General features: G+C 38.4%; 1 protein-coding gene across 2 annotated transcripts; it reads left to right on the top strand.

Annotated features, from left to right (window-relative positions):
- The first annotated feature begins 28644 nt into the window (after positions 1-28644).
- PPARGC1A (PPARG coactivator 1 alpha) lies at positions 28645-134636 on the top strand. Of its 2 annotated transcripts, XM_061164472.1 has the most exons (14): positions 28645-28809; positions 34184-34363; positions 92844-93038; positions 94845-94967; positions 95823-96027; positions 99915-99960; positions 100070-100143; positions 112085-113003; positions 113555-113659; positions 113811-113931; positions 123361-123482; positions 123814-123965; positions 130776-130875; positions 131610-134636. In XM_061164472.1, the coding sequence occupies exons 1-14, from the start codon at positions 28762-28764 to the stop codon at positions 131677-131679; spliced, it is 2460 nt and encodes an 819-aa protein (XP_061020455.1). In that variant the 5' UTR covers positions 28645-28761; the 3' UTR covers positions 131680-134636. The 2 variants fall into 2 exon arrangements, with proteins under 2 accessions (XP_061020455.1, XP_061020454.1); XM_061164471.1 differs by having other exon boundaries at positions 130776-134636.
- Positions 134637-144179: the final 9543 nt, after the last annotated feature.

Below are 144179 nucleotides of genomic sequence, written 5' to 3'. Positions count from 1 at the left end.
CATTTTCTGAAAAAGTTATGAATGCTCATGAAAATAAAAAAATAAGTCATCCATTAAAAAACTTAAGCACACTAACAGATATTAAGGTCACTAGATCCTTATGATGACTCCAAGTGTAGGTATTATCTGTGCTTTACAAATGAGGCACAAGTTCAAATTCACTGCCAGTAGTTAGGTTTACTATGTGTTAGGCAATGTTCTGATTGATTTACATCTATAAACTCAATTATCACTGTAGTCCTTTGAGGTAGGTCCTATTATTATCTATATTCTACAGGTGAAGAAATTGTGGCACAGAGAGGTAAAGTAAATTGTCAAAGGTCACACAGCGTATAAGCTTATAGAACTGGGATTTAAAACCAGTTTGAAAAAAAAAAACAAAAACCAGTTTGCTTGACTCCAGAAGCCATGGGCTTCACAATTATGCCTTTGCTACCTGATAGAAGGCTCAGGGTGGGAAGAGGTAGCCTTGGTAGCTGAAATTAGCTCTTCTGGCTTCAAATTCTGTTCCCATATCACTACACACTTGCATGTGCCTCTTACTTTATGCTTGTCATGGATTGTCAGCCCATTATCTCCTGATCTCGACATGGCCATAGTCTGGTATAATTTATTTGCATGCTCATGCTCAGCTGTGTCTGGCTCTTTGAGACACTATGGACTGTAGCCCGCCAGGTTCCTCTGTTCCTGGGACTTTCCCAGCAAGAATACTGGAGTGGGTTGCCATTTCCTCTTCCAGGAGAACTTTCCGACCCAGGGATCAAACCTGTGTCTCCTGTGTCTCCTGCATTGCAGGCGGGTTCTTTACCCCTGTACCACCAGGGAAACTCATAATTTATTTAGGTGACCTCATAATAAATTTCTTCTGGAATTCAGTATTGAGAAAAAAAAAATCACTCTTGACTCCATGACAACATTTATACTTATATCATCTACTGTGTAGATTTTGAATTGCGCTGCTGGAGAAGACTCTTCAGAGCCCCTTGGACAACAAGGAGGTCAAACCAGTCAGCCCTAAAGGGACTCATTCCTGAATATTCATTGGAAGGACTGATGCTGAAGCTGAAGCTCCAATACTTTGGCCACCTGATGCAAAGAGCCGACTCATTGGAAAAGATGCTAATGCTGGGAAAGATTGAAGCCAAAAGGAGAAGAGGATGGCAGAGGATGAGATGGTTGGATAGCATCACTGACTCAATGGACATGAACTTGGGCAAACTTCTGGAGATAGTGAAGGACAGGGAGGCCTGGTGTGCTGCAGTCCATGAGGTTGCAAAGAGTCAGACATGGCTTAGTGACTGAACAACAATAACAATCTACTGTGTGCCAGACACTCTTCTAGGAACTGAGATAAAATAGTGAACAGAAAACAAACATCCCTACCCTCATGAAGTTTATATTCTAGTGGAAGGGGACATAATATAAGCAAAATATACAAAATTTATAAAATTGATAAATGCTAGGAAGAAAAATATGGAAGGAAAGGGGATATTGATGACTGGTGCTGGAGGTAGGACTGGAATTACAGTTGTATTGGACAGTTTAGAGAAATCTTGTTTCCTTTTACTGAATAATGAATGTTTATCTAACCCAAGACTTTTTTATTTTTGTCCAAACTGCCAGGAAACTCAAGTAAATTTAGAACTCAGTTACAAAAAAATAATGCATTTCAAGTTTATACCTAGTGTCTACTTCCTGTCTCCTCTTAACCTGATTTGACCTGGTTTTCATTTTTATAGTCTTGTTTCATACGTCTAACTTCATTTGTGATCCAGGATCCCATTTTTAGAAATAGTTACGGTATACCTTTTAAGTATCAAAGAAATGAATAGTCAATGAAAAGTACAAGAGAAACCAAATAGCCCATTTTCCTAGAGCTCAATGGGATCTCCCCTTCTTTTTCCTCATATTGACAGTTGAGTAATCTCATTTCTGATTTAGTTGGGGACTCTTCCTTTCCTTTTATTGCTTTCCTCCCGATGTTCACTACTTTCTCTGTCCCCATCTCTTTCTTTCTATCTGTCTCTCTCTCTGTTTCTCTTTCTCCTTTACTCTGTCTTTATCTTTCTTTCCAAGAAATTTTAGACTTGTGTTTCTTGGATAGAATTGGTCTTTCTTCTTTTAAAATACAGAAGTATTTCCTCTTTTGTTTCTGTAACCTTTTTAAGTGACAGCAAAACTTACTAAGACCATGCTGATATCTAGCAGGAGCTGTGACTGTTGATGGATGTTGTAGTTTCCTCAAGTAATTAAAGCTACAGTTATTTACAAGGCTTCATTTAGAAACTGTTGCAATATATAGTTGGTGTTAATTGATGACAAATTCAAGCTATTTATCAATAATGCAAGATATTTATGTCAACATCTTCTGTTGCTAGGCTCACACTTTTAGCTCTGAGATCTTGAGAAACAATACTTTAATTCTAGCGTTAGTGCCTGGACAGTGACAGAAGACTCTGGTGTTGACTGGCATCCCAGGCAGCTATGTTCAGTTCAGGCCATGTTGACCTATAGTTCACATAGTAGCTAGTCCTAAGTCACAAAAAAGAGGGAGTTTTGTTTTTAAATATGATTTTGAAGGTCTGTCTACCTTGCATGTTAACAATATTTCTCTTAGTTGTTTTTCTTGCTTAAGGATAGGGAAAAACACTCTCAACAATTAGTTATTTGGGATTAACTTATACACACTACTGCTTTACAAAGTAGATAAACAACAAGGTCCTACTGTAGAGCACAGCGAACTGTACTCAATATCTTGTAATAATCTATAATGGAAAATAATATGAAAAAGAATATATATGTATAAATATGAAGTGAAGTGAAATAGCTCAGTCGTGTTCGACTCTTTGTGACTCCGTGGACTGTAGCCTACCAGGCTCCTTGGTCCATGGGATTTTCCAGGCAAGAGTACTGGAGTGGGTTGCCATTTCCTTCTCTAGAGGATCTTCCTGACCCAGGGATCGAACCCGGGTCTCCTGCTTTGTAGGCAGGTGCTTTACTGTCTGAGCTACCAGGGAAGATATATATGTATGAAGTGAATTGAAGTGAAGTCGCTCAGTCGTGTCCAACTCTTTGCGACCCCGTGGACTGTAGCCTACTAGACTCCTCCGTCCATGGGATTCTCCAGGCAAGAATACTGGACTGGGTTACCATTGCCTTCTCCAGGGGATCTTCCTGATCCAGGGATCAAACCCGGGTCTCCCACATTGGAGGCAGACACTTTAACCTCTGAGCCACCAGGGAAGCCCATATATATGTGTACATTGAATATGTACACATAATAATTGAATCAGTTTGCTGTATGCCTGAAACTAATGCAGCCTTTAACCCAACTATTCTTCAACAAAAAAACAAACAAAAGCCCCACTCTCAACACATTTCTGTTGATTGAGTTCATAATCATAGTCTCAAGTTTTGGAAAAGTTTTGAAGATGGTATCTTTATGCTTATGATAAAGCCTTTGCAAGGCTATGGGTGTCATATAGCCTGATATTGTAGTTGTTTGGATATGTCAGTCTCTTCTACTACATTTAAGGACACAAATTATGTGTTAATCAAATTGGTACTTAACAGTGGTGATAGTTGGTAGATAGTTGGTGATCAACAACTATTTGAAGAGTAAATATGAGAATTTATGCCCATATGATTGCCTTATAGGAAACATATTGAAAACACATAACCAATTCCTTAGTGGTATAAAGAGAATCTATAAATTAAGTAAAAGGCTTAGAACATGCCTGAAATATAGTAGGCATTCAATATAATTTATTCCTTATTAATATTATTTATATGATCTGAATGTTCTTAGGGCATAGCAGAGTGCTTGACATAGAGTTCACCTTAATAAAGGTTCATTCAAGAAATGAACATATGAACAAATAAACGCAATCTCTTCCAGAAAAGATTAGGTGTCCATTCTCTTAGCTTGCCTAGAACCTCCTGCATTGCTTTACTCTAGTAAATTCTACTAATATAATTATACTTGTTTATGGATCTGCTCACTTACCAGCCTATGGTGATCCAAAGGGAGGATGTATTTTCTTTATATTCACAGTCTGGAAGCCCGCACAGTCTGTAGAATGTGGCAGGCTCTCAGTGCATGTTTTGTGAATGCATGGATGTGAAGATGGGTGAATGAATATGTATCTCCTCCATGATGTTCTGTTAGCTCAGAATAAAAATAGTTTGGGTGGATACCAAGAAATAGGAAAAAAATGTCCCACCTTGCTTTATATAGCTATGGTGGTGGTTTAGTTACATCTGACTCTTGCAACCCTGTGGACTGTAGCCCACCAGGCCAGAATTCTGGAGTAGGTTGCCATTTTCTTCTCCAGGGGATCTTCCTGACCCAAGGATCGAACCCAGGCCCCCTGCACTACAGGCATATTCTTTACTGACTGAGCTACCAGGAAAGCCCTTTACATAGCTGTAGAATTCTAGTATTTGTTCCTTCTCCACACATGTTTTTTTAAGTTGCTTAGTTACCATTTTGAACCTATGGACATAATGGTTAATAAGGCAATGTCTTTATCTTTATGGAGAGTGTGTTTTAAATATCTTTGTGTGTTACTTTATTTGCATTTTTCTCTTCTGATAAGTCCTAATTTACTTTTGGAGTTTCATTAAAAATTATATTTATAGGCTTTTAGACATTTTGCTAGAAGACATTTGTTCTAATACTGCTTCCCTGGTGGCTCAGTGGTAAAGAATCCATGGCAATGCAGGAGATGTGGATTCAATGCCTGGGTTGGGAAGATACCCCTGGAGAAGGAAATGGCATGGAAAATCCCATGGACAGAGGAGCCTAGTGGGCTAACAGTCCATGGGGTCACAAAAAGTAAGACACACAAATAAGTGACTAAACAATAACTACTACTACTGCTGCTGAAGGGTCTACATTCTATTTGCTCTTTATTACACGTATGTGGGAAATAGGTTGAGAGAGACAAAGAGATGGGATGGGGACAGGGGGTCATTTACTAGTAGTCATTGGCTAATTACACTTTCTAATTATGTGTTTCTTGATTAAATTGGTTAAGGGGAGGAGGGGGAGAGAAAGAGAGATTTGAAGAAATTGATATACATGATTAGGAAGGCTGGCAAGCCTAAAATCTACAGGTCTGTTGGGCAGACTAACAGGCTACAGACTAGCAGGCTACTAGAAAACTACAGACTTGAGGCAGAGTTCTTTCCTCTTAGGGCAACATCAGTTTTTAGTCATAATTTTCAATTGATTGGATGAGGCTTGCCTATATTATGGAGAGTCATCTGCTTTAATTAAAAAAAAAAAAAAAACTGATTGTAGATATGAGTTACACTTACAAAATACCTTCACAGTGATACCTAGACTAGTGTTTGAAGAACTAGTCACCATAGCCTAGCCGAGTTGACACATAAAAAATGAGATTATTACCTTTTATGATCCTTTTGGGCTGGAAGAAGCACAAGCTTGAATCAAGATTGCCAGGAGAAATATCAATAACCTCAGATATGCAGATGACACCACCCTTATGGCAGAAAGTGAAGAGGAACTAAAAAACCTCTTGATGAAAGTGAAAGAGGAGAGTGAAAAGGTTGGCTTAAAGCTTAACATTCAGAAAACCAAGATCATGGCATCTGGTCCCATCACCTCATGGCAAATAGATGGGGAGACAGTGGAAACAGTGTCAAACTTTATTTTTGGGGGCTCCAAAATCACTGCAGATTGTGACTGCAGCCATGAAATTAAAAGATGCTTACTCCTTGCAAGGAAAGTTATGACCAACCTGGATAGCATATTAAAAAGCAGAGACATTACTTTGCCAACAAAGGTCCGTCTGGTCAAGGCTATGGTTTTTCCAGTGGTCATGTATGGATGTGAGAGTTGGACAGTATAGAATGCTGAGTTCCAAAAAATTGATGCTTTTGAACTGTGGTGTTGGAGAAGACTCTCGAGAGTCCCTTGGACTGCAAGGAGATCCAACCTGTCCATCCTAAAGGAGCTCAGTCCTGGGTGTTCATTGGAATGACTGATGTTGAAGCTGAAACTCCAGTACTTTGGCCACCTCATGCGAAGAGTTGACTCATTGGAAAAGACCCTGATGCTGGGGGGGATTGGGGGCAGGAGGAGAAGGGGACGACAGAGGATGAGATGGCTGGATGTCATCACCGACTCGATGGACATGAGTTTGAGTAAGCTCTGAAACTTGGTGATGGACAGGGAGGCCAGGCGTGCTGCAATTTATGGGGACACAAAGAGTAGGACACGACTGAGCAACTGAACTGAACTGAACTGATGATCATTTATGCAATCCTCCTAAGAGCCTAGGCATAGATAAGTAAATTAAGGCACAGAGAACCTTCATACCTTTCCTCAGGCCATATGGCTGTAAGCCATGGTCAGCATCAGAATTGAATGTCTGGGGTTTTGTCATTCATGTTGCCTCTCAGCTTGGCTTAGCAACCGAGAACGTGCTTTTGAAAATGCCATCTCTTCACCTGGAGTTCTTTCTCTCTTTCTTTGAACCTTTTCTAAGACATTTTTCTGCTTAAAAAGGTAGTTTCACATACTGGGTAATTTTTCAAACTAACCTTGATGACCTTTTTGTGGTTTAGTCTTTTCATTTTGTTATTATGCAGTTTGTGATGTTTATATTTGTGTGTGTGTGTGATGGAGTGGGACAGGCATTTCTTTAAAAATGAGTGCTTTCCAGAAGCTACTGGTACATATTTTAATATCTATTTCTTGATGAGATAATTCACATTCACATGTCATAATTTCTCTAGTCTATGGTGGATGTTGTCAATCTTTGGTCCAATGGAAAATCATTGATTAATTATATTTCAACACATGTTTCTTGATTAAATGCATGCTCCTTTATTCCAGTTTGTGTGAACTGTGTGCTCAGTTGCTTTGGTCATGTCTGATTCCTTGCTACCCTATGGACTGTATCCCTCCAGGCTCCTCTGTCCATGGGATTCTCCAGGCAAGAATACTGGATTGGGTTGCCATGTCCTCCTCCAGGGGATCTTCCCGACCCAGGGATCAAACCGCAGTCTCGTATCTACTGCACTGGCATGCAGGTTCTTTACCACTAATGCCACCTGGGCAGCCCCCTTAACCTAGTTTATCAACATGTAACAGCAGAAATTGTCAGACTGATGGACCATTACGAAGATCATCAACTTGTAACATCAGAACTTGTTGGTGATATAAATAATCAGGACTATAATTGTATATCATGTCTGTTGTCTCAAGATTTCAAGTCATCACCACAAACCTAATATGAGAAGTCCTATTAAAATTACTTTTAGAAGTCCTATTAGAATTAATTCATATCTCCATCCCCACAAGATCATATGCTCCTTGAAAGAGCATAGATTGTATTTTATTCGTATTTGTGAGTAAGATCAGTAGAAAATATAATTATCTTGATAATCAAAAGATGATAAAGGCAATTATTTTCCACTGAGTGTGCCCGACACTGTGCTGGGTGCACATAGAGTGATTTCAATGCAGGGAGATGGGAGAAAGGCTCTGTTCTAATAACACCTGCTTCTCCTTCCCCACTCTCTTCTGGGCAGCCTGGGCTTCTCTGTTCTTTGTCCAGCAGATTCTTGTACAGCTGTCCCAGACTCATAGATTCCATCATCCCTGTTAAACTGTGGGCTCTGTGAGGCCATTAGCCAGCTCTAATTCCACTACATAGCTGTAGCACATTGCAGTTTTAGTTAGCGAAGATTAAAAACTGTTAACAGAGGGAGGCAGTTTAGTGGAGAGGTTAAGGGCATGCAACCTGAAACTAGGTTGTTAACTTTTAGTGTCTCTTTCTCCATCTGAAAAAAAGGATAACAATAGTTCCTATTTCATAAGATAATATGTATACAAGCATTTAGAATGGTAGTGGGTACATGATGGACATTGCAGCATGGATTGTTTTGTTGTTTTTTTTTTAAACTGCCTATTTCCTTTTTAAACTACTTTTGATTTTGTATCTCTGGTCTAGTTACTTCCTGGAATTTCATAGGTTAAAGATTGATTTCCAATAATATCACATAAGCAGTTGCATCCCACCACCTGGTTGAGAACCAGATCTTGGCTCTCACTATCTTTCATACTTCTTTGTATTTCCCTTAGCAGCTAACTCTGGACCTTGGGTGATTCATCATTTGTCACCAAGCCTTTTTATTTTCTAGTCCCCTTAGTATTGAGGAAAGCTAACATTTAACCAAATAGCTACAGGTGCCACACTAGGTATCTCATCCTTACATTCTCCATGAGGGCAGTGGTGTCATCCTTATTTTATAGAGGCCCAGGGAAACTAAGTGTCTCGACTCATTTCAAAAAGTCTGTGAGTATCAGAGCCTGATTGTATCCCCAGGTCAGCCCTATTTAAGGGTAATGTTACCTCCCCTTCCTCATCCTTCCTCCTCTGCCTCTTACTCTTCTGGGGACTCAGCAGGTACCCCCCAAAGCTAGAGGAATCCATATGCCCTTTTCCAGCCATATATGCCTCTTGCAGTCATTTATTCAGGATCCCAGAACTTTTATTGGCGAGCCCATGGATGGATGAGCAAGGTCCTGGCAAAACCACATCTCTGTTTTGCTTTATTTGCATGTTGGCAGCCACACAGAATTACCCAACACTACTCTAAACTAGTGACTAGGGCACTCAGCAAAGCAGGTCACACAGGCAAGGGCACACAAATCTTTCCTTTGAAAGATTATTGCATTTATTTAAAAGAATGAGATAATGCCATTTGCAGCAACGTGGATGGACCTAGAGATGATCATACTAAGTTAGAGAAAGACAAATGTCATATGATATCACATTTATGTGGAATCTAAAAAATGATAGATATAAGTGAACTTATTACAAAATAAAAATAGACCCACAAACACAGAAAACAAACTTACGTTACTAAAGGGGCTAGTGAGAGTGGGGGGCAGAGATAAAATTGGAGCTTGAGATGAACAAATACTGACCACTATTTATAACAGGTAAACAAGGGTCTACTGTACAGCACAGGGAACTATATTCAGTATCCTAAAATAACCTATAGTGGAAAAAATCTGAAAAATAACACACACACACGCTAAATCACTTTGTGTACACTTGAACCTAACTTAATGTTGTAAATGAACTATACTTCATTTTATAAAGTGGTTAAAAAAAAGTGATCATTGGAGACAGCTACTGTGACAAAGGTTATAACTCTACCGGATTTCTCTACTCATGTGTAATTTAGTGATGGGTTCACTTATTATTTGAATTGCACATGGACCTAGGTAGCAGAACTAAGTGAAAGTTGCTCAGTTGTGTCTGACTCTTTGTGACCCCCTGGACTATAGGCCGCCAGACTCCTCTGTCCATGGGGATTCTCCAGGCCAGAATTCTGGGAGTGGGTTGCCATTTCCTTCTCCAGGGGATCTTCCCAATCCATGGACAAAACCCCGGTCTCCTGCATTGCAGGCAGATTCTTTACAGTCTGAGCCACCAGGGAAGTCTATCCGAGCTGCATGTGGGGCAGCGGCCTCTAACATCTTCACAGGACCTGTCTGGCATTCTTGTTCTAGGCTGTTTATACGGTAAATTAGATCTGTTTTCAAGCCCCTAACTGACCCCCATCTTTTCTCCCTCAGCACACATGCCCTTGTTCTGTTTACATGTGGGTGTGTTGATTGATTGTGAGTCCAACCTTCCACTCACTCTTAGACAATAAGCAGTTTTAGGGCAGAAAGTTTTATGATCTTAAACAGGTCCAGCACCTGGCATGTTGGTGGCCCATCTTTTGGACGTGGTGGATTCTTACTGATTTGTTGGCTCATAACAGCTAGCTGGTTCCCCTTTTATCCTGTGTTCTATGCATCTGAAGATACATACATGTATATATATATATGTATGTGTATATATATATGTGTATATATATATATATATATATATTTTTTTTTTTTTTTCCCCCCATGCAGGTGTCTAGGTGTAGAGAAATTGGGATGTGTGTCTTCCTCTTTGCTCCTTTGACTCCAGCTCTTTGTAGCAAGGACTTCAAGTTTTAATTGTTATCTTTAGGATTGACCTTATCTACCTTTACAAGGTGGGAAGACTGTTAGCAGTTAGTATTTAGTAGGCAGAGTTCATGAGGAGAAGGAAGCCTATCTCACACCCTTGGGCAAGTCTCAAGTTACTGTCTGAGACTATAAATAACAACTGTGGACATGAATTACAGAGACAGATTCTTCATGGATAATTTTCCAAGCAGTAGGTATTTTCTTTCCTCTTCCCTATTCCTTTTTCAAGTGGTGGTGGTTACTGATAATATTTAAAAAAAGAATATATGAATTCTGAGAGTACATTTCTCCCCTCCTATGTCACCCATTAATTTATTTTATTTATTTGAAACTCTGGACATTTCTACAGTAGTTTTATGATGCAGATATTCAGCAAGAGCTTTGGTGCATATGAGTAATCTAAACCTCACATTTTCCTTTTTTGTTTGTTTGTTTTGTTTTTTGATTTTTTTTCCTGAATGGGAAATTATTGCATTTTACTTATTTGTGCATTTTCAAAATTTTGATTTTTCATATTTAGTCCTTAATAATTTTGCCTGCAAATACCTAAAGAAGATGCTTGAAGCTGGAAAATGTAGATATTGTCTGTCACTCGTTCTTTTGAAGCCAGTAGTGACATTTGTTAGCAATTTGTACTATCTCTTTGCTCATACCTTTGCCCAAACTTGCAGTGACTAAAGCATTGGAGACAAATTTAGATATCACATTTTTTTTCCATTTATGAGTTTTCAAGATTTTTCTTTCACGTGAAACTTTGATCTTTAAAAATGCCTCTGTTACACATTGACTTGGGACTCACTGTAATCTCCAGGCTGAGTTGTCATTTCTACTCTCTCTTCTCTAAGTAGGCGAGACACCCCCAGAGAGGGAAGCATGAAGTCTGGTCCTCATTCACCTTTGCATATTCATAAATCACAATGTCTATTCCATCGGCCTGTAGGTACAAAAACTGTACTGCATTCATTTTATTAAAAAAATAAAAAATAAAAAAGCTTTAGGAAGGGAGAGACAGGGAGGAGTGGGAGGACAGAGAATCAGACAAATAAAGGAAGTGGGCATTTGTGTAGCTCCCTCTGCAGGTGAGACCTGGATTCTGCAGCCTCTTACCTACACCCGTTCAACTTCTGTGGAATCCAGTGGTTAAGCCTGCAAGGCTTAACCATTGTGTTCATTTTCTAGGTGGATAGATGAAGACTCAGAGAACTTAAGCAGTTCGGCTTGTGGGATGGAGGTGTAGAGGTGGCTTCGTACTCGAGTTTGTGTCTGGCGTTCCTTGCTGAGGGCACAGTCTTCACAGCCAATGTATTCTATGTCCATCGGAATTAGATTCTGCTTCAAAGTGTTTGTTGTTAGCAGCTTAATTTACATGCCTAGAAAGGGACCATGAATATGAACTTGGCTTAATGCTCTTTTAGAAAGTGAGTTTCTTTTTATAAAATCATTATCTTCAGACTACACCTCAAAATACTGCAAAACCAAAACATGCGCCTTTCATTCCTACTCAGTTACAATGAGTATGGTTTTGATTTTTTTTTAGGCGTGGTGGTGGTGGTGGCCATGGAGCTTTCAGAATTAATAACACATGTCTACTTCCCAGGTGACCATAGCCTGTCCCTGTTTGCCTTTGTTCCTCTATGCTCTGCGAGGTGTGAGGATATCAGAGCACACAGTCTATTCTGGCTTTGAACTCTGGGCCATTGACTTTGAAACCTGCTCCTTTGAATGATGGCCTTCTAGTCCACCAAGTGACCCAAGGACTTGGGGTCTTAGTTATAATTGGTTCAAAACCAGCACCACAAAATTCTGCAAGCCTACATTGAAATCCATTCAATGGAGTTTGTTTTATTGATATTTCATAAATCACAGGGGATTAGAAAACCATGTTTTCTGGATACTTTTACTACAGTGAGTTTTGAATGGCCCTAACTCATGTAACCTTTTTGTATTTGTCCACACTTCAAGCTGCTGCTGCTGCTGCTAAGTCACATCAGTCATGTCCAACTCTGTGTGATCCCATAGACGGCAGCCCACCAGGCTCCCGTCCCTGGGATTCTCCAGGCAAGAATACTGGAGTGGGTTGCCATTTCCTTCTCCAGTGCATGAAAGTAAAAAGTGAAAGTGAAGTCACTCAGTCGTGTCTGACTTTTCGTGACCCCATGGACTGTAGCCTACCAGGCTCCTCCGTCCATGGGATTTTCCAGGCAAGAGTACTGGAGTGGGGTGCCATTGCCTTCTCCCTACACTTCAAGCAGAGTCTATAAAATATATATTGTAAGTTTATTCAGTTATTCGTATTTAGAGTCAAGGTTCAGGTCTATTGCTGAGTTCTGTTCCAGAGTGAGATAAACACGTTGTTTGTACTTCCTGGTGTAGATTTGTAAGAGAGTAGATTTGTGGCATGGAAAACATTTTTCGTAGTGTGATTTGCCATGTGTCCTTAAGATGTATTGTAATCTGGCCTTCGTTTGCAATTGCCACCTTCAGAAGGAGTCTTAATTTCATTTAGGGAGAAGAATGGAGGGAGAAGAGTGGCCTTGTAATGAGGGTTTCTTTTTCTCAGGGGATGCTCTCACTGCTCTGAATCAGACACCCCAAGTTAACTTCAGAGGTTGATCCACAGAAAAAGAGACATTCTTTTAAATGATTTGCAAAATCACATTCAAAGAAACCTGTGGTATGGTTACTGCTGGCTAGAGCAAGGTCCCTTGTGTTGACTGTATTCCTATTTGAGTTCTGTCTTTTCTTAACTTGCCTGGCAGTTTTAGCTAAATGAGTTTAGTGTTTGCTTCTAAATGTGAAGCTCTATTCCTCTTCTGATTAGTGGAGAGACTCCCAGATGTCTAAGTTATTTGACTTTAAGGCACAAGCAAAAAAAAATGCCATATTTCTGCACAGTCTGCAGAATGTCTTCAGTCAGACAAGACTGACTTCAGGTTCCAGGTCTCCCACATACCAGCTTTTTGTCTTTAGAAAAGTTACACTCTCTAAGATTCAGAATTTATCTCTAGAATTGACATAATATTAGTACTTGCTTCTCCTGTTAGTGCAAGAACTAAGTGAGATAACCCACAGAACTACTCAGTACACTGCTTGGCACACAGCAAATATTCACCAGATGCTAGCTATCATTTTCTTATTGCTATTATTTTTACTCTATCTCAAAGAAGTATGGACCATGAATGTTAGAGGTAGAACATTCTCTAGAAATAGAAAAGTCCCTGTTCTTTGAAAGCTGAAGAAGGAGAGGGGGGAAAAAGGAGCCCCATGCTTCATTTCCCATCCTTCAAACTTGTTTATTACAGTAGTAGGTTGCCATGGAAACTTTCAGGATTAAGATGGTATTATGGAGTTAAGCATTCAATAAACACCTCAGGAAAGAAAAGCTAAGACATGTATGCACACCATAAGTAGTTTTCAAATGAAAGGGTTATTTGGGGGCAAAGAGGGGATGGCAGTTACTGACTTGCTTGTCTCATGGAGTTTCCCGAGAGAATGATGATCAAGAGTTGAAACTGTGATCATCACTCTGCTTTTGCCCCTTTGAGGGCCATTCCATAAAGTTGTCAGTAGTTACAGCCAGAATTTCAAAATGGGAAGCTGCTCTTTACGTACCAGGGAGTGTGGCTTTCCAAAATAGATTCTGAAGTCGAAAAGAACTCTGAGTGTTTTTTGAGAAGGGCTGACCTCCTTTCATGCCACTTACTGTGAATTAAAGCTGCGAGGGAGAACTAGTTCGGGCATGTGGTCCAGCACTTAGAGCTGCCGCTGCCAGGGAACAAGATTTGTGTTTCTAAGGAGATACAACAAAAAGGAGAATGCTTCAAGAGCCAGCGGCTGTCAGAGTGTAAAAGTATCTATGTTCAGAAAGGGAAACAGAAGTTGAATTAAGTAATTTTATACAGAAGTTACAGGGTGCCCTTCTGCTAATAATTCGTAAATGCAAAAGCAAATAGTTGTGGTCACAAAGGGCTTAGTGCATCTCAGCTGACTTGAGTTCTCAGACTCGAACTAGATGTGATTGGTATTGACCTGCTCTGTGCATGTGATTTTCAGATGGTCTGACTCTTGTCTGTCATTTTGTTGGGTTGTATTAGTCACAGAGACAGAGGGTGACATATTCCAGCAGAGGCTTAGGCAGCCAGTTGACAATGAGAGGCGGAAAACTCTCATTCTACCAACCAGAACAGCAAAACAGAATCATCTACCAGTGTCTTGAATGCCAGTGTCAGCCCATTTGCAAATGTTTCATTAGTGATTAGCATGGAAGGATGCCCTGGATGGGTTCCTTGGATAAAGTGTCGTCACAGGACAGAAATCACAGGGAGAGTGCACCAAGGAAAAATTACAGTATAGCTATATTTATTTTGTGCTGCTGCGGTGGGGTTTTATTTTCCACAGTTGGAAAGGGAACCACCTGTCTGAACTGCTGATGTCAGAGAGCTCCCTCGAGACACAGGGCTGTTGGAAACCATGTGATACTGTATGTATTTGCTCTTACGTCCGTATCAGGCTGAGATTGGGTTTCAAATCTGTGCCCTATTGTGGAGTTCATTGAGCAGTGACTCCCAGGTGCCCTCCCACGTCACCGTGCCCTTGTGAATTAAAAAGTCGCGTGTGTGAGCCCCCATCGTGAGTGTTCCCTCGACCTGCTGTGCAACTGTTTACACTGCAGTAAAATGAATGGCATGCATCCTAGGGGTTATCACTTATGGACTCAGTTCTGAACGTGAGTATGGGGAGACATGGTCTCTGCCCCCAGCCTCCTGCTGCTGTCTTGGCTTTTATTTTCTTTCTAATTATCAGGAGTTAAAAATATATATCTCTCTCAGATTTGGAGATTTCATGTGTGGATGGTTAAAGAGGGGGAAAAAAGAGAATAGAATGAGTAACATTAAAACGTATACATTACCATGTGTAAAATAGATTGCTAATGGGAATTGCTGTGTGTAAATGGAGTTCAGCCTGTTGCTCTGTGATGACCTAGAGGGGTGAGGTGGAGGGGGTGGGTGGGAGGCTCAGGAGGGAGGGGATATATGTATACTTATGGCTGATTCACACTATTGTGCAAAAATCAACACATTATAAAGCAGTTATCCTCCAATTAAAAATAAATTTTAAAAATTTAAATTAAAAAAAGAATAGGATGTGCCAGTCTTTTAAATTTTTGTTTATTTATTTCACTTAATTTTTTTGTGTGTAGCATGTCACTGTGGGGGGATTATTATGGAATGAATGAATGTCTAATGCCTAATTTGGAAAGGAAAAGGCTAGATAGTATGACCATGCAGCTTTAAGGCACCTATTGAATTATAATAATTATTTTTTAAGATGCTGAAGTGTTGTATGACCTCTGCTCCAATTCTTTGTATCTAGGGTAGAATCAAGCCTTTTAAACATAGCTCCTTAAGGCAACATAAAGGCCACCACATTGCACAACTCCAGGGGGCACCATTCCGTCGTCATCCAGGACTCACACTCATAACATCCTGCTGACTATATGTCCAATCCCAGAAAATATGATGCTATTAACTTTACTCAAAAATTTCATAAAAATAGAATTGTTACCAATGATTGCAGAAGGCATGCTATCAGTGAAGTTATTCATTATTTTAATAGTGCCATGCATCTGAATTTGAATATCTTTACCAACTTGCAAATTATATGGTTGTTACACAAAATAGGTAGAAAACAGAGTTTCTGAGAGTGTAAATTACATTCTTGGGCCACATCAAATCAATGTCCTATTAGGGATCAGAACCAGGGTTCTTAATTCCCAGACTTCCCGTGATGCACACCCTCAATTAAATTAATATTTTAAATGATGCTTGGTACTTTTTCTCAAATCTTAGGAATAGAGTAAATAGGACGGGCTAAGACCCCCTGGTTCATCTAATCTTTCCCCTAGTGTAAGATTTTCCTCTGAACCATTAAAAGTGTTATAATATATGATTGATATTAATTAGTTTTCTGTAAAGTACTGCACTCCTTAACATGAACTGAACTAGAAATAAATATATTACCATGAATTAAGATTTTATTAGTTGCAAAGAAGAATTGGATGAAGGCACCTATGTGAAATCCTAAGTACAGGCATCCAATTGAATTAATGCCAGCACTGCCTTGAGATTAATTTGAGTGCTGAATAAGAAATAGTATACCATAGCATAACTGTGTTTACTGAATCATTTTTGGCATCCAAAACTAAAGCTACATTATAGATGCAACAACAGGCTTTTCTCCCTTGCAAGAGAGAAGCGAGTGCATTTTGTAATTCAAGTGAATGTTACCCACTGAAAAATGCCTCTAGTCCCCAGGAAGAGAACAGTCTTCTTGAGGGCCTTGCATACGCATCCCTCAGAGTTTGCATACTTTGTTCTGCTCTGGCCTTCTGCAGCCTGGTCAAGTTTTAGAATATGATCAGCTCTATTTTCTCTCCACCGCCCCCGGCAACCCACCCCAGTCTGGAGCACCTGGTTAGACCTCACTTTATACATTTCCATCTCATTATTATGTATATGTTTTGAAAAGGTGTGGAAGGTGTTGAAAAGATATATGGGGTTGCCTCTGGGATGTTCTGGAAGGCCTTCCTGATTAGGTAAGGAGGGTGGATTATACAGCATTTAATACAGGGCCGTGAGAGAATACGGTAAAGCTCCAAGGATCACTGTTGACTAATGGGGATGAAAATGATGCTCCTAGAGGTGAGTCCTGCTAGGGCCCTGCCCTAACACCCCTTTGCATTCTGAAAGCTGCTGACTCTCTAGTCACTCATTTTACTTGCATCTATGATATCACTTACTTGAGAGTGAGTGCAAAACTCTAGGCCACCACTGCCAAGTAGGAAGATTATGGCCATCACATATATACTTTGAAATTTTCTAGTAGCCACATTTACAAAAGGTAAATTTAAATTTAATAACATCTTTATTTTTCACAGTATGTCCAAAATCTTATATCAACATGTCATCACTATAACTTGTTAATATCTTCCATTCAATTTTTCACGTTTAAGACTTTGAAATCTTTTGTATATTTTGTATTGACAGAAGAACATCTCAGTTTTGACTAGACACATTTCAAATGCTCAGGACCATGGGTGGGTAGTGGCTGTTGCATTGGACAGCACCGTTTTCAATGTATATCCCTACTTGGCAGCATATCCTGACACAGAAAAATTACTTGAAATAAAAAAAATACCTTAAATATCTAAAATAAAATATAAGATATCCTTTACATCACTTTATCAATTTAAGAATTAATTGTATGATTGATCACAAATTCCAGAAGAATGTGAATGCTGAGATGATTTATTTGATGGGCCACTGGTGGCAAAATTGACTTTATATTGAATTGCTTTGCTCCTGTGGCTTTGTTTTCCATTTTTGCCCCCATAGATAGCATCATTTTAAAACATGATTTGCTACTTGACAGGTCTTCTCAGATTTGCAAATTCATAGTATCTGGTCAGTTTTCAGGCCCCCTATGGATGTCTTGCCTCTTAACAGAGAAACTCTTGAAAAACTTTCAGCTCAGATCACTTTTGTGGCCAGCATCATGGAAACAAAAGCTGCTCTCTGCAGTTGCTGCTTCTGATCTCTTTAGAAGTAGACCTGGGTCAGGACTCGTATGAGGCTGGTTTTCCCTTGCTTCACCTACAGACACTGGACATCCTAAAAGTGTAGATGATGATTCTGTGTGCACACCCAGAAAAAGTCAGCTGAATGTAAGACTTCAAAAGAAAGTCTGCTCTGCTCTCTTTTAGAATGGTTTTTAGATGAGGAAGCCATAAACAGCAGATTTCTGTATTTACTCTTATGGTGCTTGATGTTCAACCAGTTTTACATACCGGTATGTGAATAACAGGTATCATTGCTGAGTACTTATTATATGCCAAGTGTTTGGCTTGTATACACCTCATTGAACCCTAACACCAATCATGTAAAGTAGGTATTAATATTTATATTTCCATTTTCACAGGTAAAAATGAGAGATCAGATAATTAAACTCACTTGGGTTCACACAGACAGATGTACGTGTATGCTAAGTTGCTTCCGTCACATCCGACTCTTTGTGACCTCTGTCCATGGGAGTCTCCAGGCGAGAACACTGGAATGGGTTGCCATGCCCTCCTCTAGGGGATCTTCCTGACCCAGGGATCGAACCCACGTTTTTTGTCTCCTGCACTGGCAGGCAGGTTCTTTACCGCTCTTGCCTCCAGGGAATCAGACAGACACACCCAAGGACAGATCTGCACTGCTGACCCCGAAAGTTATGTTCTCAGAGAAGAGGACCAGGTTTTCACACCAAGTCGATGACCCCCTTGAATAGTGAATTTTAAACCAAAGGCAAAGTGCTAAAGTTTATGAGTTGAAGGTTTTTTTCACTTCATTTAAGAAGTACATTCAGAGAAGTGAGTTAACCAAAGAGACAATTATATGATATTGCTTATATGGGGAATCTTCAAAAAATGGTACAAGTGAACGTATTTGCAAAACAGAAATAGAGTCACCAGTGTAGAAGACAAACTTATGGTTACCATGGGGGAAGTGAGGGGGAGGGATAAATTGGGAAATGAAGATTGACATATACATACTACCCTAGATGATCTCTTGCAATGGGGGCAGATTCTTTACCGTCTGAGCCACCAGGGGCTCATATATAAAATAGATAACTAATAAGGACCTACTGTATAGCACAGAGAACTCTACTCAATACTCTGTAATGACCTATATGGGGAAAGAATCTAAAAATAGAGTGGTTACATGTGTATGTATAATGTTTACAATATGGTAAGCCAACTATACGCCAATGAAAACTTAAAAAAGAAAGAAATAATCCAGATACTTAATCCTATCCCATCTTTTGATAGAATATGAATTTAGACAGTTGAAATGGCTTTGTCCAAGGTCCACATTGGGTCTCTTGATTCCTACTCCACTTCTGATTGTCTGTGTGGTTTATTGGCTTCTTTAAGATTAGTTGAACATTCAGAATGTTTCTAACAAGAAGGTAGCAAACTTTAAAATTTGGAGTAGACAAAGATTTCCTTCTCTTTCTTCTCTATGCATTTTAGACTTTTTATTGACATATACTATGAATACTGAAAAGTACATATATCATAAGGGTTGAGTTCCATGAACTTTTACTAACTTTTACTAACTGACCGTATCCATGGAACCAGAATTGACAGCAAGAAATAAACCATAACTAGCTTTCTGGAGGGCTTCCCAGGTAGCTCCGTGGTAAAGAATCAATGCAAGAGACACAGGAGACAAGGGTTCCATCTTTGCGTCAAGAAGATCTCCTCGAGAAGGAAATGACAACCTACTCCAGTATTCTTTCCTGAGAAATTCCGTTAACAGAGGAGCCTGGCAGGCTCTCATCCACGGGACCGCAAAGAGTCCGACATGACTGAGTGAATGAGCAACCACAAATATTTCTGGAGCCCCTTGCCCACACCATGCTCCCAGCTTCTAACCAAAACAAAGTCAGTCTCTATCCTGACTTCTGGGTTAATAAATTAGGTATATCTGTTTCTGTACTTATTCATAGAATGGCTAGAATAATCATCAAACATATACTTTTTGAGTGTGTCTGATTTATTTATCTTCAGATTATATTTGCTGGCATTATGCACATTTTCACGTATAGGAGAAGTTTTTTTCATTTTCACTGATGTATTTGGCTATACTTTTGAAGTGTAAGAATCTCAACAATCATAATAATGCCAGTGGAATTAATAAGTTTATTGAACATTAATTACTATTTAAATTGCTTTTTAAAAGAGTATTAAGCTTACTTTTATTTGATTCAGTCTAAAACAAAATAAAATAACAAAACTCAAATATGGAGTCTTAGCGGTCGCAATGTAAGGTATGTCCCAGCAAACCACTCTTGTCCTGTGTTTTTACGCAATATTCAACATAGGGTAATATAATAGGGAAGACAAAGAAGGCACAGTCTGAAAATACCCACAAGAGAGTGCCGAGTTGGAGTTCCCGCTAAATAGCTTTGTATGGCTGTGTAAAAGGTTAGGTGTGGCCTATTTTTAGGTACCCTACATGGAAATGGATGTACTAAGATGGATGGTAGAAAGTTATACCTCGGGAGTTGTCAGAGATTTTTGTTTTGAAAAGAGGTAGGAAAAGAATCCTTTCTGATCATCTGCTTGGGGCAAAGTACATCCTGGGCTCTTTAAAGCGTTTGAACTGTTGAAAAGGGAAACTCTTGTAAATTGCCTTTTGGAGATTTATTTCACAGGCCCAGAAATCAAGCTATCTTATGTTAGTTTTCTTGTTGTTTCTTTTTTTCTGGGTGCAAGAAAATGGGAAGTTTAATCTGTCTTGCTAGAGGATACTGCTGGGATGTCCAGCACTATACATGCTGGGGGTTTATCAAGGCTTTTTCCTTACCGAGGTTTATCATGTCCCTGGTTTTCCTCCAGTCTTACCAGGGCTCCTTCTTCAAAGGTTCTGTTAGAGGAATGTAGTATGTCTGAGGCTCTTCATTCAGCACTAAGGGATGATCTCTAAGTGAATGGTATTATTTGGCTCTGAAGCACAGATCTTCCTTCTGCTAAATAGGGTTGTATATACAAAGAAAAGAGCTAAACAGGACAACTATATAACTCCCAGTGATATATCAACTATTCATCCTGTGATACATCCTGATTTAATATATTTGCTAATAATGCCAGGATAACATATGTTAGGCATTCATCCTTCTTTTCTACCTCCACATTCTATAGTAACATCTCAGATGATCTTTCTCAAATTAAAAAAACAGAAAAGGTAAGGTCTCCTTTTACAAAATACTATGAGCTCTTTATTTAATGGGCCGAGTGCTCTGGTAATAGGAGGCAGGAATGTTACTTTAAGCTCTTATTTCCATGTACCTTATTCCTAAATTTCAGATTCCTAAAACCCCAAATTTCAGATCCATCCATTCTTCTAAATCTTCTCTCTCTGGGTAACATCATTTCTTACCCACTGTAAAACCAAATCACATGTTAGTATGTTAAATTACATCTATATGCAGGCATAAGTGAATAGTCAGTATCATATCAGCTGTGTGTTTTTCATCCTTACTATGCAAGCAGGGACTTGATCTTCAATGTGGCTTGTACCGTTTAATAGAGTTAATGATAAACAAGATGAAAGCTTGCTATTTCTCTGGGGCAATGACCTGGGCTTTGTTAGAACCTCAGATCTGTAGAAGCTGGTCTTCTTATGGGCAATATTCATGAAAATATTATATATTTCCAGTTCTCAATTATTCTTTTTCTGGAATCGTTAGGAAGTTTAAAGATCCGTATTTCTATAAGAGTGTGCTTTCACCTTTCCTACACATTCTCCCTGATTTCTAGCTCCTTTGAATAGTGCAACATTTGAATTCTCCCTGTGTAAAGAAGTTTTCCCATCTCCTGTCTCTGTCAGGGCAGAGACATCACTGCATTTGAGAGTTGACAGGGATCTTAGATATAATTGAATCCGACCATTTCTATTGACAGATGAGGAAACTGAGGCTAGAATCATTACGTGAACTGCCCAAAGTTGAATTGCAGAACCCATGTCCTTCCTACCATCTTTTTCCCTCCTTTCTGGGCTAAATCACGATCCACAGAGTCACTCAACTTATCAAGAAGACTTGAGCCTCACGTCATCATTTGAAATCTCATGAATTTGGCCTTGGTTTCAGCCCTGTGAACCATCTTCTCATGAAAATTCTTAATGGTCACAATAATGATCACCCAAGTGTAGGAAGAGTAATTTGCAGGGAAGAGCCATAAAACTGCAAGAACACTAATTTGAAGAGGCTGACAATACAGCTTTCACTCCTGTGGAGATGGTCAGCCTTCTAGGGGAAAGGGGAGGTCAAGGTCTCATGTGACATTTGGAGAACCCAGAATGAGGTTCCTGCCCAAGAACAGGGCTGCAACGTGACAGCATTTACACAGGTGGCTCCACATTCAGGAACAGATTGTGGTACAGAAATTCACTTGCAAGTTGCTGGTTTAAAACTTGGACGGCATTTTTTTCGCACCAGTCAATTTCAGTTGTCTCCTATCAAAACCACATCTCCAGCAGCTCTTCCCTTCATCCTTCTCTAACTGCCCCATCTTATTCCCAGCTGGTAAAAATCCCTTCTTGAGAAATTTTCTTAATACTTTAGTCACACCATTCTAAAAGTATTTACTGTTTTTTTTTCCCTTGGTATGTGCTTCTGAACACCATTAGATGCAAGAAGGGAGAAAAAATATGATGAACAAATATAGATGCTTTGGTAGAAATAACTGAAATCTCCTTAACTGTACCAAGGATAATTGCATTTTTCAATGGAACATTTGTTTCACTTAACTGGTGACATTTCAAGTTGACAAACGAAGTGTAGATGACCATGGCATCTGGGGTCAGTGATTTGGGCCCACCTCGCAGGCAAGCTAATAGCCAAAAGCTTTCTTTTCCCTAGAATTCAGAGCTCAAAGGGTTTTTCAGGGTGCCAGATAGTAACTTCTCCCAGCCTTGCATCCTGAGTGGAGTGGCTATTAGACTTGATAGACAGAAATGGCTTCCTTTTAGATATATGATGAATATTGAGGTTTATAGTGGATATCAGAGGCTGTTTCTGTTTGTTACATTCCCTATATGTTAAGAATGCAGAGTTATAAGTTTGGATCTCTGTATTTCTTTTAAAAATGAATAGTTTTATTCTTCTGAATATAAAGGCTATATGTGTTTATCTCAAAATTTAAAAATTACAGAAAGACACATATATTCACACATATAAAAATTTAAAAGAACTTATGTCATTGGCCACTATTAACACCTTGTTATATTTTCTCCTTATCCTCTTTGTTCTTCTGTTTTTCTGAGTGTTATTTATATGTAAATTTTTGTGACTATAGTTTCTTCAAATATAATTTTAAACCTTAATGTATTTTGAACATTTTCTTATTATGCTATTAAATATATTTTACTACAATTTTTAATGATAGCATTGAATATATATACATACTGAATATATCTGTGTGAATATATATGAGTTTATATATATACAGTGTTCCATAATTTATTTTATCGGGGCATTATTGTTGGACACTTATACTGCTTTCAAGTTTTCAATAATGTAAATTATGTAGCATTGACTATCTCCACACTAAAAATCTTTGCATGTATCCCTCCTGTTATTTCCTTAAGATGAAGTTCTAGAAGTAGAATTTTTGGATCTATGGGGTTGCCCATTTTTAACATTTTTGACACAAACTGCCTGCTTGTCCCCTAGAAAAATCTCTACTCATTTATAATCCAACCAGTGGTATTTGACATCTATTTTTGATTGAGCTACTAAATGCCGAGGTCAATCTTAGAAGTGGTCTTCTTGGTTAAGAATATTTCCTCAAAAATCCCGTGATTAGTTGGGCTAGCAATAGAAAGTAAGATTTTATACAAGGCATCACAAAATGTAGCTTAGACCTTAAGCTAATTACTTCCTAAGATGAGAATTTATTTCCTTTCTACATCCTCAAATTTTTAGGATATATATTTAATTTGCTAGAGTAAATTCAAATGCCAAAGCACTGGAAAAATATACAACAGAAATAAAAGCAAAATAACCAAAACCCTTCCAAGTCTGATCTGGTGGGATTAAAAAAAAAGAAAAAAAAAAACTTCACTTATTTAATTCTCCTACCTCAAGAATAGTTGAAAATACAATTTACTTCACTACAGTCAAAAGAAGTTAAGCTCATTAGGACCCCAGCTCTAGAAATAAGTACCAAAGGGAACTGTTTGACTAACAGTTTTTTTTTTCAATTTAATAATTGTGTACCCTAATTTTCTCTGGCCCTCAGGAACTTCAGTTAGAGGATAAAATGTTTTTCTTACTAAGTGAGTTATGTTATTGAGGTTCAGTAGGACTTTAAAATTTTAAATAATAACATTTAATAAAATAGCATGTGCTTTATATTGTTTAAAAAAATACCAAATAACCCTGTTGAACAGTTTTTGTTTAAACAATCAATAACTCACTGTATTATACATGAATTAACCTGAAATAATTAAGGTAAATGAAAATGTCTGTAAATGCTCAAATACAGCAGAGTCAAGCATCAGACGAAAACAGATTTTAACCATCCTTTTATTATCTCTTATCTGTGGGCCTAATTAACATACTTCTTGCCTTATGTTTAATTTAGTCCAACTGACTGCAATTTGGACTAATTCGTAGGTAATTTTTTGTTTTAGTGTGAGAAGTTCCAAGAGCAGGTTTTGAGATCCATGTGAAAATATAGGCTCAATTGCCTAGAGCTGGTCTGCAGATTTCACTGGAGATGAGAGAGAGGTTGCTGAAGTTGTTTATCACCTCTAAGTTTACTGAAAAGTAAAATAAATAAATGAATGCTAGGAGGCATTAAAGTTGTCCACTGATTTTCCTCTACTTGTTGCCCAAACATGCTTAGTTCACAGTGACATCACCGTGGTGGTTTTGTGTAAAATAAGGCTTCCTTTTAGAGTGTTTGTAGGCTAGGGGCCTTTATTATACCCTGCCCTCCTACCAGCTTCTGTGCCTTGCACAGCCACAGCTTCGAACACGTCCCAGGGGCTCAGAGCACGTGCTCAGACACTGATGTGGAGTTTCAGGATCAATGAGCCCCTCTAGGAATTAAAAGCCAGCAATTGAATGCCTGTTAGTAATGATTAACTTTAAAAATATTAGCCATTCTGGGCAGATCCCTTCCCTTTCTAGGCAGGTAGCATACCCAGGAAGGTTGGTTTCCCATTAAATAGACAGTCTCTAGGTTATAAATTTGCCTCAGGGGACTTAGCTGTGCTTTTGATTTGAGAATGAATGTTAACCTTATATATGAAACTTCAGTCTTCCAGAGAGGATTTTTAGAGATCTGTATGCTCTTTTTGACTGTTATCAAAAATCCTGGCTCTGTCTTATTTTTCTCAGTTATAAAATGGGTACACAGATCATTTTTATTGGATAGTTTTGAGGACTAGATTGATTGAAATGTGGTGTCTAAACTGCTGATCTCAATGTTTCGCCCCTATAAGCTCTGCCGTAGATTTTCTTCTCCCTTTTTCTTTCTTGAAAATTTTCAGCCTTAAGTTTATTCTTATGTAGTTTATTGTAAGCTTAGAAAAACAAATGAACAAAGATATTTATGCTAGTAGCTCTTTACTTCTGAGTTCTCACCTATACATGTAATAATTAGCTCCAAACCAATTGTCTTTGCTGTCATCTACCTGGGTAATTCAATTTGATTGTGTTCATTTTTTTTTTTAGAAATGGCAGTTGTCTGAAATATGGAGGGGAGCAAAAGCCTGGAATCTGGGGCAGGAGTGGGGATTGAAACATAAATGTTATGTACTTAGTTACATTTTTTCCAAAGAATTGAATTAGTCTCTTGAAGGTTTATTTTCTCTTTTGCTATCAACTTTAAGGATAGATCCTCTTGCCTCCACTTATGTTGGAGTCTTGAGAAACGTTAACAGAACTTCTGAGCAGAGAAAATCCACTGGGGTGGAATCCAGGCTCTGTGTAGATATGGAACATCATGGGCACTCAACAGATGTTAATAAATACCTCTTTCTATTGTTGAGACAAAATGGGGTTGATTTGAGTGTGCATTTAGTGTTTACTGAAAGGACTTTGTACCTAGAAACGGTATATTTTAAGGAGGACAGGAATCTGGATATTGAGGAAAATAGCATTGCTTCTTTCTTATCAGATTATTTTCCATTTTCAAAGTCTGTTATCCCCCAAATTGTAAGTTCCCTTGTGTCCATGACATATGCTGCCTTGGCAGCCTTTGCAATACATTGTTGTGGACACAGTAAGGTTTCAATAGACTCTTGTTGATTGAAACCAAACGTTTGGAAATTGTGGAGGCAGAATTGATGAAAGGGTAAAAAGAGGGCCGCAGGGCAAAAGGAAGGGAAACAGTCAAGGCAGAGGGGGAATCAAATATAGAAACTTCCTGGGAAAGACCAAGGTTGATGAGTGACTGACAATTTTTGTTTTCCTGAGAAAAGAAAAACTGGACATAAGAGAAACTTTAATCTGAAGAGCTAATTAACCAAATTATAAGAACTCTAAAATATCCCTCTCATTAGTTATCATTTTGAAACAAACAAACAAAAAAAGATAGTGGAAGTTATTTTAATTTGCCCCAAGGATCTAGGTAAATTTGTATGTGTATACAGTAATAGAAATTTGTGAGAAAAATTGTGGTATGCAGTAGTTTATAAATCATTTCAATGTTTCGACTTCTCACTTCTCACTTTTCCTCTCTTCGTGATAGTAAGAAAAAAAGTATATGTATAATTTTCCATTATTTGTAAGAGGGAAAACGTGCCAGTGAACTGTGTATACACACACACACACACACACACACATCCACCTTTGGTTTCAGTAGGTGCTGTTAAAGTAGAACTAGGTGGCAAAAAAGACAGACAAGAAAGCCCTGACAACATAATATAAACAGATGCAAATATCAAAAACAATAATACAGAGTATTCCGGTGTAACGAACTTCTCTAAAAGATGTAAATAAGATTAATATAAATATATGTACACACACACATATATAATGGATGCCTAGCATTCAATGAACACAAATAAAAATATCAGAGAATATCACGACACAGGGATCACCTGATAATAATGAATAAACATCAGCTCTTCTTGGTCAAGTGACCAATATTATTTCACAGTTGACTGTGTTGAGGGCAGAGCCAATGACCTTTGCCCTGCGTTTTAATAATTTACTATAGTTTTACATTAAATCAGAATATAATTGTGAAGAAAATTAGTGTTTCTTTGTGGGGAATGCAGAGTAATGCCACTAATTGCATGTATAAAAGCCTTCCTGAGGTTGTATTTTCCTGTTCTTTCTTGATTTAGAAAATTAAAACTACGGTAATTTTCCACTCTTTGTAAGAGGCAAAATGTGCCAGTGAAATGTATTCAGCTAACTTAAAATGTCAACGCTTTTGGCCATCTTTTTATGTCCAGTAATGACAAACTGTCAATTTCATCACATTATTCAGGAATATACTAGCAACTTGTTGCAGATATCAGAGTAAGGGAATTTTTTTTAAAGAGTTGTGATCTGAAAGAGGAAAGAGTCTGTTTTTTTTTTTTTTTTTTTTGCTTTTTGGGTTGTTTTTTCTTTCACCTTAATATCTGAGTAACTTTATAGTTAGAGCAAATCACCATTTTTTTCTTGATGAAGGGAAGGACAATGGAGAATTCATTAAATTAAACTTAGTAGAATAGAAAATTAAACAAATAGTGCTTGAGAATTATTTTTAGATACCTGGGGAACTTTTTTTCAGATGAAATATTATCAAGCAAAAGAATCGAGCTGATTTTAAAAGTATATGGAGTTTATTCACAAATATACAACCACATGTACATCACTGTGGAACTTGGAAGGGTTAAATCGGACCACTGTGGGGTTATGGGAAGTGCTTCCCAGAGTTTTCTAGTATCTTGAATTTGTTATGGATTCGATGTGTAGTGTTATTCTAAAACAGTTGCACCTGCGTTAGCTCTCATTGTCTCAGGCTCCAAGCTGAAAAATTCAAAAAATGAAAAAAGCTCAAGAAATGAATATTTCTGTTAATAACATGTTGGTATTTTTCCCCGACTCCATGAACATTCTTGATCTCACAGGCAAAATGAACAACCCAGGGCACTAGGGTTGGAATCCAGTGTTTATTCAAAAAGGCACCCTAAGGCATTTAGAGAGGAAACGCTACATGTATGGGGGGAAAAAGGCAGCTGGAAACGAAGCTGATCTGGGCAAAAGCTGCAGTGACTGTCTTTACTAACTTGTTTCCTGAGAACTATGAGAGAAATGGAAATAATCTGAAGGACCCTGAAAGGATGGTATTTTGTTGCTTGTTCTCCTTATATGGGGCAAAGCAAACTGCAGTAACACTTCTTCGGGAGCTGGTATTCCCTGCTGCCACGGGGACAGCCGTTTTCTGCGTGGAGGAGTTTATTTATACCTTAAGAAATACAGTCTGTTTTGTTGATTAAATAAGCAAAAAAAAAAAAAAAAAAAAATCATGCCTCATCCTCTGCTTTCAAACACTCCCCCCCAGTTAGAAAATATCTCATAAAAATGCATCATGTGATACTATCTTGCTTTAGTCCCAAACTGGGTTCACTTGGATGTCTTCACATTTGAGTCCTGAGGGAGGACACGTTTGAGCTAAGAATGTAGTTACTCTGTCATGAAACAGGGAGCTTTGCCACTTGCTTGTTTTGGAAGGAAAATAAATTAAAAAAAGATTGCAGGGGATTTTAGTTATTATATCGTCAGGGCTCCGTTTAGAGTTGGTGGCATTCAAAGCTGGCTTTAGTCACAGCATGATGCTCCAAAAGTCCAAGTGTTCCCTTTCTTTCTTCTTTCCGTTTTTTTTTTTTTTTTTTTTTGTAAGCGTTACTTCACTGAGGCAGAGGGCTGCCTTTGAGTGACGTCACAAGTTTGAGCAGCTAGCAGCACCGGGGAAGGGAGGCTGGGTGAGTGACAGCCCAGCCTACTTTTTAATAGCCTTGTCATGTGACTGGGGACTGTAGTAAGACAGGTGCCTTCAGCTCACTCTCAGTAAGGGGCTGGTTGCCTGCATGAGTGTATGCTCTGTGTCACTGTGGATTGGAGTTGAAAGAGCTTGATTGGCGTCATTCAGAAGCTGGATGGCGTGGGACATGTGCAACCAGGACTCTGTATGGAGTGACATCGAGGTGAGCTGGGGCTGGGCTCGGCACTGCAGCCAGGACCAGAGCTTCCCTCGCGATGCAATTCTTCCTGCGAGGGGGGGAAGGGCTGGGGTTTGGGCGAGGAGAGGAGGCAGAAAAGTAGCCGGGGCAGGCGCTTTGGGGAAGAGAATCTCAATCTTATCTTAACTCCTATAAGTTTGCTATTTTAAGGCGACTCAGAGATACCTTGAACAAATCAAAGCTTAGCTGCTGTCACCAGGATCTGTTGCAGTTAGAAACTCTTTCCATGTGCCTTTGGCACTGTTTCTACTCATATGCAATATTTATGCTCTAAGATATTGATATGAATCAGAAGCTGAAGTCTTTCCAGTGGTGTTTAGTGGCCTGGTTGGAAAAATGCCATTTCTATTTATAATAAGATGAAGATAAAAATATTAAAATGGATGGACTCAAATCTAGTCAGTTTTGACTCTAGTCCGCATTTTTTTTTTTTCCTTCTCTGTCTGTTCATCAGACAGAGAACTCAGAAAATCCTAAATAATCCTGCTGGGCTATTTTAGATTGCTTTTCCCACAGAACACAAAACAACAAAAGCTGATTCCTTTAAAACTCCTCTGTGTGGTTGAAAGCTTTGGCCAGCAAAAAAAAAAAAAAAGACCTGCTTTACAGTACAAGGTTTAGCATCCGGGCAGGGAAGCCAATGGTTAAAACTGTCTGTACCACGGAGAGCTGCCTGAAGCCGGAGAGAGAATAGAGTTTATGCAGGACTGTGTGTGGAAATGCTCGCTGCTTGTGTAAAAATAGACGGCAATACATCAATTCCACAGTCTCTGCTGGCTACAATTCATACAGGGGGAGAAAAAAAGCAAGCCGGTTTCCTCGTAATCTCTGGAGTCTAGAGTGACTAGCAGGGGGGGACGGAGGACGGCGGCATGTTTGCATTCAACACAATGGAATGTTCTCGGAAAGTTTGGCCAACTTGGGAAACAAGTGAAACTTTCTGTGGACTCTGGTGAGATGGACCCGAATTGAATTGCAGGGAGAATCTGAGTGGCTAACAATGAATCTGGCAAAGGGCTGGGAGAGCTTCCTCTGGGAAGCTGGGGGCACGTAGGGTAAGGGGAGGATCAAGGGCTACACGTGATTTGATTAAATAAGATGTCCATGTGGTACGGCGATACACATCTAAAGTGAAAATAATTTGGCCGAGGCCGTCTGCGAATGCATTTTTCCTCTCTAGCGAGGCATGCCCTGGATTCTTAACTCTTCGCTGGATTTGCAAATGCTGGCTTCCTCTGCCCTCTCTCCTGCCTTGGCAGATGCGTTTTTGCGGATTGTAATTGTTCTTATCTTGTTGTGATTTCTTGGTAAGGTGGAAGAAATATGGATAATTCATATATCCTGTAGCTATTATGAGTCAGGGTTCTAAGTGGCTTCAAAGTCCTAATTGTCTTCAAGTAGCTAGAGTATCCTGTGGGTGGTTGTCTGGCTGGCACTGTGGGTCTCAGCTGCTGTAGTTTCATTTTTCCATCATGTATTATTCCTGATGCCGTTAGGAGTTGATTGAGAAACTAGATCATATGGAAATAGGGAAGATTTATTTTCATCATTGGCATTCCTGCAGTCATATTCAAAGAAGCATCAGAACCGTTTAGAACAGGGGCTCTTTAATTTTGTGCTTAGGGAGGTGAGGTCTCGGGCTAATTGTCCAGCCGTGGATTGAGTTGTCGGTCGGTCGGCTGAAACTGGCCAGTCGCTCCTCTGTTGCACCGGAGGCAGCAGGCGGCTAGCAGCCCAGCCTTGGCGGCAGCAGCCCTGGGAATCACCTCCGCCAGGCTCAAATATTATGAGCAGCAGGTAGTGTAGGCCGCTTTCATTTTTTGAATCATTAATGTTTGCTGTCATCCTAAAACGTATTATGCCCTTTTGCACATAATGACAGGACTGCACGTTGGTTAATAAAGGCCTATATCACTGTAGCTACTCGGAGTCCCCGGTGCTTCACAGTTTAATGAAGGTGATGTCCAATAAGGTTACTAAGATTGATAGAGACAGTTCCGATGACATACACTCCACTCAGACTGTCACTCTTTACTGACCCCTGCCCTCCCCTCTCTCCCCTGCCTTGACTAATTTTTTTTAAGAAGTAAGATTCTTTTTTCGTTAATATAATTAATGTGGCCAAGTCCACTCTTTCTGCTCTCCCTCTTTTTAAAATTTACCATCAATGGCACAAAAACCTCCAAAAGGTTAATGGAGAATTATACTTAATTATAATGATTCATTATCATCAGTACAGTTAAGCTAATTTATTGTCTGCTCCTTAACTAAGAGAAAAGTCTGTTGGGGTGAAATAACGTACAATAATTAGCCTTTTGTGTTTAGTGACTGCTTTCTCCTTTTAAATCTTATTATAAAATTAAGGCTGCAGTTGTGAAATAGCTGTCATAGTTGCAGAGAGGCAGTAGAATGTGTCTCTGTAAATTGCCATAAAGCACACCTGTTACAGATGTATAGGGAAGCGGTAAATACCAGCGTGTCAAATGAGGACAGTTACAGGGCTCGGACTGTTAAGCTGGCATCATCCAAAGACCAAATATAAATTAATAACAGGAACACTTGCTACCACTAATGTGTTTTAGATTATCAGGATAATGCCACGTTCAGAAGTCTTGATTTTATTAACACGTCAACATTGGCAAGGGCATATGCACATTTTTCAGCCATAACAGAAAAGTAAAAATGAGAGAAACTGACAGAGGAAAGGAAAGAAATATGTGAATGACATCAAAGTGAAATACAAAAAAAAAAAAAAAATTGATCTGATCTTTTCAGTGGTTTTAAAAGTTACTGAAAAATACATATTTCTGAAAGGTTGAAGGGTTTTGAAGAGGCCATGCCTGTAGAGGGCTGTTAAAGAGAGAGACAGTAAGCAGTTGTCCACCAAATCAGTGTCAGCATTCCAAGACATGGGTTCTAGAGTGTGCTATCCACAAAAGGAATTTAAGCCAAATACACAGATCATGTGTTATCTTTTTTTTTTTTTTTTTGGTTGTTTTTGCTTTTTATTTTGAAGACTTTCCCCCAATCCTAGTAGTTTTGGTACCACTGAAAAAGTTTTCCCCTTGTCTCTGAATTGGTCATGTTGTAGAAGAGTTAACAGTATGTGTATGTATTGTATTTAGAGGATAAGCAGTGAGCAAGTGCAGAGACTGGGACGTGTTACACCCATAACAAAACATGAACATTGCACCAGAACAAAACCTTCTCTTCAGCCTAGCTTACTTATAAACCTAGTCTAGTATACTGACCTGTAACTTTGGGATAACTCCAATAATAAAAATGGAAAGACCAATAAAATGATAAGGAAAGAGTTGCAATGGAGGTGATTGCTCTTCCTTGACATTACCTTTGCGCCTGCCTTTCAGGATCTCTCTGGGGCCTGGTGGTCTTAGGGAGGAGCTGCAGGAATGTTCAGGCTCCTCCCAGCCTCCCCTTACCAACTGCTGACTCCATTACCCAGTACCTACTTCTCAGCATGGTGCTTACGATCACACTGCTGCATATGACCCGTGTAATGTAGCCTGCCAGGGATGACAGGGGTGCTTGAGAAAAAAATCTGCATAGAACTTATTTTATTCAAAATCTAAATGTCAAGCAGCATCTTCAGCTTCATGCCCAACTGCTGCCTGGATAGGAACAACTCCCCAGCATCTCTCCTGACCTTGGAAGGGAGTGCCGTGAGGTTGACACCTGGGAGGGTGTGCCTGCCGCCTGAGACCCCTCGGCTTGCAGGTGGGTTAGTCATTATAGCTCTATCACCAGACCCCTGCAATAAGCAGTTTCTGCAGAGTTCTTCACAGACTGCAGTGCTGTTAGTGGTCAGATAGCCAATTCAAAGTAGAAATACGCCTCTTTGGGAAGGGGGTCCACTTTCTCGAAAAGCCACCATAGGGAACAGTTAACAGACCACTTACTGAATGCAAGGAGGTGACAAGCAGCCCAGCCACAGTAGAGGGTATTTTAAGCCTCTCAATATATTGAAATCATTTTTTAAAACTCCAAAGAAAAAAAATCGTTCCTTTGAATTCACTTAGAGCATAGTTGAGGAAAATATAAATAATGAAGAAAAATATGATTGTTGTGTGGTAGAGTGGTTTTTCTGTTCACACATCAGGTGATCCCAATTGTCTACATCCATCCACAGACCCACACGTGAGCACACACGACTTGCTAGTTACACATAGTGAAAGATACAATGATAATAAGAAATGTGATTTTTGTCCTTCATCTCAAGGGACTTATTTTTGACCTGTTCAGAAGCTCATGAAAAGTCAAGTAAGAATAAAAGATTTAAATAACAATTCAAGAGAACCATGGACACGTTAAAGGACTCTGCATCATTAGTTGCTAAATGAATTATATGGATTATAATAGTTAAAGGGAGCGTAAGTGGAGAGTTTTCCTGGTATAGTTCTTATTTTTTTCTCATTTAGTAATCATTTATTTTGTCTCTCTTATGTGTGATGGCAATTCCAAGGTGAAATCAAATTTATAACTTTCCCTCAAAGAGCTTCCTTGATGGCTTACGTGGTAAAGAGTCCTCCTGTAATACAGGAGACCTGGGTTCAATCCCTGTGTCGGGAAGATCCCCTGGAGAAGAGAATGGCAACCCACTCTAGTATTCTTGCTTGGAGAATCCCATGGATACAGAAGCCTGGTAGGATAAAGTCCATCAGGTTGCAAAGAGTCAGACAGGACTGAGCAGCTTTCACTCACTCAAAGTGCTTATACTCTGGGACTACCCTGGTGGTCCAGTGGATAAAACTCCATGCTCCCCATGCAGGAGGGGGCCCAGGTTCAACTTCTGGTCAGGGAATTAGATCCCACATGCCGCAACTAACAGTTTGCATAACACAAGTAAAAGATCCCGCATGCTGCAACTAAGACCTGCAGAGCCAAATAAAGATATATATATATATATATATATATTTTTTTTAAAGAGCTTATTCTCTTTAAAAAAAAAAGAATGGAGTGAAATTTTGCTTAAAGTTAATCAGAAAGCAGTTTGAAACTTGGTTAAGTGCTATCAAAGAGGTACAAACAAATCTAAATTTATTTCTAACTGGACGAATCAGATGACTTCATGGAAGCATGGCATTTACCATGGATTTGGGGGTAGAGTTCAGGATGGAATGGATCTGGCAAAGTATCCTTTGGGAGCAAAGGGAGTTAAAGAGTCTAGGATGTTTTTTTCTGGGGAGTAAAACCCTGGAAACCAGCTTTGGTGGCGTCGTTGATTTAACCAGGCTTAATTCCTATCACATGCTATTACAGTTTAATAAATTCCTGCAGTTAATGAAAGTTTTTTTTTTTTTTTTCTCCCTGCCTCCTGCAGTGTGCTGCTCTGGTTGGTGAAGACCAGCCTCTTTGCCCAGATCTTCCTGAACTTGACCTTTCTGAACTAGACGTGAACGACTTGGATACAGACAGCTTTCTGGGTGGACTCAAGTGGTGCAGTGACCAATCAGAAATAATATCTAATCAGTACAACAACGAGCCTTCAAACATATTTGAGGTAAGGACAGCCCTTCAGGAAAATTAATTTCTCATTGAACTTGGTTTAGGCCATCTTAACATGATTATTGGCCTGAAAGCATAATGGGTTCTTACTTTGCTGCCACCAAAAAACTTTTTAATCATAGTTAGATACTTCCTATTTTGTGGAAAAACAATATTTGGAAAACATATGACCTTTTTTTTTTGAGAATTAAGGCCCTGAGGACCCATAACAGAGTGTATCCAACTCTGTTGAAATACTAAGAGATTGTGAAAGAATGAATGACAAGAAGAGTAAATGATGAAACCTGTTTTTTCCTATTTCCCACAGAAAATGGTACCTAATGTAAAATGTAAAAGAATGTATTTCCTTTTAACCAAAGGGTTAGGTCTACCTTTACTTATTTTACAAAGTAGGTTTGTAAAATAGTAGGCGGGGGTTTTTTTTTTGTTTGTTTGATTGTTTTTACTATTAATATTATATTTTGATGATACCTCTGATTTCTTTATATTATGGGAACTTCTACACCCAACTACTCTGGTATTTACTTATAATTTAGTCAAAATTAATTTACCTTTCAGTAGTGAAAATTACCTCCCAGACTCTAGACTCTTTATTATAAGCCTACCCTATAATAAAGAATGTTAATCTGCACCTATTGAAGTGTTACTTTGAGAAAAGTTCTTTCTCACAAGATCAGTACTCATTTACTTGAAAATGAATGATTTCTTATGGGGACAAACGAAGTGGTTACTCTAGCAAGTAAAATGAGTTAGGATTGTCGAATCAACTAGTTTTCAGTGTCGCCACCTCCAGCACCACCATTCTCATGTAACATTTTCTACCTACCATGCGCCAGGATTCATACAAAGCACTATAAAAGTATTTTTTATCTACCAGCAGAGACACTTCTTATACTTCAGTGTTGTTTGGTTGAAATCTCGAGTCATTAAGAAAACCAATTTTACAATATTTATTGAGTTTTTCCAGCACCCAGCACATAAAAGGCACTGAATAAATGTTTATTGAGTCATTAAGAAAACCCATTTTACAATATTTACTGAGTTTTTCCAGCACACAGAAGGTGTTGAATAAGTGTTTCATGAGTAGTGAGTGAAGGATGAATATGGTAGATTCAGCACAGTAATAGTAATAACAAAGTGGCCAGCATCTTGGAACACTTCTGCTTTACATATGTCATCAGGCTCATCCCTCAAAACAACCTGTTATTGTTTAGGTACTATTCTTGTCATTCTCGTCTTACATATGCTGACAGTGAGTTTAAGAGAGGCTAAGTGATTTTCCTCAAATCACACCATTGACACAGACGTGGGATTTGAACCCCAGGTGTATCTGACTTCAAAGTCTATTATCATTGATTAAAAATAGAATAACTGAATTTGGGTGACAGCCATCCTTTACAAAGACGTATCAAGCTGCTTCTTTGCTCAATATATTTAAAAATAGAACAGAATCTTTGCTTTCAGTGTTGGTTGACATGGAAGCAGGTATATAGCTGGTACGCTGAGGTGGCTGTAGATTCTGTCAGCGGCTAAGATTTTATAATACGTCTGGAGCATTAAGTGGGTCTTAGAAGAGTGCTTAAGGTAATGGAGTTAAGGCTTGGGGGGAGGAATCAGGTGGAGGAAACACTGAGGGTTTGTGGTTAGTTATACTTTCCCAGGCTTCTCAGCCGGGTCTCGGAAAGTTCATGTGAGGACTTGGCTGGTTCGAACTGGTAAATTGAACATTCCTCATTCAGTACACTTGTCAGGTTACAGGCCCATTTTAAGTCATGCTGCATTAAATAAACAGTACTTTTAAAAATGTTCATCTCCATAGACCTCTTATCTAAAAATCGGCTATTTCATATTGGGTGAATGCCATGCATTTTGCAGAGGATGGTTAGGGAATAACTAAAAAGGTGTGTGTGTGTGTGTGTGTGTGTGTGTGTGTGTGTGTGTGTTGGAGGGGGTGGTGGCATGGTAGTTGGTGCCTCCCTGGTGGGCTGGTTGCAAAAACCTTTTCTGTGACCTGTGTCCCTGAATTTCGTGTTGTGACACCTGGATGAGGTGCTTCTCATTAACACTTTCAGAGGGCTTGGTTTGGCAACTAGTTGGATGTCTATGGATGCTTAATCTACATGAAGACACCCCTTTTGTTTTCCTGTGTAACTTTTTACCACTAACAGAATTGTTTTCAACACTCCGAACACAAGGTTTATTCATTTAACTTGTCATTAGGTCATTTTAAACCAGTGGTTCTCAACCAAAGGCAATTTTGTCTGCCTGGGGACATTTAGTATTGTCTGGAGGGATGTTTAATTGTCAGGACTCGGGGCAGGGGGATCCTGCTGGCAATTAGCAGGTAGAGACCAGAGATGTTGTTTAACATCCTGCAAGGCACAGGATGACTCCCTACAACAAAGAATCATTTGACCCCAAGTGACCACAGTGCTGAGGTGGAGAAACCCTGTTTTTTTTAAAAAAAATAGTTACTTGCAATTTTTAGAAAACTCTAAAGATGAATTGGTCAGATTTCTGAGAGAGAAAATATACAGGATACAAAGACTTAGAAGCCATATACAATTATTGAGATGCCCAGGGCCTCAGGACTGATATGTCAGACATCCTCTTAGTGGCAGACAGCAAAAAAGTGACTGTATATATAAGTCCCCATAACATTTTCTCTGATGTCACAAAACCCATTCTTTGTGGATTAAAGGGTAATAAGGCCATGTGTGGCAGCACCGTTACACCCAGCAGCAGCTTTCTCAGCATTTGTATAGAGAAAAGATGCCTTCACTCTTTACCCTCTAGTGTTAAACTCAGACATCTTTTGTATAATGGAAAAAGAAAAGTGTGTTTTGAGCATAGGTGGAATTCTAAAACTGTGATGTCCCTTGTGAAGAAGCTCTGTAAGCAACAAAATAACCCTTGAATGGCTACAGCTTTGCACGTTGCTTCTCCCAAAGCTGCGTCACCCCAGGTATTTCCCAGCGCCTGTGACTTTAAACCTGTCACAGCGGACGGACTTTCACCTGTGCTCACTCACGCTCCTCCTATTCTCAAAATCCTGCCTCATCACATTTGTGAAGGCCTTGTACTTGAGCAAGCCCAACAGTCATGGTCTCTGCCACCTCTGATCTGCCAATAACAAGCATTATCTACCTCGGATTCCCAGAATAAAATAAGGCACTGAGTCGTTTAACACTTTTCCCTGACTCAAATAGCACATTGATGACACTGCTGGAAACTGGCCACCGGGTTTCTGAATTCTCATCAAAGCAGGAAGAAAGAGGGTATTTAAGAGTTACATTTAGTACTGCAGAATATTTAAATGTTGGGAATAAATAGAAATTTCTTCCTTTGACCTCTTCCATACATTTGAGTCTAAGGTTAATTTTTATGTAACGTGAGAAGAAGAAAATGAAAGAATGAAATTGAATGTCCTGATTTGGGAAACAGTGAGTTTCTGAACGGGAGCAGGGTGAGCAGATACGCAATTGTGCATGCTGGTTGAGTAACTGGGCACACAAACAGCGATCTCTGCTTGCACAACCTGTGTTTGGATGTGTAAATGCAGGTGACCAGGTATGACTCAGAAGCCATTCAGCGAAACAGGGCACAAGGCCTATAGGTGCAGCGCCCAGTGAATCTGATCCATGTGTCAGGGAAACAGGATGCTGTCTCTGGATCGACTGGTAGCAAGATTTATGTTTCAGAATATTGCAACACAACTTCCTTCTCTCTGTTGCTTTGTGCATTGTTTGAAGAAGGAGAATAAAGGAGTACTTTTATAGCACGTCTGTGTGTAAAGATGGGTCACATAGCTTAGGTTAAATAACACATTGGCTCTTCTGGGACGTTTTGGGCCACCTTGTCTCTGCTTTAATTTTTTTTTTTTTTTTTTAGTCAAAGTATAGTTGATTTATGATTTTATGTTTATTTTTTCATAATTTTTGGCCACACCCTGTGGCAGGTAGGATCCCAGTTCCCTGTCTAGGGATCAAACCCATACCCCCTGCATTAGAAGGCAGAGCCTTAACCACTAGACCACCAGGGAAGTTCCATCACTGCTTTATTTTAACCTCTGCTTTAATGCCTCTATGAGTCCACTGAATGGGTATCTTTCATTCATTGACTTGTTACTTCTGAATGCAGCTACTAGGGCCTCTTTAAAACATGGAGAGTGAGAATGTAACTGTCTCTAGGTCATTACTCATAATGTGTTCTGAAGTCTGCCTTTGCTAATGTGGAGAGGAGGGCTCTCAGCTGTGGCCTGCATTCATGTTGGGTAATTGCTGGAACTCGCAGGAAGGTCTGATACTGTGAACTTTTGTAAAAGAAAAGAAGATGGTTTCCAGTTTTCTTGTCTGTAAGGTGTCCTGTTTTATGCTCTCAAGGGAATGGTGGATAAAAGCTTTCAAGAATATTCGATCATTCTGGTGGAAATATAGATGAATTTACACTTTTTCCTTTAACTTTGTCGTATTCTAATTTTTTCAACAATGGGCATATATTATATACCTATGAAAAGTTAAAAAAAATCTTGGCTATTCAAAACACTGAGTATTTTGGGAACAAGGAACCAGCTTGTCTTGTTCACTGAAGTTTTTCTAGGTGATTTCTTAGAAAACAGTAGAAAGTATGTACTCAGTAAATAATTGCAACCTTATGAATGGGTTGACTATCATATATTTATTGATGGTATGAACTGCCTTAGGTAATGTGAAAACTACATATAAAGCACCAAAGATCTATTTCCTAAAAGGCTTTAAATCTAGTTTGGGAGGGTATATGGTGAAATGAGAAGTGATTAGAAAAGAATGAAAAAGACTGTGCATGCAAATATACATATACATGTATATGTTCATATATATCAGCAATTGGAGGACAATGTAAGGCTGTGTATATTAATGTATATGTGCACATGTACATTTACTTGCATGTGATTATATATTACATATATATTAGCTTGGCAAATATTGCAAGACTGTGTGTTTGCATATGTACTTGTGTGCATGTGTGTGTTTGTGTGTATTCTAGCATATACTGAGGGAATCAGCAAGAATAATGTCACCGAGGCTGAATAGAGAATAAGAGTGACGGGTTTTCCTGGACAGGTTATGAAAGTGAAGAGCTTGGTTTACTCAAGTGAATTATGTGTTAATGGGAACACAGGAATAAGAGCAGTAAGTCTGGATTTAGGGTGTGTACAAAATTATGCCAGGTCATGAGAACCCAGTTGCAAATGTTTAGAGTTTTCACAGTAGCAATTAGGGTGCTACTGGAGATTTTTAGCAGGAGAGCAATGTGATGGAGACGGTATTTAAAAACGATCATTCTGATCATTGTGAGAGCTATGGACAAAGTAAAGGAGTCTGATGGTAGGCTCTGCTGCATTCCAAACCCCATGCGATGCAGGTGCGGAGAAGGGACAAGGTGACATCAGAGGGGATGGTGTCCAGGGAACAAAACCTGAAGCACCTCGAAGGAAAATTCCATCAGTACTGACAAATATGAGTTAGGCTAGAGAGGGAGCTGGCAAAGCATGCCAACTGGAAAATATTCCGAAGAGAATCAGAACTTCATGAGTGTCTATCTGGTTCAGTGTCTGCTCACCTTTAGGAACTGAAGTACTTTCTTGGACTGTGAGTCATTTTACACAGGGGCTCCCATCTCCTTGCTGCCTCCGGGGCAGAACATATTTAACCCAATCCACACATTTACATGGTGTCTGCTTTTTCTCACTTGTCTCCTTGGAGGAAATTCTGTAGCCTTCCATGGTAATGAATTCCTGCTTCTGACTGTGCCCGTGGTCAGGCAGACTTTTCTATGAATGGCAAACCTCTTAGAATTTTAACAAAACAAACAGGGAAAAAAATGTGTGTCCAAACCACCTCCCCTTCATTTAATCATCAGGAGAATAAATTCTCCTTTGTTATGTCGAGAGAACTAATTCATTTACAATAATCACTTCTTGAAGATTTCTGGAATTTCCAATTTGCCATCAATAAATGTTTGTCATTTAAATTCAATTTATGGCCCACAACCAGATTTTTGCTGCACTTGGTAATGACACTTATGGAGAACATAGACTTCAAGTAAGAAAATAATAGCCCTTTAAGTGGGGAGATAATTGGCTGTAACATAAGAACATTGAAGAATGTTGAAACTCATGGAGACTTATGGAGTATTTTAAAAATTTATGTTGTACTTATCTTTGCATTTGTAGTCTACCACAAAATTCCAAATTCTGGGTATAAATCAGTTAGATGTTCATCTTGGAGAGTCACAAATCAGGAAGCAACAATCTGACCCAGCCTGTGTACGGCTTTATTTTCAACTTCTACTGTCGGCTTATCTGACAGGGAGACTGAATAGGCTTCTTGTGTGTGTTCCTCTACACACTTCAGTTAAAGACCGTTTTAGACTTCTTGCCTGGATAACACCTGCCTTATCTTGGGAACATCTGGTTTATCACCCTGTTTCCTCGCTGCCATTATGCTGACCACTGGGAAATTATGGCTCAGGAGCTCTGATCCACGGGGGTATGTCTATTGCCATCTACCCGTACTAATAAATAAGTCACAGGGTGCCGGTCACATGACATCCGTGACCATCATCACTAACTTTCCTGGTGGTTGCTTTTGTTAGTATGCATGTGTACTAAGTTGCTTCAGTCATGTCTGACTTTTTGCATCCCCATGGACTGTAGCCCACTAGGCTTATCTGTCCATGGGATTCTCCAGGCAAGAATAATGAAGTGGACTGCCATGCCCTCTTCCAGGGGATCTTCCCAACCCAGGGATTGAACCTATGTTTCCTGCATTGACAGGTGGGTTCTTTACCACTTTGGTTAGTGTAAGTTTTGATCACAAAAGATGAGGTCTGCCACTGTTTTTCACAGAAGTCAATTTAGTTCTTCAGTTCAGTTCAGTTCAGTTGCTCAGTCGTGTCTGACTCTTTGCGACCCCATGAATCATAGCACGCCAGGCCTCCCTGTCCATCACCAACTCCCGGAGTTTACTCAAACGCATGCCCATTGAGTCGGTGATGACATCCAGCCATCTCATCCTCTGTTGTCCCCTTCTCCTCCTGCCCCCAATCCCTCCCAGCATCAGGGTCTTTTCCAATGAGTCAACTCTTCGCATGAGGTGGCCAAAGTACTGGAGTTTCAGCTTCAGGATCAGTCCTTCCAATGAACACTCAGGACTGATCTCTTTTAGGATGGACTGGTTGGATCGCCTTGCAGTCCAAGGGGCTCTCAGCTGTTTGCAGTTTGGAAAGTGAGAATCCATATGTGTTATCGGTCACAATGATGATAGAAAATGGTTGCTGTTGTTGTTTATTCTTTTTCTTTTTTTTTATTAGTTGGAGGCTAATTACTTCACAACATTTCAGTGGGTTTTGTCATACATTGATATGAAGCAGCCATAGAGTTACACGTATTCCCCATCCCGATCCCCCCTCCCACCTCCCTCTCCACCCAATTCCTCTGGGTCTTCCCAGTGCACCAGGCCCGAGCACTTGTCTCATGCATCCCACCTGGGCTGGTGATCTGTTTCACCATAGATAGTATACATGCTGTTCTTTTGAAATATCCCACCCTCACATTCTCCCACAGAGTTCAAAACTCTGTTCTGTATTTCTGTGTCTCTTTTTCTGTTTTGCATATAGGGTTATCGTTGCCATCTTTCTAAATTCCATATATATGTGTTAGTATGCTGTAATGTTCTTTATCTTTCTGGCTTACTTCACTCTGTATAAGGGGCTCCAGTTTCATCCATCTCATTAGGACTGATTCAAATGAATTCTTTTTAACGGCTGAGTAATATTCCATGGTGTATATGTACCACAGCTTCCTTATCATATGTTGTTTATTCTTTAGGCTGTGTCCAACTCTTTGTGACCCCTTGGACTGTAGCCCACCAGTCTCGTCTGTCCATGGGATTTCACAAGCAATAATACTGGAGTGGGTTACCATTTCCTTCTCCAGGGGATCTTCCTGACCCAAGGATCAAACCCATGACTCCTGCGTTGGCAGGAGGGTTCTTTACTGCTGAGCCGCTGGGGAAGCCCAGAAGGTACTAGTTTGTGCTTTTGAGGTAGAGACCAATTAGTTCAATACTCTGGGTAGTCCAGGAAGTAAGTGAGCCATCGTATGGGCATATCCTGGGCTTTTCCTACCTCCTTGACTCTCCAGTGGGTCATTGAACTGAACATTATTCTGCCTGGATATCTTTGGAGTGGGAAAAGTGGAGACCCATGTCCACAAGGAGGAAAACTTGGAGAGGATTCAGGAAAAAGTGGCTCATTGCCTCTTAGATTTACTTCAGAGATATTAGTCGAGGTTAAAGTAATTAAGATGCAGGATACTGCAGTGGACAAACTATTTGTATAGCAACCGTGTGTGCTTGCACTGTATGCTTATACAAAGTGTCTATTTGTCCTCGTCCCCCTATCTACACGCAATGTGGTGGAACCACAGCCCAGCAGATGGCTCACCTCTGAATGAGATCAACACACAAAGCAGATAAAAAGATGAGCATTAAAGACCAACAGCCAAATTTTCTTCCACTGTTCTCCACCCTGACTTCACATTTTTAACAAGGTTCATCTGTCCCGATAATTATGTGCCTAGTCTTTTAGAAATGAGCACTTTTATTGTGGGTTTTATAAAAGGAATTGCCTATGATGTAAAACAATTTTGTAAGGATCATTTTTTTTTTTCTTCTTCATCTTTAACCTCTCAGGTTACTTTCAAGATTGTGTGCTCTTGAGGTATACTTTAAAAGCAAAGCAGGGTACTGTGTTTTACTGTAGCCTGCCAAAGATGCAGAATTACAAGCAAGTAGAATGACAGCAAGGAAAAGGGGAGAGAGCTACACGAGGAAATACACACTCTTACTCTGAGCAAGGGCAACTTTTTACTATGATAAATGACTTCTCATCCATTATGCCATTTGTCCCAAAATAATGATAGGAGATACTTTTGTACTTGTTCTGTTCCAAAATAATAGAATAATTCACATAGTTTCCAACTCTAAACACTGATGCCTTGTAGACCTGCCCATCCCCATTACTAGAGCAAGTTATCCATTCAAGGTTTGCAGCCAGATAGATTAATGAATTACCAGATCTTGCGTAAAATGACTTGGCCTGACTTTTCAACTAGGTTTTTATTTTGTTTATTTGTTTTTTACCTTTTTGGGGGCCAGTCTTGTGATTGGTGTTAATGGGCTCTAGAGATCAAGCCCCCAAAAGAGTTTTTATTTTTTTTTTAAGAAGTAGCTTTGTTAACTGTTTCCCCCAATTCTTCATTCTCTCCAAAACTTCAGCTCAGAAACAGTTGGTTCAAGGAGGTAAAAGCAGGCTGGTCAGGTTGGGAGAAGGGAGACTTAGTAGCCAAATTCTTGATGACTGATGCCCTGCTCTATGTCACATCAGCCTGATTTATCGGCGCCTTGACTACGGCACAGAGTTTAGAGTGTTAGAGTGAGTTCCTTGGTGTTTCTCACACAATATGCAGGGCTGGAGCTCTGAACTTTGAAGGAAAGCCTCAGAGCTATTTGCAAAGTGCTGGTGCTTAGTGAATACTAAATTACATTTAGGAAATAGTCTATTGCTACCAGTTATACTTCATTTTTATTCTTGACACAGACACCTAAATCAGAGAACAGTAACATTTCAGAGATTATGGAAGCAGTTTGGGTATGTTCCAGCACTATAATAGGATCAGAATTTTAAGGCCTTTTGTATTATTACCAATAGTCACTTAGTTTCTACTGCAGTGTACTTTGTAGGGAATTACAGCTTTTACTAAAAAGATTAAAATGCTATTATGCAAATGATTGCGGTATGTTATTATGTTTACAAATTAACATCCATGGCTCAACACACAAATTAACTAACTATTCTATCTATGTTATTAAGGATTTAATAAAGTAACTGGTAATAAAAATGGGGAGCTTGGAACACTTAATAGGAAACAATTCTGATTTAACATAGAACTCAAGCCTTATGTTTAACGTTCTAGGTGATCTGGTGGTAAAATAAAGTTGAGCAAAGCACAAAGAACTGGGACTGTGAGAGCCACAAAGCTGCTCGTCTGAGACGCTAATGACCAGGAACTAAATAACTTCAGGCTACAATGTATGGTGGGCAGCATATCAATAAATCTAACCAAAGCACACACACTATCTTCTATTAATAAATAGTTCATTGAAATGATAATCACCCTCCATTGCATGTTTGATATGTTCCATACACACAGAGAATACTCACATTATTCTAAAATGGAGCTCAGAGCAAATTTTACTGTGGCAAATGGGATTTAGCTGCAGAATATCGCCGTGTGATAAAAGAGGAGAAGGCTAGGTTCAGACTAAGATGACTTTATAAACAGGCTGCAAATTGCTATTCCTAGCTGTTCATAAGAGATCATAAAAGCAAAGAGATAAGAACCGCCAAGGTCTCTGAGAAATGAATGTATGTGATTATGTTATCTTGTGGGTTGGATTTACTATACAGACCAACAACACCTTCACTTCAGTCCAACAGGAAAAGTAGAAAGAGATGTAGATTTTGAATATCAAACTTTGTTAGAATGGGCAAGTTCCCAAGCCCTAGAATTAAAATCTTTAGAAAGAAATCCACGATTCTGGTCAGTGACTCCATTTCTCGATCTAAAAATGAAAACTAAGGGTGCTACTCTTAAGCAAACAAACAGAAAGGGGGAGAAATAATTGCTAGAAAATCCTGGAGCAACATGATTCATACATCAAATATTTTTAGTTCATTTTTCTTAATAGTCAAATACAGATGTTGAAGACTTTTAGGCAAACAATAACCTTTTTAGGTCTACCTAAAAACAAATAATTAAACGAAATAATAAATAGACTATTAATGTCTTAGATCTACGTACGGAGAGCCACTACCTACAGAGAGTTGAGCTTCTTGGCAGGAATATCTGGGTGTACTTAAAGAAACGTAGGAGCAGGGAAGCAACTGCAAACTTGGTCAAGGTTTGTGCCCTTGCATACAATACAAGCAATTTATTTTGTTCCGAATAGCACCTCTGTCGTTGGGAAACTACTTATGCAAATTTGTGATATCTAGCTTTAGCAAGGCGCCTGGTTCCCTCATTTCCTTCCACATTTGGATAAATTGTGTTGTTCTTCACTCTTCCAAATTTGTCCTTGTGGAAGCGAACACTTGCAAATTGGTTGAAGCTTGCTAAGAGAAAGAAAGAGGGGGAGAGAAAGGAGGAAACGATTCAACCAAAAACAGTGGCTGTGACAGCTTATGATTTGATGGTTTGTGGCCTTGTGCTGTTCCCAGGCACCTGATCACGAATGTGGTACAACCCCTGTGATGTAGGTGTTCTGGAACTCTTGCCAGCACTCACTTGACACAACCAAGGTTTAAAGTACTGACAGTAACTTTACACAGTATGGTGGAACCGTGTGCCTGTGTGTGTGTGTGTGTGTGTGTGTGTGTGTGTGCACACGCACATGCACATACATACACGTTCACATTCTTTTTTTTTCAAGGGGGAAAAAAAAAGGGATACTTGCCATAGCAGGGTGGTAAAATAATTAGTCCAGTAGACAAATGTCTTGGCTTGTGTTTAAACAGAGCTTTAAGGACACAGTGTTCTCACCAGTCACATATCTAAATACAAACCAGTGTCAGCTGCCATGCAGACCAAAATGTAATAGCCTGCTTTCACATAGGTCATCGTCAATCCATTTTGGTTGGAGTCACACTTCACATCTGCTTCTGCGTGCTGCAGCCCCTTAAGGCGGCGACGGACTCCATAAGAGCACAAACAACCTAGCTATAAATTGCCACTGCTGGAGTTACTTTGAATAAGTGTATACTGTTTCATATTTATAATGGTGAGGCTTCATAATATGCACAGTGAATATATAACACCGATCAGTTCAACAAGCATGAAATTGTATGTTGTCAACTTGTCACATAAATAGAGTCATATTCTTGCTTGCGATAATGTTGAACTAACATTTTTTCCCCCAGAATTGTCGAGAGGGTCACAAAAAAAGTGGGGAGGTAGCATTTCCTTTGGGTAGATAAACAGTCAGGGCTATTGTAAAGCTGATATTACAGTTGATGGGTCCCTTTTCTCCCCTCTCTTCGAAGTGCTTGCTTTTCTTGGGTGAATGCTAATTGGCTAATCTGGTGTGTTTCTTCTGTCATCCAATGGTATCATTTTCAGCCAGTGCTACAAGGCTTTTTTGGGGGTTGTGTATGTGTGAGTAGCTTTTTTTGTTCTCCTTTAAAACTTTTTTTTTTCTATTCTTGTAGCGCAAATCAGTGCTAATTGTCATGAAATTTTCTAACCATCTTTTGGCAAGCTCTCGCATTCACTTGCACTCCAGTTAACTCTTAATTCATTACCAGAGTCCTGGGTCATAGAGAAGGCTGGACATTTCGATCAGACTTTCCCATGATGGAGAATTTAGAGAGATGCAGCAAGGAAATGATTTAAGCAAATGTGCAACTTACTGAAAAGAGAAGGGGACAAATGAAAGGTACTCACCAGTCTCTGGGGTGCAGTAGCAGAGGCCAGTTTCCAAGGTGGCAGAGGCATGAGTAGAAACCGATGTCAAGTACTTCTTCACTTTTGAGAAGTTCTTAGATGTGTTCAATGCTCCCCATCTTCCTTCATATGGCCTGGAGATAGAAGGTGTTGCCGGCTGTTTCTGCCTTGATGTGGGTTTTCCCAGTTAGGTTGCTAAGTTTAAAACCTCAGGACAGTGCTTTAGAATGCATGTATCCCCAAGGGGTGTGCCTAACACTGGCTGCCCTGGTGGCTCAGACGGTAAAGCGTCTGCCTGTAATGCAGGAGACATGAGTTTGATCAAGGGAAGATCTCCTGGAGGAGGAAATGGAAATCCAATCAGGTATTCTTGCCTAGAAAATCCCACCTGACAGGCTATAGTCCATAGGGTCACAAAGAATCAGACACAACTGAGTGACTAGCACACACACACATACACACACACAGGCCTGGCACTGATCTTTTCATCCCATGTCACTTGTGGTATAGATGGTCACATTTTCTCATGGAAGAAACCATTTGCCAGCCAAAACTGCTGGTCTCCAACTTGTATTTTCACATTTCTTCATGCTTCTGGACTTAAACAGTTTTTTTTTTACACTGATTTATTTATTCCTTCTTTAAAAAATTATTGTCAACCATCAGCATGCCCATCCCCTTGCCACTTTCTGGAAGTATTGTGATTACATGTAGGCAAAGTTTGTGGTGCCATGAAGCTCATGGTTAGTGATGCAAGCAGGGCTTTAAAATCCAGTGAGATAAGCTCTAGGACAGAGAAAGCAAAGCAGGGACTTTCACCTCTTGCCTATTATCCTGGTCATCGCTCACAGATAATTTCTGCCCTTCTCTGGGTTGGTACACTTATCATCTTCAAAAAGGCTCTCACCTTAAGGTGGAATTTTGCTGGAGAGAGTTTCTCCTAGGTAATGGTACCTTCTGCTCCAAACCAGAAACCCAGGCATAGAGTCCATCAAATTCAGGGCAGTGGGGCAGAATATTTGAAAGTGGGGAACCTGGGATTTATGGTGTCCTACACATATAGTATTGAGAGAAACAGTGGTTTGCTCATCGGAAATGACTGAGAGAAGATGGGGGTAGCCAACCTTCGGGCACAGGGCACGGCTGTCAGCAGGAAGTTCTCTAACGAGTGTGCCAAGCTGCTGTGAGTGGGACACGGAGCCCCTGGCAATGTATGCGGGGCTCCTGTGGATGAAAAGCATTTTGTACCATTTTAGGCCTGTTGACCTTTCTCTGTGAGAATGATATTTGAGTCTAGCTGAAAGGCCTGACACACTTTTTGCCTATATGTGATGTCCTGAACAGGTGGCTTTTCTGTGTCTTGGAACCTTCTTGTCATTGTCTCACGGAGGGTCCCGCCTGCTCCTGTGAATAAGGCAGGCTCGGGACGAAGGCTCCCCAGGCCTTTCCCCTGCTCTCTGGAGGTCCCAGGCACTACGTCATTCCTGGGCCTGGTTCCATTAGATCTGTTTCACTTCCCTGTAATTCCCCAGCTTAAATCTCTTCTCCCCAGTCCTTTCTGAGAAGTTTGTTTCTGCTTTCACATGGTGCTTACATAGGGAAAAAAGTCCCTCTGTTTCAGGAACACCCTTGGTTTTTCCATGGACTCTTGGCCTAAGGACACTAGCTTCTCCTAGAGCCATCTCATTTGTTCAGAGGTGAAGTCGGAGCTTCTGTATTCCAGACAGAGTTCTCCCGGGTGTTCAGGGATCCTCGCCAACACAGATCCTGTCCAGAGATGTTCTCATCTTAGGATCCTCTTGTGTCTTGCCAGCACATGCTTAGCGGGGACACCCTGCTCTCCTCTGAGCCGCTGATATCAGTTGCCTTTTCTTTTAGGCGGTGCTACAAGCTGGGAAGGCTGGTCCCACTGAAAAAGAGTCTGGGCGAATGCCTGAGCATTTGAATGCAGCGATGCTGCATGGGATGAGTGACTTCTTTCCCCCGCTGGTCCCCAGTGCTGGGATGCTGAGAGCAGTAGATTTGAGAGTTATATTAGGTCACAATGCCACTTTCTAGCTTCTTTAATCCTGTCACCGGGCAATCCCAACAATGTAGCTGAGGTGGCTGCCTCTGTCCAGGAAGGATTTGTGTCAGTTTCTCCGGGGACAAATCTGGGTCTGGTCTGCTTTGCAATATTTGTTCCAATGGAAAATTTTGACAAAGTCATTCTGTCCACACAGAGCCAAAGAATTTTCTGCGTTTAGATGCATTTGGAGGTAACTGAATGTTGTCTGGTCTTGGCAGATAACTGAGTCTGACGGTTCACGTAGCATGATCCATGCCCTGTTTAATTTGTCTTTGAATGGCAAATGTGTTGTTTCTTCTCTGAGTCAGCAAAAGGCATGATACCCTCCAAGAATACTGTGTGACCTCTCTGCTGCTTTTGTGATATGGAAAAACAAAACATCGAGCCTACTTTTCTTCCTCAAGTTGCTGGTTCATTTTTATTTCTAGTGACATGTTTCATAGCTGAAAGAGAAGATGTATGTTCCATAGATGGGATGCATTTTTACTTAATCACAGTGGTTATTTTTATAATTCATATTAAGAGACCTCATTTCTCTGGCCATTATTAACTTAATATTATTAATTGTCTGAAACATGGCCGAGAAACACACCATTTGTATAAATGTCTCTGAGAAGCCAAACCATGTGCGAAAAAAAATCCTACTCTCAAACTCAACGCATTTTATTCCCAGATAAGCTTCTCCAACTCTCACTTACCACTTGCTTCCTTTTGTTTTACTTACAATTTAAACAAATCTAGTTATCTGTGTTCTGAGCACATGGGAGATTAGAAGAAATGATTTAGAAAGTTAATGAGCTTGTAGAGGCAAGGAGTGGGAAGTAAGAACTGACCAAAACAGATGAGACTAAAAACTACAAAAAGTAGACAATTACTGAAAATATGACTATCTGGGGCAATTTCAGTTGAGGAAAAATGCCCTGTATTTCTCAGGGCTATATTTCTAAATAGCTCCCTATGGTCATTTTATAGTATCACACAATGCTACAAAAATCAATTCTCGTAATTTTTAAGACGAGGGAAATATGTAAATGAAATGCTTTAATGAAAAATTAGGTGCTTAAGCCATTTAACTTCTTGATTCATCTGTGCAAGTTCCAATGTAGATTAATGCCTGATCATGAGAGATAAATGAGGCATATATGCAAACACACACACATATTTTTTATATATAAAAGATTTTCATGGGGTCTAGATATCATCCTGTGTTTCCCAAGTAGCAACACCTAATATGAGAACATTCTGTGTAATGATAATTTAATGTTAAACTTCATTATATATTTTGTCAGATCACTTTCTCCCTTCAAAAACACAGCTGGTAAAATTTCCTCCAACAAAAAAGATTTTCTTTTTTCTTGTCAGTAGTAAAACTCTTTAGCTATGAGGCCATTGGTTAAGACAAATACAGCTCAGCAGTTGTTGTTTTTGTTTAGCCGCTAAGTTTCGTGTCCAACTCTTGTGACCCCATGGACAGTAGCCCACCAGGCTCCTATCTCTATGGGTTATCCTTAAATAAGCAATTCCCTACATTACTTTAGAATGAAATTACTTATTATCCCCTTCGGTGCTTTTCTATCCAGTCTCCAAATATAAACCACCACCCAACAATGCATAATTTATTGAGAACATACTTAAGTATTACCAGTACTGTGAATAATTTCCTTCTTATTTCTCATTTTGTTTGCAGATCCTTTGGGTAGTCATTCCCTTCTCTAGGGAATCTTCCTGACCCAGGGATCAAACTTGGGTCTTCTGCATTGCAGGCAGATTCTTTACCATCTGAACCACCAGGGAAGCCCTATAAATAAATCACCAGCTGTAGAGCTTGCAAGACACTCACTAAATTGTGCTGCTTGGATTTGGGTAAAGGATTTCAGATAATGTGCAGGACTGAGTTTCCTAAGTCTTATCTCTGTCTCAAACCCAAGGAAAGCTATGACTGGGTCTTCTTTATCTGAACTTTCTGGCCCAGCTCTGTCACTTTTCACCTGAGGGGAGAGAATGGACAGTTTGGGTTTCTCTATGTGGACCCTGAGCTTTGGTTAGGTCATGACCCCTCATTAATATTCCAACTTTGACAATTTCTAAGAATGCTGTCCACCCTGACCACTGTAAGCAGCCCAGCTCCCCTGGCACTTCTCACACTTTTCCTTTGTAAGAAGACATTTGTGCCTCTCTTCATGTCCCTTTCAGGAGTCATTCTTCCCTTGTTCAATTTTTCCCTTTCTCTTTATGGCTGTCATAATAGCCCCTGATACAGTCAGGCAGCGGTGACCCTGTCCATCACTCACCTGCAAGCTATTCTGGAGCCCGCGGATGGTCCCTGAGTGACCAGATTAATTGTGCTGGTGGTGGGCCTTTCCACCCGACCTTTCATCCAGGAGCATAAAAGCCAATCCCAGGCTGTGTGTGAGCTGGCTGCCCTGCCATTGTGGTGTCCTCCACAAGCCAAGCAGGGGAAAAAGAGAAAATCAATGCAAATGAAGTTCAAGAACAGGGACAGGAAAAGCTGTGTGGTTGGGGGCGCTCAGAAATTCAATCTGTCCTCCTTTGCGTGTCACTGAAAATACGTCTTAAAAAGTGAGAGTCCAAAGGAGCTTTTCCGTAGACACAGTGTCCATAAACTGTATTATAACCATGTGCTGTGGTAAAGGCTGTGGTTGTTTGGGTCTGTGTTCAGTAGGAGCGTTTACCAGGGGAAGGATAAACTGCTAAGTCTGTAAACTTAAGGTCTCGGTGGCCCCTCGTAGGCAAAAAATGAGTAGTGTTGTCACATGTACAAAAGAGCACCTTTTCCTTTTGTGAAGGTCTCTGCATTGTAGCTAAAGGGGTCCATGCTTCTGGCAGTGTCCCTCGGGCTCCGTTATAAACCACACAAGGACTTCCGTCATATTCATTAAATGGCTGCCGTAAGTTGGTGTCTTGTATCTTCTCAGTGCCCAGCACAAAGCCATGCATATTTGGAATTTGCTTCTGATGTCTGTTGCTGCTGCTAATGCTGCTAAGTCACTTCAGTCATGTCTGACCCTGTGAGACCCCATAGACGGCAGCCCACCAGGCTCCCCTGTCCCTGGGATTCTCCAGGCAAGAACACTGGAGTGGGTTGCCATTTCCTTCTCCAATGCATGAAAGTGAAAAGTGAAAGTGAAGTCGCTCAGTGGTGTCCAACTCTTCACGACCCCATGGACTGCAGCCTACCAGGCTCCTCCGTCCGTGGGATTTTCCAGGCAAGAGTACTGGAGTGGGGTGCCATTGCCTTCTCCGCTGATGTCTGTTAATGGATGGATGTCCAGTGGTTCTATCAGATTCAGGGAGAGGAAAAGAGAGAGTCAGGAAGAGAGAGAGAGAGAATAAAGTGACCTTCCCAGCCATTCAGACCAATCACGCTAAAAATAAAGACATCTCAAAGATCTGAGAGCATGCTCTCCAAGAGACGGTTTATAAACAGAGCCAGCCGTGACAGCATACACGTGCATCTACCAGAGTGGCAGTGATCCTACCTTCTAGTTGCTCCTTAGATGAAGATAGATGCGTGGTTATAACAGCAGTTGTCAGACACATGCTAAGCTGTTGTGTGTTGGCACATAAAGACGCTGTTATCTGCCTGCAATGGACGTTGAGTATTCACTCTGTCTCCTACAAGAGAGGGGATATCTCTCCCTCTCAGTGAAGAGTTAAAGAATTGGTACCTTTACAGGGCTTCAGAGCATTGGGAGTAATTCTGCCCATGTCCCAGGGACCACCTCTTCCCAACTACTGTGTCCATAGATCTTAGCCCACTTTGCTTCTCTCAGTGGATCCAGGCTTCAGACCTTTTGCAACTATTTTGGTTTTTTGTTGTAGTTTCCTTGTCAGAAATTGCGATGAAATAAATTTATTTCATATGAAAAAAATGATTGCCTCATTACACAAGTTTATAATACCATAGCTATATGGCAGTTACCCAATTTCATGGAAGAATCAAGCACAGAGGTTATAACGAAGTGGTAGGATGGCTAATCTTCTGAGGTGTTCAGGAGTTTCAGAAGCTGTGAACGTTTTGGCCTTGCTTTGGTTTATAGGCTGGAAACCTGTGTGCAAAAATAGCCAAGTGAAAGAATCTCCTTAACCTGAATTTCTTGCCAGTTTCTGTAGAGCCGTTGAATTCTTGGTCATCTTTGCTATTTTAGCAATGACCTTAGTGAGCTGTCCTCAGTTATTAGGGAACAGTTAACCCAGCCCATGTGTGTACCTGTTGAGGCTGACTCATAGAGGTGTGTATGCTCTCAGTCATGTTTGACTCTCTGAGACCCCATAGACTAGTCTGCCAGGCTCCTCTGTCCTTGGAATTTTCCAGGCAAGATTACTGAAGTGGGTTTCCATTTCTTCCTCCAGAGGATCTTCCTGACCCAGGGATCAAACCCACATCTCTTGGGTCTCCTGCATTAGCAGGTGGGTTCTGTGCCAACAGAAGGTCATTGCTAAAATAGCAAAGATGACCAAGAATTCAACGGCTCTACAGAAACTGGCAAGAAATTCAGGTTAAGGAGATTCTTTCACTTGGCTATTTTTGCACACAGGTTTCCAGCCTATAAACCAAAGCAAGGCCAAAACGTTCACAGCTTCTGAAACTCCTGAACACCTCAGAAGATTAGCCATCCTACCACTTCGTTATAACCTCTGTGCTTGATTCTTCCATGAAATTGGGTAACTGCCATATAGCTATGGTATTATAAACTTGTGTAATGAGGCAATCATTTTTTTCATATGAAATAAATTTATTTCATCGCAATTTCTGACAAGGAAACTACAACAAAAAACCAAAATAGTTGCAAAAGGTCTGAAGCCTGGATCCACTGAGAGAAGCAAAGTGGGCTAAGATCTATGGACACAGTAGGGAAGCCCAGTGAGTTAAAATTTAGTATGCCATTACATAGGAAACTCAGATACAGGAATTTATTTCATTCCTTCTTAAATTGACCCATTTGTTGACCATTTAAAGAACATCCACTGTGTGCAAGGCACTAATTTAGGTACTCAAAATGCAAGAATGTATCATGTCATGATACTTAGGACAGAAGAGTTGGTTGTCTAGTGAAAAGACACTTAAATTATCAGATATTGGGATGAATTTTTTGACAAAATTAGAGATGAGGTACCATGAAGACACCACGAGAGGGGTAAAAATGTTTGCTGAAAGATTGAAAAGGGAGGAAAGTTTGTAGGTGCTGGTAGGTTATTTATGTGAGAAAGTTCATTACACCAGGGCTTAAACATACTCTTATTTACTTATAAAATGTAGCAAACTGCATTTCTTACCTCTTAGGAAGAAAACGGAATGACCAAGAAAAAGGATGCACATAGTAGGCTCTTCATAACATTTTAAAAATGAATCCGCCTTCTAACAAGGCCTTGCGACGTCATACTTGGCAGTCCAATAGCTCATTAGATTATAACAAAAGCAGCAGAGCTAAATAAGAAGTCCTCTGTCAGTCACCCTCGGTGGTATCTCTGAGAGCAAATGCAACAAATAGAATCAGAAATGACTTAAATAGTCAGCTAGCACAAGCCAAATTTAAAAAAAGCCCCGAAAAGACCAAAAATGGAAACATATTACAGTTATCTACATTCACAGTACAGAACAAGTTTGGTCGTATTTAAGATAATTCTCTAGTGCCTGCTATTTTTAGCCCAAGGGTAAGCTCCTTTAAGAGTCTTTTGGCATTGCATCCCTTTAACCTGGCCTAACAAACTAAGCCAATAAGCTGTCTGATTTTCCTCGTCCATCCAGGAGGAAGACAGATAGCTGAAACAAACCATTTTCTGGGAAAATGTTCAGCCTATCTTGTATTAAGAGTTTTTTCTTCATACAGATTTTTAAAACATCCCAATATTAAGTGTTGCCTGTCAGAGACCAAAATGTCAAACTTTGCTGTTTTGAAATTGTAGGCTCATGGTTATAAAAAGAGGATTTTATAGGCCTAGTCTAATGGAAATAAACATTACTCCATTACCTTCAGTAAAACCAAATCTTTACAGTTCAAGCTATCATTATTAATGTCTATGAGAAGAAAGAAACGTTTCCAGGGGGTTTATTTATTTTTTTTTTTAAGGCAAAGAAAGACCGGCGAGCTGTACCATAGCAAATGAAAGTTTTCTTAAAGCTTTCTCCTCAGTGACTTTGCAATGTGTAATTTAAAAGCAGAAAGCAAAGAAAATGCAGTTTTAAAACACTAGGCTGGCTATTCCTGCTATCTTTCTTCCTTACATATTAACAACTCTCTGTGAGACTATTGCTCTGTCAATTCTTGTCTGTCTTTCTCTATATGCTATATACAAACAACTCTATCAGCCTTCTATTGTTCACAACCATGCATGTGTGGGGCAGGTTGTATGGGGTGGGTGGGTGTGTATATCTGGAGACATAGTTGTGAGCTACCTCAGTTTAAACCATAGAGACACAAATGTGGATTACAACACTTAACAGTGTATTATCTTATACATAGTTCTTCAAAAATCATACTGTTAACCCTCCAAGTTTAAGGTGGTTCCCAGATTGACAGGTTTATTGAAATTCAGAAGACTGAAATTGGCAATTCAGCATTGGGTAGATTTCAGCAATCAATAGCCAGAAATTTCTTGAACTCAGAATATAGGCAAGGTAGTAAGCCAGGTGTGGTGGGAGTAGAAAGGTGTTTAAGGCAGGCCTCAGTTCCCAAGGAGACTTGTCAACAAATTGTAGGAAGAATAGACCCAGGCCCATGCAGTGGCAGTCAGAAAAACTGAGGGTATGTATAACGGCCTTCCTCTGTCCCAGACACAATGCCTAGCTTTCCTCTCTTCCACAGTGATTCTGCTTCAATTACCAGCCTTCTCATAAACATGTCATTAAGCCCCTGATAAATGCCCCACCACTCTTCTTGGTTATGCATGATTTCTATCTTCCCACAGATTAGGGTTTTAGGAGTTAGTCTTTAACCAGAACTCAAATTCCCTGGTTCCCATTGCTTGCCCTCAGTGTCAATAGGATTTAATTGCTATTAATGTTTTTCATCAGGAAGCCTCAGAAACACTGGCCTGTCGAGAAGCTCTCTCCAAGGATATATTTGCTTTCTTGAGATGTTCTATTGCCTGTTAAATGATCACAGGGTGCCTATTCTGCAGAACACTGGTGGGCTCCGCGCATTCTTTGTCCTGCCATTGCAGTCTACTGCCAGGGAAGTGTTTTGTGCTCTGCAAGCTGACTCCTGATCTTTAGTCCTCTTTAAGACCAGCTGTTAATCTTTAGCACAGGCTGACTCTGCAACCCAGCACACACCAGGTTGCCTAACTTCTTGTTTGTGTGCTCCCAGAGATCAGAAACGAGTTTGCTGTTTTGCCCCCAAACCACAAGCCTTAGGGTCACTGCCACTGTCTCCCTGTCCTTTGTTCTCCATGTTCTGTCTGTTGCTAAAAAGTTCCTCGTTCTTAGGTGAATGATCACATCTTCCTGCATCATTTCTTTTTAACTCTTGTCAACTTGTGTTTAGTGATCATGCCCTCTTGACTGCCATCATCTTCCCTCTGTCAGTGCTGTTCCCGCTACTTTTGAAGGCTTCATATCTCACACATGCCATACTAGATGATGAAGCCATTACTTTTCAGCTTCTTCTGTATGCCTAGAACTTTGCCAGAAACTATGGTACACATAAAAAAAGTTCATGAACTTTAGGAATTCTCTTTCTTTGGGGATATACAGCTTTGTAAGGAAACAAGACCTATTCATGGGACATGGTTGGACAATGGGTGAAACATGGATGGTCTTTCAACAAAGCCATATTCTAGGCACCATGTCAAAAATACAAATCAGGGACCTAGCCCCTGGGCTCCATTAGCAACTAGCTGTCCCATAAGGAAATATGCTCATCAGCATGATATTAGCAAATGCCTTTAAGAGTTTTAGAATTGGGAAAGATCCATAAGACCTGTGGGATAAGACAGAAGTCAGAACTGAAACAGATCTTCTGAACAGAGATGTCCATCAGCAGAGAGGAAAGGGAAATATTTCAGACATCAGTTTTCTTCTCATTATTTACTCACCAAATATTTAATGCCCATCTACTATATGCCAGGATTTATGCCAGCTATTAACATAACAAACTGGATGGGACAGAGACAATAGTAAGAGCAAAGTCATGGTGGTGGAGAGAGCCCAAGGGATGCTTGGGAAATAAGAACTAATCTTATTGGGTAGAAGGGAAAGAAGATACAAGTGGATAGAATCTTAGTATTGGACTAAGGAGAGACTAGTCCAACAATAGGGAATCTGAGGGCCAGGTACCTTAAGTGACTCATATAATGGTTAACAGGGCTTCCCAGGTAGCACAGTGATAAAGAAACTGCCTGCCAATGCAGGAGACGTGAGTTCGATCCCTAGATAGGGAAGATCTCCTGATGTAGGAAATAGCTACACACTCCAGTATTCTTGCCTGGAAAATTCCATTGACAGAGGAGTCTGGTGGGCTACAGTCCACGGGGTCGCAAAGAGTCGAATGCAGCTGAGTGACTGAGCATGCACAAGTACCCACATAGGCATAATGGACAGCCTCGGGTCAGGACAAGCAGGGGGAAGACAGCAGACAGACCTTTTTATCATGGAAAACGTGTTGTCTTGCACAGAGGTTGCAGGCAGAGGCCCAGTGAGGAGGCTGTTGTGGTTTTCAAGCTTGAGGTAATAGGGCTGGAATTAGGAAATGATGGTGACAATGAAAGGAAGGGGTGGACGTGGAAGACATTGTGAAGAGAGAATCGATGAAGATCTTCATCACATCCAGTGAGAGGTTTGATGCTGTGGTGAGACAAAAAGCAGTAAAAATGGCTGTGGTTTCAAGCCTGGGTGATTTGGAGGCTTTGGGATCAGTTAAGGAAAACGAGAGAATCAGGGGAGGGTATGGTTCGTGGCAGGAGCCGAGAGGAAGGATCTAGAATGTAATGTGCATAGATTTAAAGAGCCTGGGGTGGCTGCTATTGGGAGTCAGTGAAAAAAAGTATAGCAATTGAGCTTGGGAGCAGTCATGAAAGTCATGAGGATGGGTGTCTTAAAGGAAATATTTATTTGGCAGACACTGTGGAGGAGGGATATCGAGATTTCCCTTTGTCTGACATATTAAAGATTTTTCACTTTTGCTTTGAGGTCAATAATTTGCCAGGCTTTCTCTTGCTGATAGAAACAGTAACTTTGGGTATTTTTATGTGCTAGATGCTGGGGCTACACATCTCTAAACAGTGTTTTCATGTAAAAAAAAAATGTTTTATTTTATAAAGTTTGTGTGTGTGTGAGTGTGCTCAGTCATGTCCAACTCTTTGCAACCTCATGGACTGTAGCCCACCAGGCTCCTCTGTCTGTAGAATTTTCCAGGCAAGAGTACTGAATCAGGTTGCCATTTCCTCCTCCAGTGGATCTTCCTGGCCCAGCGATCAAACCCATGTCTCTTGTGTCTCCTGCATTAGCAGGCAGATTCTTTACCACTGCACCTCTTGAGAAGTCCTTATAAAGTTTAACTTAATATATTAAAAATAAGTGATCATGTCTGATTCACCTAATTGCCATGATGGGTTGTAGGTGTTATCTCACTTTACTGTTCAGAAAGTGAGGCTTTGATAAGTAACTTCTCTAGGACCAAGTTACAAAAAGGAACCAGAAGAACTAAGATTGCCTGACTCCCAGACTTGAATTTTTAACCACACCCTTTGACTTAATACCTCTATTGCTGGGCTCTAAGCTTCTCATCCCCTCCTACTCCCAGCCTTTTTCAAATTTTCCAAATGCCTGGAAGTATTTCTGTCCCCTTGTTTTCAATTCTTCTGAATTTTAAAATCACAGGAATCTCTCAAATTCTGGAAGTGTTCCCTGATTAATTCCACCTCTACCCCAAGAGCTAGCAGAGCCCAGATCTGATCTTGTTGGAAGAGATTTCATGTTATTCAGTGGAGAGATCAGCATGAATCCATCCTGCCACAGCCTGTTCAACAGATCAGAGTTTATGCCTACTGCCCATGGATCTGTAGATGTTTTCATTTGCAGAAGATTAAACTTGAAAGCTGGCCTCCCTACTGGCTCAGATGGTAAAGAATCCGCCTACAATGCAGGAGACCCAAGTTTGATACCTGGGTTTGAAAGATCCTCAGAGGTGGGCATGACAACCCACTTCAGTATTCTTGCCCAAAGAATCCCATGGACAGAGGAGCCTGGCAGGCTACCATCCAGAGGGTCACACAGAGTCAGATACGACTGAAGTGACTTAGCATGCATGCACACATGTACTTGAAAGCATATATTAAAATTGTACGGCCAGGAACACTTTGGGATATTCTTCATGCCCTCAGTGTGTATATTCCTGATACATATTGACTGGTGGATGGATATTTTTGTTAGCATTTGAGAAGGAAGGCAATTACAAAGTATTTATAATACATCCTAAACTTGACTTTAAAGTCCTTTATTGAACTCTTGGGCATGTATTCGTAAACTACATTTGGTAGAATATGCCTATAAGACAGGTCTCCTGGAAGACAAGTTTAGTGGGGAATATAACTCTTTTAAAATGCAATTGAAAACAGGTGTATTCCCCCTCAATAAATCATTTCTTACAATTGCACTTAGCTCTTATCATTCTCCTTTCTTTAGTGGACATCAAATCATTTTGCATTTGTAGCTGTGCCCTTTTTTCTTAATGCTTTGTCTTTCTGCGGTTCTTGGGTTAAAAAGTAAAACTGTGCCTTATTCATCTCTTTTTTATGCACAATGCCTTGCACATAGGAACTCAATAAATACGTGTCATAAGACTGTGTATTACTCCCTCAGTTCAAGTGGGATGATGATTTTTATTTTTTTCAGTTCCTACATTCTCTTAGCTATTCTTTAGTCCCTGGTTCAAAATTCTGTGAATGAAAAGTGCTCAGTGCTGCCTAATGAATGAATTAATGATATTTTACTTGTGATCTTCAAAACCATCCTGGAAATATTTTGGGGAACTGGGAAAATTACCTGTTAACTAGCTCTCTTGAGTAGCAGCCAGACTGGGTCTGGTGACTATCAAAATCTTTGGGTGGGTCACTGATTTCATTTCAGCTAGTTCATTCTTTGTTTCAAATAATACAGGTTTTTGTGCACTGATGTTTAAGATAAAGTGGTGCCCATTTTGCATTTCTGGTTATGTTTACAAAACAGTGTTTTACTGCTGTCTAAACACGAGAGTGCTCACAATCACTCGCACTGCAGCACACCCAAAAGGGACTGTCGTGTGGTCTTGCCCTTCATTTGAAATATGTTGTACTTAAAGGTCATACTGTTCTAGTTTGGGTAGCAGAGTATTGATCAGGGTATTATCTTAACAGTTATACTGTTGATTGAATGAAAATACATATCCAAGAATGCAATTGGTATTACCAGACACTATTCCTGGGAGCCTGGTCATTCCAAAAAGGCTAAGAATGGTCAGCAGGTAAATATTATCAAGCAGAGTGCAAGCTGGTGGTACCCAATGTCCTCCAAGCATCACTGTTTAGATTCTGGCCTTTATATTGTCCTGCTTTTTTATTGTCCCACTGTATTTTTTTGTCCCACTATATTTTATTGTCCCCCATATTGGTCCATCTTTTTATTCTTTATTTAGAATTCCTCAGCTCTTTAGAATTCTTCTCTTGCTCCTCCTTCCTTTTTTCCTTCTAGCATTAATACTCATATTTTCATCCATTTTTGAAGGATTATGGGGAGACAATATCATTGCATCTAATCCTGAATTAATGGTGCTTGAATTTAATGGCACTTCCTCTGATATCATCGGGGAATTCTTAATTATCTAATATAAAGCCCTTTATGAGGTCTCTGTTCTTCTGGAATTTTCTGCGCTATTTGAATATTCCCCTTTGACTTGAATGTAGTAAAACTCTTTTCTCCCTTGGTATTTTATTTTAAATGTTTTAGTTGTTATTAATGTTCCTTTTCAGTGTCCTAATTTTCTTTCTATTTCTCTGAACACATCTTTTCTCTTTTCTTTGCTTAGATAATCCTACAGATACCTGTCCCTTACACTTTCAGCAGGTAGGCATACCAGAGCCAATTGTTGAAGCCAAAGCTCACATCTGAACTGGCTTAGCAGTGACTCTGTTGGTTTTGCAGCCATCACCTCTGAATTGAGTCTTGTCTTGGTCTGACTTTGGGACTAGCATTTAAACAATGTCACTCTTTCCTAATTAACAGAGGCAACCCAGGGAAAAGTGGTTTATGAAATGATGCTTGAGTATCATTTTACTAGCATCATTATGCTAGCATCACCTGCTAGTATAACTTTATTTCCTGGGAAGAGCACAGAGTGGATAATTCATTTGAAGAGTGTACTGGAGTGGACTAGTATTAAAAGTATTATAATAATACTGTAATTTCTATTTAAAACTGTATTTAATTATGTTGTATAAATTTATATTTATGTATTACCTTAATTTATGTTATCTTATAAAATGTAAATATAAATTTATACTTTAAAATTGAAAAAAAATAAAATTGTATAATTTGTATTTATATAATAATATGTTTATCTACCTTAATTTTTATTTATATTGTAACACATAGTCCATGCAACTTTCACTAATTCTTCCTGCCTTCCTAAAAGGACTAGAAAGCAAATGTTTTGCACTGTGGGACTCAGTTTCAGAATTAAGAGGCTAGCATTGGCAAAGGTGATGTTTGACTCTCAGTCCTCTCTCCCAATTTTAACATATTATCTCTACATGTGGCATTTTCTCACATGTATGGAGAGAGTATAGAAAACCTACAAAAAACAAATGAGGACCATATCCCTTCTTCACAAGAGTACACAGAAAATCAAAGGGCCTTGCCAAAGTTCCTAGACATCGGCAATTTCCTTCTTTTCTGTATCCCAAGAGCCCAAAGGCATAACAGGATGGTTAGAAGGTTGGGTCCTGGAGTCAGACAGGCCTGGGTTTGAAATTCTGGTTCCACCACTTCCTTGCTGTGGGATCATGGATATATTTACATAACTTCTCTGAGGTTCAGTTTCTTCTTACATACACTCATGCCCCCTCCTTCATGAGGTTAGTCATTCATTCAGTAAAAATTTCCTGATAATTTATTGCATGTGAAATATCTGCTGGACACTGAGATTCAGTAGTAAACAAGAGAATAAAAATCCTGCCCTCTTGGAGCTTATGTTCTAGTGGAATGTTATTAGGATTAAATGAGATAATACAATGAATCTGCTTCACATGGTGTTTGGACGTAGTGGATATGCAAAAATAATTTTTAACAAGTAAAAAACCTATAAACAGCTGGAGATGATGCGGTTTATCCTTCATCCATAAACATATCCATAAAGATAATAAATATAATTATGAAAAAGCCTTAAATATTCCAAGAATCTGTCTATTGCATGGAGACCTTTCAGAATAGTTGGAATTTAGAATTCTTTGGTTGTAAACAATAGAATGAAAAAATAAAATCAATTCCCAAGCAGAGGAGCAAAAGGACATTAGTGGCTGTTGGAACTGATGAGACTACTGAACTGGGCTTACAAGCCTTGAAACAAAGCTCTAAGAGGATTCTGATCACTATTCAGATTTTTATAGTTTTCCTGTGGGTTCTGTGCCAGGCCCTGGCCAGTGAGCAGAGTGGGGCTTTGGCTTTCTGGCTTTCAGTGCATATCTAGTGTAAAAGGGATTGTCTTGTAAAAGGAAATTGTGGTGTTGCTACAAAAACATACAGGGAAGTCAAAAAACAACACATGAAAGCTATAGGATCCTAAAGGTGGTTGGAGGATCTTGTCATCATAAAGTCCTTGGCATTAATGAATAGAATGAGGTTCTTGCTCCCAAATAAACAGTAGGACTCTCACCACCCAGTGGCTCTCCTCTGGAATTCCATGGATTAAAAATAGCACTGATACTTTAATTACTTATACCTTCAAAATATAAATATATATTCATATATGTGTATATGTACACACACACTAAATATATTTTATGAAACTTTGCTTCTGACATTAGTTTCCAAAGATGAACTCTCCATTTCATGGTCTGTACATTTCATTAGCATTTGGTGGTATGCAATCATAGCCCTATAGTCTAAGCTATGGTTTTTCAGTAGTCATTTATGGATGTGAGAGTTGGACCAGAAAGTAGACTGGGCACCAAAGAACTGATGCCTTTGAATTGTGGTGCTGGAGAAGACTCTTGATAGTCCCTTGGACTCCAAGGAGATCTAGCCAGTCAATCATAAAGGAAATCAACTCTGAATATTCATTAGACTGATGCTGATCTGAAGCTCCAATACTTTGGCTACCTGGAGTGAAGAGCTGATTCATTGGAAAAGACCCTGATTCGGGGAAAGATTTAGAGCAAAAGGAGACAAGGGTGGCATAGGATGAGATGGTTAGAGAGCATCACTGACTCAGTGGACATAAATCTGAGCAAACATGGGGAGAGAGTGAAGGACATGGGATCACAAAGAGTTGGACATGACTTAGTGACTAACCACCAACAACAACTCATAAACATTTTACAGTGATCCAACAATCCCAGGAATATGTATAGAAGATCAATGATAAGCGTCTTCTGTAAGCCCAGTGGTGTGCTGTCTCTGAGAACACAGAAGGAAGTGTTAAACATTACATTCCATGATCACACGTATTTGCTACCCCTGAAAAATCATTTGTGTGTCTCTGCCAAGAAACATTTAGTCTTTTCATTTAAAAAAAAAATTCAAATAATATATGTAGAAATAATGTAAGGGAAGTGCATAGTTCAATGCTTGGACCTAATTGTTAGTCAATAAATGGCCATTTGAGGGAACATTCAATACCCCAAACTTCCTGGATAGCTCTGTAAAACCCAAAACGTCCTTGGGAACAAAACTGCAAGAGTATTTTGGGCAAGATTCAAATTCCGGGGAAAGAGTGTCCAGCAGCCTGCCCTGGGCTCTGCGCCAGCCTGTCAATGATGAGGGGGACGTGGGATTTCTGCTACTGACTTGCTAGTGTGTCTCCAACCTGTAGCTTGAATCCAAGATAAATTCTAGGAGGAAGGGGCCATGTCTCTTTTATTTACCATGGACCCTGCCCTTAGCACCTTAGCATATGGTAGGCACCTGAGAAATCTTTGCTGAAAAAAACGACCAAATTGGGAAGCTCTAGATGGAGGCCAAAGGGGAATGACTAAGCTACTTGCTTCAGTGGCTATCATTAGCGCATAATTTCCAAAAACCATCCTAGGATGAACGAGATGTTTAATCTCTGTCATGAAATGTAACCTTTGGAGGGAAGGCAAGCAAGCACAGTGTGACTCCTCAGAGGGTCCTGCAACTTTGAGCGTGGCCTGGACCTCTCTCTGATGTGGCTGAGGAGCACCAACAGGCAACGGCATTTTGTATGTTAAACTGAACCCCATTGAGTCAATGACTTCTTTGATGACTAATGAGTCCAGGGTAAGAGGAAGCCAAGAAGCAGTGGCGGCCTACACTATAGAAAATATCGACACAGGAACCTTTGCTCAGAATGCTGGCTGCAAATTTCACCATTTGGCATTTTCAACAACTGCTGCTTGGTTTTCTTTACAGTTTTAGTGGCTCATTCTGGAAAGGCAGTGAGTTTTAATCTATGCTGGTTGAGTGATTTAGGGTGGGGTTAGGTAATTTAGATTTTTTTTGTTGTTTTTATAACTATATAACACATTTATATGATGACTGTATAACAAATGCCCAAATACCACTTTATTTTGGTACAGAGTGGGAGAATCAGATGATAGTTAAATGTTGAATGGGTCCCATAATAAGACACTTGCGTAATTGGTCATTTATTCAGTAGTTATTCATTGAACGTCTACTAGATGCCAGGTCTGGTGACACTTTGAGTTTTTCTATGTGTGAGTTATACTGTTTTGTTTAAATGTAGCACATCTCTTTGTCTTTGCCTACCTAATTCCTAATTATCATCCAGACTTTGTCTTCTACATCACCTCCCCTAGACTGTCTCCCTCAAGTACCCAGGACATCCAGGTCCATCTACTGTGTGCCTCATAGATTTCCCCATTTTCCTCAGTCTGTCTGTTTCTATTCTGCCTCTCTCACTGGATAGGAAGATATTTGAGAGTCTGAGCTGTGATTTTTCACTAACACATTCCCATACCTAACTCGGTGTCTGAAATATAGTCAGCTCTTGTTATGCATATGTTGAATGAATAAGGCATTAAAATTTTGAAATTATTTTTGGAGTGCATTAGGAAATACTCAATTCTAGGTATTCAGAGAAACATCAAGCATAATTTGGTACTTGATTGTCCTCAAGGAGCTTACAGTTAACCATTCTAAGTTTTCAAACAAGTGTTTGTTGAATGCCTGCTGTATTCTAGGTCATTGTCTATTTGGAAGTAAAGTTGGGTATTCTTTAATTAGTTCATGAATTCACTTATTTAATTCATTTTATTTATTTAATTTTTGGCCATACTGCTCAGCTCGTGGGATCTCAGTTCCCAAAGCAGGGATTGAACCTGGGCCATGGGAATAAAACCACTGAATCCTAACCACCAGGAAACTCCCAAGACAGGTATTTTAAAAGATAGTTAGTATTAAGCACTGTTTGTTTCGAATGCTAAATGATATGTTCAAATAAGACAAAGAAATGAAAAGTAGCATCATGGGAGGATAACTTAAACAGACAGGTAATATATTTGAACCTATTTTATTTTGAAATAAGGTCTTTCTTTTCTTTCCTCTTTTTCTCTTTACATTCATTCATTCATCCATCTGAGATTAACTCAGCATCTGCTATGTCAGAGATTTAGAATACAAAAATAAATGGCACATCTTTCCCTAGGAAATATACACAGATGAACAATTTTTAAGGTGAGCTCTGCCTTTGAGCCAAACATTGTAGTCCTATGTATATTATCAGTATTAAAATGCATATTTATTATTTGACATTCAGATAATGACCAAGGAAGGGGTATGAATGATAGCAAATCTGTATCACCATTTTGTTGTTGTTGTTGTTAAATGCAAATACATGAAACTTTTTGTATGGAGTTGATAGGCTTCCATTAAATACATTTTAAAGAAAGCATGCTTTTTATATCATTTTCCTTTACTTTCCTTAACCAACTTCTATCTAGTTACGTCACACTTCTCTATTTTTAATTTTAATTTTATTGAAGTATAGTTAATTTACAGTGTTGTGAAAGTTTCAGGTGTACGGCAAAGTAATTCAGTTGTAAATATACATATATTCAATTTGTTTTTAGATTCTTTCCTCACATAGGTTATCACAGAACTGAGTTGAGTTCCCGGTGCTGTACAGAAGGTCCTTGTTGGTTCTCTGTCTTATATTTATAGTATTGTATATACATTCATCACAAACTCCTGATTTATTTCCCCCTTGACCATGTTTCCCTTTTGCTAACCATGCTTGTTTTTGATATATACGTCTGTTTCTGTTTTGTAAATAAATTCATTAGCATCACTTTAAAAAATCAAATTCCACATACCAGTGATATTATAAGATATTTGTCTTTCTCTGTATGACTTATTGACTTACTTCCTGTACCATGGTCATCTCTAGGTCCATTCATGTTGCTGCAAATGGCATTATTTCATTTTTTTAAATGGCTGAGTATATTCCATTGTATGTATGTACCACTTCTTCTTTATTCATTCCCTTATTAATGGACATTTAGGTGGCTTCCATGTCATGGTTATTGTAAATAGTGCTGCAGTGAACACTGGATTGCATGTATCCTTTCAGATTATGGTTTTCTCCAGATATATGTCCTGAAGTGGAATTGAAGGTAGTTATATGGTAGCTATAAGGGCTTCCCTGGTGGCTTATATGGTAAAGAATCTGCCTGCAATGCCGGAGAGCTGGGTTCAATCCCTGGGTTAGGAAGACCCCCCTGGAGAAGGGAATGGCAACTTACTCCAATATTCTTGCCTGGAGAATTCCATGGACAGAGGAGCTTGGCAAGCTACAGTCCATGTGGTCACATAGGAGTTGGTCATGGCTGAAGCAATTAACACGTGCACTCACATACACACACACACACACACACGATAGTTGTAGTCTTAGTTTTTTAAGGAGCCTCCATACTGTTCTTCATAGTGGGTTGTACCAATTTATATTCCCACCAACAGTGTACGTGGGTTCCCTTTTCTCCATACCCTCTCTAACATTTATTGTTTGTAAAGAAAGTATACTTTTTTCCCAATTATGGCTTTCCATATCAGTATTATATCATTCCTAATTTGAATACAGGCTTCAGACTTTACTGGATTTATGACGCCAAAATATGTAAATAAGATACAATTGTACTCTTACATTTGGATAAAACATAATAGATTAGTCAAAAAATAAATAAAAATAAAATTCATCTTTGTGGGACAAGGGCATCTTCATTTATAGATGTTTTATTTTTTTCTCTCAAACTGGGCTTGTTTGCTAAGGCTGTGAAATTATTTGGCTGTATGGCCTCTCTGTCCAGCCAGTCAAGTTGCGAGACCATCAGAAACTTGAATGTGTTTCTGGTAATTGGATAGGTTCATAATCGACTTGAGTGTGAGTTCTAGATGTGCTCACCATGAACTCTCATTTACAGGTCAGAGGGAAAACTTGATGTCTTAGCAAACCCAGACATTAGGAGAGGTCTGTTTGTAATTATTGTCAAAGGGATTTCCATGACCACAATACTGTAATTATGCTAAAAATGATATGACTTTGATAAGAAATCCCTTGCCTGGTTTCCGGGCAACATTACATAAAATTAAAAATGATGCTTCCTTCTCAGAACCAACCCTCAGTCTCTGAAGGACTTATCTGACATGTCATACTTTCATGGCCTTGTGGAATTAGTTATATTTTCATTGTTCTCATCACAGTTCCTTGCCTGGATAGTAAACTCACTCATTCAGGATAACAAAGATAAAACATTTAACTATTGGGCTTCCTCGGTGGTTCAGATGGTAAAGAACCCACCTGCAATGCAGAAGACCTGGGTTGAATCCCCAGATTGGGAAGATGCCCTGGAGGAGGGAACGGCTGCCCACTCTAGTATTGTTGCCCAGAGAATTCCATGGACAGAGGAGCCTGGTGGGCTACAGTCCATGGGGTCCCAAAAAGTTGGAAATGACGGAGCAACTTTCACTCACTCACTCACTCATCCCTCTTCCTTGACTGGATTATAAACTCACTCATTCAGGATAACAAAGATAAAACATTTAACTATTGAAAGCCTCTGTGTGCCAAGAAGTATTCTAAGCACTTTACATGTTTTAGTTCATTTAATCTTTACAACAACCTTGAGGCAGGTACTTTATTATTGTCTTTACTACAGATGGGGATTTGAGTTGTAAAGAAGTTCAGTAGCTCACGCTAGGTCCTGGGCCCTATTGAGTGTCAGAGCTAGGACTTGTGGCCTTGTAGGCTGATGCCAGCTCTTGTATCCTTAGCTCCTTCATTGTCTGACCTCTCCAGCTCTCTCCTGCTTTACTGCATGAGGACTCATGCATGGAAGGGGCTTCTCCCCCCAAAATGAAATATTTGACTTATCAAATAGTTTTACAAATGCTTTCATAATTTTATCAAGTTTTGAGCTATCCTCCTGAATGGATATAATGCAGTCATTACCTTAATATTCTGGGGAGTTTGACTAAGGGGCAGGGATTATTTCAGGTACAGCATAAGAATTTTCTGCAGAAATCCCTCTTCATTTCCATACCTTAAAATTCACAGTGGCTAAGTATTCATCAGGTTCACTTAGGATAGTGGTTTTTCCGTGATATGGGAACATGTCTGACAATTTGAGATTCATCTCACATACTTTCCCCCCTCAAAATGTATCTCATTTTTTTCTGAGGCAATGTAGTAGATATAACTTAGGAAATATTTCTTTTTATCTCTTCAATAAATAATAAATCTTTGGTCCATTGTATTAGAGTCATATATAAAGTATAACCACTCTGATGTAAATATTGCATTATTGCTGAATTTTCTGTTCTCCCCATCTTTCTTACAACCTCTCATGCTCCCTATTTGAAGAGATATTTCAGAGCATGTCTTCCACTAAAGATGATCCCCTTTTTCTATACTTACCTTTAATCAAGCTATTACATTTTAAGTAGGTAAAAGTTTTAGCTATGCCTTTGCTTTCTGTAACCCAAACCTTCTTCTAATATAGGAAACCAATATCCTAAGTGTTAAATGCTTAAACAACAACAACAAAATTTTTACAAATCCCTTATACAACAAGGAAAATCTGTGAAAGAAGATATATCATAGCTCTAGAATAAAATTAGCAAATAATTTTGCTTGTAATTACTTACTCTTGGTCATCTTGTTAATCTGCAAACTCCACAGTGTATTGTTAATCTCTTGAGGACAGTGACAATCTTATTAAAAGCTGGGGTAATTGATATACAAATGCATGCACATATGCTTATCTGAGTCATATATCTAACTATTTCATTATATAGATGAAGGCTGATAAAATTGTGCTTTTGAAAAGATAAAAACTAAACTTGACACAATAAGCTTAAAGTATAGTAGGATGTGCTAAAACACTTTAAAAGAGTTATGTTGGTGTTCTTCAGTAATATTTAATGGGATGGGAAAAAATCAATCAGGATCTTGAGCTATACTTAGGATTTCTATGGGGGAAAATTGGGAAAAGCATTTTATATGAGATATCATAATGAGTAGGTAGTAAAAAGGGAAAAAAGGAAGATTGGAGGAGAAAAGAGACTTTAATGCTAGTGGAAAATATAGTAAGGCTATGGAAACTCAATGTCCGAGCTGTAAGGGGAAAGAGGGGAGAACTGGTGAGGACATCCTTTGTGTAAGGGGGCTTCCCTGGTAGCTCAGGCAATAAAGAATCACCTGCAATGCAGGAGACTTGGGTTTGATCCCTGGATTGGCAAGATCTCCTGGAGAAGGAAATGGCAACCCACTCCAGTATTCAGAATCCCATGGACAGAGGAGCCTGGTGGGTCCACGCGGTCACAAAGAGTCAGACATGACTGAGCAACTAACACACTTCTTTTGTGTAAAATGATCAGCTGCTCCTCAAATCTTTTGACTTCTTTGGGAAAACAAAAGTTTCAGATGAACTCTCCAGTTTAGTAAATATTATTTTCCATCTTAATAACATTTAAAGCCTTCTATAGGTGAACACTACATTATCCAAACAAAACATGTGTCTAGGCTACATCTGGCCCAACGATCTTCAGTTTGGAAACAGAACTAGAATGAGTGAAATGTATAAAAATCTAAGTCTTCATTCAAAACATTATGGTGTGCCTTTCTGGTGGGGACTAGCTATAATAAACAGAATTTTTCTGCCTTGCATGATGTGCTGAGAAAATGTGCTGAGTCGATGAGGAAAACTTGAGACTTGCTACTCAAACTGTGGTCCCTGGACCAGCAACATCTTATCATCCAAGAGGTGATTAGAGATTCAGAATCTCAGACTGATCCCCAGAATCAGAATCTGCATTTAACCAACATCATCTGATAATGTGTATGCATGTTATTATTTGAGAAGCACCTGATTTAATACACTTAATGTTCTTGTTCTTATTGACCCCTGTAAGGCAAATTGTACAGCCAAAATTTGAGCAGATAGCAAGATTTCCAAGAATCTTGAGTGTTACTAGTGGAACATGGAACCAAAATGTTTGCTCTTAGTGAAGCTTGAACAGAGCAGTTAGTATGGTAATGTTGACATAGTTGGTAATGCTTTTACAGAGCTCTTTACAGGAACTTGGTGAGCTAGATACAAGGCTCCACACAGGTAATGCATTTATTCGGTAATCAGTAAATTACCTTATATAGTCAGTAGTAGATGTTGCATCCTGGACAACTGATAAGATCGTTGGCTTTCATGTGTTTTTTTCAATATTGTGTTAAGCCTCAAGTATAAATTGAATAGGGTGACCTTTTGATACTCTATGAAATTGACTGCATTTCCTAAGATTCCTTGGTTTCAATTACCATAAATTTTTTTAGATTGAGTCCACAGCCATTGCACTGGTCCCAGCATAACAATATCTTATCATTGGTTTTGATAACACAGTCAACAGCAGCAGGGCATACTGTCACTAATACGTGACAATGTGTGGGTGTGTGTTCTCAGAACTTCACATCAAGTACACAAACAGTATGCAGCTTACTCAGATCAAAACTAATCACAAAGTGGACTGCAAAATGTGAGGGATTTTTGGTCCAGTGATGGAAATTGTGTTCTAGGGTGCTAGGTGGATCTTGAATTTGTGAGATAGATAAGTTAATTAGTGGTTCCTCAGTTTATTAGCAACTTAATTGTCAGAATGTAATGGAAACTTCTGAGCTGCAAAAACTTATTAGAAGCAATGAAACATGTGACTTTTTCTTCTAGAAGAATATTCAGTGAGCTGTGTTTTTTCCCCCCCCAAAGGATCTTGAAAATAAAATTAATAATTAAGTTGAAATTCACATCTATAGAGATATAAGAATTTTGAATTCTGTAACTTAAAAAATGCTCCAGAAAAATTAGGGACATTAAGAGATGGGGAGCCTGGGTTCAAATTTCCACTCGGTCACATGTTTGCAATGTACACTTAGGCAAGTTTCTTAGCCTCTTTAAGCCTCAGTCTCTTTATCTGTGAAATGGTGAAGTGATAGCTCTTTTATAGGATCATTTATAGATAAAAGGAAAGAGCAGTTACAATATCTCTAGCACACAGCAAGAGCTCAAAGATTGATATTCCCTTTTATTTATACACCTAGAGATTTTTCTTCATTTGCCCTTTATCTCGAAATAAGTTTGATTTTAGAGCAGCCTTATTGTTTTAAAGATTAAATATGTAATCATTAAAAAGTATGAAGCCATTGTATTATCTACTAGAAAGAGAGCTGTTTCTTGCTGTCATACTTGCACTTTACAGAAATAGACAGTTCCTGCCAAAATAAGAGTTTACTTTTTAGTTCTCTTGTAGACTTTGGTTTGATTTTATTTGGCCTTTTTGGCAATAATGCTCTGATCACTGTCACAGAAGCCCAAAGAAAAATCTTATTTCTTCTCTGTTTTATTATAGCTGTAGCTCCCAAAGAAAATCTTGGCAATGTTTGAGAATAAAGAGCAGTTGAAGAATTGTGTGAATGTGAAATGTGAAATAATTCACATTTCAAAGTCAGTAATTATTTTCTGAAGCCCACAGCCCAAATGAAGTGTGTAATATAAGAAGAGTGTTTCATTTCTAACTAAAAGCGATGATAAAATTGTGAATTATTCCATTCTCCTAATTTCTTTGATTTTCAGTTTTCTTTCTCATTTTTTTTCATTTTTAGTCTATTTCTTCCTTCATTTATTTTATTTTTTTTATTTTATTTTTTTTTTCTTCCTTCATTTATTGTTTAAGTAATTGTGTTAGATTCTATACCAATGACTGCTGAGCAACTGGAATACTGTAAATATCATGAGGACAGGGAGGTATCTGTTACAGCCACTCCTGTGTGCCTGAGACACTTGCCATTTAAGAAGTATTTTCTAGATATACAAATTAATAAAAAAAAAAAGAATGAATGAATAAAGCCACATAAAACATGGCCAAGGACTTCAAAATGTTTAAATATGTACTGAGACTTTTTTCCTTTTTTTAAGACTTTATGAAAAATTAAAGTAAAATACCTGCTATGTTCCCTGCAGACTCTATTTTGCCTAGTCTTATTTTTAGATGCATGCATGCTAAGTTGCTTTAGTCGCGTTCAACTGTTTGCAACCCCATGGACTGTAGCACGCCATGCTCCTCTGTCCATGAGGCTCTCCAGAGAAAAATACTGGAGTGGGTTGTCATTTCTGTCTCTAGGGGATCTTTCTGACCCAGGGATTGAACCTGCATCTCTTCTATCTCCTGCATTGGCAGGCACTTTACCACTAGCGCCATCTAGATAAGATGAATCAATTCTTTCTTCCCCTTATCGTCTTTAGACATCATAACTTTTCTTTTCCTATATCTGATGTTTATATTTCCTTTGACTCAGTGGTACTTAATTTTTTAAATGATCTTTTTGTTCTAGTTCAGCTATTCCAAATTAAAGGCAATATCTATAAGCTTTATAAGTTACAAAACGCAAGTTATTGTAGAAGTAGAAAGGGTTACTTAATCACAGGTAAAGATTGTGAAATGGCTCATCTTAGGTAATTAAATTCTTATTACTTGGGGTTTCTTAGGATAGTCTCTTAAGTTTTGATTGACAGGGTAACATTTTGAAATGATCTTTTAAAAGGAACATTATTAGATAAATAGAAGGAAATACTTGATAGTGTTTTATAGTGCGCTTCTGCTCAATATCTCATTTCATCTTTACTCAATGATGTGAAGCAGCTATCTACATACGGTTGATGGCACTGCAGTCACAGGGCCCAAATGCCTTCAAGACACTGGCTAGTCTGTGACAGAATCAGAACCTGAACCCCACTCTTCTCAGGCCAGATCTCATAAGATTTTGACTGTTTCTTTGGAAATATTCACAGGGGACATGATATCAATAGGAACAGACGCAAAACGAGGGATCTTGGGTTAATGTTTCAGGAATATTGAACTCCTGAATGCTCTGCCAGGGACAAAGTAAGCTGCAATTGATGCTGTGATGGCTCAAAACTATTTCCCTGTCAATCGCTAAAGCCGTATGTTTTCATATTGTGTCCAGAAGTGAAAGGATTTACTCTAGGGACACCCTTATCTGATAGCATCAGGTCTTCCACCCCTGAACAGATTACAGCAGACTGACATCATCCCAACAAACAGACCTGGGAAGTCTGTCTCTAACCACTGATGTCAGCTGGGGCAACAAGGGTGTCAGAGTTGTTTCTCTATCCCTTTCCAAGGCTCTGCCATAGAGCCTTCCATCACCATAACCTTTCCTTTTCCTGAATACCCCCTGTTTAAATTCTCTGGGACTCTATCATTTTTTAAAATGATATTTTTATCCTAGTTCAGCCAATTCTGTCATTGTTCTTATACAAGTTGCTTAATCTCCTTGATACTGTGGGGTGTTTTGAGGAAGAACTAAATTTAAGTATTCAGCTAGGAAGTATAAAGCAAATTCAGTAAATATTGTTTGAATGATTTTATCTGAGATGCACGCACTTATAGCACTACATTTTTGTGTATTGCTTCTCAACTCTTCCTCAAAACACACAGGTATTATGTTGTTTCTGCTTCTGGTAACTTTAGGGGATACACGTGGCATATTTCACTGCTGCCATTTTACAGTTGAAACAAATTAAGGTCTAAAGAAGGCAGATTTTAAGCCAGAGTCACAGAGCTGAGTAGACCTGGAATGATCTGGATTAATTCTTTAATCATGCTAAGCTTTTTTCTCTTATCCCTTTACCAAGTTAATGTACATTCTTTTTATTTTTATATATTTATTGTATAAACATAAAAGTGATCATTAAATAAAGGTTAGAAAAAATTTGAATTAAAGTCATGTGAAATCTCACTTTCTTATAATTTTTGGAGTGTATTCTTTCAGATGGTTCCCAGTATATATGCATAGATTATGGGCACTGGCTAACTTTCTTTATGGACTTAATAGTAGTTAACGGGTATGTCTTATTTTACTGATACACATCTGAATCATCATTTGCAAGGATGTAGCATGTCACTGTGTGTGCTCTCCTGAACATCTTTTTACTTCAAACCCAGACTTTCACCGCTTGCCCAGCCTGTGGTCAGAAGCCACTCTAATGTGATGTCTGATGACTATTTTTTAAAGAAATGATCCAGTATGAAAACAGCAGTCATAGCAATGAGGTGCTTGGCTGTGGTTGTCCCTGCCTGACATATGCCAAAGAGATCTATTTGATAGTCTTACGCATACTAAAGAAAGGTCGAGCACTGCAGAGAGATACTGACAGGAACTAACCCAGGAGTTTAAAGGTGAAACTTTCAACTCCTAGACTGCGTGGAAAATTGAAGTGAGAACTGGACCCAGGAAAGAAAGCCAGACCTGGCAAAGGGGCCACATATGATGTGCACTGGATGAAGATGAAGCCACATTATGGGGAACATGTGGGAATTCAGGGACACTGGCCTACACATGGAAAGCCTGTGAAATATAGATCATAGCGAGTATTTTCACTTCTCTCACAGGGCAAAAGCTAACAGAGTTTTGTCAAGAGAACAACACAAGAGATGACTCTACACATGGACATCACCAGTTGGTCATACTGAAATCAGATTGATTATATATAAGATGGAGAAGCTCTATGCAGTCAGCAAAAACAATATTTGGAACTGACTTTGGTTCAGATCATGAGTTCCTTATTGTGAAATTCAGACTTAAATTGAAGAAGGTAGGGAAAACCACTAGGTCATTCAGGTATGGCCTAAATCAAATTCCTTATGATTATATAGTGGAGGTGACCAATAAATTCAAGGAATTAAATCTGGTAGACAGAGTGCCTGAAGAACTACGGATAGAGGTTTATAACAGTGTACAGGAGGCAGTGACCAAAACCATCCACAGGAAAAGAAATGCAAGAAGGCAAAGTGGTTGTCTGAGGAGGTCTACAAATAGCTGAGAGAAGAAGAGAAACAAAAGGCAAAGGAGAAAAGGAAAGATATACCCAACTGAATGCAGAGTCCCAGACAATAGCAAGTAGAAATAAAAAAGACTTCTTACACGAACAATGAAAGAAATAGAGGGAAATAATAGAATGGGAAAGACTAGAGATCTCTTCAAGAAAATTGGAGATACCAAGGGAACATTTCATCCAAGGATGGGCAGAAAGACTTAACAGAAGCAGAAGAGATTAAAAAAGAAGTGGCAAGAATACACAGAAGAACTATACAAAAATGGTCTTAATGACCTGGATAACCACAATGGTGTGGTCACTCACCTAGATCCAGACATCCTGGAGTGTGACATCAAGTGGATCTTAGAAAGCATTATTACAAACAAAGCTAAGGGAGGTGATGGAATTCCAGCTGAATTATTTCAAATCCTAAAATGATGCTGTTGAAGTATTGCACTTAATATGTCAGAAAATTTGGAAAACTCATCAGTGCTCATCGGCCTAGAAAAGGACAGTTTCATTCCAATCCCAAAAAAGGACAATGTCAAAGAATGGTCAAACTACTGTATGGTTACACTCATTTCACATGCTAGCAAGGTCATGCTCAAAATCCTTCAAGTTAGGATTTAGCAGTACGTGAACCAAGAACTTCCAGATGTACAGGCTGAACTTAGAAAAGGCAGAGGGACCAGAGATCAAATCACCAACATCCACTGGATCATAGAAAAAGCAAGGGAATTCCAAAAAAGTCTACTTCTGCTTCTTTGACTATGCTAAAGTCTTTGACTATGTGGATCACAACCAATTTTGGAGAATTCTTAGAGATGGGAATACCAGACCATATTACTTGTCCCCAGAGAAACTTGTATGCAGGTCAAGAAGCAACCATTAGAACTGGACATGTCTAGTTCAAAATTTGGAATGGAGTAGGTTAAGTCTGTATATTGTCGCCCTGCTTATTTAACTCATATGCAGAGTATATCATGCCAAATGCCTGGCTGGATGAAGCACAGGCTGGAATCAAGATTGCCGGGAGAAATATCAACAACGTCAGATATACAGATGATACCACTCTAATGGCAGAAAGTGAAGAGGAACTAAAGAGCCTCCTGATGAAGGTGAAAGAGGAGTGTAAAAAAAAAAAACTGGCTTAACACTCAAAATTCAAAAAGCTAAGATCATGGCATTTGTTCCCATCACTTCATGGCAAATAGATGGGGAAAAAGTGGAAACAGTGGTAAATTTTATCTTCTTGGGCTCCAAGATAACTGCAGACGGTGACTGCAGCCATGAAATTAAAAGACACTTGCTCCTTGGAAGGAAAGGAAATGCACATATCTGACAAATGCAGATAGCATATTTAAAAGCAGAGACATCACTTTACTTTCCAAGGTCCATATAGTCAAAGCTGTGGTTTTTCCAGCAGTCATGTATGGATGTGAGAGTTGGACCATAAAGAAGGCTGAGTGCCGAAGAATTGATGCTTTTGAATTGTGATGCTAGAGAAGATTCCTGAGTGTCCCTTGGACTGCAAGGAGATCAAACTAGCCAATCCTAAAGGAAATAAACCCTGAATATTCATTGGAAGGACTGAGGCTGAAGCTGAAACACCAATACTTTGGCCACCTGAAGCAAAGAGCTGACTCATTGGAAAAGACCCTAATGCTGGGAAAGATTGAGGGAAGGAGGAGAAGGGAGTGACAGAGGATGAGGTGGTTGGATGGCATCATCCACACAATGGACATAAGTATAATCAAACTCTGGGAGATAGTGAAGGACAGGGAAGCCTGGCGTGCTACAGTCTATGGGGTCTCTACAAGTCGGACACAACTTAGGACTGAACGGCAATAACAAAGGATTTACCATTAAGTCCTGTCTCCTATTAGAATCCAGCCACAGGAGCTTTTGAAAAAAATACTAAATCCTCCTTCCAAAGATACTGATTTAATTGCTCTGGTGAGGGGCAGGGGAGGTCAAACATATATATATATGTATATATATGTATGTATATATACATATATATATCCTGTGATTCTAATATACAGCCAAGTTTGAGAATCACAGATATCTTTTACTTTGGGTAGAAGACAGTCAGTAAGAAACTTTTCTTTCAGTCAAGCTTTTGTACTAAGATTTATATTTTTAGTGGTTTAAGTATTTTTACATTATCTCAGTATGAAATCTTTTATAAGAAAATGCCATGCCCTGTTTTGTAAATAAATCTGATTTTTAAAATATTTGGCTTTTCTCTAATAAGTGGAATTGTTATTGCTGTATCCAGTCTTTCATTCCTCACAATTGTTTATTTTATAATTTACAGTAATTTAATTAGTTAATCATTTGTATCCCCTTGCATGAGGGCAGGGACATTTAGGTACTTTGTTCATTTTTAATTATTTTGTTCATATTCCCAGCATCAAGAATACCTGGCACATAGTAGATACTCAATAAATACCTGTTAACGTTTTCTGACTGTTTGTTTGATACACACATCATGATTCCTATTCCCAAGAAACTTATAATCTATTTAAAAGTGCAGACATGGAACTTAATTGTAGTCCAGTGTTTCTATGGAGGACTGAACTGGAAACTTTTCATTTACAGTATTTTAAACAATGTTGAGGCCTAAAGAATAAAGGGCAAATGTATGAAAAAGATTCTTTGCTATTATGTTCTCCAATTCTCCTGGGAAATGACACAGTATAGTAGAAAAAATAAGCAAACCACAGGCCCCCCAAAAATATAGATTTAGATCGGTTACTAATTGGCCTTGAGAAAGTCTGTTTAACCCTTTGGGGGTCAGTCTTCTAATCTCCAGAATCATGTGGTTGGGTGAGTTGACTCTTTTTAACCCTTACTGTTTGGTATTTCTGTTACTATGTTCTGTCATTAAGTGAGGCTATCATTAAATACTTGTTTTCTCCTTTCTGTAACTCTTGAATTTTTATCCAGTTTGGTTTGCACTTCTGTTGTCATCTCCCATGTTGTTAAAGACATGTACACTTTTAAAAATCCGGTTGTCAAGGTCACTTTTGAAAATGTTACCTTTGGTGTTATTAACCACTTTGTCTAACCAGATGTCTTAGGCTACCCTACTGTGCATGCTCATCATGGTGTGTATAAATCACTGACGATCATGAATGATTCTGTATCTGGAAGGAATTCAGTATAAAGTATTTAAAGATTTTTCATAAGTGTTGTACTCAGTCAGGCATTAGAAGTTCAGACTCTAAATCCTAGGAGATTGCAGACTTACTCAGATGCTTTGGAAACCCAAAGCCATGGAGAATACTTAGCTACAAAGTCATTGAAAAGATGAACTTCTCATATCATATTTATTCTGCAAGTATTTATTGACAACCCACTACTCTGTGCAGAGCACTTTAATGGAAAATGAAAGGTGCTCAAGGAGTTTCAGGCCCAATCCCAGGCTCTAAGTGGCTCCTATTCTCTTGGGGACAGGCCAGGAGCTGCACAGAGGGTTATCGGGAACCTCACTTTGATTTCCTTCACCCTAGATGGCCCCGCAGAGAGGACAGACTTGCCGCTGATTAGCTTCCAACCACCTTGAGACAATTTTCTCTTTTTAATGCTATTGCCAGAATATTGCAGTAATCAGATCATTTGACATCGTCTGCATCTTGGCGTCCCCACTCTTAATATACCATATAGATCCAGGTGTGAGACATCTGCAGCTGCACGGTCTGCACGCATACCTCGTGGTGCTAAGTCTTTAAGAACAAATAGCACTGGCCTCTGCAATGGTGCCTTCTAAGCACTTCTTTTGGGCAGAAAATGTACCATCTGAGAGAGAATTTAGGAGTTGTAATGGAAAACTATTATAAGTGTTTCTTACAGTCAGTCTAAAAAACATTGTTTATGGCCAGAGTTAGTATAATCTGCTAATTTACAACGATAAAACTTTGTGAGTCATTTAGAGTAGGGCTCCTTTCTGAAGTGCTGAAGTTCTGATTGATCGATGCTCATGTGGAATGTCTGTTAAATATTTTCAATATTACCTCCCTCCCCCTTCTACCAATATGTAAACCGTGAAACAATTAATGTCTCACTCACTGTAAGTTTGCACCTCAGGACCTTTGTACTTACTCTGTGTCTTGCCTAAAATATTTCTTTCTCAGCTATTATGACTTGCTCCTTCAAATGCCCTCTTTTTCTCTCACATGATAAGGTACATATATATGCATTTGTTCTATCTATCTATCTGTATACTCCTTTCTCTATACTCCAAATATTTTGTCTCCTTCTATGTATTTATATATAATAAATATATGTATATATTTTGTCTCCTTCTATGTTTGCATATATAATGCATGTATACATATAAATGAACCAAATATATTCCCTCCATATATATACACACATATGTACTCTCTGGGTATATATGGATATATACTCTATGTTCTTTGCATGTAATATATATGTATATATAGACTACCTAATCTTTGGAAGGTCTGCCATCCTCTCTCAACTAAACTAAAATGTAAGCTCCTAGAAGAAAGATTATAGCCTATAGGAGTCATTCAATATATGCATAAGTAATAAAAAGTATATTTGTAAACATGCACATAAATACTGTATTTTTGCATGTGTGTGAATGAGTGGAGGGTGTGTCAAGTGTAGATATCAAAGTTCAGCTTGGGGTAGATTTTAGGAGATCACTTCATGTAATGAACATGCAGGCATCCAGGGATTATGTCAAACCATGCCTGTTAATTCAGACATATCAACCTTAACAAGTAACAAGTAGGCAATATCCTTTATAAAATTGTAAGGATTTCTGAGCATTCATGTATTTAATAATTTTGATGTCACATTTAAAATCTCTATGTTGTGTCAGTCTATTGAGTAGAATGTTCTTCCCTGTCCCCTTCATTTGTTTATACCCTATCCCTACCTCAAAATCAACTTCAGGTGTTCCCTCTGTATTAATTTTCAACAAGCTTATACTTCGTCTCATTTATTTTGAACCCAATCTAGTGCATGAGGACAATAATAATGATAATATTAACAATAACAAACCTAAGTCCTTACTACATACTAGGCACTGTTTTATACAATATGCATGGATTAACACAGCTGAATCTCAAAATAACCCTACAGTGCAAGTTTATTATTATAATATGCTTTTCCGACATGAAATTCGAGACACAGAGAGGTTAAGTAACTTGCTGAAGGTCACATACCTCGTAAGGATGAATTTAGGATCCCAACTCAGGCAGTCTCACTTCAAATTCTTTATTTTGCCTCACTGCCCCTTTCATAAGAACATGAAAATCTTATGAGGCTTTTATGTGCTTTTGATCGTGAAAAAGTCTTAAGAAGTCTAGACATGTTTAAGAACTATGTGAAAGTATATAGAGGAGAATCCTGAAGAATCATTTGGCATCTAGTCTATGTAATCAAATAGACGACAAAACGCAAGTGAACTTTATTATAATGATGATGGTCAGAAAATTCTGAAGAAAGAAGAGTGATTGGCAATAAAAAGAGTAAAATGCCATAGGACTAATAAAAAAGAAATTCAGGGCATAAATAACCAATAAGCTGTTATCAACAAGGAAGCATAGACTGTAAAATGTCTAGGGACATTAATGTAAGATATTGGATATAAGAATTCACATAGAATAAATTAAAAGTATGTTATTAATAATTTTAAAAGCTGCCAGAACTGCATGTGTTAGAAGTTATAAATCTGGGGCTTCCTAGGTGATGCTAGTAATAAAGAATCCACCTGTCAATTCAGGAGGCACAGGAGACCTGGGTTCCATCCCTGGGTTGGGAAGATCCCCTGGAGGAGGAAGTGGCAACCAATTCCAGTACTCTTGCTTATAAAATCCCATGGAAAGCAGAGCCTTGTGGGCTACAGGCCACAGGGTCACAAAGAGTCGGACACAACTGAAGCCACTTAGCAAGAAGTGACAAATCTAGCATTCATAGAAACATATAGTATAACTTGATTTATGCACTTCTCAACAGGCACAAAATAGCAACTTACCCAAAATTACATAATTATCAGAATCACTTGGGGTGGTTATCAAAACCCAGAATCCTGGATGGTTCCTCTAGGGAAATTGTTCTCAACTGGGGAAGTTTTGCCTCCCAGCACATATTTGGCAAAATCTGGTAATAGTTTTGGTTGTCACAATTGGAGAAGCATTACTGGCATCTAATAGGTAGTGGTCAGGGAAGCTGTGAAACAGCCTGCCACACACAGGGCAGCCCCATAGAGCAAAGAATGATCTGATCCAATAGTGCCAAAGCTGAGAAACTCTAATCTAGATATTTTGATTTGGTGGTATCTAATGTGATCCAGAAATCTGTATTTCTATCCAGGGATCCAGCTTTATTTTTATAAACTTGAATATTACCAGTATCAGTTGGAGATGTTGAAAACTTTTTATTAAAGAGGGACAGAAAGTGAAGAAGAACTAAAGAGCCTCTTGATGAAAGTGAAAGAGGAGAGTGAAAAAGTTGTCTTAAAACTCAACATTCAGAAAACTAAGATCATGGCATCTGGTCCCATCACTTCATGGCAAATAGATGGGGAAAAAGTGGAAACAGTGGCTAACTTTATTTTGGGGGGCTCCAAAATCACTGCAGATGGTGACTGTAGCCATGAAATTAAAAGACGCTTACTCCTTGGAAGGAAAGTTATGACCAACCTAGATAGCATATTAAAAAGCAGAGACATTACTTTGCCAACAAAGGTCCATCTAGTCAAAGCTATGGTTTTTCCAGTGGTCATGTATGGATGTGAGAGCTGGACCATAAGAAAGCTGAGCACCGAAGAATTGATGCTTTTGAACTGTGTTGGAGAAGACTCTTAAGAGTCCCTTGGACTGCAAGGAGATGCAACCAGTCCATCCTAAAGGAGATCAGTCCTGGGTGTTCATTGGAAGGACTGATGTTGAAGCTGAAACTCCAATACTTCAGCCACCTGATGTGAAGAGCTGACTCATTTAAAAGTCCCTGATGCTTGGAAATATGGAAGGCAGGAGGAGAAGGGGACGACAGAGGATGAAATGGTTGGATGGCATCACCGACTCAATGGACATGAGTTTGGGTAAACTCCAGGAGTTGGTCATGGACAAGGAGGCCTGGCGTGCTGTGGTCCATGGGGTCTCAAAGAGTGACCCAGCAATCCCACTTCTGGGCATACACACTGAGGAAACCAGATCTGAAAGAGACATGTGCACCCCAATGTTCATCGCAGCACTGTTTATAATAGCCAGGACATGGAAGCAACCTAGATGCCCATCAGCAGATGAATGGATAAGGAAGCTGTGGTACATATACACCATGGAATATTACTCAGCCGTTAAAAAGAATTCATTTGAACCAGTTCTAATGAGATGGATGAAACTGGAGCCCATTATACAGAGTGAAGTAAGCCAGAAAGATAAAGACCATTACAGCATACTAACACATATATATGGAATTTAGAAAGATGGTAATGATAACCCTATATGCAAAACAGAAAAAGAGACACAGATGTACAAAACAGACTTTTGGACTCTGTGGGAGAAGGCGAGGGTGGGATGTTTCGAGAGAACAGCATTGAAACATGTATATTATCTATAGTGAAACAGATCACCAGCCCAGGTTGGATGCATGAGACAAGTGCTCGGGCTTGGTGCACTGGGAAGACCCAGAGGAATCGGGTGGAGAGGGAGGTAGGAGGGGGGATCGGGATGGGGAACACATGTAAATCCATGGTTGATTCATGTCAATGTATGACAAAACCCACTACAATATTGTAAAGTAATTAGCCTCCAACTAATAAAAATAAATGAAAAAAAAAAAAAAGAGTCAGACACGACTGAGCAGCTGAACTGAACTTAACTGAAAGACGGACCATTTATAATAGGCTTTGAGGTGGGAAACAGATATGAAAAAAATGAAGGTTGAAGGGGAGATCATTCTAACAAAAGAGCAAATCACACCCAGTAAGACAAAAGATAGGCAGTAACATTGGCTGAGCAATAGATAGCAAGAAGCAATCTCAGTGAAACCTCTTTCTACATGGAAGGCCTCTCTGCTTCATGGGATGTAGCTGCATTTCTTCATCTTAGTTCTTAACTGTTGATAATTAACTGATATGTCTTTCCAACTCATTTTGTATCCCCTAATGTGAATACAGATTAGATTAGCCCATGCCCATGTTCATTTTTGTTCTAATAATTTCTTCCATAAAATTCCAACATATAAAGGAAGAGAGGGAGAACAAGCTTTTATCAGATATATCTGGTTTGACATACACTTCTGCTTCTCATTAGTCATGTGAGCATTGGGCTACTAACAGGGTTAATATTGATTTAAATGAAATAATAAGCATAAGAAAATTAACTCAGCACCAGGCACATGGAAAGCACTCAGTAAAGGTCAGATGGTGTTTACTATTTTTTTTTAATCAAAATAACATGTATATGTCATAATATTTTTGACACTACTTAAATGAACATTAAAAAGTGAAGTTGGGGGTAGAAGATAAGGCTCTTACAGTGATCTTAGCAGCTGATTATTTTGTACTTTGTTTTGATTGATAAGGACTGAGAAAACCTACTTCACAGAAAGGAGTATTTGTAAAGGTTTTGTAAAGATGTAAAAATTGTAAAGATGTGCTCAGCAGCACATCTGAAGATATTTTTAAATCTAGAGACCAACACCAAATGACTCAACTTGGCGGGTCAAGTCGGTGGTGGTCTTCACTGTGTTCATGATAAGATAAATAGCACTATTGAGTGTGCGTATTGCTTTCTGAAAACAAATTAGTCATATTTGCATATGAAATCAATTATGTAGAATATATCATACACTATGATATTTACAACCAATTCTTGCAGTAACTGTGTTCATATCAAGGGTTCCATGGAACACAGTTTGAAAAACCTTCTGGTTAAATATATATTCCTAGCTTGTAGATGAGTATGTTATAAGGTATAGAATAAAGTAACTCACTGTAGTCCAGATAGATTATATTATCTGTTTTCTCCTGATTAGTGAGCCTGATGCTTCCTGCTTGAATAGATAGTTGGGCTGGCATGATTTTTCTCTTGCATCTTTTGAGATACATTCAGATTAATTGCTTAATAATGCATTCCAGTATCTTTCCAAACACCAGAATTGGTGAGAGTAAATTTCTACATTTTCAAGACCCATCTCAACCCTTTCCTTTACAAAATATGGATCTACAAAAAATCCATGAGAAATGAATGGAAGCTAATTTTAAATAAAGCCTTAATTAAGTATCATTAATAAGACAAATATTCTGAGGATGAAAAGAGGTAGGAATTACAGAGGATATAACAATGGCAAAACAAAAAGAGGATAAAGTCACATTATAGTCTTAGGACAGGTTAGTTTTTTTAGTTGTTACTCATTCATTTTTATTAAGCATCTACTATATGCCACATGTCAGTCAGTTGCAGTCAGATAGACCTTTCAGGGCTTCTATGTTAAATAGACCATAAAGAGTAGCTATTAGAATATATATTGAGTTATAGAAGTAAGTTTCAATGAAAAAAAATGGGGAGGTGGATAGAATGTGTTTGGACTAGCTGGGAAGGTGACATTTGAGTCATATTAAGGGGATAAAGGGGGCCTAGCAACGTGGCCATCTGGCAGAAGAGCCTTCTAGAAAGGGCAGGTGCAGAGCCTTGTGGCAGGGGAATGCCTGGCATTTTTGTGGTCTAAGCAAGGAATTCAGAGTGTTTGGAAAGGAGTCAGCCTGATAAATGAGGGGTATTGAGAGTGTCAGATGATGTAGACCTAATATAGGGCAACCAACCATGCATCTTAGTTAGCCTGCAATAGTCTGGTGATTGGTCGTTGATGGCACCCACTCACTCTCAAAAGTGTTCTGGCTTATATGATAAATTATATGGTGATTCTAAGCTAGTAAGTCACTCTTAGAATGTTGACTCTTTTTCTTGGAGTCGTGAGAAGCCTTGGAGGGCTTGGTCAAAACTGGGGCAAGAGAAGACTTAGATTTTATTAGGATGACTGTCTTCTGGGTTGAGAATGAGCTGTTGAGATGGAGTGGCGGTGGAAAGGGTAAAAACAGGAACCAGCATGTGCAGGGCAGCCAGAACTGGGTTGTTTGACTTGAAGCCACACAGCTCGCTAAGGGTACAATGGGACTAGGACCCATTCTTGTGACTTCTAATCTGGTGTTCTTTTAAATCTGCCCGGTTTCTCTATTGGTTTAAATTTGAGGACCAATGGAATGCCTTAGCAGCTCTTTTTCAATCAATTAGACCTCCTGCTCAATGGTATCACCCAGTTGCTTCTTCTTTACACTGTGAGAAATAGACATGAAACACCCCCTCCCCACCTAGTCCGTAATCAGCTCATTTTGAGTGCATCGAACAGGATTTTCTTAGGCCTTTCTCTTGAACTTCTGTATTTACACTTTTGGCTCATGTGACCTCTTCAGAATAATGAACTCCATATGCTCAGGACATGCTTATTAACTCATGAGTATGTGATATAAGCTAATGTTAGATAGAGCCTAAGTACAGATGTCAACCTACATTTTATGCCTGCTTAAATAGGAGCGTTAAGTATTAGCAGGAATTAAATGGACTCCCACAGGTGTAAATATGTCTATGGAAGGAATCCTTCAGTTTTGCTTATATTTATTTCAGCTTGATTCTTATTTTATTTTTTACAGGAGTTAACTTCAGTTTTTGTTTATTGCTTTCTTTAGTTAGAGTGGCTAACTTGGAGGAAGAATACAAGCCTTGATTATACACTTGCAGTCAATGATTGAATATGTAGAATGCACACAAGTGGTTGAGATGCATAGATTCTATTGTAACTATGTCCTTGAAATGCAAACTTGTATGGTTGAGGGGTGTGGTGTGTATAGACACATTTACAGACATGCTATTTTAAGTAACCTGTGGGTCCATGAGGAGTTGCCCTGACAGTGAAATTAAAATTTGTGTTTTTTCTATTAGCTACTATTATCATTCAACCAGCAACTCTAGCATCTGACAGGGAAAACACATTGGTACCTAATGTACTCATTGTATCTCTCCTGATGATAAAGTAGAAGAAGAAGCTAACTCTCAGGGCACAGGGCATTTGTAAGAAATGAACAGATTCAGTGTTTTTTTCATAAGAAATATGTGATGTGATATAAGATGGTCTTTATTATCTTAATTATTTTTCTGTTAGACATATACACTTGAGATTAAGGTTTTTGTTTTTTTTTTTTCTTGCCTTCAAGTGACCATGCCATTTTCAAAGCCCTTTATTCCATATGCTAAACCAAATCTAGTGGATTATTTTAGAGGCTCTTCCTATCCAACAGGCTAGCAGTTAGCAACCTATAAGAAGTACCATGTGGGGATTCTGCCCAGTTTGGAGTGTGAGAAGATGGGCAGACATGCTATTAGTACCCATGCCTGGGTGTAAGAGAAGCAAGAAAAATCCTTGGAATGTAGAGCACTCGAGAAGAGAAAGAGAAAAAAAAGGGGAAAGAGAGTTTCTGAAAGTGGGTTTTCCCTATGGCTGACTCATGTTGATGTTTGGTAGAAACCAACACAATACTCTAATGCAATTATCCTTATTTAAAAAAAAAATTGAATGAAGCAAAAAAAAAATAAAAAGATGTGGGATTTAACAACCTTTTTAGCAAAGACTCAGACCACTCAGAGCAGACACGTGCAATAAACAATTAGTGAAGTGGTATCTGTCCAGTGTAAAGTGGTCTTTTAAAAAATTGAAAACTTCTTGATCACAGTTTTGGGTTAAATTGCAAGCTTTCTGGACACTCTAAGTAAATACCTGTTATAGTAGAGCTGGAAGGCTGCAGTGACACCTTGGAAGCCTCTCAGCTACAAAGTCAGATCCCCTTGGAGACAGAAATCATCATCAGTATAAGAATCAGGGTTAGTCTCCTATTAGTAGTTACTGGTCTTAGAGAAACCATTCATTGAGCAGAAGGACAAGCTATCAAGGGAGCAGGAAGAAAACTTCAAATTCTGTTTCAGGGCTTTAATCTGAATTGTTATTTTTTATTTCAGAAAAAAATTTATTTTGAATTCAGCTTCTTGCAAATTTTGAATCAAATGTTATACATCAAAACCAACTTTGTTACATGCAAATGTTTTGTCTTTTTGTGCATGAAGCAGAAGCACAGAACTTTATGTGTGGTGATTCAGGAAGGGGACTCCTATGATCAGTTGTATTCCTTATTTAAGCCCCTGAATCTATCATAAAATTCACTTTCTTATGTAATTATTTCAACTCCTGGTAGTGTCTAGTGGAACAAATAATCCAAAATAGTGAATAATCCAAAAATGTCATTTATATTTGGCTTCAGAACACATTACCAGATGTTACTTTAGCCGATTTCCCTTCTTAATTAGGCCTCACTTAAAGTAGGAGTTAATTTTGTCTTCATTAGCTGCTTCCAAATCAGCAGTATGGGGCAGGAAGGAAGCCTAAAGCTTGCTGGGAATTTGGGAGGAAGCTGGCCCAGTGCTGAAATTCGAATGTAGATCGTGCTCAAAGAATGGAGTTCAAATATGGCTAATCAAGATGATGGGCATATACACCAGAGATGTTTATTGAGCACCTTCTTTAAGAATTCTCAGACCTCTATCAACTGTTTGTGTTTTTTTCTCCTTATTACTCATGTGTGCAGAAAAATTCTGTAATAGGAATTTGGCAGATAATAACCCAAAATTTATGTAGTAAAAAAGTGGAGGCTCAGAGAGGTTAAGTGACCTTTCATACAAATTGATCTTGGAGTAAACAGTAGTACCTAAGGAACTGAAACTGATAAGTGAATGATAAGAAGACACCACTGCTTCCTTCTTATTGATGATTTGAATAATAAGGAAGAGTGAATTCTCCTGGCCTAATTCACATTAAGAGTGTTAAGATAATGAAGCTGTGATTAAATGGCTATTAAACTATTTTTATCAAACAGAGATCAAGCAAGTGTGAGAATCTGGGGACACAGAGTGTAATTGCAATTCTACAAGATGTGGAAAAAATTACTATCATAAGCAGGGCATGGTCCTTCCAAAATAGCCTGCATTAAAAGTATTCAGGATACCTCACGCAGTTTTCACTCTGTGTTTCTCCCTTCAGGTGTCAGGATCTCAGAGTCCCTCATCTCCTCCTTAATTTAGTGGATTTATTCACTCTGTGTGCAGTTGGGTGAGTTGAATGCATTGTCTGCCCCGCGTGTAACTGGTTGAAAGATCCTTTTGCCAACCGCTCACTAAAGAACAAGACCCAGATATTATATACTGGATCCCAAATTTCAATCTTGAGGTGACTTGGGCATGTAAGGGGGCAGAGTCTACCTTTCTTCAACCGTACCTTTTGAATTATATCACACTTAGTGTAATTCATATAGGGACCCGCAATCCCAAAGAGAAGAAATGAATTTTCTGGCTTAATTGACTGCTCTGAACGATCATTTATTAAGGACACAGCATTGTTTCAGATTTGGGGTGTGTGTGTGTGCGCGCTCACTCACTCAGTCGTGTCTGACTCTTCATTGTGACCTGGTTGCCTCACATGGAAGGTCTCCTTGCCTATTTCCCATTTTTATTTCTGCCTTTCTGCCCCACACTGAGACTGAGCCATTTGTGCAATGGTAGATCCCCACCCAGTTGGTGATCTGCTCTCTCTTTTTCTCCTCTTTGCTTTTCTTGCCTTCAGTTATGTGGAACTAATACGTATATTTTTTTATAAAAACAGTGGAAGTGGAAATGTTAGTCCCTCAGTTGTATCCGACTCTTCATGAGCCCATGGACGGTAGCCCACCAGGCTCCTCTGTCCATGGGATTCTCCAGGCAAGAATACTGGAGTGGGTTGCTATTCCCTCCTCCAGGGGATCTTCCCTATCCATAGGTTGAATCATTGCAGGCAGATTCTTTACCGCTGAGCCACCAGGGCAGCTCTATACTGAAGCAATAATGGAAAGCAACATTAATTGTTTAACAGAGTTCTTTTTGTCACATGCATCGCCTTCTCTGGGGTGTTCAATTGTTGAAACTCATGTCAAACTAATTGAAATTGTCAGAATAAGGTATAATGTCCACTCAACTTTGCATGTACAAATATCTGTTGAGCTTCAACACAGAGGTGTCATTAAACCTTCTTCCTAGTCTGCTCTGATGAAAGAAAACAGAATTTGAAATCATAGCATTCTTTTCTTTCTTAATTCAAGAACAGCTCTATCAAAACAGTCTTAGAGCCCCTCTCTGAGTAGCACATATACAAGGATAGTAAGAAAATGAAAATGTTTAAAAATTATTTCTAATGGACATTGACTATAATGATTACAGTCCCACTGTTCCATACTGATTTAAGACTAGCCTGCCCACATTGCATATCTCAACACACACAAACACACACATACGCATACACGTACAAATACACAATGCCAGTCTTCCATTCCACAAACTCTCCCCTCCTATTGTGGTTTCAGAAGACAGGAAAATTTAAATAGCTGGTGGTTTAATCAGGTCTTGTAAATTAATTATGACATTATCAAGCTCCAGTATTTCTGCCATTGTATTTGGTGTACATTCACCCAGGCTTATTAAAGAAATTGGAGAAAACTAGTTAATTTAAGTGTTCTTTGTCATTTTGACTTGATTGGAATTATCATGGTTTGTTTACACTAGGGATAGAACTAAGATGCTATTGTATTATGTGATTGAAAGCAAATAAGGGCTTGTAGTATTGCTGGGAAGTCAAACACAAAATTTAAATCGGAGTAAACAAAATTACTCATTTATTGGTAAACATGCTTAACTATTTTTGCCTAAGTTCTTTTTGAACTTCAGTGAAATAAGCCTTTCTGGAAACTAGGCTATCTGGAAAAAATGTCCAATTTATTTATTTAAACTGTGTTTGTGTGTGGTTGTGTATATGTGCATGTGTGTGTATGTGTGTGTATAAGCATGTCTGGTATGTTTGAGACATTTTCAAAGACTATATTTATTAGATAACATGGGGATATTTATATTAATGTAAATCTCATGATTTTGAGATGATTTTAAGCAGTGTATTTCATTTAAATATAAGTTTTATTCAGAATAGTTCAATAACCTGAATTTGGTTTTTGGTACATGAGGAAATCTAAGTTAAAATTAAAAGGGAGAGATTGGCATCTTTGGATACCAGATTATGATCCTCCACAGAAAATAGGGGCAGATTATTTCATGATCTTTATTATTAAGGATGCGTGGACAGAGGCCAGAAGAGTTGAGGGTGAGGGGGATGCTCAGTAAAGTCTTTCTATTTAACTGAGCAGTTTGGGTTCTAAAGAATCGATCAATTTATGGAAGGAAGTGGTGCCTTTTTGAAGTTAACATTTCAGCCCTTCTGGTTAGAATTTACCTACTGCACTACAGTCTAAAAACTCATAGAACTGTCACTGTACCCTATGTGCCTCAAACCACTTAACTCACAACGTCAAGTCCAGGGGCATTAAGGAAATTGAAATAAATGTTAAAAATGCCAAATAAACTCTACCATGAGCATATATTGCTCTGCTTGGCTTCTTGAATCCAAAAGAGAAAGAGGTTCATAGTTTTCCTCCTGGATGGAGACTCATCAGTAATGAGGGAAAACAATTTTTATATGAAAATAGAATGTATATGTGAGAAAGGCCTGCCTAATTTCTCTAGTAATACAATTTGATTTTCTGATTAGCTGTCTTATTCTGCGATTCTTGTAATTTTGTCAGGTCAATTAACTGGAGTCCGGTGCTAGAGAGAAAGGAAGTATGGGCACTGCCGGCTTCATTAGATGTCAGCAGCTTAGGTGCGTTTTGTAATAGAATCTGTGTGGGATAATTGAGCTGATATTGTTAATGTCATAGTGTACAGAACTTAAAAAATGACTTAAGAAGCAGGTCAGATTGGACAACATGAAGTGCTTAAAGGAGAAAAGGAAAGTAATCTACACAATATATATTTTAGGCAAAAAAATGCAGATCAATAAATTATTCAGCAAGTAATCAATGACTTACTATATTGTGTGCCCAGCATTGGCATTGGTTGCCCAGGTATACAAGAATACAGTACATTGCCCTATCGACAAGGTATATAAGCTCCAGTTTGGAAGATCTTGAGGTTTTTTTTTTTTCTTTTTACAGAGTGCTGAAATAAACAAATATTCTCTTTTATAGCATGTTGTTTACAGGTTCTTTCCTTCCATTGGTGGGTTCTCAAAGGGGCAGAGTTTTGTCTTATTTCTCTTTGTGTCTCTAACACCTAGCATGACCCTGACATATAGTAGGTGTTCAAAAATGTTTGTGCAATAAATAACTGAAAATCAGCTTTCCAAGGATGTGTTGGTGGGAATGAGTGTGGCAGGTGGGAAAATTAGTTAAATTTATGTTTGCAAGAGCTCCTGTTAGAAGGAACATTGCCCTAGAAAGTACCTTGGTCTTAAGAAATGAATGCATTTGAGATATGCTACAAATAAGACCCTACTTAGTGACTGGCCAGGTAAAGAGGATTCAAGGTAGTTCCAGAGTTAGGGATCTGTAGAATTCTTATACAAACCCAGAAAGTCAAGAGAAACAGCAAGTTTTTTGTTTTTTTTTTTCTCAAGAAAAGTCCTTATTTTGAATTTTTAGACAAGGAACCTCTTATCAGGTAGAAATGTCCAGTAGGCAATTATAGATTTATGACTAAAGTTGGGAAAGATGTCAAGGAGAGAAATAAATGACTGTGGAGTGTTCACTGATGAAATTATAAATGAAACCATGAAAGTGTATAGTTTCTCTTGGAATACTTTAAGTTTCTGGCAGTGTTTAAACAGAGAATTATCTAAACATTTTGATGCATATGCTATACAGGAGACTGAAACACTATCGAAGCACTGTCTGAAGCTGTGGTAGATAATGGTTAAAATGCTCTCAAGCCCTGAGGTTCTCTAAATCTTCTCTTTTAGTTAAGAAAACAAGACATAAATATGAGAAAAATGACTGTGAACAAGACAGAATCACATTTAGCATTATTAACACTGACATAATAAATAGCTAAATTAGAAAGCTCAATAATAGGAGATTGGTCCAGTAGAGGTATTAATTGATTGTATGATTCAGACCAAAAGGGAGTTTGGAATTTGAGGAGGACATGATTTTTGTGTTATGACATAAATGTTCTGGGTTTCATATATCGTGTACTCATTTGGTTAAACATATTCAGTCTATGCTGATTAATAGATTACTCATCTCCCAGTGTCAACTCACTCATGCCTTCCTCTATTTTACTGTTTTTGCAGAAGATAGATGAAGAGAATGAGGCAAACTTGCTAGCGGTCCTCACAGAGACACTGGACAGTCTCCCTGTGGATGAAGACGGATTGCCCTCATTTGATGCGCTGACAGATGGAGATGTGACCACCGAGAATGAGGCTAGTCCTTCCTCCATGCCTGACGGCACCCCTCCGCCTCAGGAGGCAGAAGAGCCGTCTCTAGTAAGAACCCTTCCTACTGTTTAACAGGAATTGGAGTTGCCTCTGGCTACCCGCTGCATGGGTATGATGTAGTAACAATAAGGTTTGGATTTTTCATTTAGACTGATGCCAAAATAATCCCCACACACAGTCAGTTGCAAATTCTGTGATTCCCTGTTGAAAAATGTTGATATACAGACTTCATGTGGTCTTACTGCAGTTTTTTGAAACTATCTTTTGCTGTTTATTTGTAGGTTTTGATGTCTTAGTATTATTTATGTTTATGGTTAGAAACTTAGAAAATGTAGATTACTAAAAGAATAGACAGAAAGTTCACCTGTAATTTCGAATAGCCTCTAATATCAAAAAGGATCAAAATCTCCTCTTCTTTTAAGATGTATCATGAGCATGTTTGGGAATTTTAAATAGATGCATAGTTTTGAATGGTTGCATAGTATTTTATTGTTCAGAGATGAACCAATTCATTAAGCAATCCCTTATGGTTGGTTATTTAGTCTTTTTCCTATTTTTTTTCATGATCATAAATGGCATGATAATTGATATATTTGTAGTTTTATTCTCATGCATATTATTTTAGAAATAGAGGGTGGATCAAAGAGCATGCAATATTTTAAGGCTTTGCATCCATAATTCTTATGAAGATTGGAAAATAATAGCACATTTTCAACCTAAGTTTCCTAAATTTATGGTAGGCAATGAAGAGTGGATTTGTTAGCAATGAAGAGTGAATTTTCTTTTCAAGGCAGTGCTCAACCGGGATTTTATTAGTTCTAAGACACAGTTTACCTTCTCAGCTATGGTAGCCATTTGTCGCTTGCCATAAATCTGATGTAAGAGCATACAACGTAAATTATGAAACGTCATCCTGCAAACTTTAATAATGTGCTTTGGTCTGCCTTATAGTTGCTGTTTTTCTCCCATCTCTAAGTTTTTAAATGTTAAAAGCATTCCACATAAAGCTATGAAACTCTACTTATATTCCTTTGCATTTTGAGATTTCTGGTCTGGAGGAGACTGTCTTATAAGCAGCGATAACATATGTATTTCCCAGTTTTTCCTTGTGTCAGTGGCATTGGCTTTGCTCTCTAGTGATCCGATTTCTTTATAATGATACCCAATCATTTCCATCCACACCATGGTTTCAACTGGGAGGGGTTGTTGACTCAGAGTCATGATGCATGTCCCAGCAGGGAGGTCCTGGAAGGCCACTGAATCAAATGAAGAGATAGAGGTCAAGAGACAGGAAATGTTTTGCCTATGCCAAAACCCACCTCTCCTGATCTACAGGCCAGGACTCTACCTTCTTAAAAATCCTTTTTAGGGAAACTTACTCTTTTAGCCCAAATATTCTTTGAATCAGTATTGTTTTATGCTTATTTGAAAAACATGATTCAAGGCATCACAGAATCTTTCATTTATTGGTATTTGATTCATTTGGGTTATTGAGGGGAAAATGTGCACACACTCCCCTAGTCTTCATTTAGCAAAGCAGCTTTTCTCACCTCATAGGTATTTGGAATCTTTTTAGGAAGATTCTTTTGCCTTGTTTTATCTAAAGAAAAATTAAGGTAGTTTTAAGTGTGGCAAACGGTAACCCTTTCACAGTTGGTAGTGTAATACCCAACTTTTTCTAATTTTTTAAAAAGTAGTTTCCTTTACTGCTATTGTGCTAAGGTGTTCTGTGATTAGAATGAATCCATTTTTGTCATTATAATTAATTTTAAGGTTAACGTTTCAGTAGCTTATTCTCATGCTTAAAAGATGCCTAACTTTTCTCGCTTTCCCGCCTCCTGGATGTGTTTCTAGCTTAAGAAGCTCTTACTGGCACCAGCCAACACTCAGCTAAGTTATGATGAATGCAGCGGCCTCAGTACCCAGAACCATGGAAACCATAATCACAGGATCAGAACAAACCCTGCAGTTGTTAAGGTACAAATGTAAAGTTTTTTAATACAGGAGGGGAAGTCACAAGGAGGTTTTGCTTAAAGCTATAAACAATAGGCTTCTATGTATTAATTCAGCTGGAATCCTGCAGAGACTTCATAATGGTGAAACATTATAAAATGGGTCTCCAAAAGCAGTAGTCTAGCTATTTGAAACAAGGAAGAGTTCATTGATACTTTGTCTTTGAACAATTGAAATGAAAGTTCTACCATCTGTTACTTCATGCTTACTTTATTAATACATGTAGCAGCGTGGGCTACAATAAAATTTGCTGATAGGTTGGTATCATCTATGAATGTCTTTAAGACGCTGCAGTGCCATTTTGCCAGCTGTCTAACCTGAGAAAGATTGCTCAGGAATCAACGCAAAAGATCTATCTCTGCCATTAATTGGATGGAATGCTGGCAATGACATAATTCAGTTAGCGGGCTGTATTAAACAATGTTTGTCTTGCCATTCACTGCGAGTGAAAACGGAGCGTTAAGGGGTACTTAAGAGAATTGTGAATACTGGGCTCTGGCAATCAGTGGCAAATTAAGGTTTAAGCCAGCTTTTTTTTTTTATTCACAGTAAAGGCGCTGTAGGGTCTTGTTAGTTACATGTTGCTGAGTAGGAACATTGAAATGTAGGAGAAATGAAATAAAAAGCTGTATAAATGTCATTTAGGAATTTTAAATGTAATTTTCTTTCCTTGTTCTGCAAACAATTATTCACAGCTCATAGATCTAGTACACTTAGACTGAACACTTCATTGAAAATCTCATCTCTTCAGAAAACCTATATCCATTTTGATAAGGTTCAGTTCACTAATTTTCCCTTTCTTTATGCCTTGTTTTTAAGACCGAGAATTCATGGAGCAATAAAGCGAAGAGCATTTGTCAACAGCAAAAGCCACAAAGACGTCCGTGCTCGGAGCTTCTCAAGTATCTGACCACAAATGATGACCCTCCTCACACCAAACCCACAGAGAACCGGAACAGCAGCAGAGACAAATGCACCTCCAAAAAGAAGGCCCACACACAATCGCAGACGCAACATCTACAAGGTAGGCTGGACCCCTGAACACCCACTGCTGGTAAGGGTGGTGAGGGCAGAGCAAACCTGCTGCAGGCTGAGGACACCCAGACTTCAGGCTTCTGTCCCATCGGTGTCTCTCTTGACAGAGAGTTCAACACTTTATGATAGTAGGCAAAAAAATCCTTCCTTGGACACAGGTTGAACATATCCTATTCAGCTGAAATGCAGCCCAATTCACAATCACCAAAAGGCGCCTGAAATATTAGCCAGGTTGTGGGAGATGGGGTGCAGAGGGAATTGCAACATCAGGTGAGGTTTGTAGGAATCTCTGAATTGCTGAGATAACTGAAGTTCTGAGCAAGCTGGGCTAGCCAATTCATGAAAAAGCTTTTTTTTTTCCCCCCTTCCAATAATGGGGGAAAAAATGAGACACTGTTGATTGCTGTTTATCCTTTAAGAAATAGCAAATAGTACTTAGGCACTCACTCCCAGTTATGATGTACATTCTATTTTTAGACTACATGGCATACTCACACATTTTATTTTGTAAGTATGAATTTGGAAGTTCCTGGATATTTAAAATTTTTTCTTTCTATTTAAAAATATATTGCCTCTATACTAAACATCCGGGTTGATGTCTATTGTCCCTGTACGTTACTGAAAAGCTGATGCTCATGAGCAGATCAGGGTGATTTGGGGAAAACTTCTGTTGGCAAATATAAACTTTTCTTTCTTTTTGGTGTCTTCCCTCAAAGCATTCTAGTTGTAGAGGCCCAAAGAGAGCTCATAGAAAGTTGCTGTTCCTTTAAGATATTTAACTTCCACATGATTTGTTCCTCTGACTTTGTAGTGGAAGTAGACACATTCTAAAATAGCAATTATAAACATCCACCTCTTTTTCTTCCTTCTGTTTCCCCAATGCCCCTTCCAGCTGCTGAGTGGTAGCCCCTGCTCCCTGTTTTGAACCATGATTATTTCATACAGGTATGCCGTTGCTGCTGCTTTTAATACATCTTCTCCTTCCCAGTGTTTTGAATTTCCCTCTCTCATTCCTACTTCACCATAAGCCTGGAATTTTCATATTCCTTTAATATTTTTAATTGGCTCTTAATTAGGTTTTCCCTGGTGGATATCTTGAAATCACTGTCCATCCCTTTCTATCAGTTCAAGGAAATATACTTATCAAAATGAGCCATGGTCTCTTAGTTTGTTTAGCCTTGACTGGCTTCTCAAACGCATGCGCTGGAACAGTTTTCTTAGCTCAGGACCAACTGTGCTGTGGGATTCTAGGCCCTGAATTGAAGGGCTCATTGGACTAGTCCCTGCCTGGTCCTGGTCATGCGCTCATTTTCTAGAGCTGAATTTGAAGCCGCAAACTTGCGCTTTCGTGAGGGAACCTAGTCCAGCAGCACATGCTCTGAAGTGTGTGTGGGGTTTTCTGTTCTTTTTTTTTTTTTCAATCAGTCCTTTTGGATTTTGAGGGTTTTAAAACTTTGTCAGTCCACACACCACTAAATATTACTGTAATCTGTTACAAACCATGGCAGTGAGAAATAAATTGGCCTTTGAAGGACATATTCTTTAGATGAGACCTGCTATATGTAGGTTTTTTTATAAGGTATGTTTCTGTGGTGAGGCAGCAGAAATGTAGCTAGCCCATATCAGAGCAAAGCTTATTAACAACAACAACAACAAAAATTCCTGTAGTTACTTAAGGTCTAAAAGAAAACAATCATGTAGCTATGTCTGATTGTTAAAAACCAATAGGAAATAAATGCTGAGTTTCAGGGGGTATTTATTATTCAGAATTTTAATATAGAAAATATATGAACGATTAGAGGCAATAGCTAAGAGAATTTTCCAAGGTTTCCTTACTGGATGTATGGCCATTTTTTCACACTAGCTTCAGGTATGCTCTCTCTACTATTGTGCATCAAGCTCACTTCCTTAGTATAATGGTCTGGACTTTGGCAATTGTGGGGGTCCATTTATTCTTTTATTTATCCCTTTGCTAATGCAATCATTCATCAGAAATATCATGATCTTCATGAAAAAGATTCATTCCTGTCCTCAAGGATCTCAGAGTCCCTGGTCTTCCAGTCATTGGAACAGTGTAGTTAAACTTACAATAAACCAAATCAGCACTTCTCTAGTGGTAGTTTCTGTAAGTGTGGGCTTATTTTGGGATTGGATTCTTGAAGCTATACCCTTGCTGTGGCCCTCATTTGCTGGTTGCATTTTGTCTCATGAAATACAACCACTTCCTGTCCATCTCCTTCTGTTGCCATAGGCTTTACTTGTACCCAACTATTAGAATTTTGGGAATCTTCCTTTGAACATTACCCTAAACCCTGAAAACTGAAATTTCAGCAACTTATTTACAATGCACATCATTGGTGACAGCACATAGTTCATACCTGGTGATATTTGTGTAGAACCTATATGGGTCATCTTAATTATTAATTGAGCACCAGAGAAGTTGGTAAAGTTCCTTCATAAATGTGTTCTTTTTGAAAGGCTCTTTATATCAGATATACTAAAAAATTAATGTCAAATCAGTTTATTTATTGGTATATCTGAAAAAGCCAATCAATCAATGCACCTAATTTGCGTTAGCTTCATATTTCTGGATGCACACTGGATAGATGATAAACATTCAGTTGCTTGAAAATGAATTTTAAATCTACAAATTAAATATGTAAATATTATTTGTCCAAGTAAAGTACCTAATTTCAACCTAATTTGGACATAAATAATATTTTCACATTTCAAGGGACCTTAATTACTGAGGTTGATTAATTTGTTTTAATATCTATTGAATGCAATTCTTTTTGATAATAGGAGAAGGAAAACATATTCTGGGCCCGACTCTGCCAGTAACTAGTTTTATGGCCCTGGAAATATCATTAAGCATCTTAGGTCTCAAGTTTTTCATCCATAAAATAAGAAAGTTTATCTAAAGACCTTTTTGGTTTCAAGTTCATGATTTTCATTACATAAATGACTACCTCTTGACCTTTTGAAAGTAGTTATTTTAATGAGAAAAAATGACAAAACCTACATACATATAAACATATCTTTATAGGTAAGCATATGTGTATATATATATACATAATATGTGGATGTATACCCCAAGTACGTTTCTCACCAGTTTTCTCCTCCTTCTGTTCAAAATACAAGACTGCCAAGGAGAAGCAATTGAAATTTTGGAGTGAGAAGATTCTTACTCCACCCTTCATAATTGGGAAATGCCTCCTGTAGGAGGTAAGATTCAGGAAACATCAAAAGAAGTAGATGAGCTCTCTTTGCAAGTCTATAGGTCTCTCAACTGATAAACAGTATTTTTACTTTAGTTGTCTATCAGATTTGGGGATCTGAACCCTTCTAAACTATTTGGGTCAGTGTCTGTAATTTGTCATGGTCTCTCAATTAATTTTCAGCAAATAGAATGGTTATTGAGGGAGTTTGGCCTCACAGAAATAACCTATTCTCAAAGCTAGATATAAAATTATACATTTTAGGAGAAAAATCAACTGAATATTCATAACGTTCTGTCGTCTTGTAGTTACTCTGCTGTTTTCGTGTCTAAACAAACCGTGTACTATATTCCAAATTAAAATAGAAAACATTATTTTTCTCTGATGGTCTTATGCAAATTTTGTATCCTTAACAGTGATGCTACATTTTGGGGAAAATTCTGTTTTTGTATATGTTTTCAAATGATAGTCTACTGATGCAAATGTTGTTTGGAATTTGTTTTAGCATAATGGACTGTTGTCTGACTTTGATCCAATATTCAGGGATTTCCTTACTTTAGTTTTCCTGTTTCCAGTTTCCAACTTGACTGTTGTAGAAAGAAACCAAATCAGAAAAACACTCAATATTTCATAATTAGTTTCCTTTTTTTCCCTTTAGCCAAACCAACAACTTTATCTCTTCCTCTGACCCCAGAGTCACCAAAGTAAGTATTAAGAAATGTAACCATTTTCAGAAAGGGAAGGGGGTTCTAATACATTTGGCTACAGCAACTCCATTTCAGTTTGTTTTTATAAATGTGCCATATCTTCCAGTGACCCCAAGGGTTCCCCATTTGAGAACAAGACTATTGAACGAACCTTAAGTGTGGAACTCTCTGGAACTGCAGGTAAGCCTTACATTTCATTTGGACCTTTTTGAGTGAATGAGTGTGTATGTGAAATGCATATTAAGCAAGAGTATAGTCTCTATGCAACTAATAAAGCTAACTAAGAGTACAAACAACATTGAACAAGAAGTTATCTATAAATATTTTCAGTTGTTTATTTTTTTAAGAGGAGACATTTATTGTTTGTCAGACTTGGGCCAGACTCTCTGATGTATATTACTGATTTGGATCCATAAATAAACCTACTCCCAATTAAGACACTAAAACTTGAGTAGGAGGAGAAATTAACATTTATTGGTCTTCCACTCAATAAATATGCCAAGCATATAAGTCATTTTAGCTAGTTTCACAAGAACCTCTTGAAGATGGTGGTGTTTGTGTTTTTGTTTTTTAAGATGAGGAAATAAGGTTCAGAGATGTTAAGTAACTTGCCCAAGATCACAGAGCTAGAAAGCAAAGAGCAAAAGTTTGAACTCAGGTTTACTTGAAATATGTTCTTACTATTAATTATACTTAATAGTAAAATGCTGTCTTATATATGATACTATTTTTATGTCTTTTCAGTTAAGGAGAAAAATGAAAATATGCCCATTCACCAAAACAAAATGTTCTTATATATTTTAAACAAGAGCAATTTCCTTCACCATTTGGACTTCTGAATTTATTTGGCCAATCTTACTCTACATCCTGAAGAGGAAGAAGCTTTAAAAACTTGAACTAACCCCTAAGAGACTTACAAATCCAAAGAGTTCCTAGGCAAACATCTGAATGGGGTGCAAATGGTGCCTTTGCAGTAAGAGCTTAGGTTTAGGTACTTGAACCTCACTAGAAAGTGAGTCTTGGGATGTCTAAACAAGAAGTTCCTAGGCTCTGGCCATTGCTGATAAGGGTAAAGGAACAGTGAGTTAAACAAGATGCTTTCAACCAGTACTGTGGTGCCTACACGCACCGTGGTCATTGTTGCTAAGTTTAATTTCACACTCTGAGTTTGCTAAATCACCTCCTTATGAAAGGTCTATTGCATGATTGCATGATTTGGTCAAGCAGTCGAGCAGATAATTTCATGGTATTTATATATATTTTATGTATGTGTATACAGGTATAAATATATTGTTACATACACACATATACACACATGTATTCACATATAAAATATATACATAACATCATGTATTAAATAAATTAAAATTACACATATGATTATAAGTAACTTTTGTGTGTATATATTATGTACATTAGACTCCTTCTTATCTAACCAATGAGTGAGTATTTGGTGGGCTTATTTTAAAAAGTTAACTGAAGTATACACAGTTTAATCATTTTGCTTTTGCTTAAAAGATACAAATTATGTATTCAAATATGAAATTTTTGGTATAAGACAGACAGACCTTTGCACTGAACTAAAATAAACTAATGGGGGATCCATTCATCTTTGTGGCACAAACGTCCCTAATAATGTATCATGGATGGTATTTACTCCTCTTTTCTTGCCTGTTTTTTTTTCTTGCTTTTTTAAGGGAAAATAATTAAGGCTATTTGCCTGGTGGTCTGAGTGCAGAATCATTCTAGATTTTTGTGATTTTTAATATAAATCTTAATCATAATTCCCCATGTTTTCCCAGTATTTTCATCTGACAGCCCTTCTTTTAGTAACATACCTTTATTGGATCTTTCTATATAAACTTGTCTTAATCCTATTTCATTCACCTACATAATATTTTATTATCTTACATAATTTCAGTCACCAGCATAATAGACATTACCAAATTTGGAAAAATATACTACCTTGGCTATAGAAACAATCCAGTTGAAAGGAATTCCATTAATTAGGAGTGTTCTGGATTCTGTGTGTGTAAGTTGCTTTGGTTTAGAAAGGATTGAGAAAGCTTTCACTACATATAACAATACCAAGCTTTCCATTAAAGAAAACCTTTTTTAAAAATTTTTCTCTTTTTGTAAATAATATAAGCTTACTGTAAAAAAAATGTCAAAAATACAAACTAGTGGAAAAATTGTGTATTGTTCTAAACTGTTTTATATGAATAGTTTTACATCTGTGACAATTTTGTATACACACAATTTTGCATTCTGATTCTTCAGTTAACATTTTAAATATGGAAGGTTTATATTATCACAGACCCATTATTATCAGGCTTTTTTTGTATGCTATATAACTTTGGTTTAAGTGGATACCTCAAAATGTATAAAAATTTATTTAACTATACTTTTACTGTTAAACATTTAGGTTGTTTTAAAGTGCTACCATTTTGAAATAGCACTAGGGTGGAAATCTTTGTTTATATAGTTTTTAATCTTATTTTTCTCAAAATAAATTTCTAGTACTCATTGAATATAAGGATATAAATATCTTGGGGGTTCTGATCCATATTGTCACATTGCTTTCCAAAAGATGTGTTTCCACTCATGATCTTATTATATAAATATAAGTGTGGATATATTTGCCTTATTACACCTTAGCTAGGATTGGGTATCCTTGTTTTTATAGTGTTTTGTTAATTTACATGTATATCATATCATTTAAATTGCATTCCTTCTATTCATGAGATTATAGTGTTACAAAAAAGCACTTACTTTCTTCTTGTCAGAAATTTTACTATTTCTCTTATTGACCTAACATTAAATAATTTAATTATACATTTGAAAGGTTAGTAGGTCATACTATTGACATTTTATAAGAAAACTTTAAAAAAATACTCATCACCCTTAAAAATATATACAGTCCAGTGAATTTATTTCTGTTGGTGAATCAGAATTCATCCTACTAGTTTAAATCCCTCTTTCTTAGTGCTTTGAAAGGTTATTGAGTACCATGGAAATCAATTTACCAATATATATATAACATATAATACCAGCTCTATGCTTGCAACACAGTAGGTTTGGGGAGATATATAACAAACATAAGACATAGAGACTAATCCATGTAAAGCACAGAATATTGTACTTGGCTCATCAGTTCAGTTCAGTTCAGTTCAGTCGTTCAATTGTGTCCGACTCTTGGCGACCCCATGAATCGCAGCATGCCAGGCCTCCCTGTCCAGCACCAACTCCCAGAGTTTACTCAAACTCATGTCCATTGAGTCAGTGATGCCATCCAGCCATCTCATCCTCTGTCATCCCCTTCTCCTCCTGCCCCCAATCCCTCCCAGCATCAGGGTCTTTTCCAATGAATCAAGTCTTCACATGAGGTAGCCAAAGTATTGGAGTTTCAGTTTCAGCATCAGTCCTTCCAATGAACACCCAGGACTGATCTGCTTTAGGATGGACTGGTTGGATCTTCTTGCAGTCCAAGGGACTCTCAAGAGTCTTCTCCAACACCACAGTTCAAAAGCATCAATTTTTTGGTGCTCAGCTTTCTTCACAGTCCAGCTCTCACATCCATACATGACCACTGGAAAAACCATAGCCTTGACTAGACAGACCTTTGTTGGCAAAGTAACAAACTTGGCTCATAGAAGGTGCTAAATAAATATTCTTGTTTTCAAGATGTGGGCTTATAGTCTGTTGGGAAAATAATACATATTGCCCAAGTAACATGAAGGGAAGATATGATTTAGTGTTTATAATATTTTACTGCTTTCTAAGGAAGGTGGGTCCAGAGAATGGTTTTTCATTTGTTGAGCAAGGTGGTAATGAGTGCAGATACAAATCACATAAGCTGATGCACAGTCAAATTGCATTACATACAGGAAGTTATTTCCAGCTACAGGAAAATCAAGGGATGAAAAAGAACTTGGAGGCTGCAGAAGGTGGCTGGAAGAAGTTTGAAACCTGCCTGGAGGGTGGTATAGGGAGGAGTGGGCTGGGGAGGAGAGTTTTGTCTTGGTTTTGCTTTTTATTGGAGGCATTGTGGGGTTTGAAATGGTAGACAATACCTCTATCTCCACTAAGCATCTTCAGTAAAATTTGTGTAGTAGTGTTTGGAGGATGGGCAAACACTGATTGTGCCTCAAGAGAATCATCCAAGGGAGAAAACAAGTTATCATAGGGAACCCTGTAACATGACTTCAAGTTAATTACCATGATTGTGCAAAAGATTGAAAAGAATTGTAGAGAGAGTTCAGGATTGAAGGAAGCATTAAAGCAGTACCATTAGTCAGTGAATGACGGAGCCGACCTGTGGAAAGGCGTCTAAGCAAGCTCCAGGAGTTGGTGATGGACAGGGAAGCCTGGCATGCTGCAGTCCACAGGGTCGCAAAGAGTCAGACATGATTGAGCGACTGAACTGAACTGAAGGGAGAAAAATATTTGCATTTGATTTTTACGTGTGTGGGTGGAAAGGAGAGAAGATATTTCTGGAGCAAAAGATACCACATTGTAAATTGAAACATAAGATTGTCAATATTCAACATTTTTGATGTACCCAAAAAATGGTGATTTCGTGTAGTATAGCCTGAACTAATATACTTTATAAGCTGAAGAGCTTCAAATGAAAGTAGTCTATAATGATATTTTAAAAACCAGCATAGTTTAGTGAAGTTGTGAAAAACCTTGGCTCTGATATTGGATGAACCAAAGTTCAAAATCTGGATCTACCCCAATCTAGCTATATGGCCTTTGGTCAATTTAATTAAATTCTGTACGATTCGGGATGCTTTGTATCAAATGAAGCTGATCACAGTGCCTACATCTCATTGAGTCACTGTGAGGATTAAGTGAGATAAAACATGAAAAAAGCTTAGACCAGTGCCAGCATGTGTGTTCAATTAGCTATTCAATTACTAACTCTACATTAAATTCATCTATGGAGGTCACTGTAACTTTCTGTTCATCTCTTCAGCTTTGGCTACCTTTACCTGTTTCCTTTTGTTGGTCTTAATACGATCTCTTTTTCATATATGAAATTATGTATTCTTTTATATAAGTATTCCTTTTATAGTAAAATCTCCCTAATTTCCCATGAAATTGAACATATACTGATTTTGGTATGGGTGTGAGATTGACCAAATCAAGGTAGAAAAATCTCCCCTTGGGCATTCATTTGCTACTACAAGTCCTAGAGGCCAGGCACTCACTAATAGGCACTTCACATATATCAATATTATTTTTTGACTCTCTGTCCACTTAATTGTTAAGGAAAAAATGTTGATTCTAGCTCTGTGGTAGACCCTGGGTTCAAAGCAGGTCTGTCTGACTAGAGATTATGGCTCTTTCCTGAAGCCTGAATTTTAAAGATAGTGGTGGACATCTGTTATGTTAAATAGGTTTTATTTCACTTGCCAAGTGTCATTGATTGGTATTGGCTGCCAGAAGCATTGTGTTGAGAAGGATTCTAAGGCCAAGTCTGTACTCAGTGGGAATGTCATGATCAATTAGTGATGTCTGCCATTGGGGCAGACATGGGGACAGCATTCAGGTTGTTAATTTGTTGATCCTTGCTGTATACATTTAATGCCTTTAGTTACAACAGAGCACACAGATCAAGCTGTTACCCAAGCCTTTCTGGTGTCTTCTTTTTCTTTACTCTTGCAAATTTTAGTGAAATTTTCCAAATGTTTAAGTGAAAATGTAAAGAGTCAACAAAATTCTAAGACCTCCAGAATAATCCCTTGGCCCCATCTGCAGAGTCTTAGGGGAACAGGAGGGATGAGTTAGGAAGTTTGCTTTATTAGGTATCACCAGCTGGTCTGACTTTGTGATTGTCCTAAACTAGCTCATTTTGGCTGATAAAAAAAAAAATGCGTCTCTTTTACAGGTGTAAAAACTAATTTGATTTCAAAATAACTGTTAGTAAAGCAAGATGAGAAAAAAAGAGAATGCTCTTTTGGCAGAAGGCATTTAAATCTATTGCATATGGAGATGTTCAGAGTGTTAGAATTTTTGTTTCTGAAATGGGAATGGCAAAGCAATGTCAGCTCAACAAGACGATGGTTTTAACCACAGGACATGAAGGAATTTGATTTAGGTAACAAAGTGAGTGACCCCCCCCCCAATTTTTATTTATACATGTGTATATGTAATACATATATATATGTATACATGTGTATATGGGGTTTCCCTGGTGGCTCAGCGGTAAAGAATCCATCTGCCAATGCAGGAGGTGCAAGTTTGATCCCTGGGTTAGGAAGATCTCCTGGAGGAGGAAATGGTAACCCATTCCAGTTTTGTTGCATGGACAGAGGAGCCTGGTGGGCTATGGTCCATGGGGTTGCAAAGAGTAGGATATGACTGAGCACACCTGTGTATATGTATATATGTATATACATGTATATGTATTTATAAGTATCTATATACATAAACATTGTTATTGCTATAAAAGTAATAAGAATTAATATAACTATTTTCAAACTATTTAGGAAAATGGGAAGAACAAAATCATCTGCAATCTCATCATGCTAACACAGGAGGCCTTAGTAATGTTTTCCTCCATTGATATGTATGTTTTCCCCATGGTTTTCATGGTAGTGGACTTCTGATTTCCTATCCTTTTAAAAGGTGATTTTGCTGGATGGAATATTGACAAACAGCATACTTTTGATATACCCTCTTGCTGTATACATCTTCTGTATGTGACTTATCTGTGGGGAAATAGAATAAAGCAAAATATGAACAGTAGTTAGTTTTTTGGGTTTTTGTTTTGTTTTTTTTTTTTTTTTGTGGTAGTAGTTGGTAGTTTTAAAGGAAAGCCACAATGACAGAGAACGAGAAAGTGATTTTGACAGGTCATATAATCCATTCCTATGGCTGAAGAAGCCAAGAAAGGGAGACCCAACAAATTCTCTTTACAGCCTATTCCTGTGTTTGGCAACTTGTCCTGACAGGAATTTCTTCCATATTTCAAGCATGTCCTTCTTTCTCTTGTTTTAATCTCATTCTTCTTGCCTCAACGTCTGAAAAGTGCCTCAGCTTTCTTTTCTGGAAATGGTACTATCTAATTTCTTTCAAGCCAAGGATAGCAAAGCAGTTTTCTCTCCCACATCTACTTCAGGGGTTTGGTGAGAGACACCTGGAAAAAGCCAGTCTCTATGCCACCCTGACAACTTCTCCTGCCCCAGCTCTGTGAGAAAGTGCCTGAGGGCCAATGGATAACAGCTCTACATTTTCCATGAGAAAGAGTTGAGGCATTAGACACATGTCTTGGGAATGTTCTGAAGTTTTTCTGTAAGGCCAGTTTGTTCCCCAGTAACCAGGAGTGACACAGGAAATCCTTAAAAAGCAGGAAAGGTGGGAGCTCCCTCAGTCAGAGTGGACATGCCAGCCTGGGTACCAGAGGAGGGTGTGGGACAGGCCCTTCTGTGCCAGGGGTTAACACTTTGATTGCTGGCTTTTGCAAAGATCCAGTGAGTCCTGGGGAAGTTAGGGATGAAGAATTAGTACTGGGGGAGCTTTTATAAACAGAATAATAGCAGTAACAGTAGCAGTAAACAGTTCATACTGATTGAGTTTCAGTCCTTCCTATGCACCCTTGACACCCGCTCCAAGTTCTTGAAGCCAAAACTGTGTGCATAAACTCAAGTCACAGACCTCTTTGCCCAGTCTTCCTTCTTGGTAAGTTTTTAAGCAAATTAGAAAATCATTTTCTCATTTTCTTTCCTTGAGAAATCTTCGAATTGGCATGTAACATAAGAAAAATCCCACTGTCAGTCTCAGATTTAGCAAGAGGTCGTGTCAAATGCAAACCATAAGACTATGTAAAGTATTTAAAAAATTCTTGCTGAAGTCTTTGGCTGGATAGTGGAGCACGGAATACAGAGTTGAGGACTTGCCATTTATTAGAGTCATTCAATTAAACAAACCAACTCCTCAAAGGAAATCGTTTTATATCACATAATGAAACACAAAACCAAACCAAACTTGTCTCTGACTTTTTTTTTTTTAAAGGTTTGTTTAAAAAGATAACTGGAGAGTGTGTCCCACTTCCCCCAGATTTGCTGTGCAGAAGTGCATAAGTGTGAGTGATGTAGAGGTACTTGTTTATTATAGAGCACATTTCAATGCAGTAATCATAAATATTGCTAAGGTTGTGCTCTGTTGAAATATGACCTACATACTCTTGATTGTTTGTGTTACGTGATTTGTCTGACACCCATTACATTCTGGGTAATAGCAGCCATTTGTTGCTCTGCACAGCAGGCTCTTTTGACAAAAGAAAATAGGCAGCAATAAAAAAGCTATAGTCTGAATTACATTCTGCACAGTGCCGCACTGCTGAGAGTTTGTGCAAGTGTGTTAACAATGTTCTGAACTGCCTCTTGTCAGCCTTCAGCCTGTAATGGCCATCTGTCCTCACATAAATCTATCAAAACCTGCTAAGTTCAAGAGAGAGCATGGAATATACCTTGTACTGTCAACACCAAAATGTACACATTCCCCAGAAAATCAACACACAGGAAATAATCCGGAGGTTATGGGAGGCATTAGCACTGTTGATTTAGGCTTGTGGGTTGAAATTGAGAGTCCAGCGATTAGTGGGAAGATGACAGGGGGTAGTGGCATTGAGGAATTGAGTATTGACTGCCCTCCTACCACAAGGGAGAACCTTCTGGATGAGGAGATGGGGTTAGAGAAATCAAATTAGTTCAGGAGCAGCAAAGGCTTTCCTGTCCTGTCCATGGCTCCTAAACGTTGGATATCACATTAGAAGAAACAAAAAATACTTCTGACACTTTTGCTTCACTTTGTTTTGTTTTGCTCTGGATGTCAGGAACTCTATCTGGAAATAGATTTTCAATGAGACTCTGGTCCCATGAACTCTTGTGACCCTCAAGAGGTCTCAGTCTTGCTTTGGGATATTCTTCCTGAATTAAAGAAGTTTTCAGTTAAAAGTAAAAAGTTTAGGGAATGATCTGAATTATTTTTTTTCCTGTCCACCTACTCCTAATCCAAAAATAACTTCCATCAACTAAGTGAATATTATATTTGTTTTAATGAGCAGTGCAAATTGAAACTTACCAGCCCTGATATTTTCACTCATAAGGTCTATCTGGTTATCTTATGGTGTTTCTGTAAATTTTAACAGATACACAAGAACATGGACTTACTGCAGATTTTAAAGAGTGATCTCTTTATGAAGTCCTGAGGGCTGAATCCCTGAAACACCAGCATTTGGTAGGCTATTTGGCACATAGTAGGTCCTCAGTGAATGTCTATTTAATCTCCACGGCCCCTCTAAAATGTGAAGGACGTGAAAAGCTTTGTTTTTAACTCTAAGAAACTACTCAGGGTGTCGGCACTCGCAAGAGCAACTTGAGAATCGGTTATTTAAGCGATAATGAGCTTAGGTACTAGGACAAGGGTTTCAAATGTTCAAGACGAAAAAGAATTTCTATATTTAAAATCCCTAGATAGCTGAGCTATTTTTAGGACTAGTCTCTCTTTAATAGTGGCCTAATTTGGTGTTTCTGAAGTTTGGGGTTTCTTTTTATAAGTCTACAATGTCAGTCAAAATACATCTACCTGCGATCAAAGCAACATGCCACACAGACACGACAGGACTGTGGCTCTCCATAAGTGGTCTGTGAACTGTGTCATTAAAAATATTTGACCAGCTTCCCAAGTGATCCTTGGGCCACTGAAATGGAACACCTATGAGCAAAGGAGGATCCAGAAAAATAAAAACGAGTGAAACATTTTGCAAAAATAAGCCCAGGCAACATTTCCTCTGAGAGCTGCTAATCTATTTGAAGAGACAAGATATAATTCACATTCAGAAAGAGATAAGCGTGAAAATATAGCAATATCTGATAAGTGAGTGATCCTGGCAGTAAATTATTAGAAAAGTAAAAATTACCCCAATTCAGAGTATCATGAAAAGATTTATGGAGTTGTATTTGAGGATGTTGAATGTCATTTCCTCTAATTCAAGGGCTATGTCATTTGGAATATTTGACTGTTATTTACTCAGTAAAGAGAGATTATTCATCATTATTTCTTTGAGCATCTTAGCTTCCTGTGAGAAATATTTGAGATCTTGTCATTTCTTTGCTGAGAACTGGTATCTTTAAATTTGTTGTAGTGGTAATTGAAGGCAGGAGAGCATGTAGTATTAAGAGAAATTGGTGTATATGTATGTGGGTACATACATACCCAAGGGTAGAAGGAACAAAAAGAGAGAGGGGAGGGAGATAGATAGGGAAAGAAAGAAAGAAAGAAAAGCAGGAGGAGGAGAAGATAGAGGGAAGGGAAGTAGGAGGAGGAGATGGAGGAGGGGAAGGAAGAGAGAAAACTGGCCATATAGGAATTTCTTTAGATTGAGTAAAAGATACACTTGTCTATAAAGAGAGAACACAAGAAGGGTGAGCTTCATTCAGTCATGTTACCTCTCTATTATCTCTAAGCAAAAAGTAGGGGGAGCAGGGATACGGTAGGCTGCTAATAAAGGAAAGATTTCTGAGACTCAGATGTGTCACAAAGGAAGAGCAGTGTTTGCTTCTCTTTGTGTTTGCATTTCCCTGTCTTTCTGAACTGGGATAGATTTCCAAAATCACACCTCTTTGTATTTTTGTTCATGTCTTTCGCTCATTTGGGGAGAATTAGCTATGTATGATAAGTATTACCAAATATTGGTGTAAACATATTTCATTTTAAGGGAAATATTAATTTCCTCTCTTTCTTGTAAAGTAGGGGAGAGAGGCAGTGTCTTCTTGTTCATACCAAAACTTCATGTGGCTGTCTGTGACCTACTTGTGTATATATATACACATTTTTTTTTCCAGCAGGGTAGAATTTTCCTTGAAATATGCAGTTGCCTTAAGTCTCACCCCAGGCTTCTTAGCAGACTTAAAGTTCTTTTTTGCTGAATAGCATTCACCCATCCTCCTAAATAAAAAGTGTATTGTAAACTAAAATGTTCCCTTGTAAGCATAAAGTCATTTGAACTGCAGCTTGCCCTTCTTCAAAGTTCCTTCAACTCTGCAAACATTCCACAATTCTTCTTCCTGTGCAGAAAGGGCTGAGTAGGACTTCCTCGGGGTGAAACTGACAGAGCCAACCAGCCTTCACATAGTCTCCCACCATGACTTCTGATGGAATTTTCTGTCCTTCTGTAGAAAAGCAGGAAAGGCAACAATTTACAGATGTCCCCCCTTCTTCCATTATTTTTTCTTTTTTTTTAATTAGCTAGTTGCCAAAGCTTGGATTCATTTCAGTCCTTCAACCTCATAATCCACCCTGATGTGCTGCTCCAAATAAAATGGTCCGCCTGCACTGCAATATTTAGTGTTACTGTTCACTTAGGTTTCTGTTGCAGAACCATATTTTAGACAGAATGTATTAGTTATGCTTACAAGAATGTATTATACCTACATTAGCCATGGTTTACTAAGTTAATGAACTGTGGAGACAAAGAATCATTGCTGTCAGGTTGTAGAGTTGTCTGGTGCGCTGCCTTCACAGACCATATTTTACTCAACTTGCTTTGAAGTTGCTTATGTCATCCCCACCCTGCCCCACATTTGCTGCCATCCCATCTTTTTTTTTTTAAGTTGCCTAATTCTTTGGCACCACAGGTAGATATCTTTCATTGTACAAAAATTCCTAACCCTCTTGCATCCTCCCCCTTGTTCTTTGCAGGCAAACATGGCCAAAGCCATTCACTGAGTCTCTTGAGTACCTCTGCATTCACTTTCCATCACACAGACAACAAGACACCCTTATGAACCTGAACTTTGGTTCTGCCTGGTGGTGATACACTCATGTTTCCTGGGAAGCAAGACCTGTTAGCATTGGCATTTGAAATACAAAATATCAGGGCTTTCACTGCAGTCTTGCAACATATATCTGTCTTTCCTTGGTGACAGAGGCTTCCGGAGACAGAGTCACTTTTTCAGGTCTCATCAGGAATTTAGTTTCCTTTGTTTTTTGATGAGCTTTAACCATTGACTGAAATCTCAGGGAAGTGAGGAAAATGTATCCTGGCATTTAACAACATTCTGTCTCTTTTCTTTCTCTCTGCTCCTTTTTTTTTTTTTTTTTTTAATCTTAGGCCTAACTCCACCCACAACTCCTCCTCATAAAGCCAACCAAGATAACCCTTTCAGGGCTTCTCCAAAGCTGAAGCCCTCTTGCAAGACTGTGGTACCTCCACCATCCAAGAAGGCCCGGTACAGTGAGTCTTCTGGTACCCAAGGCAGTAATTCCACCAAGAAGGGGCCCGAGCAGTCTGAGTTGTATGCACAGCTCAGCAAGACTTCTGTGCTCACCAGTGGACACGAGGAAAGGAAGGCCAAACGGCCCAGTCTTCGGCTGTTTGGTGACCATGACTATTGTCAGTCAGTTAATTCCAAAACGGAAATACTCGTTAGTACATCACAGGAGCTCCACGACTCCAGACAACTAGAAAATAAAGATGCCCCCTCCTCCAACGGGCCGGGGCAGATACACTCTTCCACAGATTCCGACCCGTGCTACCTGAGAGAGACCGCGGAGGTGAGCAAGCAGGTCTCTCCCGGCAGCACCAGAAAACAGCTCCAAGACCAGGAAATCCGAGCCGAGCTGAACAAGCACTTCGGTCATCCCAGTCAAGCTGTTTTTGACGACAAAGCAGACAAGACCAGTGAACTGAGGGACAGTGATTTCAGTAATGAACAATTCTCCAAACTACCTATGTTTATAAATTCAGGACTAGCCATGGATGGCCTGTTTGATGACAGCGAAGATGAAAGTGATAAACTGAACTCCCCTTGGGATGGCACGCAGTCCTATTCATTGTTCGATGTGTCGCCTTCTTGTTCTTCTTTTAACTCTCCGTGTAGAGATTCCGTGTCACCACCCAAATCTTTATTTTCTCAAAGACCCCAAAGGATGCGCTCTCGTTCAAGGTCCTTTTCTCGACATAGGTCGTGTTCTCGATCACCATATTCCAGGTCAAGATCAAGGTCCCCAGGCAGTAGATCTTCCTCAAGGTAAACCTTGTCAAAACCCACCCAAAGCCTAAGCTATCCCCAGGAATTAAAAAAAAAACAGCATTCAAAACCCATAGGCAACCCACCCCTCAACAACACATTCCTGGTGCTACCGGAACTAAGGAGATTGTTATCACTCATACATTCTTTCCCATCTTCTCTTAAATCTGTCCTCATTGAGCACAGCACGTGAGCCAGTCAGACCAGAGAGAGCAATCTGTAAGAAACTTGCTCATCTAACTTTTTCCATTACCTGGAGAGCTGCCCTGTGCAGAATAGTTGAGATTCATGCAAGATAAAGCTGACAGGGAACCAGGCTGGTGTTTGGCAGTCACATCCGTAAGAGATGTTGCAAGAGAACATGTCACCACTCCCAGATCTCTAAGCCGACTAGAGGCTCACACACTGTCCCTGGGAAATCTCACTAGTAGTTGGGAACTGAAAGCCGGTTTATGTTAAGACGGAATTCCAGGGGCTACTGAGTCATGCCGATAAACTGGGGTTTGCTGGCAGTTGCAAATGCCCTTTTTGTTTTTCCTCCTCTCTCTCAGATCTTGCTACTATTATGAGTCAGGCCACTGCAGACGCCGCACACACCGAAATTCGCCCCTGTGCACGAGATCACGTTCAAGATCACCCCATAGCCGGCGGCCCAGGTAACGATGCACTTTCGTTTCCCTCCGTGCCTCTTATCCCTCAAGGAGATGGCAAAATGTTTTCCAAAACCCTGCCCCCTCCCTAGTTTATGATTCCTTTTGCCCGTGCAGATGGAGGTGGTTGACTTAATGATGAAGTTATGTTTCGCAGGTATGACAGCTACGAGGAATACCAGCATGAAAGGCTCAAGAGGGAAGAATACCGCAGAGAGTACGAGAAGCGGGAATCTGAAAGGGCCAAGCAGAGGGAGAGGCAGAGACAGAAGGCAATTGTAAGCAGCCTGCGGCTTACTTTCATTTTACAGAAGGGTTTCTTTTCTCTATCTCTGTCTCTCTTTTTGGGGGGATGTGATGGGCATAGATTAGAAAATATGGTAAGGATGCTGTTAGACTATGCAGAACTCAGACTTTTGGCTTTAGCATCAGTGACTCCTCAGTCCCTCTTAACACTGATTATTGGAAAACAAAATAAGTCCATGTATTTCTCCTGCATACTACCTGTTTTTCACCCATCTGGAAGCTCATTATTGCTTTTGACTTTTGTTTCTAAAAATAGAAGGAGGCGAGATGTATACTGGTCCCATTGACCTAGAGGATGAGTTCTTCGTATTGTTTTCTACTGCTTTGTGCTCTGAGTGGAATATGAGGAGGTGTCACTGGATGGTTTCATCTTTTTGGCAGATGTGAGGGTTGGGTTGTCCATGGAGAGACTGTGTCTGAGTGAGATTTAAAGGCAGTGGTAGAGAAAGATTTGCTAAGTCCCTACTTTCTTCTTTGGGCTGGGTCAACACCTCAGACATCCACATTTCTTATGAACTACTTTTCAATAACCTATCATGGATTTCAGCACCACCTACTGTAGGACATTGTGTTTACTTGACACATAGACACCACTGACCCTTTGGGATGAGGATCTAGATTGTAGGAGTCTAGTTCATTCCGTTTGTCGAACCATAGGATGACATTGGGTCATCCAATTGTCAGCATCCAGTACCTGTCCCAGGCAGACATTCCTAGTTGATTAAGGAACTCTTTCCCACTGAGCCCCAATAGAGCCATGAGAACTTTCACAACCTGGTGCTCCAGCAAGCCATGGCTCAACCATCAGAAATGGCACTGTTTTTGTTCATTGCAACTGCTGTCTGTTAGCTGCTAAGTATCATTTCAGTGAAGATCAGCTTTTGATACATCTTGCATACAAGCTAACCAGGGCTTAGGGAAATGATTTTTAACTATAAAGGTTATATGGATATGGTACCTTTAATACAACCCACAACCATCAAAAAATCTTGAAAAACCTACATAAAAGAGTGACTAATAAAGTCCAAATCAAGCATTGGCCAACAGTTATCAGCTGGAGGAAAAAGGTTAACTGAGAGGTTTGTTAACTCAGGCACTCAAGGAGAAAGAAGGGAGAAGTGATTGAATATTTAGGCTAAGGGTCTAGGGCTTTGCTGCCATTTAACTTTGAATCTACCTAAGACTGAATTAAAGGCCTTGTGAAAATTATAGCACTTTCCCTCATTTTTCTCAACTTTCAAATTAGCTGTAATATTAAGATCTACCAGAGTATCATTAGTTAACATTTAACAAGATGAATGAAAATGGAAAATTCAGCTTTTCTAATTTTGCTGTTTTTAATTAATAGCCTGTTTGATAACTGTAACAACTCACATTTACAGAGTGCCATATAGTTTACAAAGCTTTCTAATATGGCACATTACAGTTCATGTATACCAAAGAGAGTCATGTTGAGTAAGCATGTAAGTAACTAGCTATTTCAGTGTTTTCAAATTCATATTTGATGAAACTCTTCATGTGTATTCCCAGAAGAGTGACACTAAAGAGAGAAATTATTGTATCATATGTTTGCTCATTTTCACAAAATGTAACACAGCTATAACCAAAGCTGAGTAGATAAATATAGATAGATGGCATGTGCTTTTATTATTCCTTCCAAAGATAATATAGTGCCAGATACTTACTGGGGTGAAGAATGAGAAGGAAGGCTCCTTTTGCTAGTTTGGCTCTTTGCAAATAGATCAATAGTGTGATTCATTTGTAATATACTCTATATTCCATAGATGCCAAAGCCAAAAACACTCTTGAGGCCACTAGCCTCAGTTTGGAAGCAGATACCACCCTGCCTTTCCTTGGTGTCACAGATGTTAACAAGTTCCTTGGTTAATTCTTTGACTAAGACAATCTTGATCAATTCCCTTTGAAAGAAGGCAATTACAGTGCAAATGTCAACTTGATGTATGTTAAGTCATTATAATTAGCTAGATGTTTGTGAGAATTTTGGCTTTGAGATTTTTATTTTTATTTTTAAAAAACATTAAAAAAAGAAAACTAAGACATAGAAATTATTTACTAACACAGTGACCCACAGATAGTAAGAGATTAATATAAAGATTTGGGACTTAACTGTTAAACCAGTTAACCTGTTAGACAATTAGATGGTATTTCTGTAAATATAAGTGAAAACACATGACTATGTGAGAGCCATATGTTAGGTACCTGGGATATAAAATTAGGTAAGACTTCATCTCCACACCTTAGGGTGCTTCAAGTCCACTGACTGGTAAAGGTACGTGATGTGTTCATTGCTGTCATAGAGAATGTATCTAAGGTACTGAAATGGCAGACGGGTGGGCACCCAGCCCTGGGAATGAGGGAGGCCATCCCTGGAGAGGGTAAGATTGATTTGAAATCTAAAGGGAGGAGAAGGCAAAGGTTCCTTCCATGTGAGCTGTCCAATGTGGTAGCCATCAGCCAGGAGGCTAATTAATCTACTCCCAAATTTAAATGCACTGTGTGATTGAATTTTGAAGACAGTACCAAAGAAAAAAAAAGAGTTTAAAATACTTCATTAATACTTTTTATGTAAATGGCAAGTTGAAACAATATTTTGGCTGTACTGAGCCAAGTAAAATACATTATTAAAATTAAATTTGTTTCTTTTTACATTTTTTAAAATGTGCCTCAGAAAATTTAAAAATTACATATGGTACATTATATTTTTATTGCAAATAACTATTCTAGGCAGATACTTTAGCTCATACTAAGTCTCTGGAAAAGAGCAAGATATATTGGGATACTGCTAGTCATTTAGTTATAACACTAGGGTACAGGAGAGGCAGGAGGTGAGTCTGGGGGGCTCCCTGGTAGCCAGATACTTGTAGGGTCTTGTAAGTCATCATGAAGATTTTGAAGACTATCTTGAAGGCACAGTGGAACTGTTTAATGAGGTTACCCTTAGGAAGTTTTTCTGACTGATTTCCTTCCTCAAAATGATCTGCTTTCTTGTGCCATAATGTGTTTGCAAAGTGTATTTTTATGGAGTTGAGCATGGAGATAAAGGCAATGATTTTTGACTCATTTGGCTAGATTATCTTGAAAACTTGTTCATTGAAACAGTTCAAGGAATTAGGACAGTTTGCCTAAGTTGGTCATGTAGGTGATTTTCATTCAGATTTCTAAGACACTCTTAAAGTCATGAATGAATAGCAAATTACATTTGGAATATCTTGGGTGGAATGCTGATTTATTCATTAATTCAGATCAATTTTATAATCAGGGGATGAGCAAAACAGAGACTCCAGAAGGAAATGAAAAAAAATGTTACAATCATGTAATAGGTATTTTACAGAGTTAACCTTTGCTTTCTTGACTTGTGGTCCCTATTGACTTTTTTTCCCCTTAGTTCCATAAGAAGGAGATAGTGTAGGTCATCTATCAGGTTTTTACTGTGTATGTGTCCAAAAGTCTTTATTCAGACCAACCTCAGTGCACCGAATCAGACAGCTAAGAAAAGACTAATAATTAGTAACACAGAATCATATGTTGTGGTTGAATGTTGTCATTGTGTAAGTTACTGCTTTCCTCCAGTTTTCATCTAAATGAGCTCAAAAACCAGTTCATCCTCTGCTTTACTCAGTCGCACAGGCTTGAAATAATTCAGGTTATATTGGAACTCTGCAAGCCAGAGTTTAGTATTTAATGTCTAAACTGTCGCTGCTCTGATTTCTTGTGGAGTTCTAAGTCCAACTCCATTTGCAATCTCTACAGTTTCCTGCCAGAAAACGTGATAATAGGGTGTTAATTTAAAGGGCAAATCTAGACATTATGAAATGGCTCAGTGCTTAAATCCAAAACCAGATGTACTTGGGCAATGACTATGCCATTTCTTTTCTCTTCTCCATTGGTCAGTATGCAGCCTAGGAGCCAGAAGCAGAGGCTCATCCCTGAAAATTATCAGCTTCTTCCAAATGAAAAAATAAAAAAGTTGTCTAATTTCTCATAGTTATTCTTTTTGGGGAAAATAATGTCATTTTCTGTTCAGGCCTTTTCAAGAGCTGTTCCATATGGGTGAATATGTTATATTATGAGTATAAATGCACTACTTAGAAATTTTCAGTTTTATCAAAAGTAGTTATATGTGCTCTGAGTCTGTAGTTTTCATGTTTTCTGACTCATCATGGTGTTTACTTGCATCTTAGCTCTTATTTGTGTATTAGCTCTTAAGGAGACTAATCTATATTTATTTTAATTATTTTTAATTGAAGGATCATCGTTTTACAGAATTTTATTGCTTTCTGTCAAACCTCAGTATGAATCAGCCATAGGTATACATACATCCCCTCTGTTTTGAACCTCCCTCCCACCTCCCTCCCCATCCCACCCTCTAGGCTGATATAGAGCCCGTGTTTGAGTGTCCTGAGCCATACAGCACATTCCCATTCGCTATCTATTTTACATACAGTAATGTAAGTTTCCATGTTACTCTCTCCATACATCTAACCCTCTCCTCCCTTCTCCCCATGTCTATTCTCTATGTCTCTTTCTCTATTGCTGCCCTGCAAATAAATTCTGCCCTGCAAATACAGAAGATTTATTCTGTATATATGCATTAGTATACAATATTTATCTTTCTCTTTCTGACTTACTTCACTCTGTATAATAGGCTCTAGGTTCATCCACCTCATTAGAACTAACTCAAATGCATTCCTTTTTATGACTGAGTAATATGCCATTGTGTATATATACCACAACTTCTTTATCCATTTATCTGTCGATGGACATCAAGATTGCTTTCATGTTCTAGCTAAGACGAATCTGGATTTATTCAAATTTATCCAACCTTAGACAGTAGTAGGCACTTACTGAAGCACAATACTTTGGCATCTGTTAGAATTCAGTAAATGTTAATCTCAATACTAATTTCCTTTTCTTGTTAGTCAAACCCTTTTTACTAATAATTGCTTATTTTTTTACGAGAAACAACTGCTGTATGTTTTCCCCAGCTAACTGGGCAGCTCTACCCTCTTTCTGATATAGATTTTGATACTGCAAAGTCAGTTAATTCAGTCATTTTTTTTCTTTATTTATCCCCTGTCTTGATATAATGAAGATTTACCATACCTGTTAATGTAACACAAATCTTCAATTTTATTATCCACCCCACCAGCAAACTAGCTTTTGTAAAACTTGAAGCTAAAAGATCCTTGATAAATGTCCCATCCTCCTTGATAGTGAAAACTGGTCTGAAAATCATTTTTCAAGGAGCTTTTTCCAAAGGTTTAGAGTTCCTCCAAGCCTTTAAGAAGCTGGAAATGTTATTAGGCATTTTGATTTCTTTTCCTTTCATCTCCTGTTTAGAAATTAATGTCTTGAAAAATTGGCTGCAAATGTTAAGGTTTTTTAAAGATATGGATTCTATTCATCTGTCTAATAAAACTGCAACATGTTAAAAATAATCGATTCTTCACTAGACATTTTGGCCAGTCTTGGGAAGATTTTTATCTTTGCTTTTTAGACCTTCAGATGCCTTTTAATTTCATTTTTTAACACTAGGAAACCAAACACTCTAATCATTTTCTCAAATGAGAATTTCAACATGTATTCAGTCTCTGATCTTTGTAAGGTAACAAGACGTGGTCCCATTCCTGTGTTGTATAAAAAGAGATTGACAGTCAAATAGGTGATTTTAAGGGATTGTGGACTAGTTATTTCTATTTCTGTCTCTCCTATCTAGGTTGTGTCTTCTTTTTACCACAGAATGTATCAGTATCTGATATAAAAGGTCCTCTGGTTTATTTTCTTTGTAGGATTATTGTTGCATATAGTTTCGTATAAAGAAGCAATTCAGAGACTATCCCGATATGTCTGCATATGGACGTGCATATGGTCGATTTTCGCTTTAACTTTGAATTTCCTTGAAGATGAACATAGGCTGTGTGTATTCCTATAATGGTAGCTGAGCAATTTTTTTATGATGGTTCAAGTTTTTTTTTTGCTCTCTTCTACATTTCTCCCTCCTTTTCCTCTATACAGTAGTAACTTTCCTAAAAATGTTCATTAAAAAAAAAAAAAAGCAGTGCATAACACTCATGCCAGCAGGCGCCAGGAAGTTTAGATAACAGTCCCATCAAGTTCGGCTGTTTGGAGGGAGCTGGCTGCATAAATAGAATGGAATGTGATGTGATGATTCCCTTGTTCAAGTGTACAACATTGCCCCAGGATATCTCCCTTTATATTTATTGACCTCCAGGATATGTGGGGTACTCTGCAACAACACAATCACAACCTTCAGCTGAGACATACAATGTACATGGAAGTGAATTGGGCAGCCCACTCTGCCTACTGTACTTCATCTGGTCAGTTATGTAGGCTCAATAGCTGCTGTCAAAGGAATTGTGTTTACCAGTTGCTTCAGCAGAGTGAAAAAAGTGAATCCTTACACTTAACCCTGTAACAACAAATCATGGAAACCTTTGTTAGTACACCCAGCTGAGTTACCTGGGCAAAGTTTTTCCTATGATAAAAGCGCCAAACCTGGTTTTCATTCTCCATTGTCTTAGAGACCCTCAGAGAGTAAGGGCCACACTTGGGCACCTTTGATGTAATGAAGGGTATGAAGCTAGGTCTTGAAAATGATTAGTTGACTATAGATTGATTTTTCAACAAATATGCCTTAAGAAGACTCTTGTTTTGTATACTCTCAAAATAAGTACTCGACAGGACTGATATGGTCACTGCTTTCATAAAGTTTTCATTGTAGGGGGATATAGACATTGAAGACATTGAACACTAAATAAGCTATTAATATTTAATTATAATTGGGCACAAGGGACTTTGACGTGGCTTAGTAGTAAAGAATCCACCTGCCAGTGCAGAAGACATGGATTTGGTCCCTGGGTTGGAAAGATCCCCTGGACAAGGTAATGGCCACCCACTCCAGTATTCTTGCCTGGAAAATTCCATGGACAGAGGAGCCTTGTGAGCTACAGTCCATGGGGTCACAAAAGAGGTAGGGACTAAACAACAGCACAGAACTACAGAGAAGTAGACTGTTCTATTAGAGCAACTTATAACAGGAACTAAGCCTCATCTGAGGTCTCAGAAAGGAAACAGTCGTTGAATTCACTGTAACTCTAGACAATATGTGTGTATGTTGATGGAGAGGAGGGAGGGACAGTGTGGAAAGGATATTCCAAGTAGTGGAGAAGTACCTTATGCAAAGGCCTTAGGAAAGGAAGGAGCCCAGTATATACTAGGGACTGATAGAAGGTCAGTGTGCCTCAAAGTAGAGGAAAGGAAAGAATAAGGTGTGGGGGCTGAAGCCCAAGATGGAGACAGATCCAGATCCCAGATCCAGACAGAAGGACCTGGTAGATTCTGTCAATGATTTAAGTCTTTCCCTAAACGTTGTGAGAAAGCATTGAAATGTTTTAGATCTTAATTGGCATGATCCTGTTCTCTTAGTAAAAACTATTCTGGCTGAAGTGAACAAATGGAGGGTAAACAGCAGACACAGGATCCAAATTAAGAGGCTGTTACATTAGTTCAGAAGGACATGCTGGCAGCTTGATTTAGGGGAGATGAGATCAAAGGGGCAGATTTAGGAAGTTAAAACCCACAGGACTTAAGGAGTGATTGGATGTGAGGAGGGGACTAAGTGGGGGAAAATTAAGGAAGGCCCTTGGGTTTTTATCCTGAATAACTGGATGGATAGTGTTAGCTTCACTGATACAAGAACATTTCAGGAAAGACCCAGTCAGAAGAGGATGAATTGGAGAGTTTGGTTTGGCTAATGTTGGTCTAGTTTGAGGTGCCTAGGTGATATCCAACCTGAGACGTCAGATAGGTAGTTGGTTATTCGAATCTGAAGCTCAGAGTAATTTCCCTATTGAAAATGAAAATATGCGTTCTGCATATGATGAAAGAAGATGAGACATGGATGATCAAATCACCTGGAAGGATATGTATTATAGGATATGTCTGTGAATTGTTCAGTTGTACTTCACAAGCATTTATTGATTGTCCTCTCTTTGCCAGGTCTTTTGCTAAATATTGGACACATGAAAAGGACATGCATTCAGTAAATAATGTAGGATATCTCTTTGCCTTAAGCCTAAATGACTTTTTTTTTTTAACATCTAAGACAACATATCCTAAGCACATCCAGAGAAAACTCTTAGGCAAGTTAAATCTGTGCCTTAGTCCTATGATCCCTAGTTTCTGCCTCCATCTAACTTAAATCTCTCCAACTGCAAGTTCATTTCATTCTTGTTTGTCATCGATAGATGTACAGGCTAGTTGGTAAGGACATTTGTATTAACTTCTTCCATTCTTGAAAAATCTTTTTTTCAGTTTTGAGAGAGATGATCATCTTTGGCCTTATCTTCTTAGAACAAGAAATATAGGATTATATCTTACACTAAGAATGTGTTCTTGTTCTTCAAAAAAATGAATCCGTTCTCAGGCTATAAAATATTTTCCCCGTGTTTTGTAGGTTATAAATTGTTGTTGACTTTAAGATTATGATGATATTGACTCCACTTGTGAAAATTAGGCCACACCCTTCACATCTGTTCCTAAAATAAGATTCACTGGCAAAGTGAAATTTATAGCCTCTTTTATAGCTCTTATTCTTTGGAGACCCATGGCTTAAAATGGCCTATATTTTAAAACTGTATTTTTAAAATTATTGTCTTTGGGCCACCTGTATCAGAGACACTGGGGTATACTTGTTAAAAATAAAGATCATTGAACACTATCTTCCAATTTTTTTTAATATAGCTGGAATAAACCCCAATAATTTGCATTTTAATAAGCCCCCCCAGGTAATTTATATTTATACTAGAGTTTGAGAATCAATATTTTGAGGGATATCAAGATTTATACATCAAACTATCATGCTGTACACCTTAAAATTATACAGTAATGTACATAAGTTATTTGTCAATAGAAATTTTAAAAATGCACACGTTTTATTATTATAATTCTGAGTTAAGGAGAAGTTAAATGGTTTTGCAAACCAGGTCAGTTTCTTACCAATTTTGAAGATTAATAGTGGAATCACAATTGTTAAAATATTTAATATATATTATTCAGCTCTTTAGTGATAAAAAGACCACACTACATGTATTTTTTTAATAATACATTAAATTTCATGCTGCAAAGGAACAGAGACAGAAAAGGTAGAAGAGAGTGAGATGCAGTGAGTGAAATTGGAGAAATGGAAAGTAAAACTTGGTTCAAGCATAGTCTTCTGTTAAGTCTTAGCGTGTATTTTGCTTTAATTGACATGCCGTGGGGGTTCTTGTTATGCATGATTGTGCCTTCTTAAATGGTTCTGGCATCAATGTCTTTCCTATCTTAAGAACTAGAAAGTCTCTTCTCACTTCCCCCTCCAGGAAGAGCGCCGTGTGATTTATGTTGGTAAAATCAGACCTGACACAACACGGACAGAACTGAGGGACCGTTTTGAAGTTTTTGGTGAAATTGAGGAGTGCACAGTAAATCTGCGGGATGATGGGTGAGAATCTTCAAGATTATTTCTTGTTTAGAAGCTGACATATGTAAAAAATTATGGCTGTAAGATTACCAGGATGGGAATGCTTTGACAGATGACATGTTGAGTTCAGAACCTTATTTATTTTCTTTCATCCCTATTTATTAATCTTTCTAGTTGAGATTTCCTGTCCCAGAAATAAGTATTTAGCGGCTTGACAGGACAATCACACTGATAAATGGATGCAGTGGTTCAGAGGCTGGCACCAGCAAAGTCTCCAAAGTGGAAAGGGTTACAGTCATATATGCTAATGCTTCCTCACTGGCTTTGAACTTTTCCTCTTTGTCTGTTGCAGAGACAGCTATGGTTTCATTACCTACCGTTATACCTGTGATGCTTTTGCTGCTCTTGAAAATGGATACACTTTGCGCAGGTCGAATGAAACTGACTTCGAGCTGTACTTTTGTGGACGCAAGCAATTTTTCAAGTCTAACTATGCAGACCTAGGTATGGATTTTACTGTACGTAGAATGAGGAATCCATAATGTTGAGTTCAAAATGGAAGCATATGTAAACTGTAGGCACATTGGGTCAAACCATTACTGCCTTTTACTAAAGGAAATATTTGAATACAGATTTTATCCTTTTTTTTTTTTTTTAACTTTTTAACATATGAGATGATTTCAGAAGGGGCTTAGATTTTGGTAACCAAGAGAAGCAGATTGTTTCTCTTGCCTGCCCAGATGCTGGAATTCTTCACTGTTTGTGCGTCTTTATGTGTGTGGTGTTGTATTTGGTGTGTTCATGTGTTTGTTTTTAATCTCTTGTTGCTTTTGTGCCTACCCTGAATCCTTTTATACAGATTATAGCATTGGCATCATTGCTTTGCAGAGCAGAATATGCAAACGTTTTATTCTTTTTTCCCTATTATCTCACCAACTCTTAGAAATGTTAGCATTTCCTACAAATTATACTCAGAGGAAAAAGTAAAATTTCATGTGCTAAATCACACTATACTTAGTTTAAAACAAAAGAAGAAAATAAACATGCTATTCTTTGAGTGCTTCCATAGGATGGGTACTGTGCCAAGGTTTTGCAAGTATTTTCTCATTTAATTACCAGAACAATCCTAGAAGTGGATATTATGTATTATCATCCCCATTTTACAGATAAGGAAACTGAAGAATAGATAAGTATTCATCTTTCCTGTTATAAAAATTGTGCAGACTCAAGGGGTAACATTTGGAAAATATACAAAGGTATCAAGAAAAATAGTAAAATTACCTATCAGCCTCTCACCTAGAGATAACCACTGTTACCAAGTGAGTAATGTGCTGTTCAGTATTTTTGTCTCAGAACATCGAAATTTCTTATAGTTGAGGTTATATTATACATATATAGACTTTAAAAATCTACTTTTCTCAGTTAGCATTATGTAAGTTCATTTTTCACTGTGACTCACAGGGTTGAAAATGACTTGCCAGTATACTTTAATGGTTGTACAGTATTCTTTTTGATGAGCAGTACCACTATGTTTAATCATTCCATCATAGCTAAACACATTTTCTGGTTTTGATATTATAAACAATGGTACAATGGACATCTTAATTTCCTTTCCAATTTTAATTTTGCTCCTTTCCATATTAGTCCCTATCTCATGTGTGTATTATAAGCCTTTATGTTCCTTTATGAAATAATGAAGGAAAATGGCCAGTGTCTTATGCATATGACAATTATTTAAATCAATTTATAATAATAATCATCATGAAATTAACATAGAAATCTGCTCTTAAGCATTATTACATGTCTATCTGTACTTACTTTGGCTTGGTATAAAGAAAAAAAGTAAATACCAAATATAGGTTTTCTTCCTTCCTTCCACTGAATTGATGTCTTCTAGAGTAATTGATATAGGTGCGGTGCATTGTTCAGGGGGAATATGCTATAATTCACTTCACAAGCTAAATAGATAGTATGAAGCAGGGGAGAGGCAGCTGACTGTTAGATAGAGGCCTAGGGATGAAAATATAAAAGGTGGCAAGTCATTTGTTCAAATGTTGGCTGATAAAAACAGTCGAGACAGATTGAAGTCTTGAGTTGATTTGACTTATTTTCTTCAGTGATGAAGGCCAGGGTGTTTTCTAGTGTCTCAAAACATCTAAAGTTTAAAATAAGCTACCTAGAGGGGCCTTTAGATCACGATTCATCACTGGTAGAGGGAGGATTGGATAGTACTTCCAAATTGAACTGGAGCCTCCCTGAAATATTTCTAAGAAGAATGCTTCCCCCCTTCTTATCTCTCTGCCTCGCCAGTGGCAATAGAAGCTTTACCATTGCTAAGCTGGTTCTGTATTTCCTGAAAAGAATGTTTGATGTGTATTGTAGCAGCATAGGTTTTTCCAGTTCCCTCCAGCCTTACAATCACAGGAAAGGTAGTGGATCTGAGTATAGGCCTAGTATAGTTTGACAGCGCATTGGCTCTGGAATCTTGCAGGCCTGGTTTTGAAACCTGAGTTAGCTTTTGACCTTGAGCAATTAAACTCCCTTGACTCCTGGTGCTTCATTTGTAAAATACTTTATAATGTTGCTGTGAAGATTATATACAGTTTACGAAGGCCTTGCCACAGTGTCAGTGTCTGGCACAAAATAGATTCTCAATAAATGGTAGCTATAATTATAATAAAAAAGGATGGCAATGGGTAGTTATACATTTCAAATTATTTTAAAATGGAAGAATCAACACCAGGGACTAGCTTTGAAACTGAACATCATCTTGTATGTCTTGTCTCTCTTCCTTGAAGAGTTCAAGTTGAGTGCTTCAGGCCATGAATGCCGAATAAGGTGCCTAAACCCAGGGGGTTGCAAGAGTCAGACACAGCTTAGCGACTAAACAACAAGCATATACTGGACTCAGAAGAATTGGCCGCTTATGTGCACATCAAGATTAAAGTGTTAAAATGCTGTGATACTGATTAATTTTACCAAAAGTAAAGCAACCTATCATTTAGATTACCATTTTAAAAAAATTTTATTTGCTTTCCTAAATTAATTCACATATCCCATTTCTCTGATATTTTGAAATTGAAGTATAGTTGATTTGCAATGTTGTGTTAGTTTCAAGCATACAGCAAAGTGCTTCTGTACGCTTGAAACTATATATACGTGTGTGTGTGTATATATACACACATACACATTTATGTATACATATACATATATATGTATTTATCTTCTTTTGGGGGCTTCACTAGTGGCTCAGTGGTAAAGAATCTGCATGCCAATGCAGCAGACATTGGGCTCGAACCCTGGGTTGGGAATACCCCCTGAAGAAGGAAATGGCAACCTACTCCAGTATTACCTGGGAAATCCCATGGACGAAGGAGCTGGCAGGCTACTACAGTCCATGGGGTGGCAAAGAGTTGGATGTGACTGAGTGACTAAACAATGACAATAATACTCTTTTTCAGGTTCTTTTCCATTATAGCTATTACAAAATGTTGAGTGTAGTTTTTGTGTTATACTATAGGTCCTTGTTTACCTGTTTCATATGTAGCAGTGTGCATATGTTAATCTCAACTGACTGATTTACCTCCTCTCTGCCCCCCTCCCCCACTATCTCCTTTGGTTACCATGTTTGTTTTCTATGTCTGTGAGTCTATTTTTCTTTGTAAATAAGATTATTTATACTGCTTTTTTTAGATTCAATATATAAGTGATATTATATCTTTGTCTTTCTTCAAATATCAAGGTCTGATTTCACTTAGTTTGATAACCCATGTTGCTGAAAATGGCAATATTTCATTTTTATGACTAAGTAATAATCCATTATATGAGTGGTTTAGTTGCTAAGTCATGTCCAACTCTTGCAACCCCATGGTCTGTAGCCAGGCTCCTCTGTATATCATATCACCACATCTTATTTATTCATTCATCTACTGATGGACATTTAAGTTGTTTCCATGTCTTGGCTGTTATAAACAGCTGCATGAACATTGGAGTGCATGTATCTTTTCCAATTAGAATTTTCTTCAGATATGTTCCCAGGAGTGAGACTGCAGGCTCGTATGGCAACTCTATGTTTAGTTTTTTTAAGAAACCTCTATTCTGTTCTCCATAATGGCTACTCCAATTTACATTGCCACTATCAATCTAGGAAGATTTCTTTTTCTCCCTCTTCAGCATTTATTATTTGCAGACTTATAAATGATACCCATTTTAACTGGTGTGAGATGATACCTCATCATTGTTTTGATTTACATTTCCCTAATAATTAGCAATATTGAGCATCTTTTCATGTGCCTATTGGCCATGTGCATGTTTTCTTTGCAGAAATATCCCTATTTAGGTCTCCATTTCTTGGCTGTTGAGGTTACTTAATGGTTATTACAATACTATTAATGTAAAATGCAGTAATTCCAGTTACTATTTACGAGCTTTATAAATGAGACTCAGAATTTAAAGGGATGATCAAGCTTACCATGATGAAGACAGTATTTAAGTCTGGTTTCTGTGAATCTGTTATCCGTGTATCTTTCTATTTACTGTTCTATAAACAGATGGATCTTTCCATTTGAAAGAGCTTGATGAAAAATCTTAAAGAGGAAAGACAGAAATTAAATTAGAACTATAGGGTAAAAATAGAAGGATGGATCAGGATTAAGAATATGTTCATTTTGATCAGGAATTAGTTATGATCAAATTAGAATTTATACTTAAGTAAGAAAAAGGAAATAAATAACATGTTGGTCACAAACTCTTATTAACTCAAAGAAATGTATTACATTATCAGCATCCTGAATATATATGTAACTTTTAATATACACTTGCCATTCATTGGTAAGTCAGTCCCAGATCTCAGCACAAACATTTTCAATCAGGTTTTTAATAATATGCAGGTGTGCAGTAAAATACATTTATTCAATAAATATTGCGTCTCCACTTTGTGCCCACAGTTTTCTAGGTGCTAGGAATATAGCTGTGACGTGACTTATTTCTGTTAATATGGTATTATTATTTATAAAATTTTATTTTTAAAACTTATTAGAGTGGTTTTCAGGTTATTCCTATAAAAATTTCATTATATCAACTTGTGGATATATCCTTCCTTTAGTGGAAAGAAAGTGGATATTATTGCCCTAGAAGTTACAGGTGGATGCATTCTCTCTTCAAGCAATAAAAATTATTTTGTGGGTGCCTAGTGACATATGTATGCCCATGAAAGTTGGTATATATGTAAGCATCAGCCACCATATTTCACAGTGAAGAAACTCTTGACAACCACTGTATCAAAGTACTTTTAATATTTGCTAATGAAAACACAGAAAGACTGAAATTCTGAGGTTTGTGTAGAATGATCTTAAGACATTTTAATTCTCAAAATTTCCTCCAAGGAAAGAGTCACACATATGGTCATGTGGACTTCATGTCACACAGACTGCCATCACTGAATGACTCATTCATCTTCTTCTACAATGTAACTGAAATTCTGATTTCAAGCTAATCTCTAGCAATGAGCAGGACTTATTTTTTGTCTTTATAAAAAGATTATGGTTTGAACAACAGCTGCTTAGGCAGCTTTAGTTATACAATCAAACTATTCATTAGGCTCTCAAGAGAAGAGTGTAAGCCTGTGTAATTTAAGATTGATCATGTAAAATTTGGGAGATGAAAGATGGGCCCTTTTTGTCCTGTTTTTGTATTTGAAGCTGACTGTAATTGTTCACCTTACCTGGACAAAGAAACACAGTAGAGACAAGGGATGATGAGAATGGGGGAAAAAAGTGAAAGAATTTCCCTATCTTTAAATGTAAGATGTCTTTAAAGTAGATTGAAACGGGTGAGGTAGGGGAAACAACCTGGTTCTGTAGAACTTGAGGGATTTGCCACCTTTTCATCAGAACAACTTGTGAAGTCAATGATTAGCCTCCATCTTATCTCATATTACCCTTTTCTTTCACTTTGAGCATTTCTGTTTTGCAATTTAATCTGGGTAAAACACAAATATGCATATTTTAGTAGGATTGTTAATGTTCCCCAGAAAGGTTTTGTCTTCCCTTCAAGTAAGTACTTTTGAAAGAATGAATGTGTTTGCCTGAGGCTGTCTATTGTATATACAAGATACCCTTTCTCAAGCTGAAAGACCTGAAGGAATGGTAGACTTTTTCTTAGGTGTCAATGGCGAAAAATCAGAAATATTCAAAGGATTTTTACTTTATACCCAGTGGGACTGAAATATATCAGTTTTGTTCAGGGCTACTGAAGCGGCATGTGGAGCTTTGCACAAATGCTTACTTCGACTAGTTTAAGGATTTAAGAAAAACCATAGCTTTATTTGAAGTTGTGTGTTAGTCGCTCAGTCGTGTCCAATTCTTTGTGACCCCATGGGCTGTAGCCCACCAAGCTCCTCTGTCCATGGGATTCTCCAGGCCAGAATACTGGAGTGGGTCGCCATTCCCTTCTCCAGGGAATCTTCCAGACCCAGGTATTGAGCCCAGATCTCCTGAACTGCAGGCAGATTCTTTACCATCTGAGCCACCAGGGAAGCCCCATTAGTGAGTAAAGAGGTTGAATTTGCCCTTTCTGGACATGAAGCATTTTCCTAAACCTTCTAATTTGGGGAGAGCTTGTACCACCGTTGCTGGGGTCCCTCAAGGCACTTGAGAACTTACGTCCTTCCAACTTTTTCAAGGGGAGCAGCAGACTGATGAGTCTGGCTTTTATACTTAATGAAATCAATCCCAATGAACAGAAAAATTAGTTCTAGCTTCTACTTTTTCCTCTCCACCTAAGTTGTTGAGGAACCTGGGGAAGTCATTTAACATAGCAGGAAGGAGGAGGGCCTTACTTTTAAAGCAGGTTGATTGCCTAGGTTGTTATTGAAAAGAAATAGCCTGTTTTGTTTACCTCCTAGGAATGTTTAAATCCAAAATGAGTCAATAGATAAGTGTTTTGAGTACTCACCACTCCATACCCTCTGCAAATATATACAAGTGGTATAAACCAATAAATATATAAGCATAATTAATTAAAATATTGGTGTATATATACCATACCATCTACCATATGAGTACCTTCTGCAGATATACACATAATTATTAATATTCATATATATAAATACCTCCTGCAAATATATATGTAAATATATGTACATATATATGTACATACTAGCACAAACCTCATATACTAATTAAAGTTGGGCATATTTTTGTTAAAGTGTATTAACTGGATAAATTGTCTTTGAATTGGGTTATCTTAAATTAGATGATTGGATTAATGACCATAAGCAAAGTGTACCTCTGACCTGGCTTGGGTTTCTTTCAGATTCAAATTCAGATGACTTTGACCCTGCTTCCATCAAGAGCAAGTATGACTCTCTGGATTTCGATAGTTTACTGAAAGAAGCCCAGAGAAGCTTACGCAGGTAATATGTTCCCTGGCTAAGGATGACAGAGGCATGGTGAATACCTCACGGGACAGCGCGTCCTTCCCTAAAAGACTATTGCAAGTCATACTTAGGAATTTCTCCTACTTTACACTCTCTGTACAAAAAAACAACAACAATACAAGAACAACAACAATGGTTTACATGAACCCAGCTGCTGAAGAGGCAAGAGACAGGATGGAATTCCAGTAAGCACATGTTTATTCATGGGTGTCAGCTTTGCTTTCCCTGAGTCTCTTGGTGATGGAGAGAGAGTGTGTGTGTGTGTGTGTGTGTGTGCGCGCGCGTGCCTGTGTGTGTATTTGCCTGGTTTGGGGGAAGTATGTATGTACAGGTGGGAACTGGGGACACCTGACCAGAGCGTGCAAGGGCAGACCACTTCGAATGGCAGCAGTTCCATGAAGACACACCTAAAACCTAGAACTTCAAAATGTTCATATTCTATTCAAAAGGAAAAAAAAAATACGTACATCCAAAAGGAAAGAAAGCTAACCAACCAACCACAGGCCACCCTAAAATGACAGCCACTGATGTCTGGGCATCAGCCTCCGTACTCTATTCCTTTTTTTAAGAAAGTGCAAAATCAACGTGAAGCAAGCTTTCTCTCACAACGTAATGATTATATGACAATCCTGAAGAAACCGCAGGTTCTCTAGAACTCATATCCTTTCTCTCTCTTTTTCTTTCTTTTTTTCCTTTTTCCTTTTGCCAAGGAATCTGGGTGGGAGAGGATGCTGCAGGCACCGAATGCTCAACTTTCCTAACATTTTGAAGTTTCTGTAGTTCGTCCTTCCTCCTGACACCCATGTAAATGTCCAAAACGTTGATCTCCCACTGCAAATTTCAAAAGCCTTGTCAATGGTCAAGCGTGCAGCTTGTTCAGTGGTTGTTTCTGAGGAGCGAGCACGGTGTTACATTACTAAGGAGAGTTGGGTAGAACTCTCTGGGATGTGTTCAGCTCGTGTAATTGCTACATTCTCTGATGTAGTTAAGTATTTACAGATGTTAAATGGAGTATTTTTATTTTGTGTACATACTATACAATGATGTTCTTTTTTTGTTACAGCTATGCACTGTAAATGCAGCCTTCTTTTCAAAAACTGCTAAATTTTTCTTAATCGAGAATATTCAAATGTAATTATGAGGTGAAACAATTATTGTACACTAACATATTTAGAAGCTGAACTTACTGCTTATATATATTTGATTGTAAAACAACAAAAGGACAGTGTGTGTGTCCATTGAGTGCAACACAACAAATGATGCTTTATGCACAACCATCCCCTCTTAGGTGAGCTTCGATCTAAGCATCTTGTCAAGAAACCTCCTAGCCCCCTAAAGGTATTAACCACTTCTGCAATATTTTTCCACATTTTCTTGTTGCTTGTTTTTCTTTGAAGTTTTATACACTGGATTTGTTAGGGGAATGAAATTTTCTCATCTAAAATTTTTCTAGAAGATATCATGATTTTATGTAAAGTCTCTCAATGGGTAACCATTAAGAAATGTTTTTATTTTCTCTATCAACAGTAGTTTTGAAACTAGAGGTCAAAAATCTTTTTAAAATGCTGTTTTGTTTTAATTTTTGTGATTTTAATTTGATACAAAATGCTGAGGTAATAATTATAGTATGATTTTTACAATAATTAATGTGTGTCTGAAGACTCTCTTTGAAGCCAGTATCTCTTTCCCTTGGCAGAGTATGATGATGGTATTTATCTGTATTTTTTACAGTTATGCATCCTGTATAAATACTGATGTTTCATTCCTTTGTTTACTAAAGAGACATATTTATCAGTTGCAGATAGCCTATTTATTATAAATTATGAGTTGATGAAAATAATAAAGCCAGTGGAAATTTTCTACCTAGGATGCATGGCAATTGTCAGGTTGGAGTTTAAGTGTTTCATTTGGGAAATTCCGCTTTGCAGAAGCAGTGTTTCTACTTGCACTAGCATGGCCTCTGACGTGACCATGAAGTTGTTCTTGATGACATTGCTTCTGCTAAATTCAATAAAAAAAAAAAAAACTTCAGAAAAACCTCCATTTTTGAGCATCAGGATTTCCTCTGAGTGTGGAGCCCTGGAATGGAAGTCAGTGAAGTTTGGCGTGTGTATTCAAGTTTCTGAGTTGAGATTCAGTTACAGTATGGCCGACATGACTTTTCTGGAAGACATGATATACCTACTATGTAACCATTCTTTTCCTTTCTCTCGCCCAACACGATCGTATAAAAATGGATTACACCCCCAGGCCAATGCAGCTAATTTTGAAAGCTGCATTCATTTATCACCAGCATATTGTGTTCAGAGTGAATCCACTGTCTGTCCTGTCGGATGCTTGCTTGAGTTTTTGGCTTCTTATTTCTAAGTAGATAGAAAGCAATAAAAATACTATGAAATAAAAGAACTTGTTCACAGGTCCTGCGTTACAACCGTAACACATCTTTAATCTGCCTAATTCTTGTTCTGTAGGTTAAATGCAGGTATTTTAACTCTGTGTGGACGCCAAACTAAAGTTTACAGTCTTTCTTTCTGAAATCTGAGTATCTTCTGTTGTAGAATAAGAATAAAAAAGACTATTAAGAGCAATAAATTATTTTTAAGAAATCGATATTTAGTAAATCATATTATGTGTTCAAGGACCAGATACGTTCTCTATTTTGCCTTTAAATTTTTTGTGATCCAATTTTCAATACATTCTCCTTTTTGCCCTGGATCGTTGACATGAGTCAAAGACTGGGTTTCTTTTCTTACTTGTCAAAAGACAACACTACAGATTTCATGTTGAGGATTCATTTATTCCCACCCTTCTGGCCTGACAAATATTGTTACCATGAAGATAGTTTTCCTCCATGGACTTCAAATTGCATCTAAAATTAGTGCAAAGAGAGAATCACTAGACCATCCAAATAGAGCTTTTGTATCTTATGCAGACACTGTGGGTAGCCCATCAAAATGTCAACTGTGTTCCTTTTGTTTTTATTTTTAATTTTTTTGGAGAGTATATTTCAAATGAACACATGCACCCCATCATCACTGGAGGCAAATTTCAGCATAGATCTGTAGGATTTTTAGATGACCCTGGGCCATTGCCTTCATGCTGTGGTAAGTACCACATCTACAATTTTGGTAACTGAACTGGTGCTTTAGAAATGTGGGTTTTTTTTTTTTAAGAGATGTAGCAGAATAATTCTTCCAGTGCAACAAAATCAATTTTTGCTAAATGACTCTGAGAGCAACGGTTGGGCTGTCAACATTCAAAGCAGCAGAGAGGGAACTTTGCACTATTGGGGTGTGATGGTTGGGTCAGTTGAAAAAAAAGGAAACCTTTTCATGCCTTTAGATGTGAGCTTACAGTAGGTAATGATTATGTGTCCTTTTTTGATGGCTGTAACGAGAACTTCAATCACTGTAGTCTAAGACCTGATCTATAGATGACCTAGAATAGCCATGTAATATAATGTGATGATTCTAAATTTGTACCTATGTGACAGACATTTTCAATAATGTGAACTGCTGACTTGATGGAGCTACTTTAAGATTTGTAGGTGAAAGTGTAATACTGTTGGTTGAACTATGCTGAAGAGGGAAAGTGAGTGATTAGTTGAGCCCTTGCCGGGCGTTTTTTTCCACCTGCCAATTCTACATGTATTGTTGTGGTTTTATTCATTGTATGAAAATTCCTGTGATTTTTTTTAAATGTGCAGTACACATCAGCCTCACTGAGCTAATAAAGGGAAACGAATGTTTCAAATCTACTTCTGCTTTTCTTATTTATCATAACGAAACTCCTGGCACGTTCTTCAGATCCGTACACGTTACTCGCTTATCATTATTCTGTTTCCTCTCTCGATCACCTGCCCTGCCCTTGCTTTTCCATATTCATGAATGGATTTCAGCTCTAAGGTAACGTGCGCCTTCTGTATTTTACCTTGTCTCCTTTCAAACAGTAAAGGCGGAACTGGTGATTTCTCTAATGAGAAGTGACGTCGGACTTTATCAAACAGATTAGCTCTGTTTTTGTACTTAACCCTGGAAAGTATGAATTTTAAGTACAAGCCACTGCCTCAGTGGGAAAGAAAGCTGCTGAATATTTCAGCTTAGGAAGCAATTCTACCATAATGGACTGAATATATATTTTTATTGAAGTATAGTTGAACTGTACCATCCATTGAACATTGATTTACAATGTTATGTTAGTTTCTGGTGTATAGCATGGAATGAATATTTCTTGAAGACTTGTAACAGAATGCACCTCCCTGTCTCTCTGTCATATGTAAGACATCAGGTTAAATATGGGACAAGTTGATAGATTACTGCTGGTATGGCTTGCTGTCAGGACGTCTACCATGCTTTGTAGGTGGTTGGTGGTCCTCATGACAGAGATGACAGAGAATGTGTTACCAGTGCTCTGCCAAGTCTGGATTTCAGCTGGTGGTCCCTACTCCCAGCTGCATGTAAGATTCAGCATAAGCCTAGCCATGGGGAATGTGGCTAAATATATTTCAGCCCCCAGTTCCCCTTCCTCTTACAGAAAAAAATATTCATAATTATTGGAAATGTGATAAAGCTACCAATAATACATTGAAATCTGCTAAGTAACCCAAGAAGCACTTCCTATGGCTCTCTTTCTATTTTATACCACTGTAAGATTTGCCAATTATTATATCAGAAGAGAAGATAAAAACTTACTATCGTCTTATCCAAATATTGCATTCTTCTACAACTGTGATTCAGTGGATAAGCCTCACATCACAACTTGTCTTCATTGATGGTTAAATTGAACAGGGCATTTTGAATGTTCTGGTTGGAATTAGCGAGAGCAGTAGAAAAATGACAATCTTCCCTTTAAAGGGTTATTTATATTTTTACCCTTAAAAACCTTTTGAGGGTAAAGAGAGATTTTCAAGGGGAAAAAAGTTGTAGCCACTAGTCGATACAGGAGCATCCTGATTAGAGATAAAGGATTCATTTGATGTTGTCCTCAAACATTAAATCACTTCCATCCTTGATGATACTAATGGCAAAATAATTATTGAAACCAAAATTAGGCTGACGAAAATAAATGAACACTGGATAGGGGTAATTTGTTGAAAAGGAGCTTGTTTCAATTCAAAAGTCCTCCAAACTAAATCTGTTTAATGTGATATTGGTTCAAAATCCTTTTTCAGCATTGCCGGTTTTCTCTTTCTTGTAGCATTATTTAGCTAATCATTGGATAAAATTTATGACTGAGAGCATTATTATACTCATTTGACACTAGTGTTACTAGCTACAGTTGTAACTCAGTATTAATTATAGAATATTTTAACCAAGGCATAGTTTTTTCAATGTTTACTTTATATTAATCTTATACTTGGCAATTCTCTTTGCTATTCCTTGTTTTCAAACACAGTATACACTATTATAAATCAATCTTTGTACTTTATCAAACAGCAGAGAGCAATAAAGAAGGTCACAACTCATAGAGGAGCTCCTTGGAGGTTTGTAACATCATGATTTAAATCTCAGAAAGATTTAATCAAAAACTGAATTAATCCCTGGGGAAATAGATGCTATATAGATTCTATTGATGGGCACAGAGAAGCCTATTTCTTTTCACTGGTCTCTGTTAACATGTTGGGGAAAGGAACAAAAAACTTTTGTTCCTGTGAGAAAGAAAAGTTTTTTTTCTGTGAGGAAGAAAATAAGATTTCCTTGGCGGGGGAGGGATAACATGCAGTGACCTTTGTATCACGTTTCTTCCCTTTCAGTCAGCATGTTCCTTTTTACTCTACTTACCATGGTGTTATCTGCTCTTCTAGTTCATGGTTAAGTTAAATGCGCTCCACCCTCCTGCTCCCTTCAGTACATCCCATGTGATTCCAGTAATTCTGCAAAGTCCCACAAGCTCCACTCCACTCAAGCATGTGGAATGTGTGAGTCACAAGAGCTGGTTTCCAGGGCTTCTCTTGCAATCAGGTGACTGCCCCTGAGGCAAATTCTCAGCATTCAGGGACACTGGAAACTTGCAGGAAGAAATGATCAGAAAAGTCGGGCATTTCTAGGACCATGTTATACTGGAAAGCCTAACTTTGTTCCTCGATTAGACTGTATACTAAGGACAAAATGCCACTTCCCTCCCATATGCCTCTTTTCTGTCCATCATTCTACAGGAATGTGATCATCCTCCTTTTAATCCTAAAACCATTCCTTACCATCAGCTGACTTATAAAAGGGGCAGAGTGGAATTAATTAACTGAGAAAAAGTGAGAGAACTTTTAGAGGAGAAAACCAAATGATCCTATAATATTTTCATGATTAAATTAAATGAGCATAATTATACATGCACATATGCATACCAGAACATTATTATCATCAAGAACCTTAAAATATTGTATTGTTCCAAATATATGCGTGTAGCACTTACTGAAGACGAGTAACTAGTGTGATATTTGAATTTGCATATTGACCATTTTCATATATTTTCATATATTAATTTCTAGTAGGAAGAAGCTGAGTTATTAGGGAAAATCCTGGGGTGATTTAGAAAAAATATTGTGCTTCTGCTCGTTTTGGAAACTCAGGAGCACTTAGCAACATTATCTTTTTTTCCACATAGTTTTCTGTGATGGATTTTCAACAAGATGACATCCAAGTGAAAGCCAAAATTAAATGGGAAGGAAAGAATGTTAAGTGGTAAAATCCTAAATAGCTTATTAGACTACTTAATTGGAGAGAATTTATTTTTGCCGCTGTTAGGAAGTCTATCGTCAAGCTTCTCTTTAACAATACTAATTGAAAAAGAAAAGGGGGACTGTGGTAATATAGTTACCACACAATACCCTCCAGCAAGTCATTTAAGGAAATTCACAGGTACTTTCCTTTGATTCACTTCGGTGTTGTTGAAAATTATTCATATCAATGCTATCACACTTCATTTCCAACCCGATCTCTTATTCCTACCAGAGCTTCACAGTGCACTTAAAAAAGGACTGAAAAGAAAATGAAGCTGTTTTTGTTCCTAATTTAACCATGGAGCAAGTTTTCAGCTTGATTGCTATACCCTTTAGTCAAATGACTCATGTTTTGTAGTACTTAGAGGTATTGCCCTCTGTAAGCATGTCACTATTTGTTGGTGGGAATGTGTGTGCACTCTCCAGAATGATGATTAATTACTCTATTTGCCAGAGAAGGCTAAGTTAGTAAGCAGGTCACACAGCATGTCATGTGGCCACGTTACTTTCATGTCAGGTAACTTCATGATCCAGGGCAACACATGACCCAATTACTTTTCCTCCAGTTATCTGGCTACACGGGTCAACATCTGAATTGCTATCAAACCATCCAATAGGAAAACGATGGCAGGGAAAGCAGAAATTGGAGATCACCACACGTTTGGCCTCTGGGTCTGAGGCTGAGAAGTACCTATATGTTGGCACTGACAGTTTTCCATTTTTAATGGCAGATATGGGGACATCCGAAGGGAGCGTCAGTGTATGCTCCTGATGAATGAAACGATTCATAGAGGACTCATAAGAGTTCCTTTGTCACATGGTGCCAGAGTCTCATTGAGCCACTTTCTGCCGCGACACACCATGGCAAGAACTAAAACTAGAAAGGTCAGCTGAAGCAAAGAGATGGAATAAATAGAAGGTTAACCAAACACGGTTGAACTTCAGGTACACAGCAAGGTTTGGGCAAAGATTCCCCCTGGTTTCTTTTTTGCCCTGTATGCCGACTCATTTCTATGGGATTAAATAAACAAAAGGGGTGATTGTACCATATCCACAAGGACAGTGGAACTGTGAATAAGAGAATGGACCTTACAAAGCTGGTTCCATATGTAAGTGTGATTCTATGTCAGCTAGAAGGCAATTGGCTTTAATAGACCTGGTGTTTGGTTGGAAGAGTTACTAAAATCCTGTTAACTGCCTGGACTGTTAGACCGGTGGGATGCTCTTAGAGACTTCCCTAATCAGGTTTTGGAGAGAAATGTTCGGTTTTATTTTTGTGGATTGATATAAAGATACCCCGTGTGTATACAATAAATAGGACTCTTCACCTTCCAATGATGCATTGCAGAAGATCCCATTTTTTTCCTTCTAATTGGTTCAGTTTTACCATTCCCAGAGTTGCTACCTACAGCCAGGGAGCATCAGAGACTTGCAGCATTTTGAAGGTTAAACTTGAACCCCCTCAAAATTCGTATCTGGTAGGTACCATGGGGATATTTAAATTCATGGCATTGGAGTGTTTTAAAGGCATTATTTGCTTTTTCTCATGCTCTTAAAAACTTAACCTTAGCATCTCCATTTGGAAATTTGATCAACTTGGAGGTGCCCCTTCTCAGAATCAGGTGACAACCTGGCTAATCCATGTGGCCAAGCTCAGTGAGGTCAGTTAAAATTACAAAGAGAGCAAAAAGAGAAAAGAGAGCAAAAAGACAATTTCACCTCAGGTGATGATATCTGAGACTTTTCCTCTAACATCTTAATTTTCAAATTAGGTGAATCTTTCTGTTACAGTAAGAAGGCTAATATGAAAATCTGTCTTCCATTTGAAAGTCCAGAAAACTCAGGCTATGATTAAAACAGTGAGGATAATGATGGTAACCGTGGTGGTACCAACTAATATTTATTGTGGGCTTACAATCTTTTTGTCACTTTGCTTGACTCTTTATGTGAGGGTTCTTAATAAATCCTCCTAAAGTAAAGAATGAGGCAGTGCACCATTATTTGCACGTTATAGATGAGAAAATGGAGGTATAGAGAAGTAACTACCAAGATTTGGGTAAAGTCCAGTTCCCTAAAACTTATTTAATTGACTATTGTACTGTATATAACACCTCCACCAACAAAATACACCCAGAAGAAAACATTTTTCCATTGGAGGTGATTAAAAAGTTGGTGTGGTTTTGTTATCACCATCTTGTTAAAGTCAAATCTTGTGTATAATGCATTCATTCATTTCCCATTTACTGAACACTTCCAATGGGCCAGAAACCACACTAGGTACTAGGGGCAGAAGGGACTAGCTGGCAATATAGTAAGACAAAATTAAACTGTGTATTTCCTTATAGCAACAGTAAGGCACTCTTGCCAGGAGTATCAGAGTATGTGTGTGTGTGTGTGTGTGTTTGCACACATATACATGTGTATATGTATATATGTACAGTTGATTGTTGAACAACATGGGTTAGGAGCACCTATAACCTATACACTCAAAATCTGAGAATAACTTTACACTTAGCCCTCCATATATGTGATTCCACATTACATCATATTTAAAAATCCAAGTACGGTATAAGTAGACCCTAGCAGTTCAAACCTGTGTTGCCCAAAGTTCACCTGTATATGTATACATATGCATATTTGTGTATGTATATACTTGTGTATGTGTATCTGTGTGTATATATGTGCATGTCCATGTATATGTTGTATGTCACATGTGTGTTTGTATTTTCTGGAAAGTATATTGCCACATAACTAATGTCTACGAGGTTGAGGCCAGAGATTATCATACTTAATGGACATGAATGGCAAAGGGCTGTGATTCCATGGGAAACAATTTGATTTAAAAGGACTGACAATCAACTTTTTAAAAAAGTAGACCTCCTCCCTGCTTTGAAGTTGGTACACCATTACCACTTAGATATTTGATAATAAAAATAATCAATATTTTATTGATCTTTATGGTTTTCCCAACACTATTTAAAAGTTTTAAAACACTATTTTAAAGCTATGTAACAAGCTATAGGTACAATCACTAACCACCTTTCAACCGAATGCTTTCTTTTTCCTGTGGGTATAGTCATTGTTATCTTGAATATCAGCTGTTCATGACAGAGGACCCTCTTAAAATTTCTCATGTGTTTTTGTCTGGATTGCTCTCTCCAGTGCTAACCTTTCTATAGTTAGGTCTTAGGATTACTGTGGAAATCAGTCAGTAGATGCTCATAATTCAAGTTTATGGCTGGCCTTTTTGGGGTAGTGTCCATATGCCTGAAATCAATAGCAGAAGAAAGAGGGTTCACTTTCTAACGCTGCAATATTTGGGCTACATTTCTAATCCATGTGGCCAAGCTCAGTGAGGTCAGTTAAAATTACAAAGAGAGCAAAAAAAGCAAAATGATACCATTTGAGGCAACATGGATGCAGCTAGAGATTATCATACTAAGTGAAGCAAGTCAGAAAGAGAAAGACAAATACCATATGATATCCCTTATATATGGAATCTGGGCTTCCCTTGTGACTCAGCTGGTAAAGAATCTGCCTACAATGCGGGAGACCTGGTTTGATCTCTGGGTTGGGAAGATCCCCTGGAGAAGGGAAGGGCTACCCACTCCAGTATTCTGGCCTGGAAAATTCCATCAACTGTATAGTCCATGGGGTCGCAAAGAGTCGGACATGACTGAGCGACTTTCAAACTATCACACAGATGAATATATCTACAAAAGAGAAACAGACTCACAGTCACAGAGAATAAGCCAGTAACAGTTGCCAAGGTGGGTAGAGGTTGGGGAAGGGATGGAGTGGGATGTTGGGGTTAGCAGAAGAAAGCTTTTATGTATGGAATGGATAAGCAGCAAGGTCCTACTGTACTGCACAGAGAACTGCATTCAATATCCTATGATTAACCATAATGGAAAGGAATATATATATCTATAAATGAATCACTTTGTTATGTAGCAGTTCAATTAAGTTCAGTTACTCAGTCATGTCCGACTCTTTGTGACCCCATGGACAGCAGCACACAAGACCTCTCTGTCCATCACCAGTTCTCGGGGTTTACTCAAACTCATGTCCATTGATTTGGTGATGCCATTCAACCATCTCATCCTCTGTCGTCCCCTTCTCCTCCCACCTTCAATCTTTCCCAGCATCAGGATCTTTTTCTATATGCCATCTATATGCCATGAAGTGATGGGACCAGATGCCATGATCTTAGTTTTCTGAACATTGAGTTTTAAGCCAACTTTTTCACTCTCCTCTTTCACTTTCATCAACAGGCTCTTTAGTTCTTCTTCGCTTTTTGCCATAAATGTGGTGTCATCTGCATATCTGAGGTTATTGATATTTCTCCCAGCAATCTTGATTCCAGCTTGTGCATCAACCAGTCCAGCATTTCTCATGATATACTCTGCATTTAAGTTAAATAAGCAGGGTTACAATTAATACCATATTGTAAAGCAAGTATACTCCTATTAAAAAAAAAAGAAACAGAAAAAAAGAAAAATTATAATGAGGTTAGGAGAGGTAGTCTATCATGAACTTTGGGTTTTGGCATTTTATGATCCTTAAAAAGAAGTCTAAGGCTTTTGGTCTCCAAGGTAGGAGAAAACATTCCAGCAATGACTGGTTTAACAATGACTACAAAATGAATATTGTCACAGACTCTTTTAAAAATGTTTTTAAGTTTTAATTAGAAAACATATCACTTAGACAGGTAAGTGCATAAAATAATCAAATACAGCCTCATGTATTCACTTCCAGATTTTATGAAATCTTAACATTTACCCACTATGCTAAAGATTGCTCTGAAAACAAATCACATACCAGTCTCTTTTTTCCCCTTCCCTCCTCAGTAGTGACCTGTCTCCTGTGATTGGTGTGTAGCTGTTCCCATCCATTTCTTTTTCTCTTAACTACCTTTCCATGTCTCCCAAAGTAAGATGCAGTATTATGTTGTGCCTTTTGAAAACTTACATAATGTTTTCCCACTGTACCATATCCTTTTCTGCAATTTGCAGTGGTGTCTTTTAATGCAAATGCAATTAGAACAATTCAGCCTTGCTGTAAGCCAGAAGGAAATCCTTCTTTCCAGGTGTTTGGAGTTGCCTTAGCAGCTGCTCCAACTGTCCCAGCTAATCATTCTTCACAGTGTTCCTGACATTCATCTTGGTTTCCTATTTATCACTTTGGCTCATGGTTAAGTGCATTTATGCAATATCTTTAAAAGTCTTCGACCCTTGATCCACAGCCTCATCTTGCTTATTGAGTGGTTATAAAGTTATTCCAAGGGAACAAGAGGTCATAAAATTACAGCAGAAGTTGGAAAGCCATACCTAGGGAGTTTTTGTTTGTTTTAAATAATATAATGGATTCTGATGTTTCTTCTTTGTTAAGTCAGAGATTTTTGCCAGGCTCCTAAACCTCCCCATTTCCATATACCTGTGCATGGCCATGCCCTCTCCAGAGAGGACATTGGGAAGCCCCAGCACTGAAGAAATTATTTCTTGTAATAGTAACCAATTAAACTAGTTACCAGCTGGGGAGAATGTTTCAGCACTTAAGTTAATTGAACTGTTGCAAACTAAATATGATTGTAAATTGTTCCAGTATTCTAAAGCACTTCATGCGTGCAGATAAAAATGAAAAAAAAAAATTACCAAATCGGTTTGAAATGTGCAAATCAGGCATATAGCACTGACATTTAGATCTATGACCTGATAACTCTGCAGTAGCTACCTTGAAAAACTTTGTGGGCTTATTTTTTTCTTCTTTTGCTGAGCTCTCCTTTGCAACCCCTGAACCTCCACTTGATGTGATATTCAGTAAGTGGAAGTCAGGCTGCAATCAGAATGGGAACTGTCTGCATGAGGGTTTTTCTACCAATTTCCCCAGAAAATAACTTCTTTGTGCTTCATTCCATGGGCCAGGTAAGAAAGAAACTGTTAAGAGAAGGTTGGACTTAATAGAGCAAATACAGTTCTCTGTGTGTGTGTGCGTTTTCCCCCTTAGAGAGAATGTGGCTAGAATGTGGTTTGTGTATCTGCTTGGAGGGCATGGTTTTCCTTGAGGGGGGCCTTTCTGTATTGAGGACCACTGTATACAATCAGTGAATATTTAAATTCAAGACGGAGGTGGTCCACAAGTAAACCTGGATGGTAGAAGTTACTACTCCTCCATTGGATTTGTCTTTTCTTCATGTCTCCCCATTGCCCCAAAAATATACAGATGCTATTCCATTCACAGAGCTTTCTGTGGCTGTGAATGTTCCAACCCTCTACATGGTTCGGCCAAAGGTTGGATTTGGATGGATTGTTTAAGATGCTGGGATGGGCTGAGAACCCCTCTGCAGCTTAATGAATCACCATGAGTAACAAGTTACTCCGAATCCGTGGTAATTCTTAGACCCCTCCAAGGACACCCCTTCCCCTTCCAAGGAAACTTACAAATATGATGATGAGAAATACCATATCCACTGAATTCATGGTCTCTGAGAAGATAAATAAAATTCAAAGAATATAGAATGAACAACAGGAGAAGGGTTTTAGGGGTCACAGTCAAAGACACTCGG

Source organism: Dama dama, chromosome 17 (assembly GCF_033118175.1).
Source record: "Dama dama isolate Ldn47 chromosome 17, ASM3311817v1, whole genome shotgun sequence".
Taxonomy (NCBI): domain Eukaryota; kingdom Metazoa; phylum Chordata; class Mammalia; order Artiodactyla; family Cervidae; genus Dama; species Dama dama.
The sequence above is the reverse complement of the archived record's forward strand: the minus strand, read 5'-3'. Positions and strand labels throughout refer to the sequence as shown.

Coding starts and splice junctions, on each gene's coding strand:
- PPARGC1A (XM_061164472.1), top strand. CDS start 28,762: ATGGCGTGGGACATGTGCAACCAGGACTCTGTATGGAGTGACATCGAG. Junction 93,039..94,844: donor AGGCAGAAGAGCCGTCTCTA/GTAAGAACCCTT, acceptor ATGTGTTTCTAG/CTTAAGAAGCTCTTACTGGC. Junction 123,966..130,775: donor GTCTAACTATGCAGACCTAG/GTATGGATTTTA, acceptor GGTTTCTTTCAG/ATTCAAATTCAGATGACTTT.